Here is a 127,401-nt window from a genome sequence, read left to right as displayed (position 1 = left end):
TGAGCATCAGCCTGATGGGGTTAATTAATATAAATTTGATTCTACAACAGCTTTCAGATTTGGCTGGAACAGAAAAGCGAATCTACATTTCATTCTTTTAGGAAATATTCTGATACTAAGAGAACCTTCTAAATATTTTCATTAAGATTATTGTAGTTTTTTTTTCATCAGTCTTACATTGGAGCAACCCAGAAAAATTACTTGTAAAAATAGTAAAGGTCTATGCCTTCATATGTAAATTGTCCAGTTAGAATTTGTGCCTGTGAACAAAGTGATAAAACTGAAGTCACTTATTATTCTGTTCATAACCATTATAATGGAATTAAAAATTTAAACTAGCTACTGCTTAAAAAAAGAGCATGTGATATAATTAAAACCTATTTATCCTTATCTGTTCTTATTCCAAAAATATTAAGGGGAGAATTGAGATTTTGAAAGAAACGTGACCCCCCCCCCCAATGAAAGAAGCATTTGTTTTGCGTAAAAACATGCAGGCATAATAGAGAATTTTAGAAAGCTCTCTCTATCCAAAAGATGATTTGGCATCTATTGTTTCTACTGTTGAATACTTTCAAAAGAAAGTTTATGATATCATTTTAATATTTAAGCTGCAAAACTCTACAACTCGTTATGGCCTTTCTAATCTTGATTATTTATCAACTAATCAAACATTATTTGCCTTGGACTTCCAGACAGAATATCAGAAGGATATATTGGTGAAGAACAATGATAAAATTCTGTGTACTGATTCTACATATAAAAAATCAATATGATTTTTATTTGTTTAATCTAATTGTTTCTGATAAATATGGGAAAGTTGTCCAGTAGCTCATTTTTTTACTACTTATTTATATTTAAAACCAATATTTGCTTAATTTAAAGTTTGAAAATTAAAATTCCTGATTTGAATGTTAATTGCTTAGTGATGCTCTTATTTGCTGTGCAAATGGCATATCTTGCATTTGTGGAATAGGCAGTTACATGCTACAGTGTATAATAAACAGCTTGTTAAAGAAATGAAATTCATATTGTTACATAATATAAAAGTGAGAGGTGCATTTGAAAAGCTACTGGGTGAATTTGACAATATATATATATATATTATTATTATCTAATAATATTTATCTAAAAATCCATAATTTGCTGATTATAGAAAATTTCCCCATTGATTATGAATCTTTTCATAATCAAATAAAAACTGTTTATTTTCAATGGAAGTTTAATAGGCTGATTGACAGATTTATATGTATAACTTTGGATTTGGAAACAGGTAGCTATCTAAATTACAAATTCAAGGACCTTTACCATATGCCATTTAAAATTCATTTTATCAAACATGTTTAAGATGAACATGCTACAAGATAATAATGCTAATAGATAATAATGTCATTCCACTTCCTGATACTTCACGGATAGTAAGATCACAATCAAAAGATACAGTGATCCAAATTAATGATATCTGTCCCTCAAATGATTGTTGTTTTGTAAAGTGTTCAGAAACTAGTTGTATGGGAGAACTATGTAGTCATTTATATCAAAACAATTGTCAAGATGTTGGGAATCACAATTTATGTAAACATACCTATTCACAAAATTCAATCATACAAACTTAAAGGGAAAATTACCTTTTAGAGTGATGATTTTAAAATAAAATAAACTATTTCAAACCTAGAAGCTCCAGAATCAGATTATAATGTAGGTCACAGTTTACAATTTGAATGGATTAAATCCCCTATCCGAATCTTGAGCTTTGAATTATTAGAACTAATGAAAAATGAAAGTGCAAGTCCAGTAACACTGCAACAGTCTTGAGAAATATAATTGCAGGATACCATAGGGCAATGTATTCTTCAATTTCTCAAAATAAATAAATATTGTTTTATGTTCAAAGATTCAACCAAAAAAATTGATACAAGCATACTAAAGCATGCAAAACAAAATGTAAAGGGAAAGATTTGAAGAAAAGGAAAATATGAGTATATGGATGATCCTAATTCTAAACTGAAAAAAAAATGTAAATTTAGCAAGAACCAATCTTTTAGTGTTTTGTTAAAATATAAAAGTAAACCTATACAGAAAGTAGGAATTTATAATTTAAGACTTGAAGATTTAAAAAGTTTTAAAGCTTTTTTGCTCAAAGATAAGATATTTCTCATTAAATCCAAATTTCCGTATTTTGTTTGTAGTTGGTTGTGTGATGTTGATGCTTTCCTGCATAAATTGTGCTTAAAGCAACAACACGCTCTTTAATTGATTCATCAGTATTCTACTTAACTAGAAAACTTTAGACAGTAATTTATTTCAAACTTCTTTAATATTTCTGCTTATTTGTTTTTAATTGTTATACAAACAGGAAATAAAATTAACTTTTTTGATCCTCAAAGATTACATTATGAATTCTTATTTTTAATTAATAATTTAAGTAGAAGTTTAAATGTTATTATAACTAGTCAATGGAGAATTACTTTACCTGATCATATCCATTATACGATGCTATAAATTGTGATATTTTCATATACTATTACGCTCATGAACTAATTTTTAAAAATTTAGATTATAAACAGAGCTTTGACACTGTTTCATTTTGCAAATACTTATATCATGTTTTGTTCAATGATTCATCTATATATAAACTTCATAAAGGCAAAAATGTCTGTAATTTGTTAAAAATAGAGAATAGTAAAGTTTTAATTTTAAAAGTATAGATGCCAGTAAACTTTCTCATTATGTAGTGTATGTAAATAACATAGGAATTACTAATTACATACAAGTCTCTTGATTTGTTTGTAGAGGAACAAAATTTATTGAAATCTGTCTTTCCAACTTTTTAGAATGGTTAGTTGAATGATGCCATCATTGATGCATTTTTATATGAATGTTCTGATTTTGATTATTGTCGAATAGTTGGATCATTTTACTCTTCAGAATATTTAGGCAATAAAATATATAAATGCTCTTGGATGAGCATATTTCAGTCATTGAAATTCTTATTCATTTCTGTAAATCTGAACTGTCATTGACTACTATTTAAAGCAAGTGTTTAAAATTATACTTTAGAATTTTATGATCCTTTAAATTGTTCTCCAAGTTCCAGTTGTGTTAGCTTGTTGAAAAAATGTTTTATCTTCTTTTTTTTTTTATTTATAAAAGTTGCTGCAAAAAGATAACAATTATAAATTTTATTTCCACATTATTTCTCAGACAGATTATGTTAATTGTGCCATTTTTTTTTATTTTGTTCACCAAAAAATCAGTAATGCTTCATTAGAAAAATCATTTAGCATCTTAAATTTTTGTCTGAAGTAATAATTGGTTAGTGAAATAAACATAATAAACTATAGAATGTATTATTTTTAATCAGTGAAGGTCATAGAAGGAAATATTCTTAGAGGAACATTTACTTTGTTCTAAAAATGTAAAAAGGAGTAATGCATCTGTGCTTTGTACCTCCAAGATGATGTGGAAAACGCTGCAATATAGGCTCGGTTTTGAATTTTAATGCAATAAAGAAAGGATTTAAAGATGTTAAGCCTTAGATATGCTTTGAATATATAAAAGTGTATTATGGAAGAAGAATATAAATGATGAAGTACATTTAATCATGGAAATACTGTAATACTTCTGTATTAGTTAGAGCAGTCTTAAAGAAATAGTTTTCTAGATGAAAAGAAAAAAGATGTTTTCATATTGTAAGTCTACTGCCACCTTTTTAGAATTTCAGATATGTATAACTCCCCTAGTCAGGTTTTTTTCAGGAAAAATCATGAATATGATTGGTTTTTTAGCTGTTGATTAATCAATTCAATAATGAAGAAATTGCACTGTAACAGGAATATAAAACCAGATGGTATTTGTTTTTGTATGTTTACAACAACAATTTTTTTTTTTAAGTAAAAGAATGTTTAAGGATTCTGAATGCTGAAGATCTGCATATGCTTTTTTAAGATGTATACTTTTTCTGATTTTATTGTATAAATTCTTTTTTTTTAATTGTATATTTATTTCTTTATTTTGAAGATAATAAAAATATTTCAGTTTATTTTATTCATTATTATAATTTTAAGTAGCATTTTACCATAGAGTAAATAATAACTAGCTGTTTTTGGCAATCCTCTTGTTTGCTGAGAATATTGGTTGTATTAATTTAAATTAAATCTCTTTAACATGACTAAATATCCATAGTTACATTTTTAAAATCAAATATACATTTTTAAACCTCAAATTGAGGTGGAAATTTAAGGAGTACTATTCAGTAGCTTTAAATCTGTTCTCTTCATTGTTCATTTGTACTTGAACCTCCATATACAACCTAATTACAATTAGAAGAAAATTATAACTGTTCATGGCAACTATAGATTATCTTATGAAATGTTGTAAATTCACTTTCTTAATCTCCATGCAAAAAAATGTGCTATTAATTCCAGCATTAAATTAATGCAGAAAAATTTATTATGCAATTGCAGCAGCATACCCAGCATATTTATTATGCAGCATACCCAGTTGCAAGTATAATCATTAATCATACTAAGCATATTTTGTCATTTTATCAATTATTTGGACACACTTTTCTAAACATTACATCACTGTTTATGAAAGAACAATTAAAAACATTTTGACAAACAATATAAAAACATTTATTTAGTCTTGTTAATAAAATACATTCTGACAGATAAAAAAAATTATGTAAATACATTTTAATGTGCTGTCAATTTGGGGATATTGTAATTCTGAGGGTTAAACTGTTAATATAACATGCTTGCCTGCTCTACAGAAATGTTGTTGCTTTGAAATTCTGCTTACTTTGTTATAAAATAAATAGTGCTTACTTTGGTATAAAATATGACAACAGCCTATTTTATCTTAATGCTGTAAAAACTTAAGTGAAATAAAATGCAAGTATGTACTTAAAATTCTTGTTGGTTTTGATTTAATGATTTCTAATAATGCATAAATAATAAAATAAATTTTGATAGAAGAAAAGAACTTTATTCAGCAACAAATCCTGTGTTAAGTTAGACTGAAAAAAATGTACTTTTTAGTTACTTGAAAAAATCAGCATTTGCAAAAGCCTATTAATAACCTTGTAATCAATTGAATATTAAAATTAGTAAAGTCTTAAGCAAAGGTAAGTGCCAAAAAAGTAAATAAATAAAAATTCAAATGTTTCTTACCTTGAAATGTGAAATGAGCAGTGCTTTATGTAAACATTAAAATTAGATTGTAGTCTTCTTAAGAAGTTGAAAGGAGTGTTCAAAGAAGTCATTAGTGTAGCATTCCCATGAGCAGATTAAATAATATTGATTAAAATTGACTTTAGAAAATTTCTTATCTGATGCTTATTTATTATTCTTCATTGGAAACTCAGTGAGTTTTCTTAGAACTAATTAATATTCTAAAGAAGGTTAAATCAAAAAATGAGATTTGTTGACTATTCATCAAAATATATGCACAATCTTTTAACTTTCTTTTCATATATTTATTTTATAACCATCATTTCAGCATTAATTTAATTATATTAATCAACTAAAATTTTGCTATGCATTTAATTTTGCTTTTAATATGCTGAAAGCAATTATTATTGCAAAAATGATCAAATAATAAAGCAGAAAATGCAAAGGAAAAATGTGCATGTGTGTAACCTATAAATGCGTTAGCATGTTTGAGTTAAACTGTGATGCATAAACAAAAAGAAAATGTATTGAATATTTTGTTTCTATAGATGTTAATAATTCAGACCTTTACATTTAACTTTAAAAAAAGCTTTAGACTAAACGACTAAAACAATATAAGGCTTAATGAAGATTTTTTATTCCAGTAGTATAATTCTAATATAAATTTCAATAATTACATATTATTTACCTAATTAAGTTATATATTTAAGTTAATTATAATCACACATAAAGGAATAGGGTAAAAGTCAGAGATATAAAGTAAGCAAAATTCTTTTAAGTTGCACAGTTAAATATATCTAGAAAATGCAAATTTTATGTTAATAATTCTTTTAGATTTAAAATAAAATGTCTCATCCAAATATAATTCTGAAATTTTAACTATCATATGTTCATAATATATGAAGGGGAAGAAAACTAATACCAATAAACTGTAAAAAAAAGCATTTTGTTACATATATTTAGTATATTATTATCTTATTAATTGTTAAAGTCTTGCATGATTCCAAAGATTATTTTAGTAATTACTTTATTTAACTGATCACAAAATATGTAACTTAATTATGCAACATGAATAAATAAACAGAATTTATTAGCAACAAAGATTTTTATTATTTTCAAAGTACAATTTTCTAATGGAATATGCAACTAATATTTGTAGAGGTAAATTGTTTTGAAGTAGCTTATAGATTAAATTTGTAAATATGATTTGTTTGCATTATAAAAGTCCCTCGATTATTGAACATTTCATCTCATAAAATTCTCGTTTTATTTATAAGAAGCCTACAGTTATGATATTAAGTAACTAAAGAATTAAATTAAAAGGGGGAAAAGGAGGAAAGAAAAAAATGTATAAATGAATAATGTTTATTTAAGCAAAATAGAATGGTGAAATATTTGGATGATAATCACAATTTGATTTGAATGTCAAAAAAAATGAAATATTTATAGAAAAAAAAAAAAAGATGAGCAATACATGATGTCTAATTTATGCATGCAATCTAAATGAAAGGTCAACATAAGTCAATATAACACTTCTTTTATCCACGATGAATAAAGTTGCAAAAATTGTGGTTCTTTCATTGAACAGATTAGCTTTTATGCAAATCCAAAACACAGACCTATATAACTGTAAAATTGAAGTAATTATGAAATTTTATTATTCAATATTTATATAAGATACTTTTCATAAATTAAAATATCTCTTTATGCATCACTTTCTGCTTCAATAAGATAAATTCAAAAGTCCTATTTCAAAATCCAAAAAAATATTTTCGAATAAAACAGTCTTAAAATCTGGTACCTGATGAAAAACTTTATGAAAGTATAAAGTTCAAGAAATATAATTCCTGCTTTCACCAAAGTAATATTCTAAATATAATTTTAGAAATTTTCTGTCAGTAAATTACTTTCCATTATTATCTATTTCAATTTAACTTATTAATATGCTTTAAATAATTTTTCACAATTCTTTTAAACAATAACGAAGTTTTAAAAATGTTTAGAACTTTCAAAGCAAAGGCTTAAACAGGTACAAACAATTTGAAACAATATATAAGATTATTTATTTAATTAATAATTTTAATACCTATAGGCATTTTCATGATTAAATTTATTTTCCTACGTGGAATTGCTCTAAATAGATATAAAATCTTTGTTTTGCCCGAAAACCACATTTTTGTACCGAAATATGTTCTACAAGCCCCAGATATCTAAAAACTAAGCCTGTCTTTAAATCGATTTTTTTTTTTAAACTCTACGATCGCTGAAGAAACTAAAAAGTTTTACCAACATAGTAACCCACCTTTTTAAAAAGAGGTACACATTTGGTTGTTTTTTTTACTAAAAATTTAACTCTTTTTTACTAAAAATTTAACTCACCAAGCACTAACAAACCACGGCAACCTCCTCTTTTTAAAAAAGGTACATCTCATTAACCATCAGGACTTTCGCGGACGTACGTTTCACACATTCCAAAGGACGATCTGACTTTGCCTTGCTGGTTAATTCGACAATTGGTATTTTCCACGCCGAAAGTGCTAGTTAAATGCTGAGAGTTAACTCCGAATTTTGACTTAAGAATTCGGCATGTTCCAATTCGACTTGCAGGTTTCCGATGTCGAGTAAACAGAAATCGTTCTAGCGGAGTATTTTGAATTTTAGCATGCGTACTTTACAGAGTACTTGCTTTCGAGTTCTAATACCTAAAAATTTCAAAAATGATAAACTGATGTGTTGAAGAAAAATATACAATTCAAATTGTTTATAAAATGATTTTTTTTTCAAAGGAAACTGCATGTTTTCAGGTAAATTTAAATACATATTATAAGTATATATACTGCAATTTGAATTTAATTATGTTTCATATATAATGAAAAATATGAAAAAAAATGTGAAATGTGCCTTTTTCAAGAGAATTACTTCTTTTTGACAAGTTTACTAAAATTATGTATTGATTTGTTTTTATTTGCTTGGTGATGCACCCAGAAAATTGCCTTTATATTTAATGGGGCTTTTTGCTGTGGTGTGTTTCTAAGTTCATATAATCTCATTATCGTTTATTAGATTTCTCGTAATATTTGATTTTTTTTTTTGTTTCATACTTCATGATCTGCACTTCAATGAATACAAATTTCTTAGTACTGAGAAAAAATTAAAATGAATATATATTTTTTAGATCTTGAAATTTATTTGTCTTTCAAGTGTTTTTATCTTGTAAAAGAATTATTAAAATAAGATGTGGATTTTTTTTCCTTTTTTTTCTCGTACATCTTGAAAATTATTTTTAGCGGGGCTTTATTTTGCAGTGCATTTCCTTGTTCTTGAAAATATCATTCTTTTAAATTAAATTCATTCCAGTTTTTGATTTTACTGTTTAATGCTATATGATTTTTACTTAAATGAACATAAATCTCTTCTTGCTAAGATTAATTTAATATTTTTTATATCTTAAAAAGCTATAATTAATTTTGTTTTATTTCATTGAAACAAATAAGACAATTTTACATTTTATGAAAAAATTTCATCCTTTTGGTGAATTTATCATAATATAACATGAATATAGTATTTTATACATATGTGATGCAAAAGAAATGTACTTCCTTCTCAGTTATTAATTTTATTTTTCACTGTGGGATTAAGTTATATTATATAATAGTTTCTAAAATGGAAGAAAATATATTTAATATTTATGTTTACTAAGATTTAAATTACCATATGAAAAATAATTATGTCTGATTGTATAACAAATAATTTTTCAAATTAATTCATTCATCTGAGCAAAACTTAGCATTTAATTCCTATGATAATGTTTAAGATGTTAATTTTACAATATTTAATTTCTTTATTTAACGTTATCAAGCTGTACAACTTATATTACTATTGTTATCAATTTAAATCACATAGATTGTATATTATTGATTTTATATTCTAGATATAGATAAAGATTCTTTTATGTGAACCTTTAAACAGTTTTCAAAAAGAATTTTGATATGCTGCAGAATACAGAAAATCTCCTTTTAAATTTATAATGTAATTTTAGTAATATACTTAATTAGTGTAATTTCTTACTTGATGGGTTTGTATCAACTTATTTTGCTAAACCCTTTTAAAATTACTCAATCAAAAACATGATATTTATATTAAAAATATTAAGGCAGATTTGAGTTCCATATAATCTAAATGACAATGAAAAAATTCTAATTCCAATGCCATTCTTTCTAATCGGACCAGGATTACCTGTTGCTCCCAGGAATGTGATGATTGAAACCATTATTTGGCTCAGAGTTTGTAAATACAGAGATGTATTTTGGACTTTAATATAAAATATCACAATATGAGGTAATATCTCATTATGAATTAAAGCATTCTGTTATACATTTTTTTTTCTACTTCTTTTCAAAGCTAAAAAAATTCAGCACTTCTGAATTATCCTTCTATGCAATATGAATGCATAGTCAACAAAACTCACTAACAGATAAATATCAAAGCTTCTCTGTAATGGTACCTAATAATGATTAGAAATCAAAAAATAAATTCTCATATTTACAAGAAAAAAAAAAAAGAGTTTGAAAGATAAATTCTTTCTTTGTGCTCATCTATATGAAATAAATTTTTTATGGTTAAAAGAAAATCATCTATATAAACTAACAGGAAAAGAAATTTCAGATAGTTTTAAATTATTAGTACAAAATGTTATTAAATCAAAATAAATTATTAACATAAAAGCTATTTTATTTTGTAGCAATATTTCATAGTAAGTTTCCCTTCACTTATGCTTTAAACGTAAACTCTCACTATTGTTAAAATATTTAAAATAAATCTTTTTTTAAATACTCCAAATAATTTATTAGCTAAATGAAGAAAACTGCTGTGTTTTAATAATGATAAAGTAAGGGATTCATAATGTAACATATTGTAATAAAAGACTCTTGAGTTCGGGAAAATATAAAAATTATTGTTTATAACTCTATGAAAAACAGCATAAATTCTGCTAGTAGAATTTTAATGTTAGCATATCAAAAGTAACATCTTATTTTGTTTTGAAATACCAAAGATTCAAAATAGAAATCTATCTTTTTGTTGATAATTGAATTCAAACATTTACAATATATCTAATTTTTTTCCTAGTTTCAAATATCATAATTAATTCCTGACTGATAAATGAAGAAAGTAAAGATTCTTGTTTTTGATTAGTTCACATCATCAGTCTTAATATAAAATTTTACATAGAACGTATTGCTATATGCATATATTGATTTAGCCTTACAATTATATATTGGAATTGAAAGAATTAAGTTTCCTAAGTTGTAATAAATCTAAATTTTCTTTTTTAATTATGTTGTCTAGCTGTAGATTAAACACTGTTTCTTTTGTAAAATTCTTGATGCTTGAAATTTACAAACTAGTCATTTATTTCAGATAAAGATATTGTCAATTTTTAAAATGCATAAGTTACTCCCATTAATTATTTCATTCTTTGCCAGATTTACTAGAACTAGTGTGTATATATCATCAAATTTACAGTTAATGACTTTTAACTAAAAACATTGTTTTTTTACATATATTTTTGATTGATATGTCATTGTATTTTAACAGTTTCCAGATTATTATTTCAGTTATTTTAAATGTGTATGTATTGGTAATTGCATGTTATCAAGTTAATTATTAGATTTAATATATTTAAGAAAATGAGCTAAATTTGCAATAACAGGTCTGTTTCAAAAATGGATTGTCATAAGAATTTTGTAAAAAACTGACTTTATTTGGAAAACTATTCAGAACATATATATTAGCTAATAAGAATCCAATAAATCGTATGAAGAAATCGATATTGCTACTTTTGCTTTTTGGCACAAAACAATAATCAAACAAGCATCTGAAAATCAAAAAGTTTGCATATTTATCATAATTGAAATTTGATTTCAAGTATCCTATATTCAGCAAATAAGCAAACAAAAAGGATCAAACCTGATGTTTATAGTTATATGTTTATTTTTTACCCATTTGGCATGTACAGCAGTGAAAGCAACATGATTAACGCCTAGTCTATTCTGACTTGCGAGTCATTCGGCAGTTAGAATCGACTCGCAACTGTGATTAGCGTGACTTGCAAGTTAACTCGCTGTTTGGCTAATTTCAGCGGCCGAATGCCACTAATTAAAATGTGTTTCGGTAGAATACTTCCTTTTAAGGCGGGAAATTCTAATACGAATTTTAAGTAGTAGATTCGTTATACTGCAATTATTAATGGATTTGTTGATATTTATGCACTCCACCAGCAATAAATTACCCCCCCCGCTAAAAAAATCGCTAACTGAAGTCATCATCGATAAATTGCGAAGAAATAAAACCATACATAAACCATAATACAGCCATTTTGCATTTTAAAAAGGTGCTTAGCGGATTCTGATCTGAAAATCTCCAAGTAATTCGGGGACCTAAATATCAACAAGTTCTGTTTCCAATGTAAGAAATATTTTTTTTTTTTTCTTTTTGAAAACGATTATTATTGTCGATTATTTTTTCCCGCCACTGAAAAAATAATGCCCGTAAACTATAATTTTTATCAAAAATTTTGAGAGTATTAAAAAAGAAATCAATGGGTTTTTCAATGAGTTAAATTTTAAAAAATGAAAGAAAACGATCACATTAATTAAAAATCACATGTATTTATTCTACACTTTGAAATATAGTATGTTTAGTTTGAATAATATTGAAAATTAAACAAATATTTTATATGTTGAAGTTGTTGAAGAGAAAAATAATTATAAAAATTTGGTTGAATCTTCTATAATTTAAGAAATAAAGTTTTTAAAAATAAATTTTTTTTCTACAATTTTCATCTGTATAATTTTAGAAAGAAAAAAAAAGGCGTATTTATTGTATGTTTAACTAAGGTTTATAAAAATTCATGGAATAGGCCTGATAAAAGTGTTAAATAAAAATTTATGTATTATTTATTTAAAAAATTAACATTTCTTTGATCATATTTTATGTTTTTTGACTCGGTTATTTTATGTTTACAGAATGTATCTGTTGATTTTAAGGAAAGGAATTTAAATGGTGACATTTGAATTTAAGTAACAAAAATATAGAATTTTTAAATTTAATAATTTCACAGAAACTTGCAAGGCAATACAAAGGTTGAGTTTTGTCTTTTTTTTTTCTTTTCTGGGCAACTTTAACTACAGAAATCTGATATCTATCACAAACCTTTTTTTGAAATACTAATTTCCTAGAAATAATGTTATTCGAAATATTAATTTCACAATTAATGTTTTGATTTTGTTTCAAACTATCAAAACTCCACTTATTTAGTACTTTCCACTGAGTATGAACTTAAGTCTTTATACTTGAATCAATAGACACAGATTTTCTAATCCTTCTTTAATTTATCAATGAAAAAAAAATCTTTTTACATATATCCTATTTTATTCTGGGAAAATATATGTAAGTTATTTATTATTATTCGTATATATTGTTCTAAAAATATTTATTATTCTTCAATGATGGTATTTTCCATCTCAGAAATTAATTATTTTCTTATTAGCATGTTCTTGCCACCATATGAAACATTGCTGATGAGAAGGCAAAAACCACTGCAAAATATTTACTGTTTCTACTTTTTCCTGTAACATTTTCATTAATTTTTATAACTCCACTTTAATCTTTAAATAATGCATCTTAATTTGGAAATGTAAAATTATATTTTTAAATGCAATAGTTTTGTATTTCAACATTTTTGATGTAATTTTCAAAAAATATATATATATATATATATATATATATTTATTCTTAATTTGTAATTGTTATTAACATCAATTAGATCAGCAATAAAGGTTTTTTTTTTAATCTTTAAACTGAATCTACCAGACAACTCTGTATTTTTTTTTGTATAAATATATCCATTTATAAATATTAAATTAAAGACTAATATCTTGGAATAAAATATTAAATATCATGAAGATCAGAACTAATTATAAATTTTAATATGCTCTAATTCATCATACAAGTTCATCCCATTCATGGAAAAATCAAATAATTTGAATAGCTTAAACATACAATTTTTATCTACTGATAAAGCCCTGAATAAATTTCAAACATGTGCTACTCAAATATTTAAAAATTTTTTTTAGAAGATCAACAATTTGTTTTCATTTAAACCCTTATCGTGGCAAGATTGCTTTTTTGAAAGAAAGCAAAAAAAAAAAAAAAAAATGTATATAGGTGGCTTATTTTATATATATTTTTATTTTATAGTGGTAGTATATTTTTATAAAGTTGTATGTATGGTATACTATACAAAATGAACATAAGAGTTAAGATTAGTTTTATAAATTTTCTTTTCTTCTAAATTTCCATTTTGGTTGTTGCATTTTCTATTTTCAAAAATTCGTAGAAAAATAATCTAAAAAAATGTTGCACTCTATATCTAAAATAAAGCATGGTGGCATGATATTTAATGAAATAAATCAACTTTTTCATCTTAATTTAGTGTTATTTTATGCATTAATATTTAGACAATTATGCATTTAATTATGCAGAAAATTGGACTTGATATTTCAGGAGATATGAAATTAAAACAGAAATACAATATTCTGTCCTTTATTTTAGTTTTAATATTAAATAGCAAAACAATGTATGAACTTTTGTTGTGACGAAAAAAAATGTTTTTAGCTTTTTATTTATTAATTTTTTTAATTCATAGGTTTTTTGTTTTTTTTTGTATTATAATTTAACTTTAACTGAGGCACTGATAGATATTTGCATTTTTACCTTTCAAAATTTATTTTGAATCATACGATGACAAACTAATTAATTTATTTACTTATTACATTAAGACTTAAAGTTTTTAATGAAAGTTAATTTAATTATTCCAGTTAAGTTTTCAATTAATTAATTTTAAATCCAAAATAAATAATTTATATTTACATATTCTTTGCATTCATCAAATGCAGTTTTAAACAAGGGATGTTTGCCAGTACATAAGGTATATTATTTTTATAATGGATGAAGTAAGCAGACTTGTATCTTTGGTGTTATCTAGGTTCATATATCAAGAGCTATACATGGATCACCAAATCATTAAAAGGACCAGGTCCAGACTATTAATCTATTGCTTTGAAGGCAAATGAAGTTGAATCCATTCATTCTGGATTCCAAATGGATTCAGTGCATCAAAATTCCAACTGGATTGAAAGGATTTAACTAAACAGCTATATTTTTTTTTAATGATTCCCTTTTTTGATATTAACATTCTCCAAACAATAATTAAGCATTAAATTTACTTGATTTTTGGAACTATAAATTTATTCTATTGAAAAAAGTTTGAATATATATATATATATATATATATATATATATATATCCATCCAAATATATATATATTTATTTTTATTTATATATATATATTGGTTATATATATATCTCCAAAAATTCAGAACTCAATTTAATTTTATCAGAAGACGTTTATTATTTATTTTAGCTTTAAATAATGTAGAAATGAAAAGAATTTTTCATGTATTTTTTGTCTTTATAGAAATAGTTTCCGGCTTGAATCAAAACTGAGTAAGAATATGGTGTTTTTAATCATTAAATAAGAAAATGTATAACAGTCCTACTACTATGATTCATTAAAAGTTGAGATTTATTTACAATTATATTTCAACATACAGCAGGAAAAAAGATACAATAGCTACACTCAAAAGATACTCATAAAAAATATCTATTTATAAAACAAAATTTACTAGATTCTTAATACTTCAAGGGCTTTATAATTTAATATTTTATTACCATTTTTGTGTTGATGATTATTGTGCTGTTAGATTAAGATATTTAATGTTGTCTCTATTTGGTAGAATATTTATTAAGGTTTGGTGATTCAAATTTACTCTGATAATACCAAAAATACATACATTTAAAAAAATAATTTTTACAAATTTTCTTTTACCTAAATAAAGAAAAAAATTAATATTTTGTATAAAAATTGATTTTACAATGAAATGCTTTTTCTCCATTTGAGAGTTATAAAGGTTAATTTGTCTCATAGTTTTAAATACAATGAGTGATATTTATTTTACAGTAAGTGATCATTGAAATTAAATTTTTAAACAAGGAGAAAACACCCCCCCCCCCCCGAGCAATTGAAATATTATTGCCACTTAATAGATATTTAATAGGTAGGGAAATCTACCTATGAAAATAATGAACGAGTAATGCTAACCTCAATTCAATAAATAGAACATTACTATGAAAGGAAATCAGAAAATAACAGCTGGATGGGACTTTTTTTTTTATTTCTTTATTATGTTAAAATCCAAGTTTATCATGTTATTGCAGTTTTTGACATCCCTTCAAAAAAATTTTTTTTTAATTGTTTCTTTGTAGATGCTTAATCATTTATATGAGTAAATGTAAGAACTTACCTTTTCACCATGAATCTATCATCTTATCAAAGAAACCATATCTTTCTAATTTACAGAAGATTCTTCTATATACTATTAGCTATGTTTTATGTCAACATCAATATTAGTCACGTAAAATTTATTCAAATGAACAATTTTTCAAATTATATTTCGTATTTTGATGCAAGACATTGACAAATTGTGTTAATTCATTTAAAAAAATCATGCATTCATTATAGGTAATCATGCTTAAAAGTAAACTCAGAATAATTAAATTATACCCTTTAAATATAATTTGATATAAGATAATTTTTCTCTAAAGTTTTGATTTTCATAGGATTTAACAGCACCATTTCAAATCAGCAATAAACAGTGCTGCAACAAATATTTAAAAAAATTTACCATCTATTAACCAAAAGGTGTAACATTCTATGTCAAAATACAGAAAGCATGTAAACAATAAGTACAATAAGGTGAAAGTAATACTTATATTAAATATGAAAACTAAAAAAATTAAGAGTAAGGAATAGGAGATTGAGAGGTATAGAAAGATTGCCAAACTCTGAATTTCTCTATGATTAAGGAAAGCAGTTCAACTTTATAGCTTCAATTAATATTTTTATCCATTATTTCTCTATTTGTACATTATTTGATTATGCACATTAACTGATTATTTTAAACCATTTTGAGATGCAGCCCAGAACTGTTCTAAATGTTTTTAAACGCAAGCTTAGATTCTGTAGATTGACAACAGAATTTCACAACTAAACAGGAGTAATATGATATATGATGAATGAATTAAGTTTCTTTTAATTTCACCATATCATCAAAACCCAAGAAAGGAAAATCCAAACAATAAATAAATAAATTTTGAAATAATTGCAAAGGGTGCTGTGCTGTGCTGCAGCTCCCATTGGTGAATAACTTCCGAAGAAACTTCTTACGTATTGGGTAACTTTATAATTCTGTCTATAGTTGAGAAATTATATTATTTTTTAAAAATTGATAACACAATGAATTAATAATCAAAAATTCCCACACTATGTAAATTTTTAAATATGTTCTTATTTAATATCAGTTGAAACATTCCATTTAATTAGTAATAGAAACCCATTCTGTAACAACCTCCAAAACTTATAATAAAGAATTAATTGTGTATGGATTTATTGAGGCATTTAGGTTTTCCATTAAAGTTAAAGAAATATAAGTATATCTTCAGTCTTGCATGTGCAAGACTGAAGAAACTATTTTATAAAACATTTCTAAATCTGAAACTTCTATATATTTATTTTATTCATTTGCATTGAAATTTTTTTTGCATAAAACTGCATAGATATATCTATTTTCCACAAAACTTAATTTTCACAGAATAAATATTATTTTGTTACACTTAATCTTGGATAATTTTCTGTAGTTTTTTTTTTTTTAAATACAGCCATATATAATTTGTTTCACTATAAAAATAGATGTTTGATTCATCTATTTTTGATCTACATCAATGAATATCAATATAATATAAAATATCAATAATTTGCTGAATTATGGAAAGTTTATTTTGAAATGATTTAGTAAATAAAATTGATAAAAATAGTAAATAAAATTGATCTTTGCTTTTGGAGTTTTTTGAATTTACATTTCATTAAACTCAATCTCCTAGCTTCAAAACTATCTTATTTGAAAAATAAAAACAATGGTACTGGGTATCACAAAGTTATTTCACAATAAAATCTTATCACTCTATTAAAACTAATGGAGATATGGAGGAGGAAGGAATCCTGAATTTGAGTTTTCATTAGTTATGCACATTTCTTTGAAAGAAAAATAATCATTTTATAAAATATGATTACAAGATTAATAAATATGAGTTCTGGATATTTTTGAAATGTATACTTCTTAAAAAGTTATGAAAATGAAACAAATGAATTTTTATTCTTAATTTTTAAATTATTGCAATAATGTAAATGAAAAATTATTTACATTTTTTCAGTAAATTAGTTATTAAATATGCATCTTACTATTCATTTAACTAAAAAAATTATTGTAAAAGTTATTTTTCACCACAATTATAATTCATTTTTTTTCGCCATTTGTATCCAGACCTGGAAAAGTATAGTTTCGTTCTATTATTGTTGCGCAATGTTGTCATCGAATGGAGAGAGGATTTTCGTTTCGCTTCCAGCATTGCGAAGCTGAAAACTTTTCTTATCCTATTAAGGGAGGAAGGGAAATAGAAAAGAGAGAGATTTCGTGGGTATCATCTTCGATTTATAAGATCCAAGACACTTTCCATGAGCGGGAACCAATTCTAAAAGTTTAACAACTTGTTTCGACCAATAGGAGTATTCCATACAACTCTGGTATCTTGCAATATTTGATTGCTTAGGAATTTTAAAGATAAGTGGGTGGAGTCTCAGGAATGCGTCATTCTTTGTTTTAGATGCTTTAATTTGTCCTGCAGACCACAATAAAAAAATAATTCTCTTCGTATCCGAACTAACTACTGCTTTCGAATTTTGATCAACTACCAGCAGATTTTTCAAAATGTATTCACAAAAATTAAAGTTGAAACGAACAAAACAAAAGAACATGTTAGATTTTCGATTATCTTTATCGTAATCGAATATATCACTTTTCATTAGTTTATTTATATTGGTTAGGATCGTGCGTGTTTGGTTTCTGATTAGTGATTATGTTTCAACTCAAGATAAAGGGAATGATTTGATAGTAAAGGGGGTATGGAAATTGTCACTGCATGGAATTTAGTCTGCATTCCCTTATCATTCAGCTTTTCGAAGGCGTGAAGGTATGTTTTTTCCTTTCATTTTTCCTCTGCCAGTTCTAAACATTCATATTTGTTTTGGTAACTGGTTTTCCAGTGATTGCTATTACTAATAGGCGCACATTATAATATTTGTGCTTCCTTTTACAGATTATTGCACTTTTATTGAGTGTGATATTTTTTAGCTCGGTTAAATTTATTTGGGCCACTGATATTATTTTCTGCAAGACATTTATGCTATATATTTCATATTTATATGACAGGTGTTGCGATTCCTTATACTTGGAGTAGTCAGATTTTCCATTATTTTTTATGCTAATCTGAAAGAATTCCAAGCAATAGATAATTGCAGTTTTAAACCAGGTTTTCTGGGCAAAATATAATAAATAAATATCTTTTTTAAATGCCTTATGCTTTAAATAAAGACTTTATTTTAGATTTTTTTTTTTTGTGTGTATTGATCTTCATCTACATTATCTGCATTTTCTGTTGTATGCTGATGACAAAAATATTTTCTCACTGTACACTGTATTAATGGGTTTTTTTTTTGTGGCATTTGTATAAAAAAACACATTCATGATCTCTGCTATTTGACTTGTTTCCTTTCTTTCCCCTTTATTTGCCTTGACCATATTTGTCTTGTCAATTTGTTAAGGTTGTGTTTAACATTTAAGACTAGATGTTCTTGATTAGTATATTGTTCTTCAAGCTTGCCAAATTCAGACTAAAAGGCCTATATAAAAGAAAGGTTAGTAAGGATAATAAACTCTAAAATTACTGTGTGTTTTTTATAGTTGAGGTTTTCTATTGTATGATATTTGAAGAATTTATATTAAAAACTGACTAAATGTTTATATTGGTAATACTGAATCTTACAGATTTTTTTTTCATGTATAAAAATAGCTTGCTTCGAAAAGAATTACCAAACATGAAAATAATTTCATATCTAATTTTTATTTTAATTTAAACTTGCCTGATAACTACTTGTAATTGTGAATAACTATATTCACATTCACCCAATCCGCTAAGCTTTGGCATGAAATTAAAATTGTACTGGACTTAAAATAACAGCCATTTGCATGTAAATAGATATCTATTCTTAATTTACAAGTGAAATTGGAAGAAAAAAAATAGTAAAAACTCATCAATCTATTTTTTTAAAAGTTTATGATCAGTTTTAAAGCTTAAAATTCTTGATTTAATGTAATTCCATTGAAACTTGCTTAGCCCTTTGACATTGATACAGTTTTCAAGTGTCGAAAGTATAAAGAAATTTCATAATGACATTTTACTATTTGGACTCTCTCTTTTTGAATGTCCATTAAAGTTCTATTATTCAAAGTAATAAATCTATCAGGATACAGTTTTGAGTAATTCCCTTATGATTTTTCAGCAAAGTTTTCCTTTTACTTTCAGCCTGGGAATTTAACTTCAGTGTATTTTTAATTTTGCTTTTCCTGGTATGAAGAGGTTTGTTTATTGATTTTTTTAGAATGATTTTCTTATTATAAAATGCTGAAGTGTTCTACTGTATTTGTAAAATATTAAAAATCCACATTTAAAAAAAATGTAGAGAAAGAAGAAAGTAATGCCTATATTGAGTTTCCAAAAGTTTCAATACTTATTATATATAAATAAATCCTATTAAAATGAAATTCTGGAAATAATCATTTATTGAAATACATTTTGAAAATATCAGCTTCTTTCAAATTTTAACCTAAAAATGTTATGTTAGTTTTTTTACTTTTGAAGTGGAAAAAAAAAAAAAATCCTTTTTATTTTTAAGATGTTTTTCTGATTTTAAAATATTATTTTGAGTTTTCTACCATATTATTTAGGGAACATTTAATTTTCCTTATAAAACTCCTTTTTAAAGAAGCTTTTTATTTTAATTCCAAAAATTTGTGTATGAGAGTTTTATTCTAAGTTACTGAAAGAGGGGGAAAAAAACAAACCATAATGGCATGATATCTCATTCATAAGTATTCTTTTCTTTATCTTTTTTTAAGCTTTCAGAATATTAATAAACATATTTTTTCCAAATATAGTTAATACTTATATCAAGCGACTCTCCCTTGTTATTTTTTTTTTCAGCCAAAGTAATTTGGTAAGATAGGAGATATGTTTTCAGCATTTTTCATTTTATATTGAACTGTGGAATGGATTCAAGAAAATATTACTATTCTGGAAATAAATAATATAATTTTAATAATTATGTCAATTTTTGTTTTAATCATATACTGAAAGAGGTGGTTAAGAAGTTTTATGATGAAATATATTTTAACCATTCAGTAACAAAATAGAAACATCTTCAAAAATACTTTAATATATAACTCGGATTTCTCTCTCTATATATAAAATAACAGAAATAATTTTTCTCAATATATGGTAATAGCATAATAAAAATCAATGAAGTGAACTTTTAAATCATATTTGTTTAATAATTAGTTATTTCATGAAAAACAGATAAAATTTTCCTTTATTGTGCAATGTATTATTGATAATTAACTAATTATTTATTCAGGATGTAGTATGTGTGAAAAAAAAGGGCAGTAGTTGCTACTGTTTTTGAAATCCTTCAGATTCTCCTTTGTTATTTGGTAGGGATCTTTCTTGTTCTAAATCTAAAGTTCTGACAGGTTCTGTAAGATTTACTAGTATTTAGTCACAAAATCTTTCCTGTTATGTGTATTATCTAACCACTTTCATTAATTTCTCTCTATCTCTTATCACTTTAAGAAACATGCACATGGATGCGAAGGAAAGACATCTTTCTCCAATAGGATAAATAGACTCTAATAAAGTTACTACAATAGTTATTTTTTAAACTTCTAATTTCCATTTAGAATAATTTTAATAAATAAGGCCATGTTCAAAAATTTGATAATCATCTGTGTTAGGTTCAAATCTTATGAATGTTCGGAGGCTACTTTTGCTTGACGTTAGAGAGGTAATAACTGTCTATCTTTAATGATCAGTTATTTCATCCAACATTTTAGTACTATAGGCAAGCTAATTAAAATATTTTTTAAAAAATTAAAATTATTTTATATAATAATTTTGAGCTAAAAACATTGGAAATAATTATTTTGAAAAGATGAAAGAAGTTGATAATTCAAATTCATGACTGTTATAAATTAAGAAAAATGTGTAATAAAATCATTACAAATACTGCAATAAAGTTTAAAAAATGAATATGGAACTAAATTATTAACTAATGAGTGGTGAAATTAAAAAAGATGAAGAAAAAAAAAAATTACAAAGTGAAAATAGATGAAATTTTCATTTCCTTTGGCTCAATGTTCAAAGTTTGTCAAGTAATATTAAATATAACATTATTAGAATAATAATTGTAGTGAAATTATCTGCTGCTATTCATTCTTGGATATTAACTTTGAAATTCTTGTCACTTGAAAATTATAAGGAATTTTTAAATTGCAGTATTATTTTTATAATAATTTATTTTATAAGATAAAGGAAAAAAACAAAAAACATATTGTATATAACTTGAACCTAAATTAAAAATAAAGTGTCCAAAAAGAAAAATTTAATCGGAAAACATTTAAAAATTGTTGTTTATGAACTAAAAATATTTACGACCTAAAAAAGGTTAAATGTTTTTTAATTTTAATGTTGACCTAAAGTTCCCTGGCAGTAAGGCTTATATAATCTGAAAAATAAACTCTATAACATCCTATAATAAAAGCATCCATTTGGAAATTACTGATAAAAATTTCAAAAACATATAAAATTTGCTTGAATGATTCTAAATTTAAGATTTAATCAACAGCTTATAAAAACTTGTTATAGTATGCTATCATTAGAAAACTATGTATAATAATTTTAGGTGCCCTGTTCTCAATGTTATCTATATAAAGAGCCACAATACAATTTTCTGATAATATTTAAAAAATTTTGTTTTTGAGGCATCAGTCTGTCAGTCAACAGTTAGAATTGTTTTACCTTTTGTATTGAAGAGATCAAGATACCTTTATGGAAATTGGTCAAGAAGTCATATGAACATTACTGTTATATTTCAATTGTTTTGGAAATTATTGATGGAAAAACTAAAAAAAATAAAAATAGTTTACTTTGTTTTATAAAATTTAAATTTTAAATAATTAGCAAGAATGATCTTACAAAAACATTTTTATATACTCTGTAAAAAAAGATATCATATTTCCTTTCCTTTCATGGAATTATAAATCTTAAGCAAGGCTGTGAATGCTGTAAATGCACAGTTTTTTTTTTTTTTTTTTTTTTTTTTTAAATTTAAATGAGCATTTTCTGCTTCACAGCATAGTCAGCAGGGAAGGGGGAGGGATCTAAATATGCATTTTGGCTTTTTTTAGTTATTGTAGACCTATTTAAACCAAAATTTGACACAGAATTACAATTTTAACAATAAGATTACATACTAAATTTCATTTATTTAATTTGTTGTCTTTTTGGGGTATTATGTTTACATACATACAAAAAGTACAGACCAACTTTTGGAAATTAAGTGTCAACAGATGGTTAACCTTTTCACACATTTGGAGTAAAATCTGCACTTTGATTTCAGAACTCTGTACCTAATTTCATTTTACTTAAGTTGTGTTTTTGAATTATCATTTTTACATACATGCAAAAGTACAGACAAACAGACAATCAACCTGTAGTAGATTTAACTCAAAATTTGATATGGATTTACACTTTAAATGCTGAATCTGTGTACCAAATTGCAGCTTAGATCTTTTTGTTTTGTAGTTATGTTCACTTGTAAATTGGACAGACAGTTTAATGACTTTCATTCAAAATCTATATGAAATTTAATATATGTTTGAAATTTTGCATTACATTTTTTTTTATCATGGTATGATAAGTTTAGTGATTCCTACCTTCTAGATTTATCTATACAAAAGTAAATTAAAACTTTAACAATTAGATAAATTTTAGCATATACAGTTAAGCATTGTTTATATGTCTTTCAAGCTACTGGCATATAAATGAAATGATGTATTATTGAGATTTTAACAAATAACTTTGATTGTTCCAAATTTAATGCTACTAATGCAAATTCATTTAAAAGTGATAATTTTGAAGTTTTTATTAATATAGTGCTACTATATTATAGTATGATATTGAAAATACTATGTAAATTTTAAAATTAAATCTTTTTCATAAAAGATGCAATTATTTTATGCAGTTTATGTGCATGCAAATAAGCTTTTAGTGGGAAAAAAGTTGTTTAACCATCATATGATGTTCTGATTGTCTGCAAATTATTAAAGACATCATTATGAATCAAATTTAGCTTGTTGAATACTTTGTCACTGATGTTCTGACAAGCAAATTAGCCTTTAAAAAGTCTTAGTCTTTGAAAGGCAAAATGACTTTTTCATTATTGCTTAAATTAGCTCCAGTCAATCTATGATCTTTTAATTCATCAATTGGGAATAATTTCGAAGTCATGATAACTATATCACAGTTCACATATTCCTTGAAAGTGATTTCTCTCCCAGGAGATTCCAGTCTACATCTGTGTCGAAAATAACATGTAACCAAATATAACCATATCCTATCATATGATTGAAGTATATGATTATTACAGTGATTATAAATGAGTTGTACTGTGATGAAATGATATAGAAATGAGAAATATATAGTTGGCACTTTATTGTACATGGTTTTAACCCTTTAATATTTAAATTAATTCTGTTTATTTTGGTAAGTATACAAGTTATTTTGCATTACTGAGACTAAAATATTTGATATTCAAGCTATTGATGTTCATTTTGAAATTGCAGTCTATCCTCATTTAAGGACACTGGACTTTCTGATGATTCTTAATTCTGTTTGTAAATGTCATCTGTATATCTCTGTATTGAAGTATGAAAAGTATAATAAAGACAAATAAAATTTTATAATGGATTTTTTTAGGCAAAATTTAATTTAATTATTTTAACATTTAATAAAAATGTAGAGTGAATGTTATATTTTTGATTATGAAAAGGATAGTTTTGTACTTGAAATTACTATTGATAATAAAGGTAAATTGTATTGAAAATAATTTTATTCAAATCAGTGATGCATTTATAAAACCTAAAGATAGATAATATACATAACTTACTAATATGTAAACATTATAAAAGTATAAAATATGTAACAGTTTTTACTGTAGTAAACAAGAAATACATGGTGTTACAGTGTACATTTGGCAGAAGGTTTGTGGTTTTTAATATAGAGTTCTTCAACTTGCAGTATTTTTGTTTATCTCTCTTTGGAATAGTGTTCTTTATGGGATCTTGCCAAATAGCATCAATAGCACACTTTATAATTTCTCTCTGAATGATTAATTTGACATTTCTTCTATTAAGTTGCTATTATTCAGTGGAAGAAATATTTTATCAGTGCTTACTTCTTTCTTTATCTGCTTAGTGTTCTCAGTTTGATGAATAATCTTCTAAAATATATAGGCATTCATAAAAGATATGCCAATCTTTCTAGTAAATCAGCTTTAATACTATTTTTTTTAAAATCTTTTCTCATGGATGTTGAAAGATTTTCTAAATTCCAGTAATTATGGTTAATTTCCTCCATGTGGATATTGTATTTCTGTGTTGTTTGCAACTGCTGAACAGAAATTTGTGATCTTTATACTAAATATTTTGTATATAAAATATATGGGTATTCAGTTTTAAAATCCTTAATTAGTTTTAAATTCAGTTATTGACCCAAAAGTACAAAAAAAAAAAAAAAAAATGATTTGAAACTTTGTGTAAAAGTTGGCTGTAATGCCCAGTGTACTTAGCTGATGCCATCATCATAGGATACTATTTTTGAAAAAGAAAATTTTGAGATTATTACTGTCTCTTAATTTAAGATTAATTTACTATCATATGTTAATACAATATTTTGAAATTTAAATTTTAGAAGAGATATAATTACTCAACCCAATTTTAGTTGTCTTACTGGCACCAAAAGCAAATTCAAGCACAAGTCATAAAAAATTTTAAATAATAATCAATATGGGAAATATTCTGGTATTTTTAATAAGGATGTCATCTAACTTCATTGAAAAGAAGGAAAGAAAAAAAAAGTTTAAAACATGTGAAAAAGTTCTTTACCCCATTTTATTAGCTATCTCGAAATGAGGATGCTATGTTTTAAAGGATTAAAATATTAGCATTTCATTCCAATTATTCCTTTCATGTGGGTGTGTCTTATGATAAAACAATAATAACTATGTTTTAAATATTTATTTTTTGTTCTTTAAATCCAAAGGACCTAAAAACATAATAGATCAACTGCAGTAAAAGTGTTGTTTCTAAGAAAAATTTTATCTATATGCAAAATTAAAAAATAAAAAAAAATGCTTGATTTCTTTTCCCATGTTTTTATTCATGACTCCGTAAATTCATACTTCTAGATAAATTCTGTAAATTCATGCATGTAATAAATCTTTCTAATAGTTATGTAGTTTAGTTTGAAGAAGGCTAAATAAATAAATGATAAAAAATACTGTTCTTAAACACTTAATGAATGAACATAAAACCTCATAAAAATATAATATCATTAACAAACTGTAGATTTTAAAGATAAATAAACTGTTAGAAATATATATATTTTTAAATTTGTAAATAAAACTGATCAAAAGCTAAAACACAAAAAATGAAATAAGTGGTTTTTGTTAATGAGTAGATATCAAAATATTGAATAAGAGCTGTGTCAATTCAGTACTTCATATTTTTTGTAGTTATATTTGACAAACACCATTTAAAGGCAAGCAATTCTTTTTATAAATACATTTGATTCATATATGCAGCCATTTTCTCCATGCTTTTAACTTGCTGAAGGAGTGTAGGGAAGATGCATATGAATTTACTCTTAAAATGGGCCTGAAATCTAACCAAAATGAGTTTGAATTAAACTTGCACCAAATATTGAAGGAAACAAGTGTTATCGACATTGTTTTTGTATCATAATAATGCATTTATAGTTGCAGTAGTTATAATGTATTGAGATATGAGTTTATTGTTCTGAATCTATTATTAATGGTGTTATGAGATAAATTTTTTTAAAAATTTTACTGGAATCTGAAGGTATTTAAACTTGAATTTAATTGGACCCAAATAACATTCTTCCCCCTTCCTCCTCTCCTCCCAAAGTCAACAAGATAGGATAAATAATTGTCTAAGTCGAATGATGTCAAATCACTATGTATTTTGAAATTTGATTCAGAGATAAAATAAATTTGGTTAATTGTTTGTACTTAAAATTGTGTAATTTTCCTTATGTCTTTATTTTTATTAGAGATTATTTATTTATAATTGATCTTTGAATTCTCTTTTTCTATATGATTTTTTTATCTGCCTTTTTTTCTTTTAAAGTGAAGATGTTTCATATTTTAAATGCTATCTAAAAGTAATTTAAACTGTTATTGTTATATAATTCTATAGTTTAGGAATAAGGTTGGGATATGGAAGTTTTGTGAGGTAATTCTGTGGTTGTAAAGTAAATAAAAGTAATATTGATGAATAGAATTCAAAAAAAAAAATTAAGCAATAACATATTTAAAACATTTTTTTATTGATATTGTGGTTTTGACTTATTTGATAAAATAATAACAGAAGGAAATTGTTAATAATTAAGGTATTGCAAATCTTTATGGTGTTTACAATTAACAACATGATTTTTTATCAACACAGCCTTATTTCTGTTTTATATGAAGAAAATAAATAAAATAATCTAAACTTTTATGAAAAAGTATTCTACAGTTGTAGATTATACAATCCCTGTAGTATTTCTCAAGGAATTCTGCCACTTAATCTTATATGTTATATGTTTGTGGCCTGTACACTCTGAGGGATTGTTAGATGTGCAAGTCTTTGAAAATGATATAATTTTTATAGCCAAATGTTTGCTGGGATCAAAAGAGCATAAAATACACACTTTTGGAGATGTATAAGGAACACAGTTTCATCCATTCAACATGTATAATAGAATACGAATGTCTTTATAATATAATAATGGATGGCAGACTAAGCCATTTGATAAGGAAAGTCAGTTATTGAAAATAATAATGGTTTAAAAGGACAATCATTCACCTATCCCAAATAATAAAAATTAATAGTTAATGTCCAGAACTCATTTCTATCAAAACTTTAAAAAAGGGATTTTTCATGTTACATGAATTTATGACTGAGTGACAATTTGTAAATTGTTATTCATACATTGTAATTCTATTTATTGAATTGGTGATGGTGAGTTTGCAGAGCCAGATCCTCAAAGCAGTAACAACTAATATGCTTTGATGAATTAGAATTTGCCATTTCAGCTCTCCATTCGAAATTATAGTTTCAGTGTTTAGGTTTAGGAGCATAGAGTTTAGGTTTAGTGAATGCATAGAGAAGTATTTATGCTTGACTATAGGTCATGAAAATAAACCCCTGCTGATATAGATAGCTATATCTTAGTATGGTTTTGATCTACTTATTGTTCTGTACTAGCTGATCAAGTTGATCATTTTCAACTTGACCAGAGAATTCTGAAAGATTGTATGCTTATTTTAATCCTGATTGTATTTTATAGTAAGTATCTTTTTTATCAAAATAATAGCACTTCTTCCTTAGTGCAATATGAAATTAAGTAGGGCAGTTTTCCTAATCCTCTCAGTGCTGGAATAAGTAGGACAATGGCATAAAATTTCATAAAGTATCAGTGTAGACTTTTTATGGAATTTTATGTATTAACTCATTAAATTATCTGATTTCAAATTGTAATTTTCAATTAAGTATTAAATTAATAATATTGGATGAATGAGTAAAGTTACTTCCTCTTAACTTTACATATGTTTTTAAAGTAAATTATGTGAATGTTTCCTCCTATATGTGATAAATTGATACAATTTGCTTCCAAATGTCAAAGAATTTTTGAATTAGTTGATTTTATACAGTTTTGCTATGATAAAGCCAACTTTTGATATACCATGGATTAATTTTAAACAGAATATGTATTTTGCACTTGCATAAATTTTAATCGATAAGTTCACGTAAAAACAAAAATCAACATGTATATATAAGTTTATTCTAGCATTACTTGCAATTGACAGGGGTAGTTGCGATAAAATTTTTACACTTGCTCCTTGAGGAAGCAGATATATAGTTCCTTAGTTAAAAAGACCAGAGTTGAAATCAAGCATGGGATGTTTCAACTAACTCTTCTTCAGTATCAGTAATTGTATTCCCATTTAAACATTTCACAGGACTCTTATATGTAGATTTAATTGAATAAATAATTTTTTTCTCTGTCTGAGCATATTCTGTTACTTATCAGAGCAAGCTTTTCAATATCTAAATAAATAATTAAAAAAAAATTGAGTTGCTCTGTGAATTGGATTAAATTATATACTATTGCAATCCTTCCACCAAGAATATTTTTCACTAGTCCTTTAAAAATCAGGGTAAAAGTTTCTTTTTGCTAAAAATAAAACAAAGGTTTGTTTTGAACCAATAAAACCAAGAACCAAGGAAAATAATCAATAAAAATTATATTATTGCAGTTGAACCAATTAACATTAATAATTAAAAAAATGTAATTTAATACCAAAAACAAGTTATTATATTACAGTACACATAAACCATCATAAGGGAACATGTGCAAACAAGAGCAGAATAAAATAAACATTTTTGAAATAATATGTTTATGAATGATAGAGTGAAATAGTTTTTGATATTTTTGTCAAATATTTATGTTAAAAAAATTAGAGACCCTGAAGAGCAATTTCATGTAAAATTAGCAAAATTTTTTACTGCAGCATTTAAGATGATGCAGCAAGTATATGGAAGTGATTTTTTTTAACCAGTTGTAATGAAATGAATGCTATTGATTTTCGAATCGGGTTTGACACTTACTAATGAGGATCCAAGCACTATGTCTTTTCACATGATTGGTTTCAAATAAAACAGTAATTTTTAAAATGATATTTTTTTTTACAGTAAATTGAAATTTTACTTCATTATGTAAGTAACCAGTATATATTGTGGATGAAGTATTTTTTTCTTTGTAGTTTGTGAAAGACTTCTGTTAGAGCATTGCAGTGCATTTCAATACCGAAAGAATAAGTAGGGTCAAGTAGGGTAAAATGGATATAAAAGATCTTTTAGATTTTGATTTTTAATTTTGTCAAAATATTGAGTTTTCAACTTTTATGTATATAATATGTAAATTGCAACTAAAACATGCTTAATTTTAATTGTATATATATAAATTTGTGTGGAGATTGTTTTTTTATGCATTTTGTTTCTCTTTCATTCCATGTAAGTAAAATGGCTATACAAATCTACTACATATAAAATAAATTATTTGTATCAATATAGTAATATAGTAACAGCATTAAAAATCTGCTTAAAAACTGATGTTTTATTATAAAAAAGATCAACATATGCAGTAAATCTGATTTAAAAAAAACAGGTATTTTTTTATGAATATATGCATCTTATTCCTTAAAAAAATGATGGTTCATGTTTATAAATTTTGGCTTGTTAAGATTTGCTAATTGACCATTTTTGATAAGTCTATGTTATTGAATTAGGAAAAATAAATCTGTCCAAGTTTTTTTTTTTTAAATTCATATATTTCATTGCATAAGTATCTGCTATAGCAGCCATGATTTTGTTAATGAATTTTTGCTTTTTTCCCTCATATCAGCTGCTTTTATCCAGGGAACCTCTGTTATATATTGCTATATTTTCAACAGTATAATTTCCAGATACTTCTGTGTGGAGCTTTTTCTTTTCTTTATTCACTTTCATGACTTTTTTTAGTTTTATTTTCGTTTCCAATTTTTAGCCTTTTTAGAGGATTTTCCCTTTTTATAATTTCTCAAGCACTGTTGTTTTTACTCTGAATTATCCATGTATGCTGCTGTAAAATTTAAAGCTATTAATGAAGTAGTTCACAATATTGCATTCTCTAAATCTTTGTAGAGTGAAGAAATTGTGTTTCATTCTTTCTATTAAGTTAGAGACAGGGATGGGTTCTGATGATTTGAAGTATATCTGAAGGAATAGAAATGACAGGTTACAAACTTTCAGCATCTGTTACTGAAAGTACTATTTTGTACTCAATTGCTTTTTAATTTCTGAAAATATATTCTGCTGCCTTAAAGCCTTTCATAATGTTAATGATTGATATATTTTTGAAGAATTTCTTTGAAATAAAGAAAAGGTGAACTTTGTTATACTCTGGTAAGAATTTTCTCTAAATTGTGCTTTTAATGTCTCCTTTCACTGTTTTTATTGTGCAAATACACGCTTAGCAAGTGATCAAAGTGCATGGCTTGTGTTAGGAGGATGATACAGTATTGTAATTTATTTCATTATATGTGTGATTGTTCCATAAGTTATATGTCTTCTATATCCAACATACATGAGATTTTTTTTGTCACTTACCCCCTTTAGCCAAAATCAATCAATCGGACCTTCATACATGCATAAAATAGGGTTTTTTTTTTTCATATCTTTAATAGCATTAAAAAAAAATAATTTTACCCATTGTTCAAAGGTTGTATTAGTCATTCATTCTGATTTAGTGTACTCATACGTAGCACAAGAAGGTCCACTCGTGTCCCAGACATGTATACTTCTGTACACTTTGAAGAATGGCAGGTGTTTCTAATCAACTGGCACAGCAAAAGACACTGAAAATATTGTTTTGCCACTTGTAGCTAACTTTCAACTATAGCTTTTCGAATATATTTTGGAACAAAATCGTCACAATTTATTGCATCTGTGTCAAATCCAATTTCATCTAAATTGAAAATTCTTTCGGGGCATTCCAGCAAATTGCATTCTGTAAACATTATTTTTTTTCGTACCTGTCAAAAAATGTTTGATAAGTTTTTATATCTGTCAATGATTTTGTCAATATTTCTGGTTTTCTTTTGTACAATTCATTATGCCTTCTTTTTAAAAAATTCTGAATCCAATCAGGATCTATTACAAATTAATGTAATGCTATTTTTATTTTCCTTGAAGGAAGTAATGTCCCTGTAAAATATTTAACTGTTTTTTTAGATATTTCTAACCCTTAGTGTAACATAGCTTCAAAGATTCAAGAATTATGTACTCCTCTTCATGAAAGAAAACTGTCAATTTTCATAATCCTCAATATGCTTACAGTTGTTAACTTCTTGTGTACTTAGCTATTTAATTAAATGTTTCATAAGGCATTTCTTTTTAAAAAGGACTAAACTAAGCATTTATATGTGCTATTAAAAATGTGCTTGTCACTTAGCATACACATTGTAACTTGTGTTCTATTGTAATCATCATCATTATTATTTTTTTAGTTCTGAAACATCTTACTGTTACCATTCCACTATATACATTCTCTCTTTAATAACAATAATTATAAAACTATCCTGCTCTTGTCAGTTAAAAAATAAAATATGATCACATGATCCATCTCTTGAAGATCTTGTAAGAAGTCTTGAACCTTTGGCGAAATCTAGTTGTTGGGCCCGGTTAATATTGAGAGGGTTAATGCACTAATTTAGAAGTGCCATTCTAGCTTCCTCCTCATAGCTACTTTCAAGTTGCCATGCGAATCAACAGGCACTCTTTTGTTCACACACAACTTGGGTATATCTGGAAATCTGTGATAAAGAAACCTGTATTAATATGCTACGATTATTTTTTCAAATGTAAACAAAAATAATAATAGGAGCTATTTATTATTTGTGATGATAAGCAGGGTTGGTTTTTAATACCAAAAGTTGTTTCGGGACAAAAGTGGTGAAAAGGTTAAACTATCAAAGGCTGGTTTAAATCGTCAGAAACTTGCAATTCATGCTTATAACAACAATATTTAATAATAAGAAAATTGCTCTGAAGTTTTATAAAGTATTTTGTATTTTTAAATAAGATATGTAATAATTTCTATTAATCTTCATTCAAAATGTTTTTTCCTCCTAATCACTCAAATGCTGGCTTCACTTCTGAGTTGCAAGAGCTCTTATTTTGCGTGCTGATTTTCCATATGCTAAAGGCAAAAATTCTGTATCTGTAAATTCCCTTTTAAAACTATTAAAGCTTTTATACATAACCCTTCAGATACCACAACTTAAAAGATTTAACAATTATGCCCTCCTCTTGATTAGAGAAAACTGACAGTTTTCATAATCCTTATTTTGCATAATTGTTTACAATTGTTAACTTCTTATGTATTTAGCTATTTAATTAAACTATTCATAAGGCAGTTCTTTGTAAAAAGGGCGAAACTAAACATTTATTATATATTAAACTTGTACTCCTGACTTGTACTCGTACATCGTGATTTGCGTTCTTCAGTATTGTTATTATTATTATTATTTTTGTTCCGAAAATCTAGCTATTCCCAGTCTACTCTATACATTCTTTCTTTACTAATAATAAATATAAAACTGTCTTCTTTTTGTCAATTACAAATAAAATATGATCATATTTGGCCATTCTGACTTTATATATATATAAAATAAAATGTAAGCATTATTTTGTTTGAAGCAGAAGGCAGGTTTGAAGACATAGATGAGACATTTTATATTGTTAAATTCTTTTTAATCCATCGGGAAAGCATAATTATTTACAAGCAAAGATGCGGACATTGCGCTTCCGTCACAACACGGCATAAAAGCGGAAGTGGGGAAGAGGCGCGAAATAAATTATCCCTCGTCTTATATAACCCGAGATTTTGATAGGGAAAATATTTCTTCATAGTGCTAATATATTAATAAGATTCTGATGGGGATTTCTGACGCATGTCAATTACAAGTAAGGGAAACACAGGGATCTTTTAAAAAGAATGTGCTTACTGGACAGTTTTTTAATCCCTTCACGCGGAGCGTGTGAATGTGTCGGCGTTTAGCCGATTCAGCAATTTCATAAAGCTTCTCTTGAATTAATTAAGTAGAGAAAGTGGAATTGGATCACGAAATAAGAGAATATTTTTAGAGTGAAAATATTCTCGAATAATATATGGGCTAAATTAAGATAAAATCTTGGAAATTAATTAAATTGAAATTAAGAGTTTAACATATCATTACACACACACACACACACACACACACACACACACATAATATAAATTTTTTGAAGCAGAATCGTGGAAGAAGTCAGAAAAGACACTATGAATTTTTAACTTCGTTTTATTCTCTCCCGGGAGGCATGATTTATTTGCAAGAGGTGCGGATAAGTCACGTCCATTCACAGCGCGATACAAGAGCAAATTAGCGTAAAAAGAAGGCGAATATTTTTCCCAGTTTGTAAATACTATAAGATTCTGATAGAGATTTCTCACACGTGTCATTTTGATAAGGGAAACATTGGGATCTTTTAAAAGAATGTGTTAGGCTTGCCATTTTTTATCCCTTTATTTGGAGCGTTTGAAAGTGTAACTTTAAGCATTTTTACAAAGCTTCTCTTGAATTAATTAAATAGAAGAAGTGGAACGGGTTTGTCTTCGATGCTCATAAAAAGAACTCGAACTCATTAAATAAAGGCTCATTTAGCGGACTGTAATTCACTTTTAATCACACTCATTAATTTATCGAGAGCCGATGGTACACGCATCTTTTCCCGGCTACTCGCCTCTCTACACACTGTTTTACACCAAAACTCTTTTCTCTCATACAGATGGCTCAGCGGTAGTATGCGCAGATACGTACCGCCGGACGTTGCAATGTTTTAACATTCAATAAAATTGTACTCTTTCACAAATCAACATAAATATAAAATTTACAACAATAAATGCAATAAGTTTCTCAAATGACACAATATAATGAATAAATGACAAAATAATCTCAAATGACAAACAATAATTTGATAAGTTTAACAAAATAAAATATGATATATGCACTAGATTACGAGTAAATAATATTTAAGGTTCAATAGGCAATATACAAAGTTTAGAAATCAGACGTTTGGAAACTCCTTTATTTGTTTTAATACTAGCAACACGAATCCTGCCAGACCGGCCGGAAAGACCACCACAATTCTATGTATTACCCAAATGCACACAGCCATGTTATCTTTCTTTATTACAATCATGACTCCTACCTTTATGTTTTGTTTATCAAAGTACCATTTCGATCTTTGATGCAAGGTTGTTAGATAGTCATTGTGCTATTTTTTCCATATTAGCTGCGCAAACTTTGTGGATTTTGCCACAGACCCAGTCTATTTTCTAATATATTTGCCAAATTTGGCTCTACAATTGCAGTAAACGGTCTTTCGATCAGGAAATGGCCTGGTGTGAGAGTGCTGAAATCATCGACATCCGAAGATAAAGAAGTAAGTGGTCTAAAATTCAAAATGGATTCAATTTGATTAATTACTGTTAAAAAGCCCTCATAAGTTAATTTCTGACCACCCACTATTCTTTTCAAATGGAACTTGAAGGATCTCACCCCAGCTTCCCAGAGTTCTCCAAACTTAGGGGCTCTTGGAGGCAAAAATTTCCATTTTACATTTTCATTACTCATATAATCGCTTAAACTCTCATCAAGATTTTTGACCATTTTAAACAATCGTTGTAACTCAGTATTGCTCCTTACGAAATTTGACCCGTTATCCGAGTATAAAATATTGCATTTCCCTCTACGCGAAAAAAAAAAAAAAAACACTTTTAAGGGTAGCTATAAATGCTTGAGAACTTAACTCTGTTACAGGCTCCAAATGCACAGCTTTTGTGACGAAGCACACAAATATCGGCACATAAATGTTTTGGTATGTACCTTTACGCTAGTGCTTATATTTAATTGTGAATGGCCCACAGAAGTCAACTCCTGAAATGACAAGTGGAAAGTTTTGACTCGCACGCTTTTTAGGTAGGCCACCCATTAGCTGGTCACATGTTATTGGTTTAGCTTTAAAACAAGTTACTCATTCGTGGACTATTTTTCTCCAATCAACTCTGCCATTAATAGGCCAAAATCTTTGCCTCATAGTAAACAATAACGTTTGAGGTTCTATATGCAAATGCTTCATGTGATAACTAGTAATTATTATTCTCGTTAACCGATGATTACCTGGTAATAATATCGGAAACTTTTTGTCAAAGCTCAAATTAGTGTTGGACAATAAATGCACCAACTCTTAAAATACCTGCTTTATCAATAAAGGGATGTAAACTTTTTACCTGACTTTGTTTTGAGACTTCACCTGAATATCTTAAATATTTCATCTCTTTAGCAAACCCACTTTGTTGGACTAAACTTACAATGAAAGTTCGACTTCTTTGAGCTCATCAGGGGATATATATAATATATATATAAAACTGTTGATCTGTCGTCTTTCTTTCTGCAATTTTCAATGAACCTATATACATAACTCAAAATAAGAATACGTTTACTATGACTATTACTAATTTTTTTAAAAAATATCAAGAAAGTTATGTTATCACTTATGCTCAAATCAAGTTCTTTGGCAATAAGCCTTAAATCAGCCTTTTTACAAGTCTTAAACATTTTGAAATAAGGTACAGTCAATAAAGAAAATAAAACAATCCTACCTCATATGAAGAATTTTTATCCACAAGATATATCAGTATCTCCGGAATCGAAACTGTTTCACACTAATAATAATTAAACTGCTTCACTCCGTACGAGCGGACCACATGTCTTCGATGCTCATAAAAAGAACTCAAGCTCATTAAATAAAGGCTCATTTCGCGGAATGTAATTCACTTTTAATCACACTCATTAATTTGACGAGAGCCGATGGTACACACATCTCTTCCCGGCTGCTCGCCGCTCTATACACTGTTTTACACCAAAACTCTTTTTTTCTCGTACATATGGCGCAGCGGTAGTATGCGCAAATACAGGGATCAGAAAATAAGAGAATATTGTAGAATGAAGTTGATATGTGGTGAATTGAGCTAAGAATTAGGAAATTTAGTTTAAACTAGATTTTAAAATATCATTACATATATATCCATGTTACAAAAAATGTCCTGCGTGAAACTCCTGTGGAGTGAAACAGGAAGCTCGATCTGATATTATAATATTCGTTAATCCGTATCTTATAACGAAATCTTCAACAAACTTCATCTCTGATTTAAAAACATTCTTAGATGTTGTGTATCACACAGAATAGAGTCTTACAAATCTGGTCATATTATCAACAATGACAATTTTTTTCTCTCTTAGAACTTGTCACAAAGGAACCTAATGCAATATGCATTAAACGCTAAAACTCTGTTGGAGCATATAAGCCGAGAATCATTCATTCGAAGTATATTCAGTTGTTATGAGTTACTTTTTAGTTTTGTATTTTTGGGTAACGGTATTTGTAGATATCCCTTTGCGAAATCCAAAGTTGTGAAAAAGCTGCATCCGTGTAATTGCTCCAATAAGTCATCAATTTTAGATAATGGAGACTTATCTTTTATAGTCTGACTATTAAGATAGTCAGTTACCAATCTGTCTTCGACAGTCTTCTTAACTAAAGTGAAAGAACTTGCATATTGTGATTGTGCGTTTGACACAATATCTATTTTTCTTGTACTGTTTCACGATTTCTTTAATAGCAGTTCTTTCGCAGATATTCGTTTTATATGGTTTTATACATATGAGATTCGACTCTTCAATTTCTTTTATACCTATTTGTGTTAAGTTTGTGCATCCTAGTTTTGAAATGTTCTACTCAAAGCAATCTCTTTATTTATTTAAAAGAACCAGTTCTTGCCTCTATTTATTTTCAATATTGGAATAATTTTAATTTCATGCAAGATTATAAGGACTTTCCTTAAAATTACTTGAACTGCTAGGAGAATGACCTTTTTTCTAGATGTTTTTATTTGAACATAACTCGGCAATTTCTGATCTGTCAACGCATTTATCTTTGAAAAATGTGATAATTTTGTCTCCAACATTCGCTAAAAGGGCGCATGTTTTCCATTTTTATCTTCTAATTATTAACCATTGTCTTTAGAAGAATTTTCTGTTATAATTAATCCATTGCCGATAAACTCTGCTTCAAAATTGACAAGATCAATTCTATTTTTCTCTAATTTAGTTTTTTCAAGAACTTTAAGACAGACACGATTTATTTTTTCATCAGTTTAGAAGTTGCGAAATAATTCACCTTCACGCTATCTAATGTGAAATCCTTTTCCTATTCTGGTATAAGTCAACCATCTAACTCTCCGACCCGCCCTAAGGTACACGGATTTAAACCATAAAACTGAATGACCGGACCGCCGCAACAGCAATTGGCGGGAACTGTGGTTGAGTCCTAAGGGCCGTCACCGGCCACGGTACAACCCTCCCCGAAGGAAGTACGTCCCGTCATCGATGGGAGGAGCCAGATCCCCCACCTATTAGTGTACCCTCCAGGGTGGCGAGATCCAACCACCATGCCGGAAGCATCTCATCCTCATTTCGTGGTGCCCCCCCCCCCGAGGGACCCTATTCTGGTATAAGCAATATGAAGAAGATCAAGCCATATCTCTCCGATGTTAAGATCTACTCACTGCGCATTATCAGGGACAGCATACAGGTGGTTATCAAAACAATGGAAAACCAGAAACGAATGCAAGAATGTATCTTTATTAATAAGATGTAGAACCACCTTGGACATGTAATACAGCTTGTATTCGCCTTGAAATCTAATCATACAAGTGCTGAATAGTTTGCCATTCTTCATGGGAATATTATGAATGTTTTGGCAAAGATGCCGGTGGAAGATATCGTTTCCGGATTGAACGCTCTAAAATAAACCATAACGATTGGATTATATTGATATCGGAGGACTGTGTGGGCATAGGTGGATGTTTCACTTCATCCTCATGTTCATCAAATCACGGCAGGACAAGTCACTGCATGAATAGGAGCATTATCATTCTAGAAAATTCCATCTCCTGCAGGAAACAAAGTTTGCATCATAAGATGGTCCTGATCAGCTAAAACATCTATATATTTCTGCCCAGTGATCTTTCCTTTTTGAGTTATGATTTGGGAAGTAAAAGCCAAGACATGGCTGCCCGTACCATGATAAATCCATTTCCATGCCTGACAGTTGAAAGGAAACAATCGCGATCATACTCTTATGCAGGTGTCCTCCAAACGTGTACTCTTCCTGTTGTGGGAAAAAGTGTATCAATTGACCAGCATTGTAGACTACATTTGGCATTAATATATGTGACAAATTTCTTAGAAATTGCTGCTCTGCCGTAAATGTTCTGTTTATGAAAATGCCACTTAATTGTAATTATTGACACTGGAGAATCCAGATGCTGCTTGAGCTCTTCGGTCATTTTGGCTGCCGTTGTTTTCTTTTTTATACATTGCGATCTTCTTCTGTACTTGTCGATCTCTTATCTAGCTCCTCCTTCCGTCCACTATTTTGCTTTGCCGTGCTGTGTGTACGTTGTCATGATTTTAGATACCGTACTTCTAGAAATGCCTAAAAGCTGGGATGTTTCGGTCGCAGCTGCTCCAGCTGGTAGGACTGCTACAATTTGGCATCTTTGAAAATCTGGGAGGTCTGATATTTTACGCTTTTGATAAAAATCCAAAAAGTATGCAATCTCATTAAAGCTACCTTATACTACCGTGATATATACTTTTTATATTAAAAAAAAGTGATTACTAAGATTATATTTTAATGCTTACAAAGTGCATTCTTAAATAGCACTTCTATTAGCAGATGTTTTAATTTTTTGATAATCACTTCTATATACTTATGAATTGACCTTTTGCTCTATCAATTTCCATATCGGCTTTAATTCTTCCTCTAATTTTTTTCCTGCAAATATACTTTGATTTCTAAAACCATATAATTCATTGGCAGCAGGTTCGAGTTTCATTTAATTTTCTAAGCAACTGAAATCCATAGAAGACAATAGAAACTCTCCTTATCAATTAAAGGCTGTACTTTATCAGAATTATTTATTTTTGCCATCTTTAAATATAGGCTAACCTCTTCGAAATTTCCATCATCTTGTCTCTACAGATAAAGTTTTATCACTTGAATGGTTACTTTCAGCTCTGTCAACGCAATTTTTAACTTTAATATGTCCAAAATTATTACAATTGAAGCATTTTGGTTCACCTCTTTAATTGTGTGCAATTCCACGTATTACTTTCCTTTTTTAAAGGGGCTTCGTTTGTTGTAGGGTCAAAATCATCTAGTTTTTCGACTAAATCATCTAATGAAATAAACGTAGAACAGTTATCAATAAAATTATCTTTTATTTCTTGAGAAACTGTACATTTTATCCTATCCGCTATAATAAGGTCAATTACTTTCTTAAAAGTATCTGCTTTAATATTATTTATTGATTCATTAAAAAATCTTTTTAATTAATATGCGAAGTCTTTCTATGTATTTCCTACATCCTTACTATGAATAAAATACTTTTTGGCGAAATTTATCTAGTGTTAACTTGTATCTCTTTAATAAAATCATTTTTACTTGTTTATACTCGTTTGCAATTTCATCCTTTTCTTTGACGATTAACTGAGCAACGTCATCCGGCAATAAGCCAAGCAAAATGAGTAACCCACGTACTCTCTAGTATATCAGCTTGTTTGGCTAAACATTCTAACATAATTAAATATAAACGCTTATCGTTTTCGTCTGGACTAAATTTCTACCTCAAATGATTAAGTTCTAAGTTTGGCTTTATTTGCATACTACCAATATTAAGATTAGCGATGGAATTTGTAACTACTTTTTGCTTCAATAATAACGAACATATTTTTTGCTGCTCAAATTCCATTCCTTCCTCTCGTCTACGTTCTTCTTGGCGCTTTCGTTCTTCACTCTCTTTTCTTTCATTTATTTTTTAGTTCAGCCATTCCTTGGTGCATTCTTCGTCGTACTCTTTACTCGCCAAAATCATCTTTTTCAACTCGGTCATTGTATGAATGTCTTTAGCATATTTTCCCAGTTCTTTAGTTAATATTTTTAAATCACTTTTCTTTTTATTTACCTTAAATAGATATTCTCATATTTATTGAAAGATTTATTTATTTTTAACTTCCAAATAGATCATGTAGTATTGGAATTATAAAGAAGACGATTTTTTATAAATGTTCTGACTGATAATTTTTTTAAATATTATATATTCTGATAAATTTAATTAATGTTCAAAATATATTTGAACTCTGAATAATTGAGAAATTCTTTGCAATAAAGTTGAAAGATCAGTTAGTATATTGCATCTTCCAATCAGTGGAGCATGTCGTGCAATTTAAATTCTTTGCATCTTGTTTTCTTCTAAAAAATCTTTGTAGTTTTTTAGTGAAGGTTTCAGAAATATACCACTTTGAATTTCTGTTAACTTCTTCTATTTAATTAAATTATTCATAAGACGACAAAACGGAGCATTTATTGTGTATTAAAATGTGCTCATCACTTAATGTACGCATCGTAACTTGTGTTCTACAGTATCATTATATTTTTGGTTCTGAAACATATAGCTGTTGCCATTCCACTATACACATTCACTCTCTCTAATAACAATATTTATAAAACTATCCTGCTTTTGTCAGTTACAAATGAAATATGACCACGCAATCCATCTCCTGAACGTCTTGTTGGAAATCCTGAACTTTAACCTTTCTCTTGTAGGTAATGCTCGAAACCTAGTAGTTGGGCCGAGTTTAAAATTGAGAACTTCCTTCCAAGCTGACACCCTTTTCTTCACGCACAACTTGGGCATGTCTGGAATTCTGTAATAAAGAAACTTGTATTAATATGACATTTAGATAACTTAGAGTATTTAGTATTACAAAAACAACAACAACAACAACAAAAAAAAAAACCCTGAAACATAAATTTAAAAAATATGTATGTTCTGATATGTCAAATGTACCTAAAGGATTAAATTTACTCTCCACATGCTGAAACCAAAAAAGGTGTATCTGCAAATTCCTTTATAAGACCATTATAATTTCAAAATTATTTTACTCAATCTCTTTTCCCTTCTTTCTTATTTAGACTACACCAATATTGGAACATTGTTCTAACAAAGAACTTTCCAAACATGTCTTAAAAATTGAATATCTTCATTACTCACAATGAAAAAAAATAAAACCATTACTTCCAGTTGGCCACATCTATTCTGCTTTTCCAAGAAAACCATTTTGTATGTATAATGCATAAGAATATGAATGACTGTGGTAGAGCAATGACTGGATTTATCTATAAGAGCAAAAATAAGGTTCTTGAAATCCTGGGTTGAGAGTAATATTAGATCATTCATATTTATTATGAAGGGGGGGGGGACAAACTTTTATTCAACTTAACTTGTTATTGCATAAAATATTTCTTTGTTTCATTTATATTTAATTTTATTTGCAATAAATAGTTTATTATTTAAAGGGGGAAATAAATCATGCTATGTTTAGCCTAATCATATATTTATTTTCAAAGTATTAGATTGAAAGAAGAAAAACTATAGGATACTATGCTATCATTTAAAAAAATCTTCAATAATGTGGTCTTAGCAATGGAAATTTTAAACACACAACATGTGATATAAATCTGTGCATTTCAGTTTAATTTGTTGCCACTCTTTTATAAAGAAAAGTATCAATGATAAATGTGAGAAGAACCAACTAGAATATTCAACTCAAAGAAATAACAAATATAAGTAAACATCTATTGTTTTATAGGAAATATTCCAGCTATTCATTTTCACTTGCTTGACCTTAATAATGGGTGGGTGAGGGGGGAATGATCAGTGAGCTGAAGTTTTTACATGATCACATAAAATAGCCCCTGGATTGGTTCTTGTAGAAATCAACAGTTAATGCTGATACTTAAAAGTTTTTAAATAGTATATTTGGTAAATCGAATTACATTCTGAAATTTTAAAAAAATAAATAAAATAATGCATGTGTATGTCAACAAGATAAATTGTTGCTTAATACCAGTAAACTGGAGTATTATTTATAGAGGTATTGATAAAAGGTTAGAATAAATAGAATTTCAGTTTTTTATGACACACTTTTATTAATGTATTGAAAAAAAAAACAACTTTTTTCATACTTTTCAGTCTTTAAACTTATAGTTCATCATCATAAATATTATGGGACCAATCCCCTCCCCTCCCCCCCACTCAAATTCGGGACAAAATGCTGCCACTCTAATGGAATCAAGATATAAATAACTATTCTCTCTATCTTTACTTTAATCCTAATGTTTTATTCATTGACTTCAGTAGGAAGAAACTCTTACTGAGAGGAGATAAATCTATCTAACCTTTCCTTGTAGGACCTAGGGATATTGATGAAATGTTATTTGTAAATAAAAAAGACAAGAATATACCTAAAAGAACAAATATGTATTTCTTCTTCTTTTTTTCATGAAAAATTTTTTTAACTTCTAAAGCAAATAACAAGATAAAGTGCTAAAATATTTTTTAATTTTTATTGTATCCCTATTCCAATCAATTTTAAAATGTATTTTGCTTAAAAAAACATTGGACAAATGAATAGGATCCTTTTATAGTAGGTTTTAGATGAAAAGTCATTCTTTCACATTTATTTAGAGAACTTTTAGCCACTAGTTTTTATTTATTGAATTGTAACAACCAATTTTTACATAATGTAAGAGTGCATGTTGATTCTTTTTTTTTTTTTTTAGGTTTTCAGTAAGTGAAAAAATAATCATAATTATTATTTCCTGATAATTTAACATCAGTTAAAATTCACTTGATCTTAATTGAAATAAGAAGAATTAAAATTTTTATGCTTCCTGGAAATCTTGGGAATCAGTTTTCTTGTCTGTATTGTGATGTATCAAAATAAAAAATGATCAAGGGCTGTCATAAATTTTAAATGGATACAGAATACTAATAAGTAGTGATGTGGTAAAAGAATAAAGTCATTGGTATGGTTTCCACTTATAACTGTATTTCAAAGAGGTGTTATGTTAAGCGTAATAATAATGGGTCTGTTTAGCTATCTGGTCTGGATGTTGTCATTTTCAGTTATGCTATTGAATTGCATAAGAAAAAGAATTAGCTGGTTTTTATGGGTAGCACATTTTAACCATTCATGTGAAAAGTTATAATTTAATTATGCTTACCAGCATTTTAAACTGATCTTGGATATTAATTGTTCTTTATTATAGTATGTTCTTTATTCTAATATATATTAAATAGTTATTAAGAATAGCATTCATATCTACATTTCTTGATTTCAGTGCATGTATTTATTATTGCATAGTTTTATTTACTTTCAAGTTCAATATTTTTTCCTGCAAGATATTTATTTCTGATATTTCTTTGCCCTTATGCTTTTAAAATCATTAAGAATATTTATCTGTGGCGAATCTATTAAGTGGTTAAATTTCCAAGAATATGCTTTGATCGATACGTTTTATTTCAAAATATTATTGAAATCTAATGTAATTAGTTAACTTTTTTCTGAATAAAATATTTTATGCATTACAGTTGTAAGTTTCGGTCATTCCTTATGTAGGCATTTAATTTTTTTTTCATTATTTAAGAACTACTGAAATTTTACTATAAATTGTATATTATTTTAATATGCCTTTTTTTTAGAATATGTGCACTTCTATTTTGGAATTGTAATTTCCTTTATATCAATTTTTATTGAATAATTAAGCTTATTTGTCAGATTTTTAAGAAGTATTAAATACATTTTTTGACAAATAAATATATTGAGTTTTCTTGTGTGTGTCATAAGTTATAAAATAATAGTTCTATGAAGTTGTATTTTATTTTAGGTGGACTGTTTTGATATTTATATGTATAATTTTGGTTTTAGATTAAGATATGACGGAAAGCGAATCAGGAGCTCTTGTCAAACGCCACCAACCACCTAAAAAGGATGTTGTTTGTGTGATTGATTTGGTATGTGCTCCTGTTTTTCAAAAATAATTTTTTCCTATGATATATTTTATAGTTAGTTTAATGAGTAATTGATTACAAGTAGACTTCCTAATGTTACTCATCCTTATCCATTTGTAAAATTTTGTAAATGCAATTTTTTGTTGTAATTTTAAATGGGCTTAATAGCAGGCTGTTTTTCCCTCAATTGTTGTGACTTTTTTTAGTGAACTAAAAATAGTTCAGCTCATTTTCACCCATCAATTTTTATGCATCAATCAAAATTTAATAGTAAATAATTTAACTAAAACTAGCAAAAAATGAACCTACCTCCTCTTTACTTCATTTAAATTTTTAATGAGCTGAGAAGAAATGCAGTTTTATCACATTGATTTTTCAAAATTGGTTATAGGTAGTTTTAAGAAATAAAGGAAAAAACATTTAAAATAAATTGAATTAGCACTGGCTGTTAAGTAAATGGTATTGGTTATTTAAAGAATAATTCATATTTGGTCAATCAAACTTTGGTAAACTTGAGGTGTTGATTATGTATTACTACACATGAACTCATTTTGAGGGGAGTTATGAGAAAAATGTAATATAACCAAAGCAAAATATTGTTTTTGCATTCTTTATTGGTGTTCAAGTTATTCATATAGCAATATATTATGAGCAGGAATGTAGGAAATGTTATTCTGCCTTATATTAAATTGTAGTGGTAAGGTGAAAATTTGTTTGACTGTGATTTTTGTAATTTGCCATTTTAAGGTAACTGCTACTTGCATTATTTTATCCTTCCCCACAAAACTTCATTTAAATTTTGTTGAAGGTTGATTTTTTCTGCAAAATTGGTTTGTAAAATAAAAAGTTATAGTTTTATTCTAATACAATAATACCTTGTGTCATCTTTTTAAAGCAGAGTTATTTTTATATTTTTTATTTAAAAATGTCAGAATCCAGATTCTGTAACGATACGAACAAACACCCAACAGACCTTCAGATTTTTCTGCTCTCAAGTTAGCTGATATGTTCTGTATATCCAGAAAAATTGCAACTAAAAGATAAAATGTTAGGACAGATTTTGCTTTCATATTTAAGTTACTTTTCAACAGTTTTAAGTTATTACATTTTGTGTTGGATTATAAAAAGGAAATTTCTTGGAATTTATTAATTTTCTATTTTCTTTTTATCAATTTTTTATGACTTAAGTTTTTTTATTCATTCTGACTTTACAACCGACATTTCCATGAAGAAAGAACTATTATGAAAAAAAAAAAAAAATGTTTGTTTTATGGCAAAATCTTGTCTTTTGAATATTAAACAAAATATTTTGTAGTCTTTTATTATTATTATTATTTTAAAAGCAATGACCTATTTATGTATGTAAACCATTATAATACTGAAGAGCTGTGTGTGTGTGTGTGTGTTTTTTGCAATTAAAATAGAGATACATTTTAGGATGACAATTAGCAAAATGTAATAAAAAAATATATTATTTTGACTAGTGTAAGATCACATAAAATTTTGAAAAAGATTATTTAAAATTTTAATTCTATAGACTAAAGCTTTGATGAAATTAATTATTTTAATGGAAGTAGTTTACTCTTTAATTACATTTTTCGTATAATTTAACAACTATACAAATCTTGTAAACATCTTATTAATAAGTGGGAAGTAAAAATGTTTAATCAGTTTTACTTGTTATAAATATATTTTTAAAAATGAAAAAAAAAAAAAAAAAAACCTAAGCATTCGTTTACTAAATTTGTTTGCCATTAGGGATTGCAGTACCGGGAAACCGAATACCGGTATTTTGAGCCATTTGTACAATTTTGTAATACCGGTATTCACAAGTTTAAATACCGTTTTTTGGGTATTCACTAGAAATTAGGAGTAATAGATGTATTATACTAAAAAAAATAAAGAACAGAAGAATCCAAAAACTGCGAATATAGAAACTTCGGATTCCGACTTTGAAGAGAGTGAGAGTGATATTGACAGTGAAGTTAATGACAATGTAATTGTTGAAGAAGATATTACTATTGAGGATGAAATATTAACCCATCAAGAATTGCTTCGTATAATTTATAAAGTCCAAAAAATTGTTAAGATATTTAAACGTTCCCCTACAAAAAATGCCATATTACAAAAATATATGCTAACTGAAAATAAAACAGAATATATGTTAATATTAGATTCTAAAAATACGTTGAAGTTGTTTACTCGTAATGATGGAACGATTTTTGGAACTGAGAAATACAATCAAAAAAGCAATAATCGACTTAAAACCTGCAAATTAATTTTTCAGATAGTGAATTCGACTTAATATCCAGAACTGTATCAGTTCTACTTCCAATAAAACTGGCTGTTGAGGCATTATGTCTTAGAGATTCAACTTTATTAACAGCTAATGCAACAGTAAATTTCATGTTGCAGTTACTGAAAGAACAGCACACATTACTATCTGAAGAATTATATATTACATTGAAAAATTGCATAGAAGAAAGGCATACCGAAATAGAAAATGTCTTACGGTATTTATATAATTATAGTGATTTTAAAAATGAAAATAAAAAAGAAGAAACGAGACTAACCAATTCAAATCTGATCAAGTTTATAGTAAATTTTCTTAAAACTTTTTACCCACAAACTTATCCACATTCAAAAGAATTCGGTACAGTTATCGAAGATTGTGATGACACTAATGTCGACAGTGAAAAGGAATTGTCTCTTGAACAAAAATTAGAATTAGCTATAAATAAAAAAAATTTAACAAATCAAAATACAGTACAGAAATCAGCTATGTTCAAAACCATCCGACGAGAAATCGATTTATTCGAAGATGAGAGATTTAGAGGTAAATACTTGGAAAAAGTATATCGCGCATTGCTAACAGTACCACCAACTAGCGTAGATGCCGAAAGAGCGTTTTCGACAGCTGGTAATTTTTGCACAAAATTACGTCCCAAGTTTAATGACTGTACAATTGATGCATTATGTGTTTTAAGATTACATTTCAAAAATTTGTAAAAGTACCATAGGTTGAATAGTGATATTTACACTTTTTTGTAACTCTTTATATACTGTTATAATTTATAAGTTAAAAATTATTTTTTGTGATATTTACACTCTCTAATAAAACTGGCAAATAAAACAGAGAAACACCTATGTTTTCTTTCTTTTTCTAAAATTTCTTCTACCGGTTTTTAAACTGGTATCCTGGTATTAAGATCTAAAAAATACCGAATACCGGTATTGAACTTTTGGTCCGATATTGCAATCCCTGTTTGCCAGCATAATTATTTAATTTTCATTGAAGACTAATGGGAAATTTAATGGAATATTTATCTAATAAAGAGGAAGGAATTTCAGAATCATAATCTGATAATTATAGAGTTGCTCATCACTACTGTTTGGAAAGGCAAGCAAATGATTGTTTGAATATACACATTTACTTTTATCCTTTAAAAATAAACCCCATGGTTCTATGTAGATTTCCAGGTAATATAATCTTTCAGAAAATAAACTGAAAAGTTGAACAGCATTTAAAAAACATTTCTAAGTGAAATGTGTGCATGTTTCCTAGGATATACATAGGGTTTGAGACACCCTAAGACTAAATTATCATATAATGAGAATAATTATAAAATGAAACTAGTCATAATTCAAGGAACAATATTCTTGCATCTAAAAGAAAAAAAAAATTAAACTAAAAGGGAAACGAGTTATATATTTTATTTCCTATTATTCATTTTCAATGAAAATTGCTAATTGAAATTGCGGAAAAAAATAGCAAATGTTAAAATATTACTAATTATCAGTTTGATAAGTTTGGTTTAGAATGTCGTAGTATTTGCTGTAAATGATTTTGAAGACTTATCGTAGTTGAATATTAGGTTTACGATTTTACGCTTTCTGACATCTAATTGTTATGGAAAACTGTTTGCAAATTCTACTCTACTTCTGACATCAAATTGTTACAGAAAATTGTCCTCTCAAAATTCCATAAAGTCAACGGGTTTGTTGTAGTGGATGTATGGTGAAACAGTCAATAGACTTCAATATTAAATGACGTTTATTAGCACGAATACATAAACGACGTCGCAGCCTAGACATAAACAAGCAATAAATAGCAGCACGCAGCAGCTAACTGCTTTCCTGGCGTGAAATCCTGGCTTTAGCTGTACTTCACTGACGATTCACTACTATACAACTGGCTACGCAACGCACGACTGAATGCTTATTCAATACTTGACTCCAAGACATGGCACATGGTTCAGTCCTCAATTTACTAAACGCTTGAGCTTCGCTGGATTGATCCAGCTGACACTGTGCCTACTCTATATGACTCAACAGACTATCCGACTGACTCCAGCTTGGTCTACTGGTTTTTTATAGCTTCCGGAGACAGGGCACAGAAAGTTCTAGAAGGACTGGCATGGTTCTCTTTCCGTTGGTTCAATCGCCAAAATTCCTGAAGATTCTAAAATCTTCTATTTTGTCGCCAAACCAGGGGATCATTGATCCAACATCCATTCAGCATCTAATAGAGCTGTCAGTAAAACTGTCTCTTTTACGATGGAACTAACTACGCAAGGAAGCAATGTTACAGATTCGTAACTATATATATATGTAATGTGAATTTCTTTTATGAACCATCTTTTTGCATTTCTTTTTTAAAAAAAATATTTATAGGTGTTTTTTTTTCTTTTTTTTTTTCCTGTTGACAGACAATTTCTGAACGTCGTGCTCAAAGGGAAAAAGCACTTGAAGAGATTGAAAAAGCATGTCATGCTGTGGGTGCTGTGTTTCATCATGTTCAGTTTGAAAAGTTGGACTTTGGCGAAATGAATGTTCTTGATTTATTTTATAATGCTGATGTTGCTATTGTTGATCTTTCAATTTTAGTGAGTACAATATTTTAGAAAATAAAGTTTTATACATTTTTATATATATATTTTTAAATTCTTATACCTAATCATTTGTCTAATATGGTAGGATCAACAAAGCCCTCTATTCTATCGACTGGGTGTACGTGAAAGTTTTGGGATGAAACAAAATATTCTGTTATATAATGATTTTGACCCAGCATCAACTGTTCCTTTGAAAGTATGTAGATTGTACATTAGATGTATTTTTTAATTATCTCATATATTTTTATAGAGATATTTGATAAAATGATAAATTGATTTATTATGCTTATAAAAATATGAACAGAATTTGCAAGTTCTGATACAGTTGTTTTGTTGTTGTATTGATGTTTCTCCTTCGCGTTTATCATTTCATTTTATAATTGTCGTTGGAGCTAAATTTTGAATTTTTTTTTCATTTGTTTGTTGAAAATTAAATGAAACTAAGAAATCTCTTTTGAAGATAGTGAGCTAGGACAAATTTAAAAAGTTCTATTCATAAATGGCTATATATTTGACTTTATTTCTTTTTTACATTAAACCTGACTAATAAAAAGTATACTTTATTGTTTAATTAAAAATATTCGTTTACTTATATTTCTTTAAAAACATCAGAGAAAATTTAATTTGAAATCTTTTTTACTGCCTTTTAAGTAGATTTTTTTTTTGTTATTTTATTCAATACTTGGTTCAATTTTTAGCTGTCATGTGGAGGCTATACATTGTTGTCTTACAAATTAAATGACAATGGACAGTGTGTGTTAACAGATCCATCTGGCAGGCATCTTCCTCTTGATTCGGCAGAGTCAAAGATTTTGTTAAGTTTTCGACTCAAGAAACTATTGCAAGAAGTAGAAATTCAGTCTAAGTAAGAAAGCATTTTATTCATTTATCTATTGAATTAACTATTATTGAAGTAATTGTTAATTGAACTTATATAGACTATGTCAACCTCTTCTTAACTAGGTAAGTATGCTATCCAAATTCTTGTTTTCTTGCTTATAGATAAAGAATTCTTACTTTTGAGAATGGAAATTCAGTTATTTTTTGATTAATGAAAGAAGATTTTGTAGTAGCTTCAAAACAACTGAAAAAATTATAAAATAAAATAAATTATATAAAAATTATTTGTAAAAATATTTCAACTAATTATTACATTAAAAAAAATTTTTTTCCTGCTAAGCAAGCATTTTCTGATATTGAGCAAAGTAATGTTTATTCTACGAACTGAATTGAGTGCCAGCATTAGATTTCTTTCAGCTATGGTTATGTCCAGAAAAAGAAGATCCACATTGTTTTTCTACATGCAGATTCTCTTTATGTCTTGAAGTACTTCGGATTTACAATTTTTAATTCTATGAAAACATGAATTTTTGTAAAAATCTGTTGGTTATATAACTGTTGGTTTCTTCTAATCAAATTTGATTGCCTCCTACTAATTAAGTTTAGATTTTACTTAAACACGTTTTTTTTTTTTTTTTTTTTTTTTTTAACTCCGAATTTTTAAAGAGAAAATTACCAACATTTTAGCAATAAGACTAAAGCAGTACGTACTCTTGCGGAATTTCATTTTTAAGAATCTGAACCTTTTTAAAAGTTGAGAAGTTAAAGTTTTCTGTTGCAACTCATTCACTAAGAGAGTTATCTGAAATATTGTGCCTCTTAAGCAATAATTGAAGAACATAATGATTGATTTAAGCCTTCTTTCCTTTTAACTTTCTGCATTATTAAATTAAGAGAAGACAGATTATTTGGAATTTTACAAATAATTTTCTTAGATGATTATTATTGTATCAAAATATGATAAAACCTTTTGTCATTTTTGGTGCATTAAATTTAGAATTGCGGACGTGTTGATGTTTGTTGTTGGTTTAAAAATCCGAAAAGATCTGCGTCTTTATTATTTAACTAAATTTCATCTAGGTTTTGTCTTATTTTCAGAGCTCACATGAAAGAAAAGTTTCTTGCTGATTTACGAAAGGCTAGGGAAACATACACAGGAGAGGAATTAGCAGATGTTAGTATTTATTTATAAGTATGCATGTTGATTATTAATGCTTGAGCCCAAATAATAATAATTAACAAATAAATAAATTCCTAATTTTAAAATTAATTACAGAAAGTGTCTTTGTCACTAGATATTTAATTGTAATGCTTTTGAGATAACAAACGATTTTTTTTTTTCCAAAAATACAATGATTTTCTTGTATTTTAGGTTTTAAAACAAATGCGCAAGCGCTTGGATGATCCGAACATAATATCAGGAGATGTAGTACTAAATATGCTGATATCATTCCGTGAAATCCAGGTTAGTATGTATTTTTTATATGTTTGATATAATTTTTTACAGTCTGTTTTATTGGTACTGTATAAGTATCTATTCATTAATTGTCATGAGTGAATTGACACCTTACATATATGTCGATATTTGCTGAGCTTGAAATATTAATCTCTAGCTTACGGCTGGTACATTTGCTGTACCAGCAACGAGTTTGAATTTCGTTCCCCCACTTGAACTTTCCAGCTGAACCCTAATTGTCTGGTAAAATCCCTTCCCTTTTGTGTCGCACCCCTTAGGGTCAGGAGATTTCCTCCAGCAGTTGCTATAATCATTGTTGGCGCTAGTAAATCTTGTGAACCCTGCTTTGGCAGCATTTTTTTAAAGTAACATTCCTAAGATGTATGGAATGAGTTTGCATAATTTCATTTGTGGGAAATACTCGTTGTAAACCTTCGTCTTTTCCCCTGTTTCTTAATTTTTTTAGCTTTATAAATTCCTTAATATTTGAACTTAATGTAATTTTGTAACTTTATAATAATATATGGTTTTAGTTGGGCCATCTATTTGTCTAAATATTTGAACCAAGAATTCACTTGAAAGAATTTACTAATAATTTGAACAAGAAGTATTACTTGAAGCTTCATTTCTAACGGAATGGTATTATGAAGGTAATCGGCACCCTAGACAAATTGTTACTTAGCTCCCATTCGCCACAATTGATGCAGAAAAACTAAATGGAACCTCGTTTTTTCTCTGTTATTATATGTTACATTGAAAAGTGGCAAAACACTTTGTTTTGTCTTCATGCTTACCCCCCCCCCTACTGAAGCCTTGGGCATATATACTTCCCAGTCACTAATGTATTAAATCTAACTCAATATTAAAACGACCTACAGTTTTTTTCAGCTTTAAATTTTAATACTTGAACTGGATATATTTCTGCTAAAAATACATTTTGGTTTTGATTTTTAAGTAAGATGTCGGTTTCATTATTTTTCATAATTTATGAAATCGATTGATTTAATAATTTATAATTAATCATTCATTAAAAGTTATAATTCTAGTTTTCAAATATTGAAGGAGGTTCTTAAAATCTATCAAAAATAATAATTAGTAGTTTTTCTGTATCGGAAGAGAAATATTAAAATCTTTATACCTTCATTTCAATCCACTGAGAAGCTACTAAAAACACTTAAATTATTCCAGAAATATTTGTATTGAAATAAAATAAAGTAGCTGCATAAAAAAGTCAAGAATTCTAGATTTAATTTGAAGCATTTCTGAAAGATAATCTATATCAGCTGCTAGTAAAACTTGTATTTAATAACGAATGCTGATCTTTTAGAATGACATATATATATTTCTTTTCTTTTAAAGTTCTTTGCTAACTACTTTGCAGCGTATTCTTATGTTTCGAATTCTAAGTAAACCATATCTAATCTTATTTTTTAAAAATTAATTGTCTTAAATCTGTTAATTACCTATCTAAATTGTTTTGCAGAAAAATATTTTTTTTGTTATAATTAAGGTATTTGTTGTTTGCAAAATTGAGCATAGTTTTCAAAAATACTACACTGGAATGAGTAATTAAAATTCTCTGCAAAAAAATCACTATAAATTGTAAGAATCGACAATAGAAAAGGAAAACGTTACTAGTAATTATATTAAAAACCGTTCGAACTATGTTAGGAATAAAAATTTCATTCGATTTCTGTGAGCGCAATATATTAACACTAAAACATTCAAAGACATTTTAATCTACAAAACAGCGTATGATTTTTATCTGTGTTATGCACGAAGAAATGGGAATATTTTTAAAAAGGAAATATTAACAGTTAGGATCTTTATGCATAATATATAAACCGTCACATTTTATCAAAATTGATGAGTTAGAAGAATAACAAAATAAAATTCACAATGATGTGTTCAAGCTTTATAAGAATTAAATTTACAGCTTCAGTAATGCTTGAAAAATTTATTTAATTACAAATATGATTGGAAAAATGACAATATTTTGCTTAATGTGCTAAATAACAATACAGCAGTTATCCTATTTACAATTTATTTAATGTCATAATATTTAATTCAATACTTTCTCCTACATAATTAATAAACTAATGTTTCAGAAAAAAGAAAAACAACTGCGATTAAAAGCTTTTTCTAGGGTTCAGACGGGGTAGACCGCAAAAAAGCAACCTGGTTACGACGGTGAGGACAAATGACCAATTAGCACTACGGGTGGTCGAAATCGGAAAGGCTATTTCCAACAATCGCCTTTAAAAGAAGAGGAAAGCATCTTCTAGCTTTTCTCAATGAATGCCCGTATCAAAGTAACTTTTCTGAGTTTGGGCTCCAGAAGCTTAAAGGTTAAAGTAAAGGGAGAGAAACAAAATGCAAAGAAAGGGGAAAGAAAGCTTTAGAACATATATAATAGTAAGACAAGTATCAATGAAAACGCTTACTCTGTTTAATACTATCAAATTCCTGGTTCCAGGTAAAGTATGATAGCTATTAATAAAGTACAGTGAACTTTTTATTTAAAACATAAACTAATGAAATTAAAAAGATTAAAAAAAAAGTTATTGAAACACTACATCCATGATACCTTGAATATATTACTAGAAAGCAGTAAATTTTCTAGTTTTAATTGAATGTGTATTTGTACCTACGAACTTCACGTTTTCTGTACATTATCAGATGATAAATATGAAAGTCAGTAATTTAATATTAACGAATAGAAAAAAAAAAAAAAAGGGATAAAAAGCTTTAGCTTTTTCATATGCATATTGTTTATTTATGAAAAGTGTTGAAAAGTCATGACAGTAATGAGATGTAAAAATAAATTCACATTATAAACTATTCAAAAGACTTCTAGATAAACCTTCTGGAAAACAAAGATGAATTATTTCGATTGTGCTGGCATAAACAAGCGCAATTAATTAAGATTAAATATTTCAGTTGTGATTGAGGGCATAAAGATTGAGATTAATCATATTCAGTGTTAATTTATTTAATTAGCACTTTTATCAGTTCCTAGCGAGAATCTTTAATTTGGCGTTTCAATATGTTGAGCAATTTCATGTGGTGATAATTACAGGTTACTCTTGTTAACTTCTCCAAATTTCAATTAAATTTTATGTTTCTTGTATTATTAGTAGATTATATACATAATTCAGATTTGTTTAATTAATCATACATACAATATATTGATATAGACATTCAGACCTCTTTTTAATAGCCAGTTTAGTGTAATATAAAAATGGTATATAACTGCATTTATATTTGCAGTGATATACATAGTTATCTGTTTTGCTTGCTTGCTTTATTGTTGAGATCAATTAACCACCTATTTAATACGATATTGCGCCACTTAATGAGCACTTCCCTGAATGAATGATTTGGATAACTAACAAAACAAAATGTAAAAACGACTCTTAACGAGCGATGTTTCGCTGAACGAGCGACGAGAGAACATCGTAGCATCACATGCAGCTTTGGCCTTATTTCGTTTATTGGTCTCTGTTGAATACTTGTTTACAATGAATTCTTATTTCTGATTGAAAGAAACTTTGGCCGGATAGCTTTATCAAGTGGTTTGAGCAAATGCCCGCGAAGCCTTAATTTATAAGACTGTCTCTGAACAAATTATAGGGCTAAAGATGGATAACGACGTCAGTGAGCTGAGGGAGAAGCATACCTAAAACTACCGAAGCTTATGGCATTTTATTCTGTGTCACAGCAAAGAAAAAAAAGAAAAAGAAAAAAAAACAGATGATATTTGGTATTGAGAGGAGGAACTAAAAGCCTTAGCAGAGCAGCAATCTGTCAATGAAATAAGAGAGTTGTTGAAAGCATGGGAAATTACTGCATCATATGTTGAGAACATCACCTTAATCAGACAGTAGCTATGCATTGTACATATTTATCAGGGTTGTGACGCCGCCGGGAGAGCCTGGAAAACCGCGAAAACACAGGGAATTTAAAAATCGATTAAAAAACAGGGAAAATGGTAGAAAATTTGAAATTTTTCATAATAATCGGAAAATACAGGGAATTTTGTGTTTCTTAATTATTTTCCACCATCTAAAAAATACCAATCTCTAAAGATTGCAAGATTGAAAGATTGTGGTCATTGCTTCCAAAACCCAAACAGTACCATTTAGGATTGCGAAAACTCACACCTTTTCTATTCTTTCCCCTGTTTTTCTGTATAGATCAGTCCTGTTTCGATTTGTGAGACAATTATTTTTTTTCCATAAGATTCCCGAATTGCAACTAATGGGCATGCATGAGACTTCTGTAATTGTGTGAAAGATTAGATTACATTTCTCTGGTGGGAATAGCAACATTCAATTTGTGGACACATAGCGGTAGTATTTAGCGATGAGCGGTGGTATTTGGGCACTCACACATGAGTTTATTGAATGGTTTGTTTATCATTTGAGAAATCGTGAGCTTATTCAGACTACATTAAAGAATTTTTTAAAGAGTTAGCTGTTCAAAATCCGTATTTAATACGAATTGGATGGATAAAAAAAAAAAAAAAATCGGTCCTGATTTTGCTGAAAGGGTTCGAGTCCCGCAGAATCCATTTGTTGCACACTTGTAAGAAAATAATAAGCCTAAGTAGTATGGGAAAACAAATACTTATTAGTCATGTCAAAAAAAAAAAAAAAAAGCGAAGCAAAATTGCGTTCAAAAAAAGTCGTAATTAATATTAGACTTTGTATCGAAAGGAATGAAGGAGGTGATATGTCAGGTTCGGAAACGTGAACTTTAATGTTCTAAAATAAAACGATTTTGAACTTTTTAGTTCAAGAGCAATAATTTAAAGCTGAATTTTTATGGGCATTAAAACTTATTGCGCCAAATTCGTTCTTTAATGCATTCAATGAATCTGAATATCTGAAATATTTCACATATGTTCACTGAAAGTGAAATAGCAAAAAAATGTAAGTTAGGCCGTGCAAAAATTTCGTACTTTATTTGTTTAAGGATTAGCTCCATGAAACTGATGGCTGCAGAAGTTGCAGAAATTGATGCCCAGATACATGAATTGGCAAAAATGAATAAATAAAAAAATGATTTTGCTTTGTAATGCTTTTTTTGTTAAGTAATCATTAAATGATTTGCATCATGATAACAAATGTTTCGTGCTTTATTTCATCCAAGTCCTTCATTTTGTGTGACTTACTGTTAAAGAGCATGAGAGTTAATATATCCCTCCGCCCCTTAATATATAAATTTTCTTAATATGTTTAATATAAATTCTTTTAATATGCTATTATTTTGAATAATGTTAAATTGTTGCTTCTTTTCGTTTTTTTTTCCACTCCTTAAAATCCATGTTACATTATAACTAGCACACGAGTGCTATTTTCGTATTTACTCGTATTTTGAATGTATTTACAGGGAATATTTTTTCTAGATTTGAGTGGCAACCCTTTGTATTGAACAATAATGATCGCTGTGTTTCAATTCCATGAAATTTTGAAGCATAGTCAAAGACTATGCTTCTGTTTTAAGGAAAAAATGCCTTGTTAGTAGCAATTTACATTTTTATAAATTTGTTTAAGTTTTTTTTTTCAGAATGGAATGCATTGTCCTATTTTATATAGATTCTTATGGGGAAAGTTGCCTTGCTTATGGAATTCCTTTGGAAAAAGGCGTGTTTCGTATGGCGAATAAGATTCGAGAACGAATTATATTCGTTAAATAAAATTCCACTGTAGTTATTTTTTTATATCTTAATTTTTAAAATGATTTATATGCAAAAGTCTCATTTTATTGTTATTTTTAGGATTACGATGAAATGGTTAAATTAGTGGATGATCTGATGACAATTCCTAATTTAAAGTTTACCTTTACTTGTGCTATACAACATCAGTATGCATTTGCATTAAATCGGTAAGTAAATTTTCCAGGATTGTTTGTTTTGATTAAGAAAACAATAAACTAAGCTATACAAATTCTGTTCCAAAATCATATAATCTCTTATTCATTCATCAAAAATGTCATTTAAGTTATTAGGTCATTAAATTATATCTAATAAATTAAATCTTTCATGGATTATTTGCTTGTATTGAACTGTTGCCCAATTATAAGCAGGAAGGGGGAGATAAATATACAAGTTAAATGCTAATAGCACAATTAAGAAAATATAGATTTTTAGAAATGTATACTTCGCAAATATTATGATAGTATACATACATAAATTTTACTTTAAAATGTTTAAATTAAATAATCTAAAGTGATATTGGTATCATTGCAGATTGCTGAGAATGGGGCTTAAGCTTTCCATCAGTCACTCATTTCTTTTTCAACTTAACTAGACAAGCCACGCCAAAATATCCTTATTGTTAATTCTAAAAAATTATATTGTCAAAAAAAATGAGAAAGTGCCAAATTTATTATAAGATACTCATCAACTTCAGTTAAAATTAAGCTTTGAAATTACTATTCAAGTAGGTTCATGTTACTTTGCCATTATTAAGTAATATGAGATTTTAAAATTTTGTGGATTATTTAGTGCTTTCTTTATTATTGTTTATCTCTTTATTAAAAGGCGGGGGGAAACCTGGCTGAACTATTCGTTTAATGGGTGATCAGGATTTAATTTCTCATTATAATCTTATTGTGTTGAAAATAACTATTAGAAAATCTTTCCACAGGCGTAATAAGGAAGGAGACAGAGAAAAGGCTCTAAGTGTCGTTTTTAAGGCCTTGGAGAAAAAAGAAAACGAAGTTCCCGAAATGGTTTGCCTTTGTGGCCGAATTTATAAAGACAAATTTGTTGAATCTAAGCACACTGATCAAGATAGTTTGGAAAATGCAATTAAATGGTAAGCCTTTTTATAAATTAGCATGGCATATTTTAACTTTTTTGTAAATTTTATTATTAATTATTTATTTACTATTCATGCTGCTTTCAGGCTTCTTACTGTAAGTATTTTTTCCACTGAAGGTTCTTGCTAATTCGGACTACCACTAAAAATTTATTTTATGAAATTTTAATATTTATATGAAGACATTTTATGTAAATGCTTTAACTTAGAAATTATAATTAAAATTAGCTCTCATTATACATACCTAAGCAGGATTATTATGATTTGTTAATAGCGACTTGATGCTTGCGTGCTGCTATTTACGGCGAGTGCTGTTCACGTTTACACTTCGGATTGTTTTGTTACTGTCTATTCGTGCATTTGTGTATAAGAAAACGTCATTTTCCTTACTGAACCTTTTGGACTTTTCATTGTACCCTTGCCGACCGGTTATTTCTTGATCCAAATCTCTCTTTTTATTTAATTACTTCTAACGCGTTTAAAAAAATTTTGAAGGGTGCATTAAGAAAATACACTAAGGAGAAACCATTTCAAACTTACAATTTCCGATACGTCCTGGTGTGAAAGGACTCAGTTTTCTCCATGTACAAACCATGTCCCTCCCATGAAAAAATAAATTGAAGTTAATTCCAAATGTGTTTTTCCGGCCACGCATCTGAAAATCTGTTACATATATATATACTGTATTTTATTACTGTTGAAGAAAATTTAAAAGCATAATAGTATTTGCCATATTTGGGTGAGGAAAAGGAATAACATTAACATGAATTGCTTGCAGGAAATCTTGGATTGTGCCGCTTATAGTTTTTAAAGAATTGTTTCATAAAATTTTGTACTGTCAAAGCTATTTTGCTTATTATTACATACCAGAGTAATTTGCAAGGAATGTAAAATGTTTCAAATTTATAGAAAATAAACTACCTGATTTCATGACATTTAGTTTTTGAAAAACAATAAAGTACTGTGGAAGAGGGTAAGGAAACTGAAATAATAATGATTTTTATCACGAAAGCTAATTTTATGATGAATAGATAGTCGTAGCAATTAAATTCAATATCGGTTAAATTTAATTGCTACTTATTTAACTACCACTTATTTATGGCAAATTTTTATAACAGCATTTAGTAACTATTGTTTTAGATATATATTATGTTTAGTGTCTGAAGTTCACAAATGAAGACTAAAGCTCTTTGCATTTGAAATTCCTTATTTAAGAATGAAATACTCTTTCACACCTGTATGATATGCGATTATTTCTCTAAAGACAAATGTGCACATAAAGAGGTAGTAAAGCAATAGTTAATTACTATTTAAGTTACTTAATTTTCATAACATTGTCATTTATTATAGCCCAAGAAAACATTTAAAGAGTCAATTCCTAAGTCCATTTGTCCTGTTAAGATGAAAGATAATTCTTCCAAATTATCTACAGCTGACTGCAATTTAGATGATGATCTCTTTGAAGGGATGTCAAGATGCCATAATCTAACTTGCAGTGAAATTTATATAAAGCGTGTAAATTTTTGCAGTTATTTATCCACATAATGATTTTGATCTTAAATATTTTGTATAAAAGTGCTTTCTAAGAATGAAAGAGTCTGATAGAAGTTTTCAAAGTCTAAATTTTCATAGCTATACAATTCAACCGATAATTTTAAAATTCGTAATATACAGCCTTGCTTCATTATTGTTGTGTTATTTTAATAATGCTAAACAAACCTGATATCTTATAAATAACATTGTTATTTGTAATAAATTTATTCAACCCTGTTTTTACGAATCTAGTTATATTTAAATATATGTTACTTTTAAAGTACAATTATTACTACTTTCTTCTGATGTGTTCATTGCATTCATATTTACATTTGTGTGTGCTAAATTATTTTACTCTCGATCTTTTGTAATATTTGAACAAATGCATTAAATTTTTTTTTTCAGGTACCGCAAAGGTTTTGAAATACATCCCAATGAATATGCTGGAATTAATCTTGCTACTTTGCTTGTTATTGCTGGTAATGATTTTGCAAAGTCATCTGAGTTGCAACATATAGGGCGTGTTCTAAGTAACTCAATTGGACGCAAAGGCAGTCTGAATTCTCTGCAGGATTACTGGGATGTAGCAACATTTTTTGAAATTAGTGTGTTGGCTGAAGATTACACTAAAGCTATTGAAGCTGCTAAATGCATGTTTGATTTAAAGCCTCCAATATGGTAGGTATACTTAAACAGATCGCCGATAGTAAACTTGTTCATTCTCCATTCGTAGCTGAATTTTCATTTGGGGGCATTAAATTTCTTTATTAATAGAAGAATTATTTATAGATTTTCTTGTTCATATTTCTTATTTCATGTTTACAGGGTGTCCCCAAAAAGTAGAATAAGCGCTTATTACCTTAAAAATTACAATTATACTTCCAGTTGCAAAGTTTGGTCAAATGTATAGGAGGAAATGTATAAAATGTATTGTATAAAATGTATGTATAACAAATGTATAAAAATATATTGGCTTTTGTTGAAGGCGATTGTAAAAGAAAAATTAAAATGTCAGTGAGTAAGATGTTTTTCTTACACTTTTCTATACGTTTCATGTTTCTGTCTGTAAAAACAGATGGAATATTAAAACGCAAATTTATTGACTTAGCCTATTTTTCCCTACTTACCAGTGTTTGTAGAGACTTTTTGTAATTTTCAGAGATAATATACATATCATGGAGAATTATTAAAAAGCCGGAATCAGAAAGTAACGATGTATTTTCATTAAACTTAAACTTTTCATTAACTTAACTTTCATTAAACTTAAAAAAATGGTCATATAATAAATAATAAATTAATTGAAGTGCTTAAAAACTTAGTCAAAATGAACACCTTTGACATCTATACATAGTCAACTATATTTGCGCATATGCGATCAAGTTTATCATTTGTGACATAAAAACAGGCTTTTTGAATTCATCTGTAGAGATCTACCGAATGTGTACTGCCAAAACCAATTTATTTCTTGGTTCAGGCATAATGGTAATATAGCAGTCAGGCGTAATGGTAACATATGTATTGGCAACATATGTCACCATTCATCATACTATTTTACAAATTGGAATTAACCAAAGTGTTTCGAAAAATTCCATAGCGTGCATTAATAGAAAATTGCTACTAATGATGAACTTTTGTATCAGTCTATGGACTCCTTGAATACTGTACGAAGCTAGTTATTATATTGGAATCTTCCCACATTGTCGCTTTTGGAGTGTTGATATATGGACTGATTGTTTGTACATCATGAGGGTAATTTGAAAAATAGACCAAAATTTGAATTTTTGCATCATTTGTACTATGCCTCATTCTTCCCGTTCATCTTTGAAAAAGTAAAGATCCTTTAGTGATCCTTTGTAATCAATAAACCGTCCTGTGAATACACTTCTATGAAGGATTTATGAAAACAACATCTGTATTCTACAATTAGACTTGTATTTCGATTACATATAGCTTATATCATCAGCATATCCAAAATTCCTTGTTATTGAAAGATGTCATAGAAAGAAAGGTGGAAGAATTTTTCTTTCCCTTGCTTGGCAGTCCAGTACTTCTCTGAAATATCTTATATGTTCAGTTCCTCAAGTTTCTTTTCCTTTCTTTATAAAGTGAATGTTGAAAATCGTTAACAAATCAAAATGGGCAGTATTATGCTTGATTAACAAATTTCTTTGAAGATGAATGGAGAGGTTCAATAATGATGACGGACCTTTTTTAGTTTTTTAAAGATTTTATTGTTTCTCCGCTTTCGGGAGTTTGGTTGAGCTTTGCTTTTCGGCGTGCTGCTACGTCGATGATGTTACAAAGACTGATGGTTTTTTACATATACCGCTAGAGGGCGTTACAAGTGAGAGGCGGGGCAACATGCTTACGTAACAGTGTTGATTGGAAGATGCACTATTATTCAAATATTTACATATGACATTTTTTCTGTATTAGATAAATTTGCATTTCTGAAATAAATATTTTCTAAATTTATGATTAATTGCTCTAAATTTTAAAAATTAGCATATATGTGCAATTTTTGTAGGAAAATATGCGAAACTTCGTGTGTCCATAGATGAATATAAGAGAAAATTTTACTATAGTCTGTGTATTTTCTATAGGCGGTTCAAGGTCATATTTTCTACCTCGTTATTAGTTGTCTGGTATCAGTAACGCGGTAGAAAATGTGATCTTAAACCGCCTACAGAAAATACGCAGACTATAATTGACACTTTTACTAGGACTGTGGGGAGTGTAAAAGTTAAATTTGTTAAAATTTTTTACTATCAACCTCCACATAAGTCAAATTGCTTTCACAAAACTGCCCGCCTTATTTAATGAAACTTTGTTACTGGAAATATATATATAGGTGCAATATTTAGGGAAATAAAACCTTGTTCCACTTTTATAGAATATCTTGTATATATTTATAATGCGATTTTTTTTCTAGTAAAGGAAACAAGCGACGAGTTCCCTAAAACTATTTCTTTATTGCCTTACATTGTTTTTTAGAACAGAGTTCAATTTTCAGGAAAAATTGGGCATGGATTCAACAGATATCTTTATGAATGATGCACTGTGACCAAGAAGACGGGGAAAAGTTGTTGTGGAAATATATTTGGAATTAATATAGTTTCAAAAAGAAATTTTCCCTAAATTAGGTGAAATATTTATTTTACATTTAGATTTAAAAAAAAAGAAGAATTGGAAACAAAAATTCATACAACTCAGAAATTAAAGTGAGATTTGAATTCAGGTGATTAGAAAATAATTATTTTAAAAAGTATAAATTAAAATTATTACTTCAGTGTTGCCACGCTCTCGGGAAAACCGGGACAATACAGGGAATTTCAAGTTTATTTTTTTCCCATCTACAAAATGCCGATCTCTAACGATCGCAAGAATAAAAGATCATAGTCATAGCTTCCAAAAATGAAATATCATCCAAGATTGTGCAATGCGGAAACTTGCCCCTTTTCTATTCTCTGCCCTTTGTTATGAATAGATTATTTCAGTTTCGATTTGCGGGACAGTTTTTCTTTTTACATGAGATTCACAAATTGGAGCTGATGAGAATGCACGAGACTTTTGTCACGGCATGAAAGAAAAGAATACATTTCTCTGGCGGGAGTAGCAATATTCAGTCTGCGAAGCACCGCGGTATTGTAGAAGCGCGCGGTCTCCCCAACTTGAATGTATTGAATGGTTTGTTTATTATTTGAGAAACTGTGAGCTTATTCTAAGTAGATAAGAGAATAATTTTTTTTAAAAATTCAGCTGCTTAAAATCCATATTTAATACGAATTGGATATATATATAAAAAATCAATCCTGATTTTGCTGAATGGGTTCGAGAATTTCCACAAGATCCATTTGTTGCGTACTTCTCGCTTTGTAAGAAGATAATAAGCCTAAGTAATATAGGAAAACAGGCACTTACTCGTCATGCCAGAAGTGGGAAAATATACAAGACTTGGAGTAAGACTGCGTGCCAGTTCAAAAGAGTTATCATTGATGTTCGATTTAGTATTTAAAAGGAATACAGAAAAAAAATAGCATGTCAAATCCGAAAACGTCAAATTTAATATCCGAAAATAAACCGATTTTGAACTTTTTAGTTGAAGAATAATCGTTTAAAGCTGAATTTTTATGGGCAATAAAACTTGTTGCGTCACATTCGCCCTTTAATGCATTCAATTATGTATCGGAAATATTTTCACATAATGTTCACTGAAAGTAAAGTAGCTGAAAAATGTATGTTAGGTCGTACAAAAATGTCGTACCTTATTTGCTGCGGTTTAGCTCCATGAAAAATATGCTGAACTTGATGCTCAAATGCATGAATTGGCAAAAATGAATTTAAAAAAAAGTAATCTTGTTTTTTATTTTTCTTTTCTAAGTAATCATTAAATGTTTTGTATCTTGATAACAAAACTTTTTTTTTTGTTTTATTTCACCTGAGTCTTTAATTTTGTGTGGTTTAAAAGTAAACAACTTGAGAGGTAATATATTCCCCCTTTAATATATAACTTTTGTCTTGCTAAATTTCAGATAATAAATAAAGAGAAATTGTTTTTTTCTGTGAGTAAATATAAACTTTTTACTTTCTGTAATTTCGAATAATGTTAAATTGTTGCTTCTTTTCCTTGATTTTTCCACTCCTTAAAACCATATTGTATTATAACTAGCATATGGGTACGATTTGCACATTTCCTCATATCCTGAACATACAAACAAGGAAAACACAGAATTCTTTTTCAAGATTTGAGTGGCAACCCTGTTCTATTTGTTTTTTTATTATTTCTGTGTGAAAAAGCAAAGTTGAATAAATAATGATAACTGTTTGTAAGTATGCTTAGTAAAATCAATGCTCATTTTAACAGGTGTATAAATATTTACAATAACAGCATGAAAGCAGTCAATTGAATTTTGTAGAAAATATAAAATGAATATATGAAAAATAATCATGAAATAGACTGTTTTTCATATTTTTCCATTCCAGAATGTTTTTGGAGTAAGCACTTTTCTTGCTTTTTTACACTCTTATGCAAGTGGAGTCGTTTTATATTTATGAAAATGGAATTCTGCAATTTTCTTTTCACTCATTTCCTGATGTGCTGTTCTTACAATATCTTATGCGTTTGTGTCTTTTCAATAACAGTACATTATTTTAATATCTTCAAAATTAAATTATCAGTTTATCGATTTTTAAATGGTTTAATTCCATACTAGTAGATGCACCTGATAGCGAATTTGAGAAAAATATGGATTTCAGAGCTCCATTGCATTTATAATAATAAATTAAAAAGTACAAAGTAGAAAATAATTCAAATAAAAAATTATGCTTTTTATTTGAGTGTGTGCTTTTAAAAACTGTTAATTTTTTTTTTTTTTCAATAAATTAAGAGTCTATTTAGAGTTATTCTAAAGTCTACATTCAAAACTCGTATGACATTTGTTTCTTAAACCAAATAACCCTGATTGGACAAAAGAATGTCTTCATCGGATTCATTGTTTAATTGGTTATCATCGTTCTTGATCATCTTCTAATTTATATTTCATATTTAGCTCAATTTTATAATTTTATACTGGTGTTGTAAATTCTTAGTGTAGAGTTTATCAAAATCATTTATTTCTTTTAATGAAAATGATTTAATATTTTTCATTTTAAAATAATATTTATATATAAGCTTTTACTATTTTGTGACAACTATGGAATTGAATTTGTTTGAAACAATGTTTGCTGAGCAATTAAATAAGAATTAATTCAATAAATAACATAGTGTGGGTTATTTATCAAACTCATCAGGGCAAATGATTTAAAAAACAAAACATTTTGTGTTCATTTTATTTCAGTATAATAGTAGGCAAAATTGTGGAAACCTTTGTAAAAGGCACGTATATAAAATTTAATTGTTTATAACTGCAATTTTCTTAAGAGTAATATCTTTATATGCTATTTCCATAATAATTCAACAAGAAATTTACTTAAATAATTTTTATAATGAATATGTGTATGGAATTGAATGACAATTATAAAGAAGAAAAACGAAACCTAGAAATAATAACATATTCAAAAATTCTCACTTATGACAGCTAATATTTAGTTGGGTAATCTTTAGTATCAGTTAGGGCCTGGCTATACTGTTCCATAGAATTTAACAATGCTTTTAATTCCTCAACTGTTATAATGTGATTTCTTGAATGAATTACTGCTTCCACTAATTGGATCTTATTGTTTGATTGTTACTATATATTTTAACTTGTTTCTTAGCATATTGCATAGATTTTCAATTGGATTACTCTTTTGGCTGTTTCTAATAGCAAAATAGGATTGTGAAACCAGATTTTATGTACTATTGATGAAATTACATGGAGATAAATCCTATTGAAATATATAAATGTTTAATTTTCTTGGAAAAAAATTGCAGGCTGAAGGCAGCAGTTTATGAACGAATGCTTTATTCTTGCATTTTTCAGCAAATATATTTCTATTAGTCACATATTCTGTATATGCCTTTTGCTACCATACAAATCCCGATTATAATACTGAGTGTTTAACAATAGATGTAATGCAATCACGTTGGAAATTTCTTTATGTGCAGGGTTAACAAGAAATAAGCTTCCCTCTTCAGAAGGTTCTAGAATCCATTCTATTGTTCTAAATAAATATAAATTTGATTTGCAGATAATTCAAATCGTGCACTTGATATTTATATAAAAATTTGTACCAAAATTCTCCAATAGATGGCACTATAATATAAATGGGGTTATTTGCTTATATTGGAAATGGGAAACACCATTTGCGTTACAGTGCATGCAAGTCAGCATTTATTCTTTGGATAAAAAGATGGTGGATTCTGCAGGAGCATTATCTACTTCTTTCCTCAACATACTAGAGTTGCAAGAAAAAGCCCTTTTGGTGAAATTATTTTATCAAAACAGCAGAACTCCGTTACTGCTGTATAAGAATTCTGTTCGTACGAAGCGGATGCGAAGAGGTCAAATGTCTCCATGTGCCCTATGCAAGATGATCCGGGAATTTGAAACAACTGGGCAACCTTGCGTTCTTCTAGGTTGACGACAAAAGCTAATCCTGCCTTCCAATTTCAAAAATGTTTGTACCGCAGTCGCCGAATGGTAGTATGAATATGTCAGTTATTTCCCGTGTATTGGACATGCCGTTTCCACTGAACACAACAAAATCTTAAGGTAGATTTTGCATTTTTATCCGTAAAAGAGGATTGCTGGACAGATACTTAGATTCGTAAAACTTTTGCACTTAAGTTTCTTGTTGGAAAGGTGGTTGGCTTCACTTGGCCATGGAATATTCTGTGGAGTGACGAGGCTCGCTTTTCCTCAGTGGACAAGTTTATATCCTCAATTTTTGAATTTGGGCAACGGTAAACGTTCATGCTCTCTAGGAACAACTTTTGCACCCTAAAAACGTGTGTGGTATGCTTTTACAGTTACCTTTATCATTGAACCATATTTTTTAAAAGATAATTACAAATGGAATCGGAAACCTATTCCGTCACAGACAGCGGTATGCTGAGGGATTTTGTAATCCCATAACTTCAACAGTATGGACATTTTAATGCAAGATGGAACACCGCTTCACATTGATCGTCTTATAAAGCAGTTTTTAAGACTGTATTTCATAGATATACGGGTGATCACCGTTATTTCCCAATAGCATGAATATCACCCCATATAAGTTTTGTTTGCGAAGTTTCTTGAAGGACAGTGTTTTCAGAAGCCAGATCTGAAGGATAGATTTCCATTTCTTGGTATTCCAGCAGAATTCTATAAGCTGTAGAAAATATGGTTCTGCGATTGAAGTACATTGTTGAACATAAAGGAGGGCATATTTAACAGTGTTTTTTTTTGCTACTTTTTATATTATTTAACATTTATAAAGCGTATTAAATGTTTTCGTAAGTATTTCAGGGCCACCTATATATATATTTTTGTACTAAAATTTTTTTATTCAATAAATGTTAAGCGCAACTTTTGAATTATCTATAGTTCAATGTTTTTTTTTCTCGTTCTGACCTAAAGAACGCATTCTAGAGCTGTTTGAAATGGGAAACATTCCTTTATAACTGTATTTTATGCTACGATGGGGAGATTTTGGCCTCATCATTCCAAATCTGGCTTCTCCATTGTTCTGCTGTTCAATTAACGTATTTTGTACAGTTTAATCTTTTCAATCTTTGCTTCTGATTTAAAAATGAAATTTTTTTGTGGAATTCTTGTATTTATATTAGATTCCTGCAATTCTGCATCGAATGGTCCTGGCATTCAAAACTTCACACTGCATAGCGCCATATCAATTTATATACTTCTATGCCATTTTCTTCTATCAGAAAGAGATAGCTTTTTAATTATTCTTTCTTCACTTGTTGCTGTATATATTTTCATGCCTTTACCAAATTGTTTCCCATCAACTGAGTTTCCGTATGTTTTTTTTTTTTTAAATTTCGAAATACCGTTTTTAGTTAGATTTTCAACAACTATCTTTCTAATTTTATAACTTAAAGCTTGTTTATGTAAGTAATAAAAATTATCATTTTATGATAAACAATCTATTCTTTGTGCCATTTATTTTATTTTATACGTTTTGATAACTCAGTAAATAATAGGATACAAAAAAAAAGAAAAAAAAAAAAAAAAAAAAAAAGAAAACAGTGACCAATTTACTGATCGCAATGAACTTGAAAAAACAACCTTCTATTAGCTCCAAAACATAACATCAATGTGCTGAATTCTACTTGAATGTAGAATACAGCAAACTGAGGATGTACGTCAATATGCCGTTTTAGATCTCCGTCGCCATTCTATAGAGTCAGTCAGTCCGATAGCTGCTGAAACGAGGAAAAATAAGCAATACGACCTTGGTGGTGGTGGGGAGGCCGCTAAACTTCAAAATCTTCCCTCTGCCGTTATGCATATACGATATCGTTCTACATAATATAATACTAGCGATATCGTTCTCGTTGAATGTACGGTACAAACAACTGTGGACTCTGGGTTGATCTTTTCCATCATCTCAGAAAGGTTTCGGCGTCAGCTGAGAAATCTTGTTTTGCTTTTCAAAGAACGTTACTTTCAAAGTCGTTTGTGGCAGTCATGTTAGCTCATTAGGAATAGGCATTCTTCGTCTCAAGAAACTTAATTATTACTTCATGTCGCAATTTTGTACGTTTACTATTATGCACAAATGCAGCCTTAATGTCGTTCTTGGCTGGAATTTCTTTAAAGCGTCTTAAGTTGTTATAGACTGCGGTCTAAGGGAGCTCATTTTTGACGAAATAACGCAAGAACACAATATCCGCAACGATTGGGTGTATTAGACTTGGAAGATATTTTGATTCCTGGACGTATCTTGATTAAGATACCAATAAACTCGAGAATAATGTGGATGCCATCATAGAAAGCAGTAAATTTTTGTTAATGAGAACAGGAAATAACCAATCGCGACTCTTAAATAAAAGTGGAATATTATGAATCGCTATTGGACTAATTCCGAAAGGATTTGCATAGACAATGTTGAATTAGCTAATATTACTTGTGTGATTGATTTGTCAAATATATCACTGAAGAAAGCACGAGGTTAGTTAATTATACTCGGATGCTAGTTTAGAATCTAAGAGAAGAGCAATTACTAAGCATTTGATACTAATCAAGTCATATGAATTCAAAATTATGCCTTTCGGCATGTGTAATGCACCAGCAATATTATAGCGAACCATGGATAATTTTCTGCTTCATTTTATGTGTCAGACGTGCTTGTGTTACTTAAACGGCATCTAATATTCTCTCTTACTTCTCCTGAGCACCTCAAGAAGCTTTACTGTGTATTCAGGAAGCTGGACTTATTTTGAATCCCAAAATATGTTTGTTCGATTCCAAGGAAATCATGATTCGTAGCCATCTAGTATTGGGCAAAGACTAGAAATAAGACCCAGAAAAAATTAAATCTGTTCAAGATTTCCCTACTCTAAAGAACATACATGATGTTAAAAGCTTTGTTTTTACCACCGACGTTTTATCAAGGACTTCTGTCATCGGGCGTAGGCATTTCAGATTTTATTAAAGAGCAATTCTGAGTTTATGTGATCTAAACCGCTAGAAAAGGATTCAAACGATATAAAATCAGCTCTTATTTCTGAACCTCCATTAAGTTTATTTGACGAAATAGTCTTTATCGAACTGCACACTTGAAGCAAGTGACTACGAAATTGGTGCCTTGTTAGTCCACTGACAGGGCAAAAGCTAAACAATTATAGCTTATGCGACTAGAACTCCATCAAATCTAAGCAAAACTATTTGACAACTCAAAGAACGCATTAGAGCCGTATGAGCCATCATGAAGTTTTGGCCTTATCTGTTTGGGAAGTCCTGAACAATTTCACTTACCATCACTCATTGTGCTGACTGGCGAATCTAAAGGTGTCATCGAAAAGACTGACAAGATGTGCTTTAAGACTTAAGAATACGACCTAGCTATTCCATATATAAACAGAAAGGAACATCAAAGTACTGACAGCTTTTCTAGAAACCCTTTTGAGGACAATACCAGATTCAAAAGAAATAAGTGTCATTATTCCAGTCTCCAAGCTATGGATATTATAATAACATAAGGATACCGAAATATCTAAAATTACGCAATCATGCCACAAGTCACAAAGTTGTGATATACCAGCAGTCAATCACTTGGGATTTTCGAGAACTTAAAACAAATTACAAGAGAGATTTCATTGACCTGCCGTTTATCGAAGCGTACGCCGCTATACGATATATTGTAAATGATCTCAAAAAAGGAAATCAGTTCCTCAAAAATCACCTAATGGCTTGCCAATAGCTCCAATAGAAGCACCTTTTCACCTTATTAATATGGAAGATTTCCTAAATCTCGGTGCGCAAGCAAATGGCTCATTTTGTGTACGACTATCTTACTTGTTACGCCACTGCAAAATCTTTACTATCTGCTGACGCAGAGAAAACGCCAAACGAATGGTTGAGAAAATTGTTTTGTATTACAGAGCGCCGAGGACTGTTATTATCGACAGAGAACAAGTCTTTTCAAAGCTAATATTATCCGGACTTCAAAACTAATATTATCCTTATTACTTATCAGACTCTGCAGTGTTGCGCATCGGATGAGAGCTCCTCAAAGCTCCCTCTAACAAATGATCTGACCGAGCGATTAAATAAAATTTTGGCAGGCATGCTTAATATCGAGCTGAAATACTCGGACGAAATCCTGCCATTCGTAATATTTGCGTATAATACTGCCCAAGATATAACTGGATTCACATCTTTTTATTTATAGCATGACCGCGAAGCTGAAACACCATTGGACACCATATTTTCTAAAAGTCCTGGTGGAATAGTACAGAATTATCTGCAACGTCTGATCAACCACATTGAAGAATCACAACAGCTAACCCATTTATGAACACTGGAAATCAAAAGAAAGATCATCAAATTAATGATGCTAATAAACATTATTCAATAAAGTATATGCATAGAAATCTGGCATGTATCTTTACTCTAGTTCTTAAAATAGGATTTCAAGAGAAATTCTTCAAAAAATATTTCGGCCACAATGAAGAATTAAGGCAACTTTCCGATATTACTTATGATATTCTCATTAAAAAGACGAAAATATGGAGACTCTGTTCACTTGGTGCGAATGAAGTTCTTTAACGATCTAGATATACAAGAAGTTGCTTTGAGTGTTGGCTCGATGACCAGTCAAATAGCCGAATTAGGATTCACTTATAAGAAAATGGGTATAGAATACGTAGGGCCCATAATACGTTCCAGAACGAAATTCGACGTATAACAACAAGACGCTGATCTTTTAAAGGAGTGACAATGTCACATTCTAAGGAAATTCGAGCGCGGCGCCTAGCCCAACCAAAGACTTTTTTTTAAAAATATATAATTAACATTTAATTTCCAGTGTATGCAATTTAAGTAATCCTTTGCAAATTTGTGTAATTTGAATATTTTTTTTTAAAGTTGTATATAATTAACTGCTGAAAGGAATTCGTTTCTTTCAAGGCTTCTGCTCGCGTCTAGTGAATAAAAGATTCTTCATTCTCCAATCTCAACTTAATTGTTCATACTTCTACATAATATAGCAATATCATTTTTTTAAAAACAAAATAGTTCTTAAAAGAGACATTTGAATTAAATTAAGTGAGATGCTCCCCCCCCACGGGAATTTGATTGCTTATTACAGTTTATTCTCATTCTCAATATTTAAACATGTACTTGAATGTAAAATTTGAAGAGTGTGTGTGAATCTCTTGTCCTACTTCTTAAAAATTAGGTTCTTCGAAACGAACTCTAGTTTATAAATATTGTATTTAACTAAGGTAATTTAAACCCTTGATAAAATGGACTATACGATGCAAAAGGAGTAAATAATGATATGGATTTAAAGCAGTATTTATAGGATATTATACTTAGAGTTATGTTGTATAGAGTAACTATAAAATATTTTGTGTTATTGTTTTTTAATAATTAATAAAAGATAGAATATAGATATAGAAAATGTTGAATGTTGTTTTTTAATAATAAATAATAGATAGAATAGGATCTAATAGAAATTATCGTAATTAGATAAAATTTAATGATCTGGAGATCTTTCTGCATTTACGATTATGTCTGTATTACCTCCTATTTCTGTTAATTTTGGGTCATTCATATTTAGCTGTAATATTTATTTGTACTCAACCATGTATGGATTAAAATAAACTTTTAAACAGATGCTAAATATTCTGTGGTAATGATTTTTGCAAAAGAAGACTGAGTTTGTAAAGTTTAAATGTGTACCAAAACCATATTTCAATGGCTTTTGTTGTGTCTTAAATAATATTTGTAACTTTTTGCCTTAACAGTCTCTTTCTTCTAAATGCTGTATTAGTAGAATTCTGTCTATGTAATTTGAATACTGAGATTTAAGTTTTTCTGTATTGCTGTACTATATTTAACGAGATAAGATTACTGCTAACAAATTCAGTGTAAAGCAGTTTTATATAATAATTTTTATAACTGAAGATATTTGATAAATTATTCGTTTCATTATTATATGCTGATTTATAAATTTCTTCTTAAATAAATTTGACTGTTTTTTTTATGGTGATTTTATTAATAGTGTTTGATAATTTTGCTCTTTATAGGTATTTAAAATCTACTATTGGAAATATTGAATTGATAAATCGTTTCCGAAAAAAACCCGAACATATACAATTGACAGCCGAAGAACATGTAAGCAGGTTTTTATTTATACCTCAGATTGAAAATTAATAAAAGAATATTTTATGAAATAATTGATAATATAGTAGGAAAAGATATGTTTCCTACATAAGGTACTGTAGGTGTAAATTAAGTATTAAATGATCTACTTGCCACACAATCTACTTGAGATATAAATCTATTTGTTCTTTGTAAATCCATTTAAATTCCAAGATTATGAACTAAAACTTAGTGCCAATATTCTACCATACTGTTCGTAAAAAAAGTAATAGAACAAGGCTTGAATACAAATTAATCGTAAAATCGAAATTTATATTTACATTTTCCTCAAATGTATCAAGAATATATGAAGATCATAGAAGGGATATCATTGATCTGGGTATTTATTCTATAATTGGATCATTCATTCCAAGAAATAAACTGTTTATCTTTAGAAGCGCTTGAATGTCCAGAGAACTGAAAGCAATCAGTTTAAGTTAATTACTAACATAAATGCAAAGCAGTCAATAACTATTTAATGAGGAATCTTATTTAAGAAAGTATTGTAATAAGTTGAGTGTCATGTTGTCACCAAAACTATTTAGAGTTTTGAATTCTTACTGAAACTGAAGGAGACGAGGAATTTTTAGATCAAGATACTGAATTTCCCTGAATATGAATGAAATTAATTCACAAACATAAATTTATTTTAAATCAACATTGAAATTGGAATGTGTGAAAAATAAAATACCTTTTATTGAGTGCAATAAGGCAGCATTATAGTAGCAAAACAGTAGCAGTTACTTTGAATTCTTTCCTTTCAGTTGATAAAACCTATATCATTGCAATCTTAACACATAAGAATTTTAACGTGGTTGTAGAATTTAAAAAAAAAATAATAATTCATGCAGCTTTTGTTTCCATAAAAGATCTAATTTAATCATACAAAAAGGGGGGGGGGATCAGATGCATCTAAAATAAAGCAGTGATGCCTTGTAGCATATTTTTTCACTGCATTATTTTACAATTTCATTTCTTGTATCTAGTTACATTTGTAGTGAAAATTTTTAGCATTGCTTTCCAGAATTGAATGGCATCAAATAACAACAAAGTATTAAAGGTGATCAAATACTGATTTAAGTTTTAATTTTATTATTAAATTTGTTTTACGGTATTTATATATTAACTTATTTATTTCAAATTTATTTGGATAAATTTATCCTAATGGTATTCATAAAGTTTTATTTAGATAAATTATGATAATCAACTCTCTTTTTGCTAATGTAAATTGGTGCTTTAAACTTATTTCCTTTATATATATTTTTTTAAAGTCTTAAGCTTAGATATTAAAAACAACTTAAGCAGACCTATGTCAGTTCAGTCTTCAGATATTTTTATATTTTCTTTAAGTCTTGAAAATTCATTATTCTATCAATTCATTGTTTGGCAGTCAGTTTTTTTAAAGAGCTTTATAAGAAAATTGTACCAAAAACTTATTTTTTTCGTTCATGTTTCAGGTATTCAATTTTTATTTGGAATATTTTGTGGCTGCCTCTGAAGATGAAGTCTCTGATGTTATTCGCTTTCCTGTAAGTGTATTTTTGTATTTGTAATTGACACCGAAAATTGTACACAAAGTATTCTAGAATACATTCTGTTTTAATTTTTTTGCACTTGTATTTAACCTTTTACAAAGGATAACAATATCCCCCCCCCCAAAAAAAAACTTTAAGGATTCTTTTGTTAGAAATTAACTAATGATTAGGGATCTTGACAGATGTTTTCGAAATTTGACTTCGTGTCAGCGCAACCATTCTTCTAATATACTGGTATAGGGCAAAATAATAGTAATATCTGTGAAAGACAAAATAAGGGATTCTGCCACTTCTTGCCCAGTGCTTGCTTGCTTGTATCCAGGCTACAATTAATGAATAAAGATTGTCCACAAAGTTCAAAAGGATTCATAGCCATTTCCAGTACTGAGCTGTTTCGTTTTTAGGTAATGAGTGGAAAAGGAAACCAAGCACAGATTTTATTCTCTAAAAATACCAGGATAATGAGAGCATGGGATTGTGGCCATCTCGTGAGATGTTCTATTGCATTATTATGTTCATCTATATAATCAGTGGACATGACACATTTTTACCGTTTTCGAAATTGAATTTTCTTGAAATCGACTATTTTCTTGTAAGTTATACCTCTACAATATTTTTAAAGTCTCAAACACTTCCTGTATAAATTTATTCATTTTATCATTGTCTCTTAATTTATGTGCGGCAAAATTCACTATTTTTATGAAATTCATTAAAAAAAATTCCAAATCCCGTGCTATACCTGAATCATATTTGAACCTAGTGAATTGTGTGTGCACACAAGAAGTGTTCCAGGAGCGGAGAACTTTTTCTCAGATACAGAGTCTGGAACATATAATTAAAATTGTTCTGTGTGAGCACTGTGATAATTCTTGTTACCCTCAGGGCTGCTGTGGCCCCAAGCCATACCAAGATATTACTTAGCACACCTTCGCAGACACACCCTCCATGGTCCACTATAAGAATAAGTCAATCAAAATTAAATGCTTCTGATGGAGTTCGTTGGCCGAATACCGTGACCTGGAAAAATGCAAACAATATTTGACAGACGAGATTATTTGTTCCATCTCTATCGTGCCCAATTTTTGTGGTCTCAACTCCACCGTCGTTTCATAAATTCCGTAGAAACACTAATGATTTTGGAATGGCTACGATTCCATAACACTTTATTACATATTTAATACTTTGTTATTTCAAGTAATATTAAATTGTTGCTTCCTTTCCTTGCTTTTTCCACTCATTAAAACTAAGGCGTATTTTTATTCCATTATAATTAGTGCATGAATATTGTTCGGACATTTCCCCTTACACACACATGGAAAACACAGAATTTCTTTTCTTTTTTTTTCTGGATTTGCATGGCAACTCTAAATTCAACTTCTGAAGTGCCATGTTCTGTGCATTGCCCTCTAGTAATCAATCCATGTTCTATATCATTTAAATTTCATAAGTCTTATTGTCAAATTAATCAACATTTTTTGTGACATTACTTCCAATCATCTTATTCACTGTACCCTTGTACAGTGCAAGGCTTATTTGAAAATTTACATATTACTGTCTTTTTACATTTGACACTTCAGTGTGACATGCAATAAAAAAAATAAAGAAATTTCAAAAATGGAATAAAGGTACATTGACTCGTTATATGCTTCTAATTCTTATATCTATAGTATACCCGTATGCATAATTTTTTTCTAATAAAATTTACCTTTTATTATTGTTATTATTATTTTTAGATTTTAATTTTGGATCCTGGGAAAGTGTACATGCCAAGCAATGTGACTGTCAATATGGGTGCAGATGAAAAATCTATTCATATTAGAAATTTGTGCGTGAAAGAATTAAGAGGAGAATGTAGAAAATTGCATGAATGGGTTTTCAATGCTTCAGCTTTAAAAAGTGTCAGGTAATGTACATGTTTTGTGCATAGCTTTTAAAAATTATTATACATTGAAGAGCCAAAACGTTATGATCACATGTCTAATCCCCTTGTTGTTGTTTACCTGAAACTGCACAATAGCCTTAATATGTGTAGATACCATCTTAATGGGTTTCTGGAATACATCTGGAGGTAAGACATATCTAATGTTTAAGCATAAGTCTGTCAGTTCACATAAATTTCATGGAATGGTTTATGAGAATTAGGTGGTATCACAGGACATCTCAGTTTGTATTAAGATGACTCAGTCTTCACTACCACATTCATGTTCCTGAAACATATGAACACTATTTTGAGTTTGTGATAAGGAGATCTTGCTGGCATAATCCATCCGAAAAATATCCGAATATTGCTTGTTTCTCAGAGGTTAATCGTCTTTTTTTTTTTTTTTTAGAAAAATAGTCTCAAAAGTATATGTAATTTTTGCTCATGCAGGAGGTCGTCTCTATATTAAAATTCTTTCTTACTGTGTTTATTGTAATGGCAAAATCTAATTTGTAGTGCAGATTCAAACTTTTTGGAGTAAATTATCTTGAACACATTTGAAAATTTCCAACTTCAGTGAGACTGATGTTGAATTATGCGCAGTTAAAACTAGAACATTTAAATTTTCTATGAAGCTTGACTTCTTTTAGCATCTTTCTTCGTATGATTGAGTGATTAGCACATTTCTATCTTCTATTAAATTACTACTTAATACAAGTAAAAACTATGTTCTTTCTAATTTTTAGTAATATTTTACATTGTAAAAATGATAGAATAAAAACGCACATTTTGAAAGATTTAGAATGAAATTCTGAATTATGCTGCATACTTACATTTGCACTCTATTGAGGATGGTAACATTTTAAAATGTAATAGCTGGGTGAAAAAAAAATTCTAAATAAAAAAATTTCTAAAATAAAACAAGAAAAAAAATTGAATATTTCCGTAGATTTATGAGTAAATGTTAAGAATTGTAATTAATCCTTTCTTGTCGAAATAATGATGAGGAAAGCAGAGCAGAAATAAACAATCGATTCAACAAACAGATTCGGTTAGTTAATATTTGAGCGAAATTGCGTGTAAGCATAATAGCAAGGAGGGGAACTGATTAAAATTACTGGAATTAATGGAAAATCCTTTATTTATAAAGTAGCAAATAGGATTTTTCAAAAATATTTTTCAGCAGTCTTTGAATGAACGCATTTATAAAAGTATAGTTAAGTAAATAAATGTATGATTGTTGTAAAATAATAAATATACGATTGGTACAAATTTTACCATAACCTTTTAATCTAACATCATCTTTTAAAAATGAAATAGGAATCTTTAGTAGTATAAGTCAGTTCTCTTATATTCGATTCTTCCTGATAAAAAGCAATGCCTTATATAAAATTTTCCTAAATAATCTTAATTTTCGTGTCTTAAAAATGTCACAATAAAAAATTATATTGATAAAGAAATTTTTATTTTTAATTTTCGTTAATCTCAAATTCTTATAAAGAATGGTTTAACAAAATGTTCAATCATGTAATCGTAATTGCTGTTGTATTTATGTTAAGAATTTTTTTAAAAAAGCAAAATTTTTATGTGTAATAAGGAAATGAAAATAATGGGCTTTTGTTATTTTTTGTTTTTTGTTTTTTCTTTTATTTCCTTTCCAGAAATGAGCCGAAAAATGAGAATGTGCAGTTTTGATTCATATTTCAACAAGTGTTTTGAGTAATTTTTTCAATGCAAATCTTTGAGAACGGCCAAAAGGGCCGGTGTTAAATGATCAAATCAACTATTGAAGTGCTCAAATTAAAGGAAAGAGCTATAGAAATTATCTATTATCTACATTTATCTGTATATTGAGAAAGCCTCTTAGATCTTTTTTCTTGCATATTTCCAGGTTTTTTTTTATGTCTGTGTGTGTTAAATTCCATAACATTTCATATTAAAAAATTTTAACCATGAGAAAGCATTTAAAAGTAGAAAAAAATGTCTTGCTTTTTTAAAATTTGACGATATAAGAATAAATGTGAAGACGAACTCTTTGGCAGAAATGATTTTCGTCAATTTATTAGCAGGTCAAATGCAATTCTAAATTAAATGATACATTTTTCTTGCTTTACTATTTGTAGATTACAAATGTTTGGATATTTTTTTTGATGGACTATATACAAATTACATTCATCTAGGTAGTCCGCAGTCTCTAGGATTATGCATCTGATTTTTTCCCACAACATAATTAATTTCCTTGATCAACCATCAAATTCTCAATTTGCCATGGCTATTATGTGAGAGAAATTTAGTTTTATTTCACTTAAAAACATTTTTCCTCAATCCAGTAGTTCTATGACAGTGCTCATGCAACTAACTACAGCAATCATAAATGATTTTAAAATTGAGTCATCAGTGTAACCTTGTTTGGTAAGGGACAATAGATTTTTATATCTAAAAATATCCTATGAACTTTATGCTTCAAAACATTTATTTGCTCTTTTAAATGTGCAAGTAATTGAGGAATGAACTGGCCTCTTTTGAGAGTATGATACCCATTACCTATGATGGGGTATGAACGGTCAGTGCTGTAACATCTCATTACACTTTCGGTAGATATTACTAAATACCATAGCATGAAAATAGCAACCAGTTTCATTATTTCCGAGATACAAATTTTAAATCAGTAGGCCTTTTACATTTTATCGATTTTGTATTTACCTAAATATCTGCCTTTGCCAATGATAAGAGGGAAAAAAACCCAGTTTAATACTTATAATTCTGTCACATTTATTATTTGTATTTTGGCTATATAATCTTTACTCCACCATGATTCAAGTCTAAGAGTGATCCATAACCTTTCTGCTCTTCAGTGATTGTGCGCGTGTGCACGCGCGCTGTTTATGAAGAATTATTTACCAAAGCATACAATATTCTTCATATAACTTACACTTGATTAAAGGACCCACTACGTCTGATCTTCACACTTAAATTAAAGGAGCAATTTTCTTCAATTTAAAATTATCTTTGGCTGTACAGTTGGATGTAAAATTTTAAAATTGTTGGTACTAAAAGAAAAGTTTTCCTCCACTCCATCCGTTTGGAAGTATAACTGTCCTTTTATAAAATTTCCTATCTCTGTTAAATTGTAATAGGTTTTCAAAACTACTGAATATCTATTTTTACTGGAATGTGTCATATTGTGGTTTTATGAAATAAATTATTTTAATTTAAATAATCAAAACTGTTGAAAAATATTTTTATTGCATTTCACAAATATATTCTTACATTTGGCAACAATGTTCTAATAACTTTAACAAAATGAGACAATTTGTATGCAGATTATTAAATAAATTAACAAAATTGAATTTGGAAACTTACACATCTGTTATTTCACATATGCTTCTGAGCTTATTCAATAATTAGTTACGCGTAGGTCATTTTGTTTTAGCTAAATGGAAATGTGTACAATTTAATGTTAGCAATTTGCTGGTAAGCATGATTTTTGCCATTTTGAAATGTGTAGCAAGTAAATCTAGCTCTTAAATATATTGCAGTTTTTGTACATGTCTATTACCATATTAAAATTACTGTCTCCTACTTTTTAAGTATATTTTTTTTTCTCAGATGGTACTGATAACCTTTCACCTCATAGGTATTAACAACTGAGCTCATTTATATAACTTTGTATTAATTCATATTGGGAGGGGCATTCATTTCTGTATCGCTAAGGAATTATTCCAATTTTGTTTCATGAGTTTTATTTTTTTAAAAAGGATATAATTAAAACTGACTTATGTATTGTGAATTAATATTTTGAACTAAGGTGTTTTTCCTTCTGGAGTTTTCGAAAATTCATTGCCATTGGATGATTAAATATATAATATAATAATGAGCTAGGCAATTTATTTTCTTGTATAATGTAAGAAAATGTTGCATTTCTTTTAACAGAAAAGGGGATTTTTATCCCTTTTTAATTTATAATAAAAACTATGCAATATCAAACATTAATAATGATTTTCAACCTTTCTTTGCATGACAGTCTTTACAAAAGGGACGAACGATGTCTATTCCTTTATGTTCATCAGAATTCAGATGATTTTCAGATGTTTTTTCCTTCAGAAGTGATGCGAAAAAGATTTTATGATCTTCTGCTTGAGATGACAGCAGATCAGGAAGACATAATAAAAGATTTAAACACTGACATCAATCCTGGTGTTATAAAGGTATATCATTTTTTGTATGTAAATTAATCTTAGTTAATATATTATTATCTATAACAAACCTATTTTATTACTTTTTTGTTGATTAAACTGACATTTATCTTAAAAAAGAATGTGCGTTAGTCATAATTGACTGATTTTAATTTCATGGCCAATTACTATATTTAAAAAAAACTATTAAGAAGTATATAATGATTGTAATTTTGTTTCGATTTTCCAATTCAAATAAAAATAATGGTGCTTATAATAAAAATTAGTTACACAGAAATTTGTTTATATTTAGCAAAATATTATTTATATGAAGTTGTTGTTTTCATCGCTTTATGTATGCTGTATACAAAAAATATTGCTCATTAAGAAAAATTTTTAAAAATATTCATTTATTTTCTTGGAAACTCATGTAAGTTAAAGAAATTTTAATATTTTATTGAACATTTCTGAAAATGTAGATGCATTTTGGACAGAGGAGAGCAAAGTTTTAGAGGCTTAATTTTAGTAAATTCTTCTCCTGAATTCTTAAAAATTTTTTGGTTTATAATATGTCTAATCTAATGTGATATATGATAACGTCATGGCTATTGGCCATGACAAAATAGTTGCTTTGCATTCTAGATAAGTGTTAAATTACTATTTCTGTTAAATACTGTATACTTATATAGCTTGGTATGAAGTAAACAATTCTAGAGCAAATGAATTAAGATTTAATTTAGATTATTCTGTAGAATTGCTATGTTTCTTTACCTTTTGTCTTGCAATAAGAAACCCATTAAGGTTTGTATCCCCCCCTTTTTTTTGCTAAAATTTTTTATATATTTTAAGTAGTATGGGAATTTGATTTTTGAAAAAAGTATGAACATACTAGAGCAAATTTATACATGCAAAAAACCCTCAGAATTTCAAATGAGTTGCTGTTGCAAGAGAATCCTTTATATTTTAGAACATTTTTTTTTTGTTGTTGTTATGAAAATATTGTATGTTTTAAACATATAATATTTGCTGAAAAATAAAATGATTAGTTTTCTTGATGAACAGTTCTGAATAATAGTATGAAACAGATAAATTTTAAAAGACGGAACTGATAGAATTTTGTGCAAGGTTTTTCTGGAATTCTTTAGAAGTTAGAAATTTATGTGTTAGAAATGTTTTAAACAAATAATATTTATTGAAAAGTGAAATGAGCATTTTAATCTTTTTTGATAAATAGTTCTGAATAAGAGTATAAAACAGATTGTGATAAGCAACAATAATAGATAAAGGTTTTGGTATTTTTTAGAAGTTAGAAATTAGTATTTCCAACATAGCTTGTTAATGTATAAAATTTTCAATATTTGCTTATGTTTATAGAGATATGAAAGTTGATTAATAAGATTTATATTGAATTTATAATACAGTGCAGCTAGAAATAGATTTTCTTCTGTCCGAAGCTTTGCTATGTCTTCATTGGAAATACCAAATTTATGGTGATATTAATTTGAGTTACTCTACTCTGGTCTCTGTAAAACCTCTTGGTGTATTTATTTCATTGAAACTTGGTACATAATTTACCTAAACCATTAGAAAAAGAAATCTGCAGAATAAGTCAATAATAGCTGAAATTTTGGTCACCTGTTGGCGCTTTATATGCTAACGAAGACATTTGTATAGTGTTAGTATTCATAGCTGGAATGGTTTTTCACCATGCCTTTAGACAGTAGAAAGTTGGGTTTTACTAGTGCGGTGTTTTATTAGCACTGCAACAGTGGTTTAGCTGCTCCTCAAAAATGTTGATATTTGAAAGGTTGTGAAAAGAGCTCATGTCGAAGAATGCTTGAAAGGAATGTCTACTAAATTTGCTCCATTTTCGGCAAATTGGTTGTGGTTGAACAATAGGTTAGTCTAAAATGGTTATGGACCATTTCTGTAGTCTCCAAACACGGACAGATATTTAATAAAATTGCATCAGTAATTGCCATTGCTGACAGAGCATATTATTACTGATATTTTTTGAACAGTGTCATTTAACTTGGATTCATCATGGTCTTTGATATAGAACATTCTGCGACCAATTTTAAAATAGTTTGCAATCTTTAAGGTGCAAGTATTGCTATCTCTAGATCGGAATAGACGCAGATTTTCTTCGGTGGTTTTTGGCAAGAATAGTTCTTGAAACTGCATGGGTCTTGGTAATTCTGATGAAGTGTATTTTATCATATAAAGAGCAGTGATTATTTGACACTGTTGTATATGAAGTACGGGAAGCCTTGGTATTGTGTAGAACAGCTTTTGCATTCTGATTACCTGACTGCTGGTATAAATGTACTCTTTTCCTGATCTTCATTTTCTTTAGATCTTTATTCATGGCCTTTAAAGATGTTTTATCACTAGTACCCAATTCTATATACTTCAGCACTAAGTTATTTCTGTCTTAGAGAACAAAGATGTTGAAATATCCCATAATGGTCAGTAAGAAAAAGAACTATTTTATGCTAACTTCGGAGACAATTAGTTTCTAAAAGTTTTTCCAAATGCTTGGCATCCTCATTTTTTACACTTGAACACCTGTGACTTGTATAAATTTCAGAAAAATCGTGTCTATGGAGAAAACACACTGCCTGATTTAAAAGCAAGCATAATATCCCATATCTCTACAATTCCTCGTGAATGCCATTGAAATGCTATAGTGGACGTGGAACATGTGTTAGATGCAAATAAAATTCAGCTCTGCACAAATGCTATTATTAAATGTAGGACGGCGTCTAGGGGTAAAGTGAATTTTTTGGGAAAAAGAAATAATAATAACCGAATTAAAAAAAATTATTTATTGACTACATATAATTAAAATATTTCAGTATTTACAGTCTTTACAGAAATGTAATAAGATTTAATTAGGAACATATTTCACCTGAGAACAACACAACGCCAAACATGCCCAAGCCTGAAAAGGGTACGTAAAGAAAGCACGTAAATAGCGTCAAATCTCAATCATCCATCGCCGCCGGAAAAATCGAGCGACTCCTTTAGGAGCTTCTTAGGTGCTCTGACGTCATATGGGCTCGAACTTCTCCCATTGGATACCAAAAGCCAGCCAGATCCGACTTGACATGATTGGCGTTGCCATCTCTTTTAATCGATAACAACTAAACATTTCAATTAATCACATCCCTGAAACAAATTTACAGCCAATATCACTTCCTACATAAATAATGTTTTAATTTGCAATTTGTTTTTCTTTGTGTCAGATTTTAGCTTTGTAGTAGAGATTTGAATTATGATTTTTTTTATTGGAAATTTCCAATTATCCTTATAATGTATCTAAAAGTTTCAACAAAAAATACATCAAACATAACTGGAGTTATTCATAAGTCTGAAATAACATTATTAGAGTCACTTAAATTATAACCACTCTGTATTGAGGTGAGAGAATTTTTAATTGGGATAATTTATTTAAAAGTTTGCTGATTTTCTATTCATATGCTTTTAAAAGTTTATACTAATGCCATCTATAAATAGTTTTTTCAAATCTCCACAGTAATTTTGTTGTATATTTTCAGTATGAATATGAACTTGATAATCAGAGGAAGCGAGTTATTTTAGGAAAGGGGACCTATGGTGTCGTTTATGCTGCTAGAGATTTAACTACACAAGTTCAAATAGCTATTAAAGAAATTCCTGAAAAAGATATCGGGTATGTTTTTTTTATATTGTGTGTAAATTATGCATATTTTGAAGAATTTTTTCATGTTTTTTTTTTTCAAACATAATTTACATTTCAGTGTTGTTCAACCTCTCCACGAAGAAATAAAGTTACATTCTGAACTGAGGCATCGAAATATTGTTAGATATTTAGGATCAATAAGTGAAGATGGGTATTTTAAAATATTTATGGAGCGTGTGCCAGGAGGTAAGTAAATTATGCCGAATTTTATATTGCTTTTGCATGTATCATTTAATTCTATATAAATTATTATATATTAAAAAAATGAATCCTGCTTAGTGTCCAAAATCCTGTTTTGACCCTTCCCTTTACATTTCCGGAACTTTTGAAGACGTTTAATGAGAAGGAAAATTGTTGCACTAATATATACTGTTCACAGTCATTACATCTTCGTATCGAATTAAGATTAAAAATGAATTGATTTAATTGAAGAATAAATTTTATATTTGAAAAAAAAAAGTTTGATCCACTCAGTCTATAATTATTCTAATACAAAGTGAATTATTACCTGCTTTATTTTTCAAGAGAAATAGTTAATTTTTTTATGACTGTAGAATAAATTATTCTAGTGTAAAAGAACGAAAAATTTTACTTCAGCAGCAAATTAAAAAAAAAAGTTATCTTTATGATATTTTTGCTTCCATAATTTATTGTGGCAGATAATGAGTGGTGGAATGGGGGCGGGAGGTTCTAGTATAATTTTATAAACATTGGTACTTTTACCTTCAAAAGTGACACTGGGAAAGTCTAAGCTTTCTCCACATTTGGTCTTCAATATCTTATATTGATTATAATCTGATTTCAATCGAATATATGTTAAACTATTCAATCAATTCTTTAAGATGCTTAAGGAAGTTTCGTATTTTATTGAAAAACAAATTAATTAATTATAATGTATTTTATTTTCATTTTGATATTCCTAATTTTTTTATATTCACAATCGTTTAGAATTTTATAAGATGAAGTTAGTTGTTTGATTTATTCTATTAAAATAAGATATTCTTATGTTTTTTATTATGTTGTTGTATTATTATATTTTTTGTTTGTGTTGTATATTGTTTTGATGTGTTATATTATTATATTTTTATTGGAAGATTTAAATTCAAATTTTAAAGATTTTAGTTGTCTTTCAATTAATTTTATTTAAGGAGCTTGTGCATTAAGTACAAGTAATGAGTGATTAAATCTTTTCATATAGTGGTATGTTTTTTGTTTGGCGAAATTCATATTTTAGCTTTAAATAAGAAAGATATCAAGCTCTTCGTTTTAAAATTATTAATTTTATGTATTTACAGGAAGCATGTCACAGTTACTACAATCAATATGGGGTCCTTTGAAGCAAAATGAAGTTACAATTTCATTTTACACTAAGCAAATACTAGAAGGCTTGAAGTATCTGGTAGAGTATTGTTCTGTGAACTTTTTTTTAATAAGAAAAGCATTATGTATGCTATAATTGTCGCTTGATTAGAAATCCGCTTCAAAACATTTGAAATCTCTTTAAATATATATTTTGAAGTGAACTCTTTTCTGAACTTCTTGAAAATGGGTTATTTTTGTTACTGCAATAACACTGTATGCAATGTAGAAGGTAACTTTGATGTGTTTTATCTAAAATATGAGATTAAAAAAGAACACCATATTCTTTTCTTTTTACATCAGATCTGCAAAAACTAGTTTTGTTTTGTGATCTTTAAAAATTTCATTTTGTGTTAAAATAACCTCAAAATTTTTATTTAGTAATGTTTTCAGTGCAGTTATTCAGTGCACACTTTTCAGTATGCACTGAATCTTTATCTGCTTTCAAATTATGCAGTCTTTTTGTAATTGTAATGGTTTCTTTTATAAAATAAGACATAAAATTTTTTAAGTTGATTCATTCTTATATTTTATGTATTTTCAGTAGTATTTCTGTTATACTTTATGATGTATTTAATTATTTTGTGTTTATATTTACTCATCCATTGCTTTATTTTAGCACGACCAAAAAATTGTGCACCGAGACATCAAAGGTGATAATGTGTTAGTGAATACATATAATGGTGTTGTCAAGATATCAGACTTTGGTACATCAAAACGTTTAGCTGGAATCAATCCTGCTACTCAAACTTTTGCTGGTATGTAATTGCTGTAATTTTCATTTGCAGCTGTTGTGCATGGATTCAAAGTCCAATTATTTTTTACTGACTAGTACTCATTTATTTCTCAACCATAAATACACACACATATTATCATTTCATTACACACACATATTATCATTTCATTTTTTTTTTAAGTTTCTATGTTTGATGCTTTTTATATTATGCTTTTAATATAAAAAGCTTCAATGCTTTTATGTTATTACTTTTTCATTTAAAAGTATTAAAATACTGTAGATTATGTTCATAATTGGATTATGACAGTTGGCAGCAATTCTTTCTTCATTTGTCTATCTATATATAATTAGATAAAATTGTAATTTTATTAACTATTCAGATTGCTTGGAGTACAAATATCAAGTAGTTGCTTTTTATCCCTTTTTGTCTATATCAGATTTATCATTTATCAGATTTTATCTTGTCGTTTGAATCTTCTGTGACTTCGAATTATTTTTATCAAATTAGTCATGGAAATGTTTTTACAGTTTTTATTGCTACCATATTAAATAGTCTTTGAATAATACTTTCAGTCAGCTTTTGTAACTCATCTTCACTATTGGCCCAAATAAAGATATTATCCATAGAAAACTATACGTTTTTGAAATCCTTCAGAATAGCTTGCATAGTGTGCTGCATATTTCTAAGGTGGAAGCTAGGTGTAAAGGGATTCTCAAAAATTAGTATTGGTCCCAAGATGTGTTTATAGTCAAATAATCCTATGTTCTTTTGGAACACAAAATTGCGTAGCATAAAACAAAACATTTAGCTCCTCTTACACATACAGCAAAATCCTCTACTGTTTTATGAGAATAGTGATAAAGCTTAATACCTTTATTTATAACTATTTGATCCATACATATATGAACTCTTTCACCTTTTTTAATAATAACCAATGGCCAGACTGTAGGGGTAGCATGTGTTATTGGCTTTAAAATGTTAAAATGGCATGTGTAATTGGCTTAAACATGGAATCAATTTCAGCTTTCTCATGAATTATATTTTATTGTGCGAAGAGGATGAATGGTAAACGTTATATCTTTTTGAAATTAATTATCATTTTTACAATTTTTGTTGCACCCAGTTGTCACCAGATATTTTATTAAAATATTAATTTTAATTTGATGTAATTGTTTTGATGCATTGTTATATTTTATCAAATCTACTCAAATCTACAAGTATTGCATTAGAACACTACTAAATTAACCATCAACTACAATTAGCTTAAGTTTTGCAGATTTATTTTTGATACAGTTTACATGTATATCATCCAACACTGGTTTATAGCTATTATTAAAAGATCTTAAATGCCATTTGGGAGATTTCTAAAGCAGTTCTCAAGTTTTACACACCTTTGACTTTGTAATTACATTTCCTTTGGCAACAATAGCAAGTTTAAATGTAGCAATCTTTCTATATCAAATGTAACCGTTGTAAACTGTGAATTTTTATTGAAATATTCCCTTGTTCCATCTTATATTTCACCTATGTAAATTGTATCATAAATTAAAATTTTCACCGTCAGAAAACGTCTCTTTAATTTTGTGCACATTTTCTCTATGTGAACGTTTATTTCTGAATTTAAATTTACATTGGTGCACTCGGTGTCTTTTTTTTATTACAGTTCTGGCAAAAACGTTGAATGTCGGACAGTTACGGAAGTCTTCTGACAAATTGCAATGCCAATTTAATAACTTAGAAAGTTATTATATATTAAATGTTTCATTTTTAACTAGAAGTCTGGAGAAAATCTATAAAATCAAGAGATTTTTCTTAGTTACACTATATTCAGTTATTGTATGCTATAAGTGTTTTATAAGCAAGGTAAATGTCTTCTAACTATATTGTTTGTTGCATATTTTATGATTACTTAAAATGCCTATTTGATAAAACATTTTCTGATGTATTTTTAGGAACTCTACAGTACATGGCACCAGAAGTAATCGACAAAGGACAACGCGGTTATGGTGCCCCTGTAAGTATTTAAAATTTCTGAAGGGTAGGCCCTACATTTATGCTATTCTCTTATTCGATGATTCTTGTGTTTGTTATTCTCATGCTTACAGATATTATGATCAAATCATTAGTCCTTAATTCTTTCAAATTTGGTTTGCTCTATTTTTTTTAGAAAGAATGTAATTTAACTTCGTAAACTTAAATTTTAAATGTTTTGTTATTTATATTCATTTATTATTATTATTTTATTATTATTAAAGTAACTCAAGCTCAAAACAGTTGCATTGCATAACTAAGAGAAAAAATCCCCTCCCTTTTTTTATGCCATTTTGTTGTTTATTGATAATGGTATTTAGCCAAAATTTGACTTAAAATTTTTAATTTTCAGAAACGTTATAACTAATTGTCAACTGTAATTTGACCTTTCCCTTTGGCCATTTTTTGATTTTCTTTCTAATAAATTCAGAATATTTAGTATTGGTTTGTTGAAATGCCATTTTCAAGAAATTTTCTTGGTCACTTGTAGTTACAATGAACCTTTTTTCTATAGATATGGGCTTTAAGACATGATTCTGAGTAAGTTTTTTTTCGAAACAAATTAGAAAGCACAAGTATAATTTTTTTCTTCTTTTTTCTTTAAGAGTCTTTGTGCTGTAATCCAGTGTCAACAAAATTATATTTTCAAAATCGTCTGATTTTGATATTGTTACTTTGGATCATATTTTTTTCTGTTTGATATTCAAAGAGATGTAGCATTTTTTATACATTTATGTTTGTAACTAGTTATATGTTTCGTATCCGATTTTGTTTGTTGAATTTTGTGAATGTTCATATGATTCTGTTCTTCTCTTTCTGATTTTAGGCTGATATTTGGTCACTTGGATGCACTGTTATAGAAATGGCAACTGGAGAACCTCCATTTGGTGAGGTGTGTATTCTAACAACTTACAGTTACTAGAATAAAGCTGATATATTTTTTCCTATTTTTCAGATACATAGCATTCAAACACTGTTTTTGTTAAATTTTTGAGAAAATGGGAAGTTTAACATATTACTTATTTTAGATTATTCGAAGTAGATTTAATGAGTGTTAATAGAACTGGCAACCTACAGTTTTATAAACTCTTTTTTTCATTCCTGAGTAATGCAATTAATTATATTTGCAAGTATTTAACTAAGGATAGGGATTATTTTATTATGAATTTTCTCGAAGTCTAAAGAAAAATACTAGTACAGTGTCTTTTTGAAAATTCTGTATAACCAAATTGCTGATTTTCAAAATTATATTCCCCTCTTTTTTTGCAAAATAAATTATTTATTTTTCAGAGGCACTTTGCTTTTTATATTCTAGATCTTCATATTATACATGATTTAACAAAAACAATATTTAAGTATTATTGAGAAAGAAAAAAGGAATTATGCAAATTGGAATGCTGTTATTTGTACAATAATAGAACATAGTTTTTTCCTTTTTCATTTCTTTCAGTTAGGTTCTCCTCATGCGGCTATGTTTAAAGTAGGATTCTACAAAATGCATCCAGAAATACCTTCCTGCATGTCTGAAAGAGCTCAGAATTTTATTAAAAGGTAAAAGTTATAGTTAAATTCATTTTAAAATATGATTAATGATATTTCATGTTTAGTCTAATGAATCCATGTACTGTTTAAATGTTTATAGTCATTATATGGATGTTTGAAAAAAAGCCCTTTAGATTGAATGTATTAAAAAAGTATGCCATGTGCAATTGAAAATCTAAAAGGTATGCCATATCAAATTGAAAACAACTGTTTTTAGCTTCAGGATATATTTGGCTACTATTTTGACTTTAAAATAAAAGAAAATGAAAAACGACTGTTTTGGAATGAATGACTTTTCAAAAAGAAATAACTTTTTCCCTTCTAAAAATAAAAATTCGCATAAAAATAGAATTTTTATGCTAACGGGGGAAGGGGGATAATAAAATATTGTGCTTTGTCAATGGCAGTGATTTAAATTGCTTTTGAGTTATGTTGAAATTAGATGCATCTAAACAGTATAGGTGTGTGATGTATATTGGAGATTTTATTATCTGATTGCTGCTTATTTATTTTATTTTATTTATTAAAACTCTGATGAATAGTCATAGTTATTGGCAGCAAAAAAGGTATTGGTTAAAAGCAGTTCTACTATGATACATTATCACAAGTATTGGACAATTGCTAGCCATCCTTCCCTCTCCAGCATCACAAGCATGCAATATATTTATTAAGCTTTCTTGGCATTCATGGTATAGATGATAAAAGTTTGATTAACTTTGAATTTCCACTGTATTATAATATAGGTCGTTGTAGATATTTTATAAAATTCAGTGATTATGCAAGTATTGATCTAAAATTAATGGTGGCTTGGTCATTAGGGCTGAATAGCTACAACAACCCCTGAAAATGCTTTTCATTATATTTACTCAGTTTTTCAATCTGAGATTCGATGCTCTTACTTTTTTACTTTGAGAGGAAATGTTCAACGAATTTTTTCAAAGCAATAAAACATAAAAATAATACAGATAATTAATTAATAAGCTAGCGAAAACAAATTGGTGTTGTTCAGTGTACATATCGTTAAAGCTCACTGCGCATACCACTGATTGATTGAAATGAAGACCAAAAGCAACCCTTTCTTCCTTTGAATACACATGCACAAGAGCTCCAGGATGAACAGAACCGGTTTTGAGCATTCACATTTTCTGACTTATTTAGGGTCCCTCCCTCCTCCCTTCTTTTTTTTAATCGGCTGTTTATGAGTTTGCCACATATAAACATATCTGGGTCATTGAATGTTTCATTTTCTTTCATTAGAGGTCATTATTTGAAAAAGGTACATGGGTAGTTTTCTAAGTAGACAAGTTTCTCTGTGGATGTATGGTATATGATACTAACAATTTTTCTTTAAAAAAAACAAAAATTGTTTCATAAAATTTCGTACTTAACTATGTTTGACTTTTGTTGTTGTTGTTAATCAGTGCAAGAGAACCTATCAGATATATAGTTTTTAATATTGCTTATCTTGCACTTTTCATTTTGTTTTATTGTAAGTCTGGGCCACTGGCAGAAATGCTTATTTATTATTTTTTGAAAAAAAATTAAAAATTATTTGAAAAATTAATAGAAAACTATCTGTTGTTTTTTCAAAATACCTGAATCTACTAATAATAATTGCAGTTTTTAACTATTATATAAACTTTTTCTTCAGTTCTTTACAAACAGGTTTTTGGCTGCACTTAGATAAATTTGCATAGATTTTGTTTTTCCTCATATTTTTTTTTTATTTCACTTTAAATTGTGAATTGTGTCTGATTGTAATGAAAGAATTTTTGTAAGTAATTTGTCAAGAATGCCAAATTTCACCCCATGCCCATTTTCATTTTATTGTGTATCTTCAAATTCCTAGAGATCCCTTCTATTTTCTGATAAATGTTAATTCATTGCAGATATTTCTTATTGGTGTTTTTTTAGCATTCTGATAGACATGTTTTACTTATAAAAATTGCATAAATCCCTTTTGATCACTTTGAAAAACAATAAATGCATTTTGAAAGCCATAGAAATGTTTTTTGTTAGTACTGAACTAAAAACAAAACAAAACAAAAAAAGTACTGACAAGTAGCTGGTACGAAAATTTTCTAAAGTTCAATGAACAGGAATTGTACAAATTTTGATAGTTCTATTTAAAAAGAAGATTTATTTAAAGAAGTTCCATTTAAACGAAGATTTGTGTCTATGTTATGTTTATAAATCATAAAAAGCATTGACCTGACAAACATAGTTTACTCTATTATTGTAATATCTATAGTTATAGCTTTATTTTATTCTTTAAAAATGTCAACACTATATCTAGTTTATTTATTCAGAATAATTGTTCCATCCTTTTTGAAAAATAATTAACTTCAAATAATTTAATGAACCTTCTGTATATTCTATTATATATTAAAATCATTTTAATTAGGAAATTGTTATTACATATTATTGATTAAATATATCCGTTTTTAGATGTTTTGTTCCGGATCCTGATGAACGTGCTACAGCATCAGATCTCCTCGAAGAACCATTTATACTAGAGTAAATATATATCTTTATATTGTGATTAAAAATATTTATTCCTTAATTTGTACATTACGTTTATTTTATGTGTACATGTTTTAGGCCAAGTAGAAAGAAAAAGCCTCCAAGAGATAAAAAGCCTGCTCCAGATTTCAATAGATCTATTTCAGGTACATACTTTCTAATTAAGAAATTTGTATTTTTTGAAATATACCGTATTATTTAGTATTAGTTGGCCATCTGTTAAAAATTAATTATCTTTCAAAAAGCTTGTTGCATGGCAAAATAGTTCAAGCACAGTATAATTTTCCTTTACTTTCAGTATTTGATATCTGCAAATTTTGACTGTTTTATGGATATTTGAATAATTATCTACTGGCCCAAAATTTATAATCTAAATTATGCAGTGACATGTATTGGCTTACATTTAATCTTCCTCCCCCCTCCCCCCTTTTGTGTGTGTATTGTTGTAACTCTTGAAATGAATAAAATAGAAAATTGTTTTTAGGATATGTTTATATAAATTAGCAATAGGTTTATTGCTGAGGTTATGACGACTAGCTGTTGTTAATTGTAAAATATTCTGATTTTTTAAAATTGATACTCTGAAACTGGCATCTTTTCACCACAGAATTTCAAACTTTTATATATAACCAAAAGAATATAATAAAAAATATAAATTTATTATATTTTTTATGTTGCTAAACTATGAATCCTGTATATAAGATATTGCAAAATGAAGAAGCGGCTGTATGTTGTAGTATCAAAAAACTCAATTATCTATTTTCCTCTGTAAAACAATTATTGCAATATGTCAAATGTAATTGTTAGTTATTTTATTTATTTATTTTTTTAAATGTTATGCCAGTCCCGTTACAAATAAAAAAAATTTCTATATAACAATGAATTCAAATTAATTGTGTATGTGAGATTAATGGAATGCATTCTAATCAATGCTATGAATAAGTTTTGTGCTTGACCAATTTCTTTTCATCTGTATAAATAATCTATTCATTGTAACTGGAACTAATTTCGAAAGATTGAGTGGCATTAATTTTCTGTGGTTTTTTTTCCCTCTAAAAATTATTAATAATTTAATTTTTTTATATCAATTACCTCTTTCTAAATCATATGGAATCTTCATATTCTTAATTTATTAAATGCATTTTCTACTAGGGATTATTACATTATTTTAAATAATTAGATTTTGACACAGAAGCTGTGTCGTAGAAATTTAATTTGCATTGAATTGGAATTTGTCAAATTATGTGCCATTATATTTCAGTGTTATCATTGTTTACTAATGAAGGCATAAACTAAACTTATCACAATAGTTCATTTTCACACACTGGGTGAGGAGGTAATTTTATTGCTTAATTAATTGGTGTCATAATATGATGGGAAGAAATAAAAATGTAAACCAACCTGGCATACCCTGATTTTTCTTGGCAAAGTTTCTATTATTTCTATGGCATGAACTTTTAAAACTCTTTATACTTCTCATTTTTAAGCATTCAGAATTTGCAAAAAAAAAAAAAAAAGTTATAAAACAAAATGCGATTCTTCTATGCATTGCTTGCTTCGCAATCATTATCTCTCTATTGGATGTGCCTTCTAATATTTAAATAATACGGTATGTTTTTTTTATTATATAATGACTTATTTGAATTATTGAAGTTCCAGAACGAGTTTCCAAATTAGACAAACCTGGGAAAGTGGAAAGATTTGCAAGTACTGGTGAAGAAGGGTAAGTCTCATTCCTTATAGATTTTTGCTTTGTTACATAATTTCCATTTCAATAAATGTGTCTTATGTGTGTTTTTTAATGTGATGTCTTATTGTTCTTACTTACGGACGTCGTTTGAAGTATCAGTTTTTGAATTTTTATTTTATTATTTAGTTCATCTGTCCTCTCTCGTAGAAGCCCATCAAACTCCCTCAAGATTCCATCACCAAACTTTTCATTTAGGTATGGTTAATTGTAATTCTTAGTATTAGCTGTATAAGTGATCAAAAAACTTAACATCGTAATTATAACTACTTAAATTGAAAATCGCTCTTTTTATTAAAATTTTTCTTTGTGAATAATATTCCTTTGTATTGTGTTTCTCTTATTCCTCGCTGATATTTTGAAGATATTTAAATTTTGCTTTTGAAAATAATTTTGATTTTTATTCTTATTTACTGAGTATCATCATATCATCCAATTGTATATTTGTGCTCTGCTTACATTGTCTTCCACATCTCTTCCACCTGTATTTTTGTTAATGTTTGCCTTTCTCTTATATTTAATTTCATTTAGTTTTAACAACTCCGATTTCAACGCATTATGCAAATTTTCCTTGGAAATATTTTTATTATGTGTGAAAAAATATACTGAAGCGAATATAATTGAACGCATTAATGCAATCTATTTTTCAATTCATAAAATTCCACTCGCAGAAAGTAACACGAGCTTATTGATTTAAACAAGTTTTTAATAAAACATATAGAAATCATTACAAATCTAAAACGAAAAATCAAGTATGAAATTCATTAAATCTCATCTAAGCCTTTAGAGAATCTTTTAGGGAATTACTTCTTCCAATAGTAAGTATTAACTTTTCCTTTTAATAAATTCCCCTTATTACTCTCGAAGCCTTTTCCCCCCTCCTATTTTGAATTTTCATTTGTTTTGATGTATTACGTTTGTATTTGTACTCGATTAACTATGATATTTTTGATTAATATATTTGCATTCTTGTACTAAACAAAAATAACAAAACAGATGCATTGTGAAATTTAATGAAAGAAGTTATACAAATGTAATTGTTAATGCTTTCTTACAGTGATGTTATCTTGTTTTGTGTTTAGAATTGCTTTATCCTTGAAAAATTTGCCATTTGTAGGTTTTGGTTTATTTTCAAAATGTGAAGAAAAATCAGTTTTGTTGCATGTTCAGGATAATATGGATGTTTTTTTAAAAAATCCTTTCTATGTCATTATGCCATTTTAAATAGTATAGGATTAATTGCTTAAATTGTTCAAGCAGTGTCTGTTCAATATTGCCAAGATATCATTTGTAGCTGCTTTACCCAGGAATGAAATCAGTGCACTGCACATCATATTTCCTGAATTATACGGTTGATGGTTGAAGCTCTAATCAATTATATTTGAAGTATTTTTTGAGAAGAAAGCTATTTGCATTTATAGAACGATATTAATGTTAACATTTAAAGGACTATTTAGTGCTATATTCTATATTATTTAACTGCAATTTAAAGTTACAAGGTCTGTCCCAAAATAACACTCATAGTTTCAGGTCTCCTCAAAATAACTCTGGATTTTAATCAAATTAAACTGTCATTACCTTCTGACATCACAAATTTTAAAATATGCTAAGGTAAAAATTAATGTGTTACTTAAATAAGTGTGTCATTTTGCTCTTACTTGCCACACGTTTTTTGCACAGCATAAACAAATGTTTAACAGAAAATTTTCATTTATAATTATTTGTATATTTTCTATATAAATTAATTTCTTTTTATATCATGAAAGTGTTGCTCATAAAGTGGTACATTATGCATAATTTAGTTGCTGCTTGAATATAATAACAAAAATATATGCAGTACTTGCAGAAAAGTAATTATTACATATGTTTGTTAATTTTCACTTCATTAGTTAGTGCTAACTAGCGTGACCATGGTTCTTGAAATGTTGGGAATGTCAATGAAAATATATATATTTACGCTTACTGGTTAAATCACATTCACTTACTTGCCCGTGATACGGACAATTTTATAATTTTGGCAACTATCTGTTTATTGTCTTAATTAATCTTTCAAAAATAGTCTTCATAGTTATATTGGTTATTGAGTTAGATGACTGATAGTATACATAATAACTTGTAAAAATTTATTATTTTGCATTTCACACTTTCTAAAGTTCCAAAACAAGAATGAAAAAAGGCTCTAAATTTATATAATAGCAATATCTGTCTAAAACTAGTTCTGTAAATATGAAATAGGATCTAGAATTTCATGGCATCTTTATTAGAATGCATGATTCCTTAAAAACTATTATTAATTCATTTTGTTTATTATTTATATGATTGCAAAAAAAAAAAAAAAAAAAGTTGGAAGCTCCCTAAATTGAAGTATGTTTATTGTACTAATTATTTGTAGGATATTATTTTCTCTTCAAATGTAGTTACTTTTTTAGCACAGAATCTTCAGAAAACAGACGATCAAGTACTGGATTATTAAGTCCTCCTATAGACAGTCCACAAATTGATCAAGAACAAGGCAACTTTTATTTATTGAAAAAGGATTCTCAAAGACGAGCTACAATCTGTAAAGTGTTACTGGATAATGCTGATACTGTAAGATTTAAAATATAAGTATTTCTTTCTATTGTGTCACAAATGTATATTGTTATTGGAAAATACTGCTCTTGATATTTGTGGATTATTTAAAGTTACTGTGGTATAATTCACATTTCTCCCTCTCCAGGTATTAGTGTATTCTAAAAAGTAATGCATTATCTGAAAATTAAAAATGAGGGACTTTTGTAATTAGATTTAAACATGGAGATTGAACTGAATTTGTACATTAGTTAAAATTTTAAATATTTCATTTCCATTCTTATATGTGAGATAATGCTTTAGAACAAAATTGATATTATATTAACATTCTTTGAAGTTATTTTACTTCTCAGATAGGACAGCTTTATTTTGTATCACTATTCGTTCATTTGTAAGTCTAATATTTAGTTTCATAATTTTATATGCTTTTGGATTTTTATAGTACTTATATTTGGAAATCTTATAATCTGTCTATATCATTATGAAAATATTGTTAACATATAATAGAAATGTTAAATTAACTGTCTCCATTAATTGGTGATGTATAAAAATTTAAATTCAAGGTGCTTCCCCTTTACTTTTGTTACTAAGAGAAATCAATGTACTGAATTTATTAGATTGTTTTATTTGAGAACATTTTTATATTATATTTATCATATTTTTGTGTATGAGAAATGCAACAGACAGACTAGAAAAGGAGATATATTGAAAAAGAGAGAGTGAGAAATTATTCTGAGTTAAATTTTTGAGAAGAATTTGCCAACACACTGTTTTAATTCTGTGTGAAAAAAAAATATTCCATGCAACTCAGAAGGTGCTGCGGAGTCGGAATTCGAGTGATTAAGAAATTATTTTTAGAACATATAATAATTAGAAATTACTACATATATTTAGCTATATTGACAGTCTATTACAGATGTTATAGCATTTTCATAATTTGCAAATTCTTTTCCTTTCATGTAGCATTATTTGTATTAAAAATTACTTAGTGGATTTCTTTACATATAAATTGTATACTTCAAGTATTCTGCCAGATATGTTCTTATATTTGAAATTTAGAAGATAGATCTTGAAGGAAAAATTAAAGGCGTTATTTCAAGCGATTAAATCATGAGTAATAAATTATTGCATAAATGTTAATACTGTATTGTCGTAATTGCTCTGATGAGTAAAAGCATTTTTTACTCGATTAAATGCTAAGAATATAAAAAATTAAAATTTAGAAAGAATTGAATATAAGAATTGTGTTTAAAAGTAGTAAAGAAGCTAAAGTAATCATACATTTGAAAATTAATAGTGCAAATGCTTTATTTAAATTTATTATTTGCATTTCTATATCTAAAGTATGTAAATTAGTGATCCTTGAATTTCTTTTAAAAAAATTGAATTTCTTTTTTCCTTCATTAAAAGTCGGAACCCTTCATGGGATTCATAGTTATGAGCAATTGTTAAAATGGTTATATATTTCTAACATTACTTACTTATAAAAAGTACATATTTCTTTGAATGTTATTTAAATAATTATATCATTAACATTTTTATATTGTATGTAAGCATAATATTCTAAGGTGGCATTATGCAGTGAATTCGATACCAAATAGGATAGCCTTTATATTTGATAACAATAATACAGCTACATATCATTGAGCTGACAAAAATTTGAAACTGTTTTTTAGCATTATATGTTACCGACATGTAATTATAGCCTTTATTGATTGTCCGTCATTTGGTGGGCTCCTCAATTTTTAGAATGACGCTGTTCATTTTCAGTCGGTTCGAACAGGGATTCTTTATGAGCTAATTCAAAATAAAAATCACTTTGTATTGAGCTGTTATTCTCATATTTTATCTGTTTACTTAGAAGTTAATCCCTGTTAAAAATGGAATTATGTGTGATCAGAGAATCAGGTGCTTTATTGAAATAGTATCTTTGATGCAAGGATAGTACCAGTGTGCTTTGCTTCATTCATTGTACTATAGATTATTTTAAAATCATTTAACACTGTTAAATGATATACATGGTGATATCATAATATATTATTTGATTTTTTTATATTTAGAATTCATATAATTTATATTAGTAGCTCTTTTCCTATTTTGTGTTGTATAAATTTTTACCCATATATTGCAAATAATTATATTTAACTATTTTTATAACTATTTTTCATTGATTACCTGTCCTATTAATATGTTGTCTAACCAAGTAGAATTTCCATAGAGGAGAATAAGTAATAGCTTCAGCTTCTCACATCATTTTTGTGGCTCAGGCATTTCTAAGCTAAACATACATTCTTCACTAAAACTGGATTTTGATGGAAAACAAGGTTCAGTTGTTAATAAAATTTATGGTTTTAATCATTCATACATTTGGGAATTTCCTCTAAATAATGTACATAAGATATATATATATATATAAAAACTATGTGCATCTCAGATGAGTAACAGTTTCCTGGAATTTTAACTGCTACAAAGGCCTGTAGTACTTTTTAGATTTGTTAATATTTGTCATGCATCAATGTGTATATTGCATATTTCTAATATGATTCATTTTCATAATTATATAAAGCAGTTGTGAAGCTGAGTTATTTGTTCCCTCAAATTAACATATATTTCCGTGAATTAATCTTTTCTTAATTTTATCGACAGATTTGTGAAAACTGGATGAATGATCTGAGTCAGAAGACGCCTGACATAGTTTTGACGATGGTAATTTGTAACTTTTGAATTACTAAATTTCCTGTTATGTTAAGTTCACACTTTTTTTAATTTCATGTTGATGATTTAAAAATGTAAAATGTCAGCTTGATTGATGTTTTTATTGTTTGTGCTGTTTATGTAGTAGTTCAAGGTGATAACAAAACGGCAAGTCGGGAAAAAGGCAGAGGATTTTATCGATCTGGAAAAGTCAGAAAAATTCGTAAAAATATCTCAAAATCAGGAAAAAGTGTCGATGAGAGCTTTCGCACAATCATTTCTATGCATCAGAAGCCTAATGTTGCCAAACAATTATAGCAACAGCAACATGAGACAACTTTTTTTCAAGGGTATGGCGACTTTTTGGAGTTTCGTTATGATAAGAGCAATAAGCTGATGTATGTGGCTTACAACAACTTAAATGAAACTTTCGGAAAGATAGGTTTACACTTATCAAAGTACAGAGGACGTTGATAATTTTTGTTCGATCTAATCTTGCAACCTTGTAATGATACTATATCATTGTTAAAAATGATAGTACTTTCCAGGACACTAATATTATTAGTTGCCGAAAGTAAGAGAAATGTTGCACGTTGAGTCATTAAAAAGACAAGATTTTTTTTTTCACAATTTCTGAAGCCGCCTTGTAGCTCTTAATTGTTAAAAATTTAATATATAAATCAGTATTACTTAGAAGTACTGGTTAAAGCTCAAATGTTTAAAAAGTGCAATGTTGTTAACTCTTTGCCATTGATCCTTTCTTTGCCACTGCATATGATAAAAATTCAAAGGAAATATGGCATTGTTAAAAAAAGATGTCATCTTTTAATGCTAAATGCTAAGGAATTCTGATTGCTTTGTAGAAAGTAAATTTGCTTAGTTGCATTTTCTTTGTAAAAAGATTTTCACCTTACTGAATTTTAGTTATTTGTAAGTAATTATGTTACTATTTTTATATTAGATTGAATTTAATTCTGCTGTTTACTTTTAAAGATAATAAGTCTGTTAGCATTTTATGATGTTGATATAGAGAATATATATAGCTCTATTGGAATATGCTTGTGTTAAAAATATACTGTATTACGCAATTATTTGTTCTTTTATGCATGTATCAACTATTGTATCTTTCTTTTAATTCATGTATCAATTATTGTATCTTTCTTTTAATTCATGTAATCTTATTTTATTATTTTATATATCTTTGTTTAGGATCATTTAAAGGTTCTTTTGGAAGGTCTCCGGGAATATATTCCAGAACAAAATAAATTATATGTTCAGCAAGCTATAAGTAACTACTTAATTAATTTTATAAGTTTTAATGTTTGCAATGTTAAATTTCAATGAACTACTAAATGCAGATTTTATTTTCTTCCATAAAGTCTATACCTATTGATATTCTTTTAAAATGTAGCAATGCCAGTAAAGTCATAAATGAGGTGTATATCCCATCTAATTTTTGAGTTGACATACTAAAAGTATTTAAAACTATATATATATAAAAAAAATTTGAGTTCTTTTTAGACTTTTGTGTTTTGTAAAGCAGTTAACAAGCTATATCTTTCCAAATTATTATCCACTTGTTTGTACAAATAGATTAAAATGGACAAATAAGTATCTAAGGGTTTTTATGATTCTAAGTAATTCCTATAAGCATTTCCGAATTGGAAAAACTAGGGGGAATCTCTTAAATATATTTAATTGGTTTGAATCATCTGAAACTTCGTTTTTCATTTTGATTTAATTAATGCAGTATTAAAACAGAATGATTGCAAAACCAATTGAATGGTTTTCTTATTAGTTTCATTTGAAAATAAATTTATTCCAAATTACCTTTGGAATTTGGCATTTTTCAATGGTAGTATTTAAAATAAGTGAATTGTTGTTAACATTGAATTAATTCAGCAACTAAAAAACTTAAGCTGTGTACCAGAGTCTGAAAATTTCTTTTCCAATTTCATAATTTATTTGCTGATTTAATTTAGATTTCATTACTATTCATTTTTCAAATGCATTTTCACTCATTTTAGCCTTACTTTTCATTTTACTTTCGTAATAGTAGTTATCCATTTTAATTTCCAGTTTTAACTTTTTTCACCTATTTTTATTAAAAAAGCAGAAGAAAAAAAATCGCAATTCATAATTATTAAAATATTAAATTTTGGGCAAAAGGCATATAGTAAATGCAGTAATAAATACAGAATTATATGTAATTAAATAAAACATTACAGAATAAAAATTGAAAACATAAGAATTAACATTCCTAGATGTCATCATTATTATATTTTTACAACAATGTATACATTACAACACATTGTTACAACATTACATTGTATTATAAATATTTGTAAACATAATTTTGCAGATGCATGGTCTAAAAGTAGAAAATTTTGGAATTTAACTTTAGTTTATTTTACCACTGGTGCCATAATTTGTAGAAAGGAGAAGCATTAAGACTATGCGCTTAGTTACATCGTGACACATAAGCAAAAGTGACCAATTTTTCTCATCAGTGATTTTACTATGAAATTCTGATAAAGATTTCTTGCCATGTGTCGACATAGGAAAGGAAATCTTAGGTATCTGAAAAAATGCCGTAGGCGTTTGGGATTTTTGTCCTTTTATTCATGTCATGGAAAACAAAGGAGTCAATAATTTTTTTAGAACACATTTTTGAAATAAAAAGTGGGATTTCGATCAAGAAATAAGAGAACGTTTTAGATTAAATTAGCATGACCTAATTTAAGATAAAATTAGTGGATTAATTAGAATTTAAATTAAATTAAGAGATATCATTACATATATATATATATATATATATATATATATATATATATATAGAGAGAGAGAGAGAGAGAGAGAGAGAGAGAGAGAGAGAAAGAGAAAAGATGATAAGGAAGCAAAAGACAAATGTTAAAAAATAGAAATATAACAGCAAAATACTAAATATAATTACTTTAAATGGCTTGAAAACTTTTTATGCTATCAACTTGTATTATTGCTACAGTTCATAGGTTGGCTAGCATGAAAAAAAACTAAATTAACAATAACAGTTAAATAAATTAGTTCATAAATACAACAGCCTTTGAAAATTGTTGAAATTGGCTGACAAGAAATTACGATGAAAAATGAGCCATATTCTTTTAAAGCAACAGTATTATATTTAGGTCACTTTTTTTTTTTTTTCATTTAGGACTGACTTTCAAAATCAAAAGTGAATTTACATGATTTAATCTTTTTAATAGCACTTTTCTAATTATTTTATTCTATTTATAAGGCTTTAGTTTAAGCTACAAAGTGATAAAGTTTTTTTTTTTTTTTTTTCAAAGGTAGCCTGAAAGAAGAAGTGGAATTTGACGGTACTGCAGTTAATCAAATGCATTTAGCATTGTACGTTTTTCAAGATGCAGTAAGTAGTATTTTGCTCTCTAATAGTGCTTTTAATAACTTTATTATTTTTCTTCGATATTTAATTGTATCATTTCTTCATACTAAAAAATTTTTTTAGGAAAAATGTTGACAAGATTGTATTCAAAGATATAATATTTTAGCATTGATCAATGATTTTCTTAGATCTATGACTAAGATGCCAACATTTAAGAGGTAGTTAAATTTAGCTAATAACATTTGATGTTTCGAATTCATAATTACATTGCATTTTTTTAATTTGAAACTATTAGAAAAGAAGTAAAAATGAAATGATATTTCTTCATCTAGTGGCCAATGAAGTCAAGATATTCTGATATTTATAGAACTACTGTGTTGCATTTAATGAAATTCAATGTGATTTCTTAGATTTAGCGTCAGATTTATTATTATGCTGGTCTTTTTGGCTAAATATAAAGTTACTCCTTTCTTACTCGCCTCCTTCATGTTTTTTTTTTTTTTTAATTGCCATGATGCAAACGTTTTACTTTTGAGATTCTTATTTTTATAAAGTATTGAAAAATGTAAGGACATTTCCAAATTTGGTTGTGGATTGAATGCCTGTCAGTATATTTGATACACATTGTTACTTGATGCTAATTCGTTTAAATTTTGTAGTTTTTTTAGGAAGCTGTTATTTAACCAATGACTGCATTGATCTGTTTAGTTCATTATGTTTTGTAAATAACAAGATCCAATTTTAAAGTATGCAAAGTATTCAATTAAAAATTAATTTTGATTTACAAAGTAATTGAACACACTGGAGAAAGAAAATCATACCATGTTAAATATAAACTCATAATAAAGTATCATATAAAACAAAAACATAAAATAATGTATTTACTTTGTTATATATTGAAACAGTAGTTTCTTTGAAAGTTATTTGCTGTAACTTGAAAATATTTTTTGTCATTTTTTTTTTTTTTCCCCATAATGCATTACTTAAATTCAGTGTTTTCTGCCACTTTGCTCTCCCATGTTTGAAATCTACGAACAAAATGGTTTATTCAAAATGTACTATAGGGAATTCATCTGCAAATTGTATATTTTCATTTTGTTTATTTTTTTTAGGTAAAATCTGTTTTAAGAAAACAAAATATTATGCCACATTGGGTGTTTGCTTTAGACAGTTTGGTGAGAAGTTCAGTTCAAGCTGCAATCAGTATTTTATCTCCGGGTATATATATTCAACATTTAGTTTAATTTATTTTTGTAATACTATCTAAAGATATAAGTTTAAAAAAATGAAATAATTTACATTTATGAAAAAGTGTAAGATTTTTACTGAAACTTTACTATTTATAATTATTCTTCTGATTCTTCTATAATTATTAAACTTTCTAATTTTCTCATCAAAGTTACATCTTATGGGTTTTATTTTCAATATGCTTTAATATTATTATATATTATTTTAATATTGTAAATAGGAGGGATAAAATAATGCAAGTGGCGTTTTTCTGTGGGCACAGATTTTTAATCTTGCATATAAAAAAATTAAATGTGGTGTCAAATCAATTATTGTGCTGCAGATGAAATAAGAAAACATGAATGAAATTCGCTTTGAATATTCAGATCTCAACTAATAAATGAGCTAATTTCATTATATATAATATATAAATAATATGGTGGGACCAATGGGAATGTCCTTTTCATATTATAATGTTTGAAGTTCTGATCAATATCAGTGGTTTTGTCAGTAGTATTCTTTCTATAATTTCTATCAGTATTCTTTCTATCATTTCTATCAGTATTCTTTCTATAGAGGAAACTCACTCCCCTTAACATTTTCTTATCTATTTAACTTCATGATTATATAAAATTTAATGGTAGTTTCTTGTTTTTCTGGGAATAACCTTCCAAATCACCGCAGCCCTCTTATCTTTGAAATCAGTGCTAGCTTTAAGAATGCTATTTCTTCTCAAATACTGAAAGCTGCTTATTGGGAGAGATTCAAGAAGATAACTAGCAATACTGTTCCAGGCACTTTCCTATATGCTGGTTGGTCAGTGTTGGCTATTGAATATGTAATATTTTACTGGAATTAATTTAGATAATAAATTAATAGCAAATATTAATTGATTATTTAAATCCAACGTGAATAATGTGCAAATATAGAAAAGTTTTTCCTTTTAAGACGCAGAAATATATGTCATAAATAGTTCTAGGAACCATTCAAGTAATTGAGATTGAAATAACTTTATATTACTTTTCACTATAAATACAATCTCGAGAACATGTTGCAAACTGTAAAACGTTTTTACTTTTTTAATTTTCTGAGTTCTAATCAGTTCTGAGTATTACTTTCTTTGTTAGTTTGTAAAGACATATTTTATATTAGCACAGATAATTTTATTTTCCTTCTTTGTATGCAGAACTAGGAGAAAATTTATTAGGTAGAAATAATGAGAATGAGCAAGAAGAAATCACTCTAGGCTCTGTCAATTCTACGAAATCTGTCCCAACTGTTTATGTTAATTCTGAATTCATGCAGATGCAAATGAAAAATGATGAGCTGGTAAAAGAAAATACTAGGTAATATTTATGTCATTGTAAACAAGTGGATTTAAAATTTTATTTCTCTTCTGTATTGCTAGTCATAAATAATAAAAAAAAAATTGTTGTATGTTTTGAAATAGGCTTATGAAAGAAATGATTTCTTGGAATCAAGTTTATCAAGACTCTATGAAAAATATAATTGAACAAAAGAAAACTTGGATCGAACTTTTAAAGCAAGAGTATGTATTATTATTATTATCATCATCATGAGTTCATTCGTTCTCTTAAATGTTTTATAGATTTTGAAATTCTTAATTATATTGAACTTAATTGGAATATTATGGAATTTATTTGTTTCCGAATTTTCTATGTAAAAAGAAGGAAAATGAAAACTAATGTATTAATTTTGGTCATCTTAAATGAAGGATTCATTTAAATGTCGTCTTAAATGAATGATTCATTTAAAATGTGAATTCGAATTTAATATAAATAGTGTTGTTTTTGCTCATTTACCTTGCTAATTGTAATCGGTAAATCAGTTCTTTTTACAAGGACAGGTGGAACATTGTATCATTTCATTAAGCACATTATTTACATAAAAGAATGAATTTCTTATGATGGTAAAGCCTTTTTATTGTCTTAAGTAATCTGTTGTAATGAAAACTAAAACTGATAATTATTTTCATTGGTAGAAATTATAAATTCCTACTGTTCTGGAATTTAGTTGCTTTCTTTTTTCACAGAAAAAAAAAAAGGTCTAAAAATGTCATTAAAAATTTGGAAAAGGAAAAAAAAATCGATTTTGATTTGCATTTCCTTCAATAAATTTAAAATACTTTATTTACAAGAAAATATACACGTCTAAGTGCAGTACCTGCCCTTTTGAACTTATAAGAATAATTACATTACTTAAGAGTGAAAGCAGAAGCAATAAAGAAATGTATCCACAAAACCCGGAATGTTAGGGGATGGTTTCAGTTTGGAATGAAAGTGATTAGAAATATTTTCAACAAATAATACTATGAAGTTGTAAATTAGGATTTGAATGAATTTGCATCTGAATTGTGAAGAACTAAAAGTTATATATATATATATATATATATATATATATATATATATATATATATATATATATATATATATATATATATATATATATATATATATATATATATATATATATATTGTTGGAGGTGTAAAGGCAATGCAAATGTTGGGGAAGAAAGAAAAAAAAACATTCCATGTTTTTAACGTGGTATAAGACTTCAAAGCTTTTTATCTTTGTATGTTGTCAGGACCTTGGGAAGAAACCTTTCTTGAAAATAAATTCAGTTCACTGAGATTTATTTAGAATCCTAATCCAAGCAACATACATATCACAATCAATTTTTTTTATACACTTAAAATTGATGTTTTAGGAGTTTCTTGCAAATATTCCTGAAAGGAAAAAATTAAGGGTTAGTTGAATAATAGTGATTTTTTTTTTTTGAATTAATCTAAAACAGTTGTGAACAAAAATAATGGGTTACCTCCAAGTTTGTTATTTATTACTGCAATTACACAAAATTTGTGCCGATGGAAATCACTCAAGACAGGTTATTTAGATCGACTGATAAATCGAATTAACATAGTTAATTAGTTAGTGTCTCAGAATTTTTCCATTACGAAAAATCGAGATTTTTCAATGGTGCAATCTAGTCTTTATATATATATATATGTCAAATTTTGTTCCAAAATTCGCAATAGTTCTTGAGTTATAATTAATTTTGTTTGCTTGAAATTCCGCGTGAAAGAGCCAACTCACTAAGAACCATATGTTCAGTAAACCATAAAAGAGCCAACTTACTAAGAACCATATATTCAATATTCCATAAAAGAGCCAACTCACTACGAACAATAAGTTCAGTAGGTGTTAAAAGCAAAAAGGGCATTTTTTTCTTTTTTCATTTTACTTTACTGAGATTCTAAAAAATTAACAAATATGATTCATATTGATATTTAGCATGAATTATCATTTTTCAATTTCCAAATAATATATGATCATTTTATAGGAAATTTAAGCATTTCATTACCTTTCAAAATATTTTCAAATCTGCCTCTATGGTGGATCTGGTCCCTCATTCTTTCTGCTAATTAGTTGACTGCTATTTAACATGGATTCAATTATTTAATTTCTTTGAGCTACACTATCCTAATATACACATTTCAGGAAAAATATAAAATCATGTTGAAAGCATAGTTATTCTAACCAATAGACTATCTTCAATAAATATAAGGCATCATTTGTTTTAATTCACCAATGAAAAATACTTTTCAGTATGAAAAACAGAAATTATTTTTAACTATATTTGATTGTCATTTATAAATAGTCCCGTTTTTATAGCCCTTATTTGAAATCCAAGGAAGTGCAAAATATTTAAACTATAAGATTGATGCTTTAATTTTACTTAAAAATTCACAAATATGACATGTCTAGTCATTGATCATTAAATCTTAGAAAATTATTCGTTAAAAATCGCAATCCAGCAACATGAATATTCTCTCATCTAATTAGAAGTTCTTAATATTCTACTTCTTTTTTTTATCAAAAGATTAAATATATTTTTGATAAGAATGGTAATCTCACTTTATATAAAAATTATCTGATCTGCAAATTATCCAATGGCGATTGTATAACAATAGTTAAAAATCATGCACCACAAGTAGATCGATAGATATAATTGTGCAGTCCTTCAACAAGTAGGCGTTCCCAGTCGATAAGGGGAATTTTGCAGTATTTTCAAAATATTCAAAAACTATTACAGGTATACAAGTAATTTTTTGGATTAGTATCAAAGCTTTGCTAATTTAACATTTTATTATGTTACTATTCACTTTTAAATCAGTCTTGTTTGAAAATTTATATAATTTTTTTCATCCATTTGTGCAACAAAATTACAATCTTTAAAGTAATCAAAAAAATTTTGAGTAACATTATGATTTCCGAGATATCGCCAAAAGTGTTTATGATTCATTTTACATTGGAGGCGCCTTTTTCGAAAGCTTCGTAAACTTCTGTTGAAAATTTCAAGAGTTATGAAAATAATTTGGTGCCTGTTTTCATGACGAACAGCCGAAAGAGCGAAAAAAATTATGTGTAACTAGGAAGTTTCGAGATGCTATTTAATTAACTGTTAATTATTCCAGTTCATCAATGTATCGTTCTACATAAATCTGTTCTAATAAGCCATTTCCATCGGCAGCAGTTTAGCGAAGATGTGATGAAATAGCAAAGTTAGAGAGGTGTCCCATTTTGTTTGTTGATGACTATACATCCAACTAATTACATTTTATTCATCTGTGGTTTATAATAAAAATTAAAAATATGTGCATGCATATATATGTGCATGCAAAGGATTTTTATAACGAGATGTTATAAAAATGTTTTGTTTATTTTTAAAATTTACTGTTATCTGTCATTATAAGCATAGTAAACAACTATAGTGATTATAAATCTTTTTGTAAATTAGACCTAAATATTATTTTATACAGTTAAAGGAAGTAGCTAATCTCAATTTAAATTAAGTCGAAGTTCGATTGTAAAATAGTAATAATTAAACTTCATTTCTTGTTGTTTTAATTAACTTGTAATTTTTTTAAATTAATAACTTATGTTTTATTTTGTATTTTTTAAACTCTAGTGAATTTCTAATGATCCTATTGCAAAATAATGCATATGTATTATTTTAGAGTCGCTATAATTAAGAATATATCTTAAAGATTAATATGCATCTTGGCTCATCTTGAGTGTGGTTTGCATGTATTTGATAGTTTCAATGAAAATTATAATGGTATTATTTTAAGGCTTCTGGCGAAAAGTTGATATACTGATTTGTTTACTATAAATTTTAGTAAATGAGAGTAGATTCAGTTCATTTTCTTTACAGGGTGCTCTTTCCTGGTGCTTTTTTAACTGGTGCTGGACTTCATATGAAGAATTCACCAGAACAAAGTATTTTTGCATTTTGTTCTCATTTAAATTATGAAACTTTTAATGGAAAAATAAGTGAGCATTATTTTATTTGTTTCTAACAAATGTATAATAATTATTATGCATTTTTCCTTAAGAAATTTTAATAAATTTTAGTTATGAGTTTTGAAATATGTATAGAAGGATTTGAAATTAATGATTATTTGGTAGTTTGAGATGTTTTATCAATTGTTTTAAAAATGATGCCATCTGTCTTCAATAGGGATAGTTTTTTCATGTTCTGTCTCTACTGTATATGTATATACAGGGTGGTCCAAAAAAAACTTACCCTATATATGTAACTCTAGCGGCCTATCCACTCAACCAATCGAACCAAAATTTCAGACATGGTTGTTTGAAAGTATGCGCTGGAGATTGCGATGATTCTAAACAACGCAGAACTCACGGTTACGGTTACAGTGAGAGAATTTCGAAATTTTCGAATGGCAACACCAACTTTTTCCTTGCGCAAATTGATCAGCGTATTGAAAAACCACAAATGGCGTTGGAACGATTAGCGTGTGACGAAAATTGCCGCCGTTAAGCATATGCAAGGAAGAGCATTATAAAGGAATAATGACAACACAGAGAGGAAAGAGAAAAAAAGTTTTTATTGGAATGGATAGTTATAATTACAGGTTTTCAACGTGTTCACCTTCGCAAGTGACAACGCATTGCATTCGGGAGATTGTGGACAACAATGCCGAACGTAACATGAAAGGAGGAATCTGCATAACTTCACGTGTTATCGCATCTTGCAATTCTGATACAGTTGCAGAATTCCGTTATTCCTGAATTGCAGTAGCGAAATGTCATTAGGGACATTGCATGGATGCAAGATGGGGCTCCTCCACACGTCGCCCAATGTGTTCGACCTGTGCTGCAACAAAACTTTGGTGATAGAGTCATCTTTAGTAACTTTGGAGTTTCGTGGCCACCGCGATCCTCCGACTCACTCCTATGGATTTCTGGTTCTGGGGTTATCTGAAATCTAAGGTGTACACGCCGGGTCCACAAGATGTGTCAGAATTGCAAGATGCCATAACACGTGAAGTTATGCAGATTCCTCTTTTCATGTTACGGTCGGCATTGTTGTCCACAATCTACCGAATGCAGTGCGTTGTCACCTGCGAAGGTGAACACGTTGAAAACCTGTAATTATAACTATCCATTCCAATAAAAACTTTTTTTCTCTTTCCTCTCTGTGTTGTCATTGGTCCTTTATAATGCTCTTCTTTGCAAATGCTTTACAGCGGCAATTTTCGTCACACGCTAATCGTTCCAACGCCATTTGTGGTTTTTCAATACGCGGATCAATTTGCGCAAGGAAAAAGTGGGTGTTGTCATTCGAAAATTTCGAAATTCTCTCACCGTAACCGTAACCGTGACCCTTGTGTTGTTTAGAATCATCACAATCTCCAGCGCATACCTTCAAACAACCATGTCTGAAATTTTGGTTCGATTGGTTGAGTGGATAGGCCGCTAGAGTTACATATATAGGGGAAGTTTTTTTGGACCACCCTGTATATATATATAATATAGAATGCTATAATGGACATGATAAAATAACCGAAGAGCTAATAAAATCGTTTCTTTCATATAGTAGAGTGGGTGCATAATTGCATTTTCAACATTTACACTATTTTTTGTATCTACCTTTGTCTTTGTGAATGTGATAATACGACTTATTCTTTGATTATTTTATTAATTGTATGGCATCTTCTTATTTGTAGATTAAATCTGAACTTTCTTAATCTAATTATTTGAAAAATTGTCATACTATATCTCCACATATTTATTGTGATTTGGTCAAATTTCTTTATCTTAGATTATTTATTGTTGCAGTAAGTTTTGTTCTCTACCCAAGTTTGTGTTCAGTTATCATTTAGGCATATATTTATTTAAGGCTTCTTAATGTCCAGAGCCATTCTTCTTAAATTAACTCTTAATAGAGCCATTTTTTTAGTAATGTTATGTTAAAATATTTTTTGGTTTGAGATTAATTTATAAGAAGAAATTCTTTTTAGATTATAACATAATATTTTGATTTTTAAGACTTTTTTTAATGGGAAATACGTTTCTCTCTGCCCACTGGGAGCTATTCAAAGGTAGGACGTTACTTGTAAAGTAAAATTGTCCTTTTCTGTTCTGGTTTGTGTTAGAGTAGAATTGATAGTTCCTTTACTATTTATACAAATAACACGCGAATCAAAATGTTTTATATCATAAGACCAGCCATCATCTTCAGCATCTACATTATATTTTCAGGATCTCCAGAATCATTTTGAATGTTTATAATTCTAGACATTTGGTTCCCATTCACTTGTTTGATTGCTTAATTTTTGCCTCGGTTAGTGCTTGGCCGTGGATCAGATAAATCAACATTTCTATTTTCCTTGACTAAAGATTTTTCATTTGTTTCATCATTTGTGTCTGTTATTGTCAAAAAATTATTCAACAGATTCTTCTGTTATATATTTCTTGTGTTACTGTTCTCATTCTACCTGTGTTGTACTATTGCTTATGTTGTCGTTCTGGTTCTTCCACTACTGTACTTTTTAATACATTTCCATTGAGGTAAAACAGGAAAAACTGCCAAATGTAATTCAAAATTTTACCTACCGCAATGAATTGGTTATAAACTTAAACTGTAGTGCTAATAAATAACTGAATTTATAAATTCTGTGTTTATAGTTACAAATAAACTGGATGAGGATTGGTTAGATGAAAGAACGCATAACGTAACGTACAAAAGAAAATAGCTTTCCATTGTTGGGTAGGGTTGGACGATGATCGAACTTCATCATTGCGATATATCGTCTTAAAAAGCTCGAAACTGAGTTCGAAAACGACCTCCTTCCAATGACCTGGAATTTATGATTCATGATGAAAATCAAACTAATCTTTCTCCAAATTCTGAAAGCACGGAAGATAGTACTTCGATGAATCAGCTATGATTAAAGAAGAAATCTCAACTTCTGAATGCGAAAATGATATCGGAAATGCTGACATAATACATGCAGATGCCAGGGATATTCGACGCCGTGTCCCCTGAAGATCGAAGCTTTTGTGATCCGGAAATATAGGTAGACCGAAAAAGCAATACAAAATTCAATCTGAAACCGAAGAAATTTCTTTAATATTGTACTGTTTTGTATTAAATCCTACTGTTGAAGAGGCATTTACAGACTTTAGTAGTAATGCTTGGAAGGAAGCAATGGAAGAAGAGTATGATCATTTAATTATGCAAAAAGCATGGACTTTACTGCCAGGACCAAATAATAAGAAAGTAAATGGATCAAAGTGGGTTTTAAAAACGAAGTTCAAAGATGGAACTATTGAAAAATTGAAAGCAAGAATAATCGCAAAAGGGTGCTCTAAAACACCTGGAATAGATTTCAATGAGAATTTTTCTCCTGTTGCAAGATTAAATTCTGTACGAACTGCAATTGCCTATGCAGTTGAAAATAAACTTATTGGATATCAGTTGGATTTTGTTATGACATACGTAAATGGAGATTTGAATGAAGAAATCTTCATGGAACAACCAGAAGACTTTCGTGTTTCCTTTGAAGAGGATCAAGTTTGTTTACTAAATTGTGCAGTTTATGGTCCCAAACTATCAGGGAGACAATGGTATAATAAACTGGATTCCAAACTAAAATCTCTTGTATTTACATTATTAAATTCTGACAAATGTGTTTATCACATGAAAACATCATCAATTGAAACCATCACAATTGTCTTATGTTGATGATTTAATAGTATTTACAAATGGCAAGACTGTTTATGAAAACATTCTTGATGAGTTAGTAAATGAAACTCGTGATTCAAAATGAAAGATTTATGATTATTTCATTACTGCTTATGATTTGAATTTCATCAAAATGAAAACAGCTTAACCATGCCCTAGTTCAAATATATTAATGATGTCTTGCACAAATTTGATAAGTATCAGAAGTTCGATCAAGACCTATCGAGCACTCAAACTAGTTTTAAAAGGAATTGGAATTTCTAAGAGTCCTAATGGTCATCGTTTCAGGAGGTGTTGATGTTGTCTTGAAATGTTGGCAACGTTCGAATTAAACGTATTTGATTTGAATTTCAAACTTATATGAATGTATTTTTAGTCAAATAATAATTAATATCTTACTTAATGTTTTAATTGGACTACAATTTCTTAATTGGATAAATGAAATAATTTTTAGCACCTGTTTCTGAACAGGTACATTTGGAGTACAATTATCTGTATAACTTTTAAAGATTATTCATAAGGGTTATTAAAAATTATGACAGAACTTCTTTACCATTATATCTGGAAGATATTTAACATATTTAGAATGAATAAAATGTAAAAAATTTACTTGAATTGTAAATATAAATAAAAAATAAAAGATGCATAACACTTTTATTATAGTTAAATATAAATTTGTGGATCGTATTATTCAGTTAAACAGAAAACTGTTTATTCCGAAGTGACATGCTAAAACAAGTATTTTTATATATTAGAAAGTGACAGTATTTATAGAAATATTAAACAAAATTTAAGCATGAAGGTGAAAAATAAATATTAACCGGAAACTCAAACCGAAATTGTGAAGATCGATTTATTGTATCACGATTCGTCGGGAACCATGCTTCATAATCCTGATACCGATAAATCGATATTTTTCGAAAACTGATATCGAAAAATTGATGTTTCAGAAATATCAATTTTTTTCGATAAAATCGAAATTTGGCACAGCCCTACTGTTGGTTTCTCTTCTTGACTTCTCTTTGAACTTTGTTACCCACATTTATGGAAACAAAGTCTCTCATTGGTGTTTTGTATTTTTTGAAGTTATCAGCATATGATATCACAAATCATAGGTGGGAAAATAGCGGCATTTCAAAATTAATGAAGTTCGTGAGAATTTTACTACTCATAAAGGATTGACATTATTTCTTCACCTTATTGATACATAATTGCTTGGGGTTTTGATTGCAATTTAATTTAAGGCTGATAATTTCTGGAAATATATATTTTGTAAGATCTTATAATAATAAATTAATTTTATATCAGTCATCTTCAAGTTTTAAAGTATTAAGAGAATTATACAAATTTTGAATACTGATTACATGCTAATTTCCTTTAGAATATTCATTTACATTTTAAGAAGAATAATAAAATCAAGAAAATCTGATGACACAGAATATAAAAATTATATATTTTACCAAGCCAAAGTTTATTCAATATAGAGAATGTCATTTACATATGAAAAATTTATAAGGAATTCTAGAAATATAATAATTTTTATGCGTCTAATTTCAGGTTTTGATGGTGATGTATATTTAGACGAAGAATTTAAGGACCTCCATGAATGGCTATTAAGTGCAGGCGCTGATAAAGAGACAATAACAAGAGTTAGTTTTTTACTTTATTTGCTTTTTTTTTATATTAATATGCAATTTATTTCATCTGATAACTTTCCTTTATATTTGGATTCAAATTTTTCTATTCTTTAACATCTCCAAATTGTTGGCCAACTGTTATTGGTAACCAACTGTAATTGTTGGCCAAAAATTATAGCCAACTGTTTGCAAGGATTTGTGCAAATAAAATAATTTATGTGACCATCATATTAAATCATTTGCTATATGTATCGAATATTCCATGCTTTGCATTGTGAGCCATTAATCTTAATTGAAACATTAACACCTTGACTGCCTTGGGGGCCACCTGTGACTGGCAGGCCTATATAAATTCCATTTTAAGAAATTCAGCGCCGCGATCAATGTGTTAATATTATCAGTTAGTGTGAATGAGTTCTTTTGTGTAAAAACTTGTATATTATGATTGTTCTGTCTAAAAATTGGTTATTTATTTTGTAGTGATAAAAAGAGAAATGGTATACATCACATTTCATTTTAATGTAACTTACATTTTATTTTATATGCAATTTTGGTATTATATTTCTCATCGTGAAATAATTTTTTATGCATCTATTCAAAAATCTATGGAATATTTCCAGAATATGTCTGCTTATTAGATGTTGATCTATTTATTGGCAGTTAACAGATCGTTTAAATCTTTAGCTGTATTGATCTTATTTAAAAGTCCCTGCGGTGAGACTAGTTTGAATGTTAATTAAGCGTTTAGAAGAATGCAAGTACGAAATAATGTGTAAGCATATTATGCAAAATTCCTCTTTCCAATATGAATCAAACATTAAAATAATGCCCCGTAAAAGTGTTTTGGTGGGGAGGGGGGGGGACTGTCATACTGTAAAGTATTTCATAAACTTGTAGATATGATACCTTCCTATAAATTGTATTATATAATTAAATGCATTCACATGATTCCCTCCCCCTTCTCTTCGTTCATCTCGTATGGATATGTCTTTTTTTTTATATATAATATGATTTTTTGATCATTTCAAACAGATAACAAATACCAGAGTTCTTAAGCTTTTTGCCCTACATTTGTATTACAAAGAACCTTTTACTGAAGAATAAAAATTAATATACCAATTAAATTTGCTCTGTTCTCTTTAAAAATATTAATTTTGAAGCTAATATTATAGTTTTATCCACACTGCAATAAGAAACAAACAAAAAAAAATATTATTTATACAGAGACCAAAAATGTTAATCAAATTCTTTAATACAAATTTGCATTTTTAATGTGATGTTTACTTTCTTGCTCTCTAGTCTTTCAAAATAAATTTACTATATTGAAAATAGGGAGATTTTTGTTACTTTTGTAATTATTTCCAAAGAATATTTCTGAGAATTCAACTTTTCTTATATAGGGTGATGGATAAAGTCCTTTTAAACTCGAAAACGGTGTCTCATATAGACGGGGAAATAAAGAGTACCTATAGTGAAGTGACTATGCTAAATTTATTGTGACAGGTTACAGCACCCCTAGCATCGAAATAAGGAAGTTATAAAAATAGCTTTAAAAAGTAAAGGAGATCAATCAAAATTTCAGTTAGAATAATGAACACTATACCATAATAGAAAAAGTTTCGTGGAGTTATGTGTAAAATTGGCAGAAATATTTCCGATTAAAATTGTGAACTTTCCGTGACTTTAAAAAAGCGTTCGTTTAAAATTTAAAAATGTATAATCTGTTATTATCGTACAGTTTTACCGAGTTAAGCAACGGTGAAATGAAATTTAAACACAATTATAGAAAAGAAGAAACTAAACAAAAATAATAATTTTAAAAATTCTGGAAAACGCTTTCTGGAGGGGATTTATCTGAGGATATGTTTTTGAATTTTAAACGAACCCTTTTTTATGTCACGGAAAATTCATAATTCTTATTGCAGATGTTTCTGCCCATTTTGGAGGTATTGTTTGCCAACGGATTCTAAAACAGTCCGCGCTTCTGCGCTTGTGTTAGGATGCGTTTAATTCGTTAAAATAGGGGTAAGAGGAAAGATGAAAGGTAGAATGAAATAAAAAGGTAAAAAAAGACACGATACTAACACACAGGGGGGGGGACGGAACGAAAAAGTATAATAAAGCGGGAATCAAGGTCAAAGGACGAAGAATTCCGGAAATATGCTCATACTTATAGTGTTTCACCTCTTAGGGCGATAGAGTCATCGTAAAGTGGTCGTCTCTGGATACTGAAACCGACAATAACTCCATGAAACTTCTTATGGTGTAACGCACATTTTTATTTTTGTCCCATCTTCTGTATTATTTTTTTTTTGTAACTTTCCTATTTCTCATCGGTTTTGTAACCTGTCTGAATAAATGCAGCATTCGTCATTCTATTTTATATATATATAATGTTACTTCCCTGGATATACAAGTCGCTGTTCTGAATTTAAGGGGCTTACATGGACTTTACCTATCATCCTGTTTATTGAAATTTAAATACTGAATGATTTTATTTATCCATGAAGCCTAAAAATTTATTAGGAATTGAATGCATCACGTCTACTTCTCTTTTATGCTATTAGTGAACTGTGTTAAACTGATGATAAAATCTTATCATCAACAGATTCAGGACACTCTTTCACTGAAGCTCTGCCTTGTTTATGGTTTTTAAAATCTTCCTTCATCGATTAAACATCATACTGATGAAATGCAGAAGTTTGTAGAATGACATGTCTTAATAGATCGCTCTTGTTATCTGATTAAGATTCATAATTTTGAGAAACATGCCAAAATAACTTTCCTGTAGCTTCAAAGTGAAATATTAATCCAACTAAATTAATCTTTGACATTGATATAAGGTTTACATAGATGCATGTTTTAATGCATTTTATTGATAATGTGTTTTAAAATTTTCTTTCATAAATATGGGTATGTTGACTTATAAATTGATTTATTCAACAGTTTGCTGTGCAAAAATACAATAAAGATGACGTCCTGGAATATATGACTAGAGAAGATCTGAGAAATTTGGGCATAAGGTATTTTTTTTTTTTTTTCATTCTATTATATGCATTGTAAATTCATCTGTGTAATGTTTTTGTATGCATTTCGGTTTTCTAAGAGATATCTGTCAATCAAGGTTTAAAATTTGCCGTGATTGATAAAGTTTACTTTTCCCAATATATAAGAGTTAGAGAGGAATGTCATTGAGAAATGAATTGTATCGTACTGATGAAATTTAAAAAATAAAGACGGTGAAATATCACTTTATATAGATATATAAAGTGATTTTATAAAGACGGTGAAAGAAATCGTGCTAGAATTCTAGATACTTTTAACAGTGTCAAATGAAATTGAAAGTAGTGACAACTAAAACTATAGAACATTAAAGATGGGGGGAAAAAACTGCAGATGATGGTGTCACTGTTGAATAATGAAATGCATATTTCTCTGCAATTTTTTGGAGATAGAAAAAAAGGTTTATGGATAGAATGATGTACTTGTGTTTTAAATTTAGAATTTCCTATGTTTAATATTGATTGGTTTAATTAAGAATTTAATTTTACTCAAATATAATTTATAAAAAGGATTATCCTTGTGGGTCATTCCACCCTATTGAATTGGGTGCATCTTACCTTGTATGCGACTTGAGTTGTAGAATGTCAAGTTATGGTGAGTGCATGAAATTTAATGGTGAAGAAATTATAAATCACAATCTTAAAGAGAAATTTACTTTTTATTTTTAGTAGATATTTTACACTATAATTACATGCCTCTAATATTTCTTTTAATTCTTAATATTATATTTTGATCTTGATTATTTCTCTGTAGAATTTATTTCAATTTTTTTTATTCAAAACGAATATTATTTTCAGTTTAGTAAAGTTGTTACTTATATTTTAGTTATAATTATATTAATGTTTTTATTTAAGACTGGGGGGGGGGGCTTCGCCTTCTGCTCACTAAATCTCGATGTTGTCTTCAAATCAAAACTTTTTCGGCAGGGATGAAGAATTAAAACATAAAAACATTTAAACTAATTAAATAAAATTTTTCTTAAAACTGTCAAAATACTTACCAATATAATATTTCATTTGCTTAATTTTTACTAAGAGCATCTTTAAAAACAAAATTTTTAATGCTCTCTACTTTAGCCTGGATTCTAATTCTAACTCTAGATTTCTTTATGGACAATACTACATACAATTGACCATGTGAAAATCTTGCACTTTGGTTTTGGCGGAAGCTAATCTGATTGGAAGTTGCAATCTTTTTTTAATCAGTTGTAATACGTGGTATATGAACAGTGCTTTTGTTATGATTCATCAACACCTCAACATGCAAAATATAGCTATCAGTCTTTGTGATTGCTAACCAAAACCATTGCTGGATGCCTCATTATTATTTAAAAAGCAATCAAAGTTAACATGTGTATTGCTTAAATATTCATATGATAGCTAAACAACAGATGAAAAATTTCCATTATTCGGAAAAGTAAAAAGCCAGAAAGCTATTCAATAGTGTTTCCACAAGCAGTATGTCTTACAGCAAAATTAACGAATAATATTGTTTTAAACTAATTTGCTGTTCATTCGATGTTAATTAAAGTTTTCCTTTTTTTATCGCATTTCACCGTCAAGTGCAATATAAATGCTTGCTACGATGTATTAATAATCTTCATTAAATATTTCAAACAATATTGACAAAATAAAACTCAAACGTCATGGATCAGGTGACTTGCTAGTTACCAATCACAAAGCGAATAAAACGCAATGTGTACATAATAAAATTTATATAATAAATAGATAATTTCAGGTTTTGTGAAAATTTAAATTTTTCCTATGAATATGTGTGCATGGTGTATGTAAAAAGATTATCTGTTATATTGAGAAAAGCCAAAAGAACTCTTCTGAATTTTGCAATATGTTAATAAAGTCAAAACTTTTCTTAATAAAATGTAATAAAAGTCTTAGTTTTATAAAAATGAGAAATGCCATTGGTCTAAAAATATTTTTTAATTTTTTGAAGTGAAAAAATGTGAATTTCATACTTTTAATTAAATTATAATTACTCCTTTTAATAAAGATGGTTTGCCAATAGGAAATATGTTTTTACAAAATTGAACTGTTTGCTTACATTGTCATTTTGGAAATTATACTTATAGCTGTGCTGAGGGTAAATAATCAAAAAACGAAATCAAAGTGGAAATAAAAATATCCTTTTTTTTTAAAGGGAGAAATTAAAGGGGATAATTTTGGAATTTAAATTAGCTGACCATGTATTGTAAAACTAAAATAAAATTAATTTTATTTTTTATGCATTTATGATGAAATTTTAAAATCTGTTTATTTCACATAGTACATATTTATTTAACATATTCCTGGATATTTTATATCTGATATAGATGAAGTACTGTCTTGCATGTAAATAATACATCATTCTTTATTTTTCTTTGGTAATGGATTTCAATGTGCTTTCATGACATGCGAGCAATCTTATAAAAGAAATTAGGCGGTATATAGAATAATTTGTAATATAGTTATTTCTTAGAACTATTGTGTATAATGAGAATTCTTAAATAAGGAACAGAAACGGATACTCCACCGGTGACTTTTGATATTTCTTTCCTTAATTTTTTAGGGGAGGAATGGAGCTTAGAATTTGGAGGCACCTTGTAAATCACCGTTTGCATCACATGGAATCATTTGCTAGATAAACTGTTTCATAAAGAGAAAAATGATATGCATTTTAAAACTTCCATTTGTTTTTAATCATAGCAGCCATGTTTTTCCATTTGTGGATTTTAACTATTTTTTTGTGTACCTAATCAAATTTTAATAAATGTTTTGTGTTTTTGTATATTTTCCTTTCAACTGTTTTATTCCCTTTCATATACTATAACGAAAGTGTACTGACTTAAGGCATACAATCAAGTATAAACCTATGTTTTTAAAATTATATTCAGTTTGTCCAAGTATTTTCCATATAGTCTCTCATTATGGGGGAAGGGAGGTGAATGAAAGTAGACAGCTCACTGTAAATGAGGAATGCATATATTGAAGGAAAAAATCGGAGATCATCATCAATCACACACACACACACACACACACACACAAAAAAAAAAACATCAATTACCAATACAGGAATTTGTTTATATGTCGGTGTACAATTCGGAAATTTTTTATCTTTTCCAAAATTTTTCATGCATTCTATTTGATTAAAGAAACAAGTTATACAGGCATAATTCTACTAGCATTTGTTGCTATGCAAGTGAAACTGGATTTCCATGGCTTTAATAAGAGATTCACTTCCTTGCTACATAACCCTGCAAACAAACTGAAAGCAATTCATCCTACAATTCTATTTGAGAGCGATTGAATAATTTTTCATTGAGCTGCCGTACCGTATTATATTTCATCTCCCTAAGAGTTATAAAATTAATTCTACATTTTTATGAAGCTTGAAGTACTTAGCTGAAAGGCTGCATAAAATATAACTTTCATTTAGATTCAAAATTATTTTTAGCCTGAAAAAATAACTGGACAAAGATCAGCAGTATTTATTTGATATTTCAATTCAAAGGAATGCTTTGAAAATTTGATTATTCTCAGTCTTGGGCTCATTGCAGCAATTGAGGCAAATTGCAGCATCAGGGTACTTAGCACGTCAATTTTAATAATTTTTTTTACTGCATTAAATCCTGTTAAACTTAAATGTTAAAAAAAATTGAAACAGTTATTTAATGACTGTGGCGTGAATTATTCTGTTGCCATAGAGAAGAACAGTTGCAGCCAAGAACCAAATGGTGGCTATAATATCAAGAAACTTTCTGAAAATTGATTTTTCTTACTCTTGGTCCCAGTGCAGTATCAGATTGTTTACAGCAGGAGAATGTTCATATGGTAACTGAACTTTTTTTTATTCTACTTGAGTGAAAAAATAAAAATTAGACCAACTTCAAAAAATAGTTTCAATTTTTTAAGATTAATCCATGCCTCAATAATTCAGTAGTATATTTAAGAAATGCTGCACCGATGATAAAAAAAATACATGTTTAAAGCAACTAAAAAAATTGTATGTGCCAAAATTGTATACCTTGCATAACGATCAGACGCGATACAATTTTATTTATTATTGCTGTAAATATGATGTTAGCCGTAATAATGAATGAGAAACATTCATCCATTAGCTCGGCTGTAGGCTAGAAGGCACATCATTCAGTTACCAAGAGAAAAACAATCAATCTTAGCCATAAAGCTCTTATTAGAAAGTTAAAGAGAGCATAGAAATCATTCAGTGCCATGCTTGAGATGCATTTTCCACCAACAAGACTTCACTAACAATGAAATCAATCTAGTGCCGGGCTTAAGTGGATTAAAAAGATTCTGAAGTTACACAAATGCAGTGGAGTGATATTGGAAATGATTTACAAATAGAATCCAGGAATGACTTTTATTTAATAAATTTTTTCAGCAAACAAATATCGTAATTTTTATACTTGCTTTTACAATAGGTTATCAAACTTTATACATGGTAATCGGGTTTAAAACACCCCTTCTCTGAGATCCCTATAAAGCGAACTACTCGGTGTAAAGGCTGCAAAACTGTTGAACACACTATTCAAGACAATGGGGAAATGGGTTATGCGAAAAAAATTAGTTCCAGAAGTAACGATAGATGGCGCTGTACATCAGAAAATGTGCTGAAAAGACACAAATAATCACAATAAATAAACACACACGGTATGAGATTTTTCCTTTTTAATTTCTATTGCTGATACGAAAAGAAAAAGATAAAATGTCAAGAAACTTAAACCGCACTGTAAGCACAAAAATTTGCATAAACCTTTGGTTTCCAGCTGCAGTTCTGAGCATAAAAGATGATAAAACTAAGGTAATGTCTTTTTTATCAGCGACGGCTGTCACACTACCAGAACGCGCTGTGCTTGTGAAGTAATTTTATGAAAACAAAAGAAATGCTGCAGCTGCATTTCAAGAGTTTCGTCGACGTAAGAATTTACGCAAAGGACCATTAGTTCCACAAGCTCTCAGGAGAATGATCGCTCGATTCAAGAAAACTGGAGATCTTAGAGTTCAGCCGGGTCGGGGAAGCAAATCCACTCTTTCAGATGTACTTGAAAATGGTGACACCGCTATTGTTGAATAATGAATGGATAATGCTGTAGGCTGTAGTAGTGCATGTACAGTGTCACGGTACTTCGGTGTTCCCTACAGCACAGTGTGGAACATACTAAGAAAAATGGTGCATTTTTACCCCTACGAAATTTGTTAAAATGATTCTCGAAAATTTTGTTATACCCTAAATGCAACTGCGTCAATGCCCGACTACCTGACCATCTAGTTCTCCTTATCTTACTCCCTGTGATTTTTGGCTGTGGGGATGTTTAAAAAATCTTGTTTATCGAGGACGTCTGGTAACCTTGACAGCTTTGAAAGACATTGGCAGTGTCATTCTGCAATGTGAGAAGCATCTCGATGAACCAATTACGATTCGCGGCTGATCAAACTGTTCACAGAATGCAGATTTTACGCCTTGAAGAAGGGAACCATATTGAGCAATTTCCTCGGCATCGATAAGGTCTTTGTGATTGAATGTTTGATATGTTCGAATAAAATTTGTTACAAATGTAAATTTTGTGTCTTTTCAGCATATTTTCTGTTCTACAGCGCCATCTATCGGTGTTTCTGGAACTAATTCCATGTTTCTCCATGTCTTGAATAGTATGTTTAACAATTTTGGAGCCGTTACACTGAGTAGTTCGCTTTATTGAGAACTCAGAGTAGCGGTGTTTTAATTCTGACCACCTTGTATACATTGATCTTCATTCACATGATGTTGCATGAAGATCAATGTCATAGTGACTAAGGGCTATAGATGCTGTGGAGCAAAACAGTAGTTTGTTTTTATCACTTTTAATATCAAATATATTGAGTAAACGAATTTTTTTTTCCTAAATATTAGTATTGAATCTTGCTAAATCATTAATGACGACAGGGGCGAAATTATATACCTGTATTAAAAAGCAATAGCGTATGTTCTTCGTCATTTTATAATTATTATTCTTAAAAGTTTGACTAATTGTCAACTAAAGATACAATGAATTTCATTGATGCCCATTTTATTTTAAAATGTCGAGCAGTTTTATGTTACTGAAGTCGTAAATATAAAAACAAGTAATCTAAAGAAAAATATATAATGCAAGAAAGAACTTTATAGAAAAAAAATAGTTTGTTTTATGAAGGTTTGCGTCTATCTCTAATCATAATGCATATAGCATCAGTTGCGCCGATTCTTGACCAGATTATCATGAAGAATTCGGGATAAATTCTTCACTCCTGTTCAAACATCGCATCATTTCTCGAAATGTTAGTGGATTGCGCTTTGATATGCATCTCCCAGGTGTATCCTATACATGTTCTATATTATTAAAGTCGGAAGAATAGGCAAGATATTCCATTCATTATGTCCTTCCAAGAAGTTCGTCAACGTACATCGCACTATGCCATTGGGCCTTATCTATAACAGTGAAGCATATTCCAATAATAATATCACAAAAATTGCGATCTTTAAGCAATATAATATCCTTTTAATAAATTTGTATCCATAAATTTAATAAATTTGTATCCATATCCATCCCTTCCTAAAAGCGTAAGGTTGCATACACCTATAAAATTTATGTCTGCTGGATCATACAGCCAACTCTGTAAAGCACTTGTATATTTGCGAGTTGAAGACTGGAATGGACAATTCACAGGTGTGGTCGAAATTTTTTGGTTCATCGTGAACCAAATCATGTCGGTTTTTCGGGATTTTCAGTTTAAATATGGAACGTGTTCGAATGTAATTCGTCTTTCCAGTACTTTCAAAATCGACTTCAGAATTTTCTATCGCCACTTATGATAGAAAACGTTTACGCTGGTGGTGTTACTTCAAATTTGTGAAAAGAAAAAAAAAAAAAAAAAAAAAACTCATGGCGCTAAAGCAGGCTATAAGAAGGATGGAGAACACATATGTTATTGGTTTTTGAAACAAATGGATGAAGAGTTTGAATTCACCACGCACAAACATGTAAGACACCCCATGAAATGTTTGGTCTTTCTGATAAGTTTATTAATATGATTCAGTGATTTTAAAATGTAATTTTCAATATGTAAAAAAATTAAAATTAGGGTTTAAAAATTTTTAATGGAACACACTTAAATTTGGGCATAAATCGGAGGACAAAGCCATTTTATGGAGGCATGCAGAATTTCAACTCATTCCTACGAGAGGTTTGTCCGTTGCATTAAATTTTCTGTATTGCCCCTGAAATGATGCATTTTGGGGCGCGTTCACAAATTCCAAAATATCGGTAGCTTTTTATTTGGCATTTAAATGCTGCTATTCGTGCATTCCTTGAAATAAATATCGTTTTCCATGCTGTTGTAATGTAAGAATATATGCATATATAAATATTTCGTCAGCTGCAAGAAAAAAATAGAAAATCAAAGTAAAAAAAAAGCTTTCCATTGCCGTAATACTTTATTAATAGTCGCTACCTTTAATTATATAGTTTAAGGTAGAATTTTTACTTGTCGCCTTATAGAATATAAGTAGTTACTTATAGATATAAGTAATTACTGAAAAATGAGAATTTTATTTTTTAATGAATAATTTGTAGGGCCAACTATTTAATGTTACAATTTTTCTGACGAATTATTTTTTTAATAATTAATGCATAAAGAACTCCATATTTTATAACAAGAGAAGTATTTGTTTAAATTTATTAAATTTTGTGCTCAAATTTCGTGCGATCAATCTGTAATAATTATCGTAATAATGTATGTAATCATAAATGAATCAAAAAATTCAGACATCAAAACATTATTAGATAGCACAGGTATTATTAATATTCTGGATGCAAAATTATCTTACATTTATTCTTTAAACATGTGAAAACGAAGAATTTCAAATAATTTCATTCATTCACAAAATATTGATTAGTATTTTTTAGTTTATTACTATTTTTGTCAGTGTAAAATTACGCATCTTTTTTTAATATCTAAATGAAAAGAGAAGCGGATCAAATAAATTTGAAAAATAATAAATTTCAATTATTTACTAATTAAACAGCTATTGTATCCTTTTGTATTTAAAGAACGGAAGCAAAAAATTAAATCGATATATATTCTCAGATGTTTAGAAATAACTATATCGTTTTTAGTAAATTACATTTAGATATATTATTATGATTTGTAATTCTAAGTCTTAAATAGGTCCTAATATAGATTTTTTGTTATCAAACTGGTTACTTCTAAAAGACATCCCATGGAATAATTATTCTCTTAATTATATATATAATAATTCTTCTTTTATTTATTTATAATTATTCTTATAATTACACCTTCTTTGAAATTTCTATTTATAGAAGAAGCAGTAAATTATGTGATGACTAATAGCTTTAAAAAGTGCTACAAGAATGGAAATGAAAGGTATGAATGATTTAGAGTGATGTTCCTTAATTTACTCTCCGTATCTGTAATACGCATATATCCTATATACGTAATTCATATAATGAAATCTTTCGCAATCAAAATGTATTTGTGTAGTACATTAAGTTGCCATTAAAGCATAGAAGAAAACTGATTTACATTAATAAGTAAATGAAATGGTTTTTTTTTTTTTTTCGTATGCTCGTAAAATAAAGTGGTGTATCATTTGCTATCAATTTATGAGTAGTAAGCAGTGATTATGGGAATAGTGTATAGTGATAAAGATAAAGTGTATAGTGAGAAGAAAGCAGAAAAAGATTATAAATGAGTTGATTTTTTTCTCTTATTTGGTAAGCTACTCATTTTAACAAGAAGACGATTAATACTACTTTTAAATAATAGAAAATATATTTAATTTATTTCTTTTTCTCAAACAGCAAAATATTTCATTTTGGTGAAATTAGTGTAAAGGTATTCAAGCTCACGTGCAATTTAAACGAAACTTTCTGCATTTATATATATATATTTTTTTGCTAAAAAGAATTAAAATTCTCCCAACATTTTCGCTAAAAATATTTTGTCATGAATGAAATAGTAGTCGTTTTTAACATCTATATTGTAGCTGTACAGATGCTTTTAAAGTATCAAAAAAGGAAAATGCTATTACAGATGTCCAGAGAATATCTAGATTTTATATATCTCTATATGGAAATAGTTCGTTACAAAAAAAGCGAAATATCTCCTGAATTAATCATGGTATATAACCAAAAATTGTACTCCTAGTATTTTTTCCATTGGGGAATATATTCATTACATCAAAAGAGGGTGTTGACATTGAAAATTTCAAAATTTGTGAATTTTTAGAAATGTAGACAATCCCCTACTAAAAGTTTAGACACAGCATCTTTTAGTAACATTACAATCTTTAAAATTGCATTTTTAGTTCTCATATAGGTTGATCGATAGCAGAATAAAGCTGGGTGGCTTCTTTTTTTATCCCGC

At 28.3% G+C, this 127,401-nt stretch overlaps 2 protein-coding genes across 4 annotated transcripts; one reads left to right on the top strand and one right to left on the bottom strand.

The window, feature by feature from the left end:
- The first annotated feature begins 18,009 nt into the window (after positions 1 to 18,009).
- Positions 18,010 to 120,766, top strand: LOC129959043 (mitogen-activated protein kinase kinase kinase 15-like). Of its 3 annotated transcripts, none has more exons than XM_056071823.1 (36): positions 18,010 to 18,377; positions 44,119 to 44,204; positions 48,911 to 49,087; positions 49,179 to 49,289; positions 49,792 to 49,958; positions 51,032 to 51,107; positions 51,306 to 51,398; positions 57,172 to 57,278; positions 58,043 to 58,213; positions 60,155 to 60,427; positions 72,930 to 73,017; positions 74,502 to 74,573; positions 76,313 to 76,482; positions 80,525 to 80,708; positions 84,236 to 84,369; positions 84,458 to 84,585; positions 85,695 to 85,798; positions 86,378 to 86,516; positions 88,448 to 88,509; positions 89,353 to 89,418; positions 89,977 to 90,077; positions 92,517 to 92,585; positions 92,670 to 92,737; positions 94,251 to 94,314; positions 94,468 to 94,536; positions 96,768 to 96,927; positions 99,556 to 99,615; positions 100,813 to 100,891; positions 102,930 to 103,009; positions 104,098 to 104,203; positions 105,399 to 105,558; positions 105,663 to 105,761; positions 109,449 to 109,567; positions 114,843 to 114,934; positions 117,869 to 117,945; positions 120,548 to 120,766. In XM_056071823.1, exons 2-36 carry the CDS (start codon positions 44,127 to 44,129, stop codon positions 120,621 to 120,623), a joined length of 3,879 nt encoding a protein of 1,292 aa, XP_055927798.1. In that variant the 5' UTR covers positions 18,010 to 18,377; positions 44,119 to 44,126; the 3' UTR covers positions 120,624 to 120,766. The 3 variants fall into 3 exon arrangements, with proteins under 3 accessions (XP_055927798.1, XP_055927797.1, XP_055927799.1); XM_056071822.1 differs by having other exon boundaries at positions 94,245 to 94,314; XM_056071824.1 differs by having other exon boundaries at positions 18,012 to 18,377; positions 94,245 to 94,314; positions 109,449 to 109,513.
- LOC129959281 (uncharacterized) lies at positions 34,510 to 34,890 on the bottom strand. The gene has a single exon (XM_056072103.1). It carries the CDS (start codon positions 34,888 to 34,890, stop codon positions 34,510 to 34,512), a length of 381 nt encoding a protein of 126 aa, XP_055928078.1.
- Positions 120,767 to 127,401: the final 6,635 nt, after the last annotated feature.

Source organism: Argiope bruennichi, chromosome X1 (genome assembly GCF_947563725.1).
Source record: "Argiope bruennichi chromosome X1, qqArgBrue1.1, whole genome shotgun sequence".
Taxonomy (NCBI): Eukaryota; Metazoa; Arthropoda; class Arachnida; order Araneae; family Araneidae; genus Argiope; species Argiope bruennichi.
This window is presented reverse-complemented; position numbering and strand designations above follow the sequence as displayed.

Coding starts and splice junctions, on each gene's coding strand:
- LOC129959281 (XM_056072103.1), bottom strand. CDS start 34,890: ATGGTCAAAAATCTTGATGAGAGTTTAAGCGATTATATGAGTAATGAA.
- LOC129959043 (XM_056071822.1), top strand. CDS start 44,127: ATGACGGAAAGCGAATCAGGAGCTCTTGTCAAACGCCACCAACCACCT. Junction 49,088..49,178: donor TTGTTGATCTTTCAATTTTA/GTGAGTACAATA, acceptor CTAATATGGTAG/GATCAACAAAGCCCTCTATT. Junction 60,428..72,929: donor GATTTAAAGCCTCCAATATG/GTAGGTATACTT, acceptor TGCTCTTTATAG/GTATTTAAAATCTACTATTG.